Source organism: Blennius ocellaris, assembly GCF_963422515.1.
Source record: "Blennius ocellaris genome assembly, chromosome: 14".
Lineage (NCBI taxonomy): Eukaryota > Metazoa > Chordata > Actinopteri > Blenniiformes > Blenniidae > Blennius > Blennius ocellaris.
In genome coordinates this window covers 9,619,720-9,763,898 of record NC_137663.1, presented here as the reverse complement: position 1 = coordinate 9,763,898, position 144,179 = coordinate 9,619,720, and the positions used below count along the sequence as shown (strand labels likewise).

The 144,179-nt window shown below is 39.7% G+C and overlaps 2 protein-coding genes across 3 annotated transcripts; one reads left to right on the top strand and one right to left on the bottom strand.

Annotated features, from left to right (window-relative positions):
* Window positions 1-475: 475 nt before the first annotated feature.
* Window positions 476-6,683, bottom strand: yipf5 (Yip1 domain family, member 5). Of its 2 annotated transcripts, none has more exons than XM_080508286.1 (6): window positions 6,599-6,683; window positions 3,236-3,353; window positions 2,785-2,957; window positions 2,200-2,345; window positions 1,819-2,000; window positions 476-1,652 (listed from the first exon to the last, which is right to left on the bottom strand). In XM_080508286.1, the coding sequence occupies exons 2-6, from the start codon at window positions 3,343-3,345 to the stop codon at window positions 1,490-1,492; spliced, it is 774 nt and encodes a 257-aa protein (XP_080364412.1). In that variant the 5' UTR covers window positions 3,346-3,353; window positions 6,599-6,683; the 3' UTR covers window positions 476-1,489. The 2 variants fall into 2 exon arrangements, with proteins under 2 accessions (XP_080364412.1, XP_080364413.1); XM_080508287.1 differs by lacking the exon at window positions 6,599-6,683 and adding an exon at window positions 6,458-6,594.
* Window positions 6,684-23,521: 16,838 nt separating this feature from the next.
* kctd16b (potassium channel tetramerization domain containing 16b) lies at window positions 23,522-108,595 on the top strand (the record flags this gene model as incomplete). Its single annotated transcript, XM_080508815.1, has 2 exons — window positions 23,522-24,359; window positions 108,132-108,595. 2 exons carry the CDS (start codon window positions 23,522-23,524, stop codon window positions 108,593-108,595), a joined length of 1,302 nt encoding a protein of 433 aa, XP_080364941.1.
* Window positions 108,596-144,179: the final 35,584 nt, after the last annotated feature.

Below are 144,179 nucleotides of genomic sequence, written 5' to 3'. Positions count from 1 at the left end.
CAGTTACTGTAGCGTGTCGTGTATGTAAACGCATTGTGTAAGTTGTAACTGATTGGCTTAAACTTTCTTACCAGAATATTGAAAAACTTTTGACTTGGGAGACACTTTCTTTGTACCAGAGCTCCAACTTGCTGTGAGACTCGCGTTAATGACACTGGTGAATTTCGGCATTTACATTGCGGTCATCATGAATATTGTTAAATTCAGATGTGAAAAAAACAAAAAAACAAGCCAGAGGCACTGCTGTTGGAATAAAAACCATATCTTGTGAATCTAATACAATCTTGGGAGTTGAGAAGTGTAAACCTGACAAATGGTTCCTTTCAGTGTGTCCTGACATCCTCCATCACCTGACCTAAAGCCTATTCACCCACACAGCAACAGAAAATCACAGTTTCAGACTTGTTTAATCAAGCCGAACAAATCCCGACAACCATCGATGTGACTGCAGGTACCGCGTAATCACAAGGCAGGAAACCTTCAGAAACCACTTTAATGTGCGTGAGAAGACGTGACTAACAGATGACACATCAAAGCATACAAAGTGAGTCGCCTCGAAAACATGCTTCAGGAAACGTAAAGGGATACACGAAATTACAAAAACTTTATGGAGACACGTCTGTACCGAGACACACACAGCATCCCACAGTGTTCGATTTTCAATACCCAATCTTTATTTTTTTTTTTTTTGGTTGCGCAAATGAGAAGAAATGCTTTTGTGCAAACTGGAGTTGTGTCTTCCTGAAAGGCATCAGAGAACTTAGGTCTTACCTCAAAATAACATCTTAAAATACACAGGATAAAGCAGAGCAGCTGTGTTTATGTTGAAGTGGGTGACAGAAGGTGGGGGGGGGAGAGAGAAGTGGAGTGAGTGACTGTAGTCTTGTGCAGAAGCAACGTGGGCGTTTCCTGTCTTGTTGCTGTAGAATCTACGAGGGATTGCCAAGAAAGAGGGGCTGGCAAGTTTTTGTGAAAATTGTTATACATGGTGTTTTCACTGGCTCCATGACGGATTATCTCGAAGAGAAAAAAAAAAAAAGAAAAAAGTTTCATGTTGTGTCCAAATTAATTTGCCTCCCCGAGTGTCCATTGTGTAAACTGACATGTCCTTCAACCCTATTGTCCTTAAAAATAAAAAAAATAAAAAAAATCACTGGGCGTCACCCGGCGTTCAAACATGGCTGACAGGAGAGAGTCTCCTCTGGGTTTGGACGACAGTCCTCTCCTTTAAGATGCAGTAAGGCCTGCAGGTGTGAGTGAGACGATACATTCCAGCTGGTACATGACCAAGCCGAAATGTAGTGAGATGAACAGGGCTTATCGAATTAATAAAAACGAAACAAACGGTGGTGCTATTCTCAATGGGGACTCCAATTCTTTTGCAGTTACTGTATAATTAGCCCATGATGACACTAATTATACTGAAAAGCATGTGAGGAGAAAGGTATTTAAAACTGCTGCTCAAGTTTTGTTTTTTTTCTTCTCTCTCTCAGAAGATGGAAATGAGTGCGAAGACCCCATAGAGGAGAGCACAGGGGTACGCAACCAGCAGCTGCTGCCCGTCCATTGCCAACGCTGAGATGAAGATCTTGGAGGCCGAGAAGCTGCACCAGCCAATGATTGCTGCCGTTATTATGATTCCCAACATCCCCCTGAAACGGGACCAGAAGCAAACAGGGTATTAACATGTGACCTGTTCAACAGTTAATGTTTCGACACTTTAATTCAATGGATATTTATATTTGTTGAACTTCAATTCAACTTGTTATGCTCAGTTTATTGAGCTTAGTCTGTCCTTCTGCTCGTGTCTTTACTCACTGTAAGGAGAAGACGACCCCAAAACTGGACAGAAGGATCATAGGGAGGAGACAGTATCCCAGCACACTGGACACGCAGCCAAAGGAGACGCCCGTCATGCTCATCAGGTTGAGTAGGCAGTACATGCCAAGGCAGCCGATGGAACTGATGCCGTAGATGTAACCAAACTGGATCTTCCCTGACTGAATGAAGAAAAGACGCATAAGGCTTTGGGCGGCATTTAGAATCACTCCGTACGTCTGTCACAGGTCTGAAAGCTGCAAAATCTCAATACTGTGCCTCCAAATGAGTAAAATGCAGGTTTATTTATACCATTTTATAATGTTTGCACCATGATTTTGTATTTTTTTTAATTGGTATGCCAGAATAAAATGGATTTACCAGGAGAAGAGTGGCTCCAAAAGCCAAACAGAAGACCATGGGGCCAGCCAGGTCTGTCTCATTCATAATGCTGCCGTCTGCGACTTTCATGGGATGGAGCACCGTCAGAGTCTTCTGCCAGATGTGGTCAAAGTTGATTCCCAATTCTGAGCGTGGCCAGATAAAACAAAACCATTGAAGCGCCAAACAGCTTACTGTAGTTTCTGACAGTGAGCTTCTCTGTTGACATCTCAAATCCTAAAATTATAAATTAAGTAATAGGTTTAAGAGGAAAACCATATGCGAATGAAAATCATCTTGTGTCTCCAAGAGTAAGTCAGACGTACCAACAACTGGATGTGTTGATTCTTTTTTTTCTTTGCCATTGTGAGGGCAACTTTAATAGGTGACTGAAATTTCAATTTCATGCAAGAACACACAGTTTTTGGGCCGACGTCCCAGAAGTGATACAACTGACCGATCTCCGGAAGAGCATAAAAGCTGTCATTAGACTAAACGACTGGTCTATTTAAAGCAAGAAAGAAGAGAAAAACAAAAACGCTGTGAAAGTCAGGAGATATATGAAAGGTGTTATATTTCGTGTACCTTCCAAAAGTGGAGGCTCATCATCAAAGCTGCTACTGTACATAGATTGTGTCGGGGATGAAGCGTATGTCTGTGCAGGTTGGAAGATCTGCCCTGTGTACGGCTGCTGTGGCTGCATCATTCCCGGGGAGGCGTAGCCCATTTGCTGGGAGTAATCGTACTGACCATATTGCCTGGGAGACACATCATCAGAAAGATTAGAAATGTATCATAAATAAAATCTCAACAAGAGACTGCTTCTTGACAACAAGGTTGACCCCCCCCCCCCCATATTATATTTTATTTACCTCTCAACACAACATGCAATTTTGCTCCCACCCATTACTCATAAAGAACATTTATGAGAAAACATTCAACAAAGGTAAATGATCTGAAAGAGCACTTTCACATTTGGTGGTGTTAAAAGATCATTTACACTCATGCAAGACTAGTTTTTCTTTTGTCGACTTACTTGTTGTAGGTGTTTTCTGTATTGCTGTAGCCATAGCCTGCCTGGCTTTGGTCATCAACACTGTAGCTGGACTGGTAAAAGTCTGTGTTGAAGTTGTCAAACCCCGACATCTCTTACTCTGAAAGCAACGGGGACAGAGACAGAGACAGGAGCGTGGTTATTTAGCGATGCACAGCTTTCAGGTCTGAGAAGATATCATACCACAACTAAAGTGAGTGCATAGACCTGAGATGTCAACACACACTTTAGTTCAGGTACCACATACAGCCCACTGTAAAGTGGGTAAAGCAGTGCTTGTAGGACACATGTAGTTTATGGACAAAAGGTAGGAAACCTATGGAAATATGTGTTTGGTCTATTTTTTGCCAGGACAATGCATTTGAACTGGACACTTGAATCACTGGAAAGCCCAACTAGATATCTTTTGAATGGTGCCACATTTGTACCGAACATGCATTTGAGGGATGATTTGCATTGATGATTATGATACTTAGGATAAAAAAAAGTTAACTCTTCTTTGCCATTGCTAATCAGCTGCTTGTTTTTTCTTTTTTATAATTCTTACTTTCAATTTCTGATACCATGGGGTATGGGTCCAAAAGCTGTAGTCGACTCCAGTCGAGTGTACTTTATGAATCAAATGACTAATCGAGATAGGGCCCATGTGATTGGAAAATGTCCAGAAAGACTGAGTTACAGCAATCTTTGATGTGAGCCCCAGTACCACTTACAAGTTGAAAGACTAAGTGAAGTGGGTGTCCCACACAGTCTTCCACAGCTTTGCAGAATGGCTCTGTGCCTAGACAAGACTGCATGCAGCCAATCTGAAGTCTGAAGGCTGCCAGAGGCCCTGCCTTGACTGCCCTTTCACCATCGGGCCAAAATCGTGCTGTGTTGGCAACACGTGCACTGGAACTGGAATTATTGTTATTATCCAGACTGTCTATGTCAGGTGACAACTCCAGTCCACATAGTCCTTTCACACGATACTCAGGATATTTATTTGAATAAATAAAAAGCTAAATTGTCAATACAATTTTTTTCCTGACTTCGCTCTCAACACAAACAGCAGCAAAGAGAAGTTGATTTGAATTGGCAACGTTTTCACGAGTGCTACACACGCACTTAAGTTTGCCATTAATCCCACAAATACATTTCCCTTTCAAATGTGGCACTGTTTAAAAGAGTAAGTCAGTACCCTGCCCTCGCCCATAGTATTCTGGGATCAGCTCCAGCTCCCTGTGACCCTCGATAAGAGATACAGAAGATGGATGAATGGAATATCAAATCATCCATCCATCTTCGAGATGACTTTATCCTGTTCAGGGCCGTGAGGCCATGGAGCAGATTCCAGACCATCACAGGGCGAGCACAGAGACAGACAACCATACATTCACAGCAATTAATTTTGCATGCATATGTTTTGGTAGGCAGAACATCGGAAGAAAACACACCTACACCCACACAAAACTGTGCATACTGTCACAACTTGGAGTAAAACATAGAGTAGCTGAATGTCTATGATAATGATGCTGTAGAATCATAAAAAATAACATGAAATAGTGCTATGGCCATAACGCAAGAAACACAAACAGTCGACTACATAATGTTGAAATGTGCAATAAAGTATATGTTTATCAACTTTAACTGGCAATATTATAGACAACATTGTGTTGTTGAAAAAACTGATAAACTCGCGTAAAAAACAAGACATTGTGGATCATATGCTTTTCATATGGAGGCTTATTGAGGTCAATGTGAGCTTGCAGAAGTAATTTGACATACATAAACTATGATGCAGAACTAATTATGAGGCTGTGGCTTGTTTATGGTTATTTAGTTGTGAATATGTCTTTTGTACATGGTGAAAATTATCCACAGTGGCTGGGTCTGCATCTCCTCCAAAGTTCCTGGTCAAAGGGAAGATTGTTCAGTGTCAATGGAGGACAAACCTCAGTCTCAGTTCAGACAATGAAATATCAAAAACTATCGACTATTTCACAACACATCGTCATTTTTGGATCAAAAAAAAAAATCTATATAGGAGGCTACTAAACTCTGCCATTATTAGTTTTGTCATTGATTATCTCATTCATATGCATGTTAAAAACAAACTTTTGTACTCAATTCACAGTGGAGCACAGAGGCTGCATGGGTGCTGGTGAAAGGTGATCCATGTAAACACAAGGTGAATTAGATCAAATAATGTGTGCGCAATGAATCCATTATTGTTATAAGATCACAGTATTGTAGGACACGCAATTAAAATAAATTAACATTTAACACAATCTAAAATTGGACAAATCATTTCAAATAAGTTAAACAGGACTTTGTGAACCGGTCACTGATCATATTATGCCATTTATCTAAAAATGTATAAAGTTTTAGCAATTTTTGTGAACATTTTAGTCTCCCAGGTTGTGAATACACATCCATAGAGAGTTAGGAGGATTACGTTTATCTTTAGTTCATTGGCGGACAAACAAACCACCAATTATATTGGTAAAAATAGGAGGGTATAAAATAATCCATCGTATTCATATCAATCAATGTTATACCATGACTATATACATTGTTTTCTTAATTTTCTTTTAAATCTGACACCTTGCAGTTTCGCCTGTACAACGTAATAAGATAAATAAGCGAAACGTAACAGTTGTGCGGTGTTTCGGATGAATTGCTTTCCCTGTAAACTGGTGACAGACTTCCTCTAGCGCCCTAGCTGTCCCAGAAAACGATCTTTAGGCGCATTTGCAATACAGTTTCTGAGTTTCGTGTCTTTTGTGAGTCTTATTTTAACATCAGTTGTTAGTTGCAGTAGCGACAGACGCTAAAGGACGTCGGCTACCAGTCAACAGGGAAACCATCTAATCCGAAACAGGGGGTCTCTCGTTGAACCCAATTTTGTGACCCCAGCTTACCGAACACCATGAAGTAATTTGACCACGTTTATAAATATTCCCCAACACCGAGGACACGGGTGTTACTGACGGCTCAGTGGAGCACCTGTTCGGGATAACATGAGAGACCTCCGTAGTGTTTTAATGTAGCAGCGATGCTAAGTGGCTAAAGTAGTTAGCCCAACAAACAAAACTAATCCAAGTACTGCAGACCGGTATTCACCTCTTGATTCAATCGTAATGACTGTGATTTCACTAGACATTAACATAATTACGATAAACCCACTAATGTTTCGAAAATACAGTTGTTGCTAAGCCGTACCGTTAACTCCGTGCTTGTCTGTTAGCTTGATACGCATAACAGCTTCACTCATCGCCTGAGGTGTCTTTTGATTTCCTTTCTCTCTTTTCTCAGTCAGCCAATATTCTGACACTATGAAATCACCAGATCGTGAGTCCTTACCTGAGAAGTTTGACAAATCCACCCAGAGATTTGCCAACTCGGTTACGGCTGCTACGTGTCAGGGAGAGAGGTAAACCTTCCGGAGGCAGACGGAGCTGACGGCAAGCCGGTAGGGACACTAACAAATTATCATTCGCCAGAAACTGCGGCGCCCTCTACAGGTAAAAGGTAGGAATGCAGATTAATAAATCCACACTAATAATCTCGGCCACGAAAATGCAATCCAAACGGCCAAATTGTGAGATTGTGTCCATATTCATTTGAATTACTTAATCACAATCACTGGCTGTTAATCTCTAAATCCCACCGACAAAGCAAGGGAAAGCAAATGTATTCATAGCATCATTAAGTCACCATGGAATTTATATTGTAATGTAAATAACTGTAAGCAGTCCTCGCGTGTTCAGGAGTGTTTCCCCCCCCCCCTCCATTTCACTGCGTTGTTTAGGTGATAATATTCTTTATTATGCACACTTCTTTGTAGTATACATTTTTCTTGAACATGTCTAAAAGTTATATAGTCAAATATAGCACTAAATATCTCACATTACTGCAACGCCAAAAATATGAAAATATATGTATTACTATTAATATCTAAAAAGACATACCATATTAAACCCTTAAGAAAAAGAAACTCTCTGTACGTTCAATAAATGAATGCCCCAGTTCGCCGACCCCAGGATTGAGAGGCTCTGATCTACAGTGTGACAAAAACCAAGGTCTAATGGCAACTATAACAGAGACAAAGGATAGAAGAAGATTTAACAGGACATGGACTGGGCTGTTGGCAAGAACAAAGGTAGTATGTTTCTTTGGAGGAAAGAGGAGCAGATCAATCACTCTGCCTGTGCAGGGGAACTGCACTGCCACCAAATACTGCAGGCGAAGCCATCCTTTTGATGATGACAGATAATGCAAAGCGATGAGCTGATGACCTCTGCTAAGTGGAAATAAGGTCTGTAGGAAATGAGAATCAGACAGAGGGGAGTGGATCTGCATTTGTCCTGAAAATGGAGTCAAAAAAATGTTGATTCAGGATTGTTTTATATGTAGATTCTAAAAGTCAACAGATAATTGGTATACAAGATAACCAGCCTGAAGGCATGGCTAAATAGATAAAAATTCTGATGGAATTTCATATCAACCAGTGTCCCTCCATAATATCTGTAACAGCAACTATCTTGATCTTGTGTGCAGGGCTTATTAAAACCGGATTATTTCTGCCTTTGTGCTGAACTGGAAACACTCCTGGCAGTCATTACAGGAAAATATGTGAATTTTGGCCATAAATTAACTGTTGCCGTGCGAAAAGGAACTAAATCAGCCGACTTTTCTCTGTTTCTGTTCCTCACCTGAAGTCATGGAAACCTTTAGAGAGAGTGAAATGGGAAATATAATGCATGCATGGAAACTTGAAGAAGAGCTCATATTATCCATGGGCAGTATTCTCAGTGTATTCTGTCTTTGATGAGAAACTATGACAGATTTTTTTGGTCTCGGGGCAGAAATACATGCAGCAGCCTTTTTGGTCGATGCTGCTTCACCACACCAAGGTCGCATAAGTTACAAGGAAATAGACTCGCTTGGTACCATCTGTCACAGTTTACTTCCTGTTGAATGAGATCCCAGCTTTTAGTGTTGAATTACTTGCTCCAGGACAGTTTTACAGCAGAAGTCTTTGTGTATGCTGAAGGATGGGTGAAAATAAACTCTTAATACCTGTAAAATTGGATGTGTGAGAAAATACAGGAACGACTAAAAAAACACAAACGACACAGAAAAACAACACTGACAAGTCCTCACCACTAACAAAATGCATAGCTCTGCAGTCCTGACATAGATCATTTCAATATGTCACGATAAACAAAATCGATTGGTTGCACTAAACGAGAATTCTTATAGCAAACACGTATGACAAATCGGCGGCCGGAACAAGCCGCTTCCCCATTCACTGCCTCTTTCTTTAGACTTTGAATCATTTTTATACTTGAGGAACGTGTCTTTCTTCTTCATCCAGTTAATTAAAGGAAATTGAAAAGTGGCACAGAGGGTAATTGAATTTAGGCCAATGTGTTGCCATATGCTGTCATAATTGCCTTCTTTTAAGAGGTCTCTAGTGTAATCCTGCTGTCATTGCCTGGGTGGATGAGTGGATTAAAACCCCATGAATTTCTTGTACTGCCCCTCATCCTCACCCACCTCCTGTACCACCAATTACAACTGTTCTCCTCCACTCCTCAGCATTGCATATAGAGAGGAAAATATTATCTCACCATGGCCTTCTGTGGAAAAACTATGCAGATTGTAGATTACTTTGTTCCTCCTGAATGTTAAACATCGAGCACCATGTGATGGAACACACAACGTGCCAGCAACTCTATTTATAGCGGAAATGGATGGATGCATATCAGCAGAACATTTACAAGATTAACTTCCTTTAATGCACTTAATTCAATTTCCTTCCACCCCATTGATGTGACTGCAGCACTGGTCATAAATTAGTAGGCATCTGGCAGCAGCGGTGTCTTGTCTCTGGAGCAGCTTTCATCAGTCTGTGAGTGAGCAGCACGAGTACTAAAAACAACAGTTCACAGCTGAAGAGTTTGGAAAGTCTGTTTGTTCCAAAAGGAGATTTCCACCCACATGAGACTTAAGAAGTTTTGACAAAATGATAGTCGAGACAAAAATACTTCTCTTTCTGGATGGTCTCACTGGCAATACAGAAATATTTTATTAAAAAGACAACACAAGAACATTTGAGTGCACTTTCTTTGTGATAATCCTGATGATCGTGGCCAGATACCCACAGTTTGGAAAAAAAACACCATCCTAAATTTAAAAATGCCAAGGAATTAAATGACTTCAGACCGATTGCACTTACATCTCAGGTCATGAACATTTTTTGAAAGGGTGATAAAAGACAAGGTTCCTATTATAGATGACAAACTAGACCCTGCCTGTCGCAGTGGAAAGGGTGTCGACGATGCCAAACTTTTTATTCTGGACAAAGTCTATAAGCATCTTGAGAAACCAAAGTGCAAGGATTTTATTAGCTGACTTCTCTTCGACTTTTAATAAGATGGTCTCGCATTTTAATTGACCACCTTGCATCGTATTTTAATCTACCTGCTCAGTTTTTAGTGTTGCTTTTAGACTTTTTAACAAACAGAATGCAGCAAGTGTTGGTGAACGGACACCTGTCCATCAGAAGGCTTTCAAACTCAGGCTCACCTCAGGTTCGTGTTCTGTCTCCTTTGCTTTTTGTCATGTACACAGAGAGCAGCAGAGCATCACAAGAAGGCAGATATATTGTCAAACTCTCAGATGACACTGTCCTCCTTCAAGGCCAGACTCTGACCGCAGTCAGGCCTTACCTGCTTTTGTGGAATGGTGCGATAAGAGATTCTTGGATCTAAATGTGCTAAAAAACAAGGAGCTGGTCATTGACTTTAGGCAGAACAATGATGGACCACAAAAAAGCACCATTCACAACCAAAAGGTTGACGTTGCAGACTCCTATAATTATCTAGGCAGTGTATTTGACTCACAGCTTCATTTGACTCAAACACTGAGCTGATTGCCAAATGAGGTCAACAAAGAGTCTGTTTAATGAGGAAGCTAAATTATTTTAATGCCTGTGACACAATTTTACAAAATGTTCACAATTCTTTCATTGAAAGCCTTTTGCAGTGGCTAGCATTTTTGCATCATCATGGAACAAGAGCCCTTCTGTGTACAGTTTGCATGTTCTCCCTGTGCATGTATGGGGTTTTCTCCCGTTTTGTCATAGCACAACAATAATTTGAGGCTAATTGGTGACTTTAGATATTGCTGTGAGCTGAGAATGTGAGTTTGTGTGACTGACAGTGTCTCTGTGTGTTTTCCCTGTGATGGAGCGATGACCCGTTCATAGTGTCTTTGGCTTGTTATTGGCTCTGTGCAACTCTTTGATGGATGAAGGGATATTGAGGATGGATTATATAATAATAGGATATGATGTGGCTCATGCACAAACAAATAAATAATATACTGTGTTTAATCAAGTAAATTATATCCAATACAATGATTCTTTATTTTATTGCTCGTTCTGGTTTTATGAATTAACACACGACTTACAGTGTGTGCTACCAACATGCCCATATACTGAGGGCTGATGAATTTTTGATGGTCTATATTGTGCAGTGTTGCCATCTCTGGAAGAGCACCAGTCAACCCACATGTGTTCTACCTGTCAAAACTGATTTACTGGCTTCTAAAATAAGTCTCATATTGCAAACAATTGCACGGCCTTGGCTCTCCTCCTTCTCTTCCCCTCATACCACTACAGTCACTCATCCAAGTTTGACTTTGCGTTTCTATAAACTCTACAGGAGTTCACAGTGAGGCATGTCAGACTGGACGTAAATTACTTTCAGCACGGTGAGTTAATGCTGTAGTATTTTGTTACTGCAGATCAAATCAGGGTCATGTTTTGAACTTGGCAGCATCTTTGGTTTGCTGTTTATTGCCAGAGTGCAGGTTCAACATCTTACAATTAAAATCCCATATCATTCAACTTCTTAGGTCATTGAAGCAAAGATCAAAGATTGATCTGGCCAGCAGGGCTGACGCCAAAATCAATTTGTGTGGAAAGAGAATTGCTAATAAGAGAACTCCTGTGCCAATGTGGAGTTTCTTTAAGTATTCAGTTTTTTTCCCTGTCATACATTTATAGTTTCAGGCTCATGCTCCTATTAATAGGTAGATCAAAATCCTTTTTTTTCTTTTAACCTCACGTTGGAAACAAAACTGCTGACGTTCCACATTCATGTGTCTGATTGTAACAATGATCATTTATTCTTGGGTGCATATTATCATATAAGGAATTATTTGACAGAGGTGGAAATGATAAAAAATGTATGACTACAAGGCATTATAATGCATTCATAAATGTTTCATATAACAGGGTGCTCATAATTATGTATGGCAACTTAAAAGAAGCTCCATTAAGGATTATTGGTGCTCATCCATACTGTTTTATTCCACCATTAATAAAGCGACAGTGGTGTTTTGTACAGAAAATTTTACATGTAATGTTCCTGAAATATTTTTTTTAATTATATGGTAGAGCTTTGAATAAAGTTTTGCTGAATTTTCTTTGGAAGCCTTATGATTACTGTCACTCATTTTAGTTCAGGGGCCAAACAATGCCTCATCTTAGGAGAGCTGGAACAGTGAAAATGATAGCGTTAGAACATTTAAAGAGACATTTGCAGACAGATACAATGTTTAATACATTGTTTTTCTTCATTTGAGTGCAAATAACTACAAGTACATGCAAAGAAAAATAGATTTTTAGGAAACCCGAACAAGGTTAATGACAAAAAAGTGCAATAATTATAGTGGGACATGGCAGCCCTTCTCTAAATCATCAGTTCAGGATCACACAATTTTAAAACACATTTCCTTGTGTTTTCTACTCGATGCATTTTCCATTACAGAAATAATAGATAACGTTGTTAGCTGCATTTCTCTCGACAAATCAATTGAGTTAGTTGAGAAAAAAATGACAACCACAGGTCTGCTACGCTGCACTGATGCCTCCAGGCTCCATTAAACTGCTGCATTATTGAAGCTACTGTCAAATGAAATAAATAACTGTGTCTTAATGAGGGATCTCTTCACTGCCTGACTGTTCGGTGTCATAGGTAAAAGGAAGCCATTGATCTTATTCTTTCATAGTAGCACAAAAATGGAACTATGCTGCTTTTGTCTCAATGATTCTTGTCTAAACAGCACTAACAATGCTTATAAAACATCTTAGTATAATCAGGAGCTGGATGACATAAATCTGTAATTATATTTCAAAACTATTTAAGCATGCCCTATCTTTAATTGGATCAAGAACATGTGACAAAAACACAAATGAGACATTCATAGAAAAAGCTAAAATACAATTTAATTAGGAAGGAGATCAGATTATAGAGCATCTTCCGCCACTAACATCCAGATAATAGAGCATCTTTATCCAACTGGAGTTATATTTTACAAATATTTCCAGTCATTTGCTGTTCTTCGTGTGAGGCCGCTCCTCACTGAACTTTTCTGAAGTAATGAATGGTGGCAGGAGAGAACAGAGAGAGACCGGATGTTCAATTATACATCTTTGACTCACTAACTGTCACCTTCACTTTCTCATGTGCACAGAAATAATTTATCTTTACCATGCTTTTACTGAGCCTCACACAGTGCCTGATACCTTATTTTTTTAAACCTTTATGTAGCTATGTAAGGTTTACATCGCTACAGCATGTTTGCTATGTTTGTTTTGCAGTTATGGAAACATTCTTCAAAAAGAATGTATGCAAAATAGACAATATGTTGTGAACATCAACTTGTGTATGTGTCCTTTTTAACATTTAGTAAGCGACACAGACAGCTAACATGTTTTGGTGAGAAACAGAAGCTCTGTTTTAGACTTGAGAAGCTTTTCAACAATAGTCATGGGGTTGATTTCTCATCTTCAGTTTGATGGAACGGGGATCGAATCCTTATTGTTGTGGCAGAAAAAAATTTGTCAAGCCTACAGTGGATGATGCAATAATTGACTGTGGCAACCAGTGTAAAAGGGAGCAGCTGAACACACACTAATTAATGCTTGTACTTTAAAAAAAGTGAAATTCAATTTTGATGAAACAGGAAAGCATTTTCTATGAATTTGCATAGAGCTCTTTGAACTTGTGGTATTTTCACCAAACTGTCATTGTTACCTGTAGGAAGTGTAAAGGAGTAAACCACTGCAAACACAAATGATTCGCTGTAATGAGACAGCTTTCACGTTGTGTATAGGACTTGCTTCATCTTTGTTTGACCTGTCATTATGATTAAATCAAACCACTTGAATGGGAGGGAACAAGACCGCTTTTGAAAGCATTTTGGTGGAGCTCCTCAAATGGTCAGTGCTTCAAATGAAACCAAACCTGCAAAATCCGAATGCACATTGAGTTTGACACTCGTGTTGTAAGCCTTTTGAATATTCATGTCTGTTCTTCAAAGCATTTACAGCAAATTGATGGAGACTGAAGAGTGAAACTGAACGCCATACCTTTAAAGAGGTTTTTACAGTTCAAAGATCTTTTGGCAATGCGGCCCCATCAAGATATGTCACACATTGGAAGCCCCTCTCTAATCCCAAGAGGCTGTGAGCGCTTCACACATATTAAAAAAGTGCTATGAAACACTTTAAATCTCTCCTACACACTCACGGAGAAAATAAAACAGCGCCGTTGAGATGACTATGTCTGTAAAGTCGCTTGGCTATCTACCCCTCTGTAGCGTTCCCACATGGCCTCCAAGCTGGCAGAGCAAGAGTGGATGCTTAGCAACATCTCATCTACATGGTTTGCCAAATCAACAGGGTCAAGATCCCTTTAGGCTTGGAGAACTCCATTGCTGCACGCCGCCAAGGAGCTCCCTCATGCAGAGTCTGGTGTGGGCATTGCCTGGCTGTCTTCATTGAAACTGTTGCTCTGAAGTTGCTTAGTCTCGGCCTCTTCCTTTACCTTTAGGATATATTTATTTTAAAAACGAGGAAATGTAGAAAACCGAGGAAACACTTGTCCATGTGTATTGAAGAATACATCTTTTCATCTGGAGAAAGCTTTGAATTTGAAGGGAAATTGCTGCCTTTACACAGCACAGAGATATATCATGAGGCAGAAGCACACTGATAAGTTAATATTTAGAACGAGATAACATTATTTGTGTTTGTCTTTATAAATGTCCCTGAAAGTTTTATACCTGGTTAAAGCATAGACGTTGAGAAGTGAGGGCTCGTCACAATATCTAATGTGTGATTTTCAAGCTTGAGATTCATCTCTCTCTAAGGATTTGACAAGAATTAATTCATTTCATCGGCTATATTGTAGATTTTGGCACTTGGCAGCATGTAGCAACTAACAACATGCTACCAAGAAAAAAGAAACATAAAAATACATGATGAAATTAAATAAATTGCATTCAGATGCAACATAACTATGATTTTAACTATTATTTTATCTAACTATTACTTTACTGGGTGCAGTGGTGAGCATTCTCACCTTATATCTCTGATTTGGTTGGGTCGCCTTTTTTTTGGTGTTTGCATGTTTTCCTTGGACTTTCATCTCAAAGTAAAAAAGAATAAAACAAAACAAAAAAAACAAACAAACAAAAATGAATTTCAGTTTGTTCTATGATGGATTTTACTCTGCATCCATCCTTTGGTTTCAGGGCCGCGCTACCCTGAACTGAATAAAGTGGAATAGAAGATTGAACATTCGTGTGAAGATCTATTTTTAATCTTTATGCATTCAGTTAAAAGTGTGTAACATAAAAAAAAAAAAAAATCACCCACACTAATATCTCCCTTTGACATATGCTGAAAATATATATGATTTGACAAGAACCAAACTGCATGGTATAAAACACGCTGAAGCTCATCTGCATCTGATGAAATTTACAGAGAAAGATGAGTCAAGACACACTTACGCATAGTCTGACTCAATGGATTATTTATTTTTATTTTTAACAAATGAACAGAGCTTTCTTCCTTCAACATGTAGCTGTCAGATCCTCCTCCCCCTCCCACCCTTTCACGACACCCACAACTTGATCCTGGCCAACTGCTTTCTGAGTCCCACACGGTGCAAATTGAATCAAACACCACCGACTGTAAAATATACACCAATGTGCTTGGATTCAATGCTCCATTAAAGTTTCAATATTTGCACATATATCAGCAATGTTTGCTTTGTATGAAGAACACGAGTATATCATTTCATACTTACATACAATGCAGTTTGGTTTATCATAATATGGGAATAGATGTGGAAATTATGGCAAGGTATGATACTCAAGGCCTCACTCATTTTCTTTGTGGTTTCAGGTATTAACATTTTACGCTTTAATGCAGCTGACAATAATAATAATCATAATCATCAATGTTGCAGAAGATGGAGGAGAGTACATGGAAGATAACGATTTTACTGATTTCTATGACTCAAGTCTGGTTTGAAGGTCTAAAATTAAAAAGCATGTGGCAAAAGGAAGTCCAAAGGGTATTTTTCTGTGCTTTATAAATGTTGTTTGCTCAGTAATTCCTCTTCTGCAGCAAGTAGCAAACAATAAAAGAAGATAGAGCAACTGTCAGCGTCTCCAGTCAGGAGTCTTGACCACCTCTCATCTTACAATAGATAGTGATTTTTCACAGGCTCTTTTCTTCTGACAAAGTGCATCTTGGGACAACCCTTGGCAGGATAAAATGTTTAGAGAATTGATGGCTGGGTGAAATTTAAGAAACTATTTGGGGAGCTTGTAGCTATCCTGTCAAAACAACAGAAAAAAAGGCCCCACAAAGCATTCACTACATAGGTTTGGTTAGATTCAATCAAAGTATAATAATTTTGTGGAGGTGTGAATGTAACTGTTTGAACAGAGGTCCACACTAAACAAGTAGACGAGGACCTCTAGAAGTCTACCAGAATGTGATTCACTCGAAGGACGATTCAAGTATGAGAGTACCAGTGGGAGAAGAAAATGAGATTGAGAGAGAGAGAGACACCTGGGAGGACATGAAAAGGGAGCCTTCTCCTATGACGAGCTGATTTCAGCACCGCAGACAGCTCCCAGTACAAGCGGTATGATGCTGCAGGATCCAAAGGTCTTTAAGTCAAGGGTATCAAACATAAGGTCATTGGGCCAAAACTGGCTCGCAAGAGACCGAACCACCAAGGAAATGGTAAAGAAAATCATAGATTTCTTTTTTAGACACATTTCTTAAGAATAGTGGACGCAGCACGACATTGAGTCCCAACCTGAGACAATGATGCTCCTGCCATGAAAGATCGCTACCTTGTTGCTGTCAAATTCACCTCAAAGCTGTGCTGTCAGGATGATTTTGTAAAAACACTGACAATGCAAGAGTTCGAGAAGGTATTTTAAAAAAATATATATTTTTCACTGTATTATGCAGCAGAACATATTAAAATTGGCTTGAGATTGTCATAATTTCTGGATGTAACTGTTTGGTTTATAGACATTTTCATCTACACCACAACAAAGAACAACTAAAGTATAAATTCAAAGGTTACTATGGCAATATTTTACCTGTCCAACCCAAACAAGATGGTACTGGGTAATATGTTGCCCCCTTTCAGTGGTCCAAACACAGGATGCATCATTAACACCTTGTCATGGATTTGTCTGCTGTAGGTATTTGTGTTGCTGTAAAAAAATATATTTCAAACCTTTCACAACTGACCAAGGGAGGAAGGAACGTGGAGAACATGAATTTCCCCTACATGTGAACTTGAGTGGTTTTATCTTGTGATGGACTGATGAACTCTCCAGGGTGAACTTATGCCTTTACCCATTGTACACTGAGTGCTCTTTGATCCCTGGATAGATTATACAATATGGGTGGAATGAGTATATGATGTAGCAGCACTCAACATATTGTATCTTTTCTGAGTTGTTGCAGGCCAAGGATCAACATCACAAGTCTGGACACAGGTGACAGGGATGTAATTTAATGTTAAAATTCAAAGCTGATTTTGTGCAGGTAAAGCGAGTAACACTTCACACTTCTTCACTTTGCTACAATTTTGTACAAAAATCCGGTCTTTGTGAAAAATTAGGCACCAAACATGAAAAAAACTGAACTCCATAGAAAATAGGTTTAATCCACAATCAAACAAACCCATAACTCAAACAGAGGCAGTGGTGGTCCAGAAGTCAGAAAAGCAAGCTAGTGTGTAAATGTTTGCAGGTTTTAATCACACTGCTATTAAGTTAACACTATTTGACTCCAAGGAGCTCCCTGGGTGCTGCAGTCTGACAACTAATTGTGGTTGAGGTTCACGATGTACAGGGTTTAATATAGAGAAGCTATTTCCCCAAGGAGGTGTTTTCTTTCAAATGATTCAAGCTTAATTTAGTTGCGTCGTGAGGCATCGTCATTGTACACAACTACAAATCAGACGTATCATATAAAAGACAAGAGTTCTGGCTCAGCTTGTTGCTTCTAAAATAGCTTGGATCCATATTTCCCTGCTGAGTTTAGACTTGGCCGCAATGATACACCCGCTTTCTTGATTCCTCCACCAACACACACACACACACACACACACACACACACACACACACACACACACACACACACACACACACACACACACACACACACACACACACACACACACCGACACCTGCAGTCAGTGTTAGTGAGTGGGATGACAGCTTTGCTGCTGTGTTACAGGCCAAAGCACAAACTGAGACATCCAACTTCCCGGGGCCCTCTGTGGTGTCTTGCAGGCTTCTACTTATCCCGGCTTCAGGACTTACCCCTCTGTCCCTCACCAGTCCGCTCTGCTCCCACTGCCACCGACCTTAATGTTTTGTGGACTTCCTGTTTAATAGTTTTGGCTCAAGGGGGAACAGGGAGCCTAGTTTTGTATGAATACTGGCTTTTCTGGAGCAATCAGTGAATCAGGAGAGATTTGAGGGCCATGGCTGCAAAGTGGCACAACCCAACAAGGAACAATTTTCTGTCCTAAATGAAAAAGATGTGATCACATTTCGTTTCTCATTTGCCAACACAATGTCACAGTAGTAAGATTCATGGGAAATATGATCACAGCCAGTTTTTACATTTTTTGTTATATGTTATTTGCTGCTAACTATATTGATGCTATGATTTGAAATCAGATCATTGGAGTGTGAGGCTAATACTCCTAAAACCCTGGTGGTGGATCTGTTTTCTCGGATCAGCTAAAAATATCTTGTTTTGATACTAAATCTAGGGCATTGGGACTTGTTGCTGATTCCCACAAGGACCTCCTGGAGTGTATGTGTGAAGATCAATGTTATCAAGGCCGACCATTCCATAATGATTGACAACATACCTTTAGACGAACTTGCAGAGCAATCCTTATAGGCATATTTGAGACTGATATTTGTGTTGAAGTGTATGTACATGTTTAGTAAGATAAGATCTGATTGGATTTATTGCTCAAATCATCTCACAAGAGCTAAGCTGGGGATATCTTGTACAATTTTAATAAGTGATTAAGCTATTATTAGAAACAAACAGGAAATGTTTTAAATAAAACGTACTTGTCATAGCAGTTTTGAAACTCTAGCTACAATTTAAGTAATTGAGTCTGGAAAGTACACATGGTAAGAATTTGTAATGTATTTATTCATATTGTTGTTGAATGAAGCTTCAATGCTCCCTTTTTAAGACATTTTCCAACTACCCCCACACACACACATTCATGTCTGGAACTTGTCCAGTTACAACTGCTGTCTAATCTGTCGGTGCAGAAATGGAGTTAAAGGCTTTCCTCAAGGGAACCTCTGTTTCCTCCATCTGGCTTCATCCTGCTTCCAGACGAAAACCTGCTTTTCGAAAGGTGCAGTATTTTTTCCTATTATTTTCTATTTAGGTTCTGCTTATCTTATATTGTACCCACAAAATCACAACAGAACTGTATATGCAGAGTATATCAGTGTATGTATACTATGTGTATGCTGAAATAATTCAGGTGAGTAGGACCATGCATAATCACTTGGCTTTTATATCAATTTATACAAAGCTGAATGTGTTGTGATGTGTAATGAATGGGGGACTCTCCACACACGATATCTTTGCATGCCACCTCAACCATTTTGCGGTGGATATGTTTGGATTTACTTTGATTTTATGGCAAATTAGTCACTTTTGATTTTTGGAGATATCATAAACTGATTTTTAAAGAATCGCATGCATTATTACACTATAAGTTGCTTTCTTGTGAAACCTCTGCCAATTATGGGCAGCTGACTTTGCTTGAAAAAATGTGATTTGATGATAGATGCTCACTGTTTGAGGAATAGCTGAGGCTCAAAAGGAAAGTCATCCTCCTACAAGCCGATTGAATTTATGCATTGAATGTCCGCCTGCTGTACTTGCAGATTTCCCATCTAGGGTCTGGCATCATTCAGTGTGGCTGTAATGAGAGATGGAAGTGGGAGTAGTATGCTGTTTATTTCAACCATCTGTGACTGGCCTGAAAATTCCCTTTAATAGTCTTCTCAGTGCTTAAGAAGAAAATGACTGTGTTGCATGTAAATCTGTCAAGGAAGCAAAGTCCTGGAGACTTCACTTCGAGAGTAAAGATTTGATTTCTTTTTCAAGTTAGAAATTAAAAATCTTTCCGATAGTGCGTCTCTCTGGAAAAAAAGATATGAATTATAAATGTTGCTGCGATGCCTGTGTGGTAAATATTTCATCATATATTTCATATTGACTAATATAAAATACAACTTGGAAAGCTAACATAACCATAAAAAAATATAAGTCTACTTGATTGGAATGCAATGAGTGCACCATTATAGCTGTGGTATGATCACTGATTTCCCAACATGATAAAACATGTTTTCTGTTCTTTATGTGTATAGAAAGAGCCATGAACTAATGTGTGTTTCAGTGTATACTCGTGTATGTTGAAATGCTGAATAAAAACCATAGAGGAGTGTGTTATCTGCTTTGGTGACAGACCAGCTGTGTCCTGAAAGCAACCAACTGCTCTTTGGGGACATGAGAAGCTGTACTGAACCAAATGGTGTAAACCAAAACAGGTTGAACTCCTCACAGGTGGCGAATCAACTGTTCTTTAAATAGCAGCGTGGCAGAGAGCTGTGTGGTGACCACATGTATTTATGATGAAGCTACCGCCATGGCCAACTTCTGAATGAATGTTCAGGTTCCGGATGGCCACATTTCCTCACACGCTCACCCTCCATCTCTCAGTCTTTTAATCAATCAGCTTATCCCACTTAATACTTTTGTCCATCTGTAATATCAGCTATATCTGGTTAGTTTTAATGTGTTGATTTTAGATTATGATGCAAGTAAGGGTGCACATTGAGGTAGCGTTTGCTCTTTCCTCTGGTTTTTCAGTGGATTGATTGCAAGTCCATCAAACTCCAAACTCTAATCAAACCAATGTTTTGCCTAAATATCAGCGAGGATTGGCTCCAGTTCCTTCCAACCTTAATTTGAGTAAGAAAGGTAATAGACAGGGGGCTAATAAAGAAACACCCTCTTGTATCGCTGATTTTAAATGAACAGTGTTTTGTTACAGTGACTTTTTTTACATTGAAGAATAAAACAACTTTATTACTGTTTGTACAACACTGGCTGCAATGTGACGGTGACGATGGATCTCACTAAACTGAAACTTAAAAAGATCCTTTGGTTTTATACGTGCTTGTAAATTCAACATGATACAACATCATACATTAGGGCACTAATGGTGAGAAAGACCAAATCAGATTGTCTCTCAAAAACAAAATGTTGGATTTTAGCATGTGCAATTTCATTTCAAACGTGCCTCTTAGTTGGAATTATTTCTAGTGTAATCAAACTCTTTTCAATTGTACTGTCAATTCTACTGTTAGAAAATCTTCAAGGCAAGGCAATACACATTTATTTATAGAGCAGGTACCTTCGCAAACAATGGACTCGCTCTACGCATCCAACATAGAAATAATACATTTCTACCTGAGCAGAGGAACTCTACACAGCCAATATAGAAATAATACATTTTTTCACACATGGAGGAAGCGTTTCATTGCATCACTTCAAAAATGAATCCTCAGTTGATTTCAAGAAGCAATTGTCAACTCCAAATGATGTATTTTTTTTTTTATCCCATAAGCTTGAGGTTTTCATCATAAACATCATAATGGAGAGATGAACAGATACATTGCCACCACACCATTGTGCTCTTCTATTGTGCAATTTTGTACAAAGTCCTGCTGCCAACCTCTCCATGTCTCTTTAACTGAAATTATACAAAAGCTATAATTTGCTCAGTGGTAAACCAAGGAAGGAAAAGCCCCTGAAAATGTAATTTTGCTCGAGGCAATGTTGGTTAAAAGTGGATGGATGAAAGTCAAAGGAAAATAAAAGTAAGATTGAAGGCAGCAGGCTGTAATAAGACCATTGTTAACATGAGCTGAACTTTACAAAGTACAGCAGAATCTGTATACTTTTTTATTTGTTCACTTCAGCATTTGTATTTAATACAAGTCTCCGATTAAGCCCTGGAGCTGGGCCATATGTTAGTGCTGCAGTACGCTCATGAGACAACACAATGATCCGCATCACATTTACACACAGACTGAACACTGTATTTGAGCCATGACTACACTTAATGATTCAGTGTTTTGGTACCATAAAGATGGGAATCTTAGTTAGATATATATTGAAAAATAAAAATATAACCGGAAAATTATCTATTTTAACAGCTCAGAGATTTATTTTCAATTTATTTAACACAAATGAAGAAAACAAAACCCTGCAAAAAACTATGCAGTATAAACTTATGCATTTATGTAGACAAACCAACTATAAAGACACGTGTTGTGCTGCTTCTTTGCACTTGAATCTGTCCATGATACTGAACAATTGGAGCGGCCTTGACGGCAAGAAACAGAAGGAGGCACTGTTGCGCACTTCTTAAAAAACCCGAACCTGTACTGCTCATGGACTACTTCAACTTGAAGGCAGTTACAGGGCATTTATCAGGTACTTTTTCAGTGTGTCACTTCAATATTCAAAACTTACCTAAAGATCAACTAAAATTGTGTGGCAGTGGTGTGTGAAAGACTATGGGTAACCTAAATAGGCCGTTGATGCTTTCAGATTAAATATCATGCAAATGGATTCAAGCTGCAGGTCAAATTGCGGCATTGTGAGTGTTATTATAATAATGGAACAAAGAGGGATACAGCAATTCCAGCACAGCGCACTGTAAATAGCCGTGCAATTTAAAAAGTTTTTGTTTGGTTTTTTTCAAAAAAAAAATATAAACGCGGGATCATGGTGGGAAGTTGACTTACTGGTGTGCAGTTTTCAGCAAATCCATTGTATATTGGCAAACGACGTTTGTGCGTCCGTGTGCGCGCGCGTGTTGGAGAGAGAGGTTGGTGTGAAGACACCACCCAACTCTGCAGGGGAGGGGTGGCGAGAGAGAGAGAGAGAGAGAGAGAGAGAGAGAGAGAGAGAGAGAGAGAGAGAGAGAGAGAGAGAGAGAGAGAGGGGAGATGCTCGTTTCAGCACCGCGGACAGCTCTCGGTAAACGCAGCCAGCAGCGGGTCGCTTCTCTCGGCTGCTCAAGAAAGGAAAGATAAATACAATCCCAAACTGAATTTTTAACACCTTCTGAAGACAGACAGGAAGTTGTCCCTTCTTTTTCTATCTCTCCTTTTTTTTTCTCTTTTTTTTTAAGAGGAAGGTCTTTACTGTAAATCAATCTCGGACCAGGCGACGTGAGGATTACTGTGCAACCTTGCGAAGTTTTTCTTCCCCCTGCCAGTCCAGGAAAATCTTCAAGTTGATCGAAAAAGTGGCAACAACGTATTTCCGAAATAAGTTCTGTTTTTTTTTTTCTGGTTTATCGCTGTGTGGGGCAGGATTCCTGATTATTGGATGGTACTCTCAAAAGCAACAGAAAAGGTGCAAACAAGGCAAGTCTTTCAGTCTGAGACTGCTCCGTGCGTAATGCGCTTTTCTTCCCAGGGGTGATGGGACTCCTGCAGCCCGTACTGTAAGCGTCTGATGCGCCATGGTACACCTCTCTCCTCTTGCAATACCGAAATTCTCCCATTCAACTTACAAATCTCAGTCCTTTTTGATTTAACATTCACAGAGGGTCACTCCGTCTCCATTTCTGACGAAGACTGCTGGGCGATCGTGGACACGGTTTGATGAGGAAATGGTGATCTGGATCGTTGTGAGATGAAGTTGGAGGCCCTGCGTCAGACAGAGAGGAGACACATTTCGAGCAACTTTTGACACGCATCTGTTGTTTTGCGCCTTACCGCGGAAAGAGGTGCGCAGCCTGCCTGAAGCTGTTCATGACGGAAACGATGGCGCTGAGTGGAAACTGTAGGACTAACCCCAAAGAGCAGACATCAGTTCAGAACAGTTTCCCAGATGTGGTTGAATTAAACGTAGGGGGGCAGGTTTATTACACGCGTCACTCAACTTTGGTGAGCACCCCGAATTCATTGCTCGGCAAGATATTCTCATCCAAAAAAGACGCATCCAATGACTTGGCGAGAGACCCGAAAGGTCGATACTTCATCGACAGGGATGGCTTTTTATTCCGATATGTGTTGGACTACCTCCGAGACAAGCAAGTCGTCCTCCCGGACCACTTTCCGGAGAAAGGACGGCTGAGGAAAGAGGCAGAGTACTTCCAGCTGCCCGACCTGGTGAAGCTCCTGACCCCCGAGGACATCAAGCACAGTCCGGACGACTACTTCCACAGCGACTATGAAGACGGGTCCCAGGGCAGCGACCACCGACAGTGCCCGCCGCCATCCCTGGTCCCCGCGGACAGGAAGAGCGGATTCATCACGGTGGGGTACCGGGGGTCGTGCACGATGGGCAGGGAGAGTCAGACCGACGCCAAGTTCAGGAGGGTGCCTCGGATACTAATTTGCGGCAGGGTAGCCCTGGCGAAAGAAGTGTTCGGGGAAACTCTGAACGAGAGTCGGGACCCGGACAGGACCCCGGATCGGTACACCTCCCGGTTTTACCTCAAGTTCAAACACCTGGAGAGGGCTTTTGACATGCTGTCGGAGTGTGGTTTCCAAATGGTGGCCTGCAACTCGTCGGTCACTGCCTCGTTTGTCAACCAGCACACAGAGGACAAGATCTGGTCCAGCTACACAGAATACGTTTTCTACCGTAAGTGATTTTTTGATTTTGTTGCATTTTTACACTTAAAAAAGAACTTGGCTCACCGCTAGAAGGCGCACATGGCTCATCATCTGGCAGGAGAGACACATCTGGATGCACTGGGTGGGTGGGTGGGCCCATCTGATTGTGTTTCTTTTAAATGCTGTGGGTGTCTCAAAAGGTCAGCGTGGTGGTTGCAACTAACAGAAAAAGGGCATGGAAAAAGAACCAAAGTAATCTGACTGTTTACCAGTTTTGCACTGAACTGCAAGGTGCATTCTGACCTGTGGGTGTATACATTATCTTAATGAATCCAAGCACAAGAGTCTTAGGTTAAGGAATGGCAGTTGGCTTCAAGTTAAGGTAACACCATAAATTGAAACAAGTTACAATTAATCCAAGCTTTTTAAGATTTATTTTTGTACATGTAATTGCAATTCCATTCTCCCTTTGATCTGTGTGTGGTCAAACCTATTACATTATGTTGCAGCAGTCACCAGTTTAGATTTCATAACATTGATGCAGATTTCAATAATTTCACTCCCATCTCAGCAGCGGCCATCGTAAGAGCAATGGTAAGCCAATGCTTGCCATTTCTCATCACGGTGTCATTTACAATTTCCCCATCGCTTTCGTCCAGCCCATCCCTTCAACTTCTTGCATTTCCTCCTGGCTTGCTGTTGCTTTGTTCCCATTTGTTGTCGCTCACCAGCTAGTAGGAGAGTGGCAGAGTGCCAGCGAAGAAGACATCATCATGACTTCTTTACTGGCTCTCGTAAGACTTTACGACGCAACAAAATAATCCATATTATTTGATCTGACAGAATGTAATTTATCACACACTCCACTGTGATGGTGTGAATGTGCTTTGGGTCTCAGTACCTGAGTAAACTGCTTTTATGAGGAAGCCCTCCCTCCATAATCCTTGAAGTGGCGAGAAGCCAGGAGAGATTCTGAAATGTAGGCCTTGGAGTTGATTGTTGTTTGACCACATTGTGCTACAGAATGAATCAGTGCCAGGTGGTCTTTGGCTCTGCAAATCATGCTAGGCATTTTGTGGTTTATAATGTATCAGACATCAAACTGCACTAATAGACTGAATGAGATAATGCTCCCCAGGCTTAGTATAATAGTTGGAACTCTTTTTTTTTGTTATCCTTGTGTGAACTTTTCAAATGTGTTTCATAGCTTTGAAGCCATTTGTGGGTATTATGGAACTCTTTGTTGAATATAAATTAGTCATTGCTAATTCACAAAAATGATTCCAACATTGGTAGAGAATCTTTTTGGTTTTCTTTCGTTGACTGTGTCAAAATACAAAAAGAAAAAAGATTCAACTAGATTTTGGTACATAAGGGAGAAAGAACAATGCACAATATGTAGAGTAGTGCCACATATACAAGTGATGCAGTTTTATCAGCTTTATTGAGATTATAGTGTTAAGGCAGCTATCATTATTTTCACACAGTGTGCTTTGAAGCTCTTAAAAAGACTACAATTAAAAAAGCGTGACCCTGAATCATCTCTCCGTTAACACTTGCAGTACATCTGTTTTTTTTCAAGGGTGTAGCCCTGAATGGATGAGTTTAAATTGATATTTGAATAATGTTGAGCGTAGACTTGTGATATCATAAGTGGTTTGTGTATCTTCTTATCAAACCTGAAAGCCGTATCATCATATAAAAAACAGTAAGTCGTTTGCAGTTTTTTGGCAGCAGCCAGGTTATTTCTAAGTGTCTGCAACATGCACATTTCGTTTGTTTTTAAAGAGGGAGCTGACCATTGTGCCACATTTAGCACTTACAATAACAGTGTGGACACTGCTCTTTGTTGGAATGATAGAATTTCCAGCTCAAGAAGGACACCCAGTTCTTTAGCATCTCTGGCTTTGTTCTCTCAGCCCTCTGCCCAGTCCTCCAGATGTTTGGCAAGCGAAGACAGTCATAACTCAAATATTTGTAAAAGCTTAATTTTTTTTAGTTTGCCCTGTGACTAAACCAAGTCTTAAGTCTTAAGTTGCCTTTTGATGACATTTAAAAAATAATCCGGAAAATTCACACACCTTCCAAAAATACATTTCATTCATCTTGTTCCAAGATTTTCTTTTTGTGTTTGCTCAGATGGGGGCCAGGACTCCTGGGTGGAAACCAACGTGTCCCTCCTTCCTCGCTGTCTTAGGAAAACTACTGTAACCTCATAAATCGTGACTCACATGATCACCGAGCAAACATCTGAAATGAAAAACCAAAAAAAAGTGCATGAGAACAATTCAGTGGGCTGGGTCCAGGCTGAGTGAGCTCTGCATTTACAGCGTGCATCCAGCACAAAGGCTGGATGGCTCTTGGCTCTCATAACCCCCAGAAGTAGCGCTAACAAGCCAAATCAAGTGGTGGTTCGGGCTGCTGACACACATACACGCACGCACACACGCATGCATGCACAAACACACACGCTTACCTGGCTTATGTAATATCTGGTAGTGTGTCTGTGGACTGCCTCTGCCTCCACTTGCTTGCTGACAAACAACTGCTTCCTGTCTTTGTTCTCAAATGCTCAGCTTGTTTCAGGCCACAGACTCAAAGGTCTGGCCACTAAGAGGGGGCAGATGTGTGTGTGTGTGTGTGTGGTGGGGGGGGGGGGGGGGGGGGGGGGGCGTAAAATGGAAACTCCACTCACTCAGAGCTGGTTGTCTCACAAATGCAGGCAATCAGGCGTGATCAGAGAGGCAGGTCTGCACACAAGGACTCACACAAAGACTCATGCATACAGGCAGGCATGGCCAGCATCCAGTGGATCATTCATGGAGTTTGTTAATGCTGCAGTTACCCACTAGATTAAATGCAGTCACTCACAGTCTCTTGTTTATCTGGCTGTCACTTTTTTGTTGTTGTTTTTTTTCACTTGCTCGCTCTTCACATTTTCCCGGTTTCCTCACCGTCCTTGTCATTTTTTCCTTTCTCTTTTTCCTTTGATGTCTCCTCATTTTGCTCCAGTCAATCATAAACAGCGTTTTCTCTCTGGGCTCTCCACCTTCCCTCTCCCCTTCTTCATTTTGCTCCATAAGCCGCAGGGGCAAAAAAGCACCGTGGCGGCACCAGTTGCTTTTACACGCCTCACTGCGCCGTCACGCCTCCCGTCTTGCTTCTTATTCATATCTCTGTCTCTGTGTCTATCTTCATGATTGTTTATTTACCTTCACTCTCAGCTGTCTCATTTCACATTTTAGGTATTTGGTCTGCCTTTCTTTGTGTCTGTCTCTCCTTGTTGCCTACAGTTCGTCAGATAGGAAGACTTGAGGATTTGAAGAGCTTATTGCATGTGTAATATATGTTTGCATTTTGGCAACTTCATGACAAGCGAAGCAAAATATCGCATCCATTGGCATACCTTTGGTTTTAGGCTATGTTTATGCTTGGGGCATGTTTTACACAACAGTGGGCTTTTTATTTTTATTTCATTTTGCTGGCAGTTTACGAAGGGTCTGTTCCTGTTTCAACATGGTTGTGTTTTTGTGCTCCAAGCCAAGTATCTAAAAAAATAGTTGCGCCACCTGGGTGGGGAAAACATGCCTCGCCTGTAAAAGGCTGTTGTTTAATGACTTTAGGATACGTTGTTACGTCAGCAAGCAAAGCGAAGTCTTTCCTACATCAATGCCGGAATGACTCAAAACGTAATAACTTCAGATCCCTAAAGGTAGACTCAAAAATCTTCACATGAGTGTAAAGGCTGTTATGATACTTGTTTTGTAATGAGATACACAACAACAGTAAGTCTGATGCTCAACTCTTTGTACAGATTTTGCCATGTCATGCATATACTATAAATGATATTAACATTAAGACTAAAAAGTTGTGAATCATCTCTTTGGTACTCATGTTGGTTGCTTTATTCAACTATCCAACTTTAAACATTGAGTACATAATTGTTGGCTTTTTGATATTTTGATAAACCATCTTCGTAATGGAATAAAGGCAATGCGCATGAACAACTTCACAAGAAGTGTTATGATTTATTACTTGACTACCGTTAGATACAGTATTTAGAAGATACATTTAAGATATATTCAGAAAGGTGAAGCGTCTATAATTTGTTGTTCTCACAGGATAGTGTTGTTTTTTTGAGCAGAAATAACTTCTTATCCGCATTTTGCATAGTTCTACATTAGTCTCTGGCATGAGCTTGCAGACCGCTCTTCTGTGCAAAACTCCCTCGGCTGCTGTGGAATTCATAGCTGAATCAATGACTGCTAAATGTTTGTTCCCTGAGGCAGTAAAACAGCCCCAAATGCTAAGATTTCCACCACCTTGCCTCACTTATGATCATAGTTTCCTTTGGTCTGTGCCAAGATCCACAATGAAAGTAGCAATAAACTCTTATCTGCTTTGTCTGTTCCGAGGAGGATCAGTGTAGAATGCTCAGTCCTTGATTGCATGTAGTATTTATTGGGAGAGTGAATGCTTTTGCTAGTTAGATACCAACCGTTGGAAATGCTACCTGGAGGTTTAATAACATACAGCTTTGGGATATAGTTTTTTTTGTTTTGTTTTGTTTCATGAAACTGTCTGTGCTTGTGCTAATCTTGATCCAACAAAGTGATTGTTTGGAATCTGTCTCACTTGAGCATGATTTGACCTCTATGAGAATGTATGAATATACTGATTTTCGTAATTTAATTTGACATAATTATGGGAAATTTCTGAATAGTCTAACTCAACCAATCGCTTTAGGTTTATTGCAGGATATCATTACTCACTTTTTAAGGCAAAGAGAACACCAGATCCCTCCTAATCCAGGCATGTATTTAATCTTTTGTTCATTCTGCTTGTGAAAATCACCACAAATGTGTAATATTGCCTTGATTAACATGCATTATTTGAGTAAATATCTATAGATCTGTCATAAAATACCAGAAAAATGTTCACAGAATACATTTAATTTTTCACCCGTCTGTGTTTTGCTCTTTAGAACTGTAGTTCCAACTTACTTTCCATTCCAAATTTACTTCATTCATTTTTACAATCTGCACTTATAAACTGCATGTTTTTCCGGCCAGAATATATATAATCCTATATATCCTTCACAACCATTGGACCTCGTTCTCTATGACCCATGATGCTATACACGTCAAAGTGTACCTATCAGCCTCTTTTCTTTCTGTGGCTATTGAAATTCCAGGATGCTTTGAGAAGCTCTTGAAGGCAAAATGTATTCACTAATTTGTTGCATGACTGGAGTGACTGATAATTAATCATCCCTGTTGACAGCAGCTCAACTGAACACCCCTCAGGGCCATTCAGACCATTGAAAAACACAACATCCTCTGTGAAGGGAACATTTCAAATGACTGCTGTGAAGATAAGAAATTGTTAGTTTTTTGGGTCAGGATTTAGTTCCTCAGGCCCTTTTTGCACCTCAGCAGAATTGATTGTAGGTCATTTCAAACAGCCACCTTCATAAGGACGTATCACTTGTTGTTACAACCCAGTCGAGGGGCAAAGCCCTCACAGATGAAACATACAAATGCTGCTGCTCAGGAGAACACCACCAGTTCTGAGTCAAAGTGCTTACAAATCAAACACAAATGTAACACAGCTGCAGTCCGACCGATTCCCCTTTCCTCCACACCTCCGGAAGAAGGCAAAGGCTGCACTTTTTGGCTCCTGGCAGGTGAAGAGTCGACCAATAAGGGATTGACTCCACTTGCTGTCTGGAAGTGGGCGGGGCTAGCAGAGCTGCTGTGAAAAAAAACAGAGGACTCACTCACAGAGAGGTACGAACAAAAACAAAAATAGTACACAAACCGAACTGAAACATACGGCCAGGGTCGTAACACTTGTTACATAACTTAAATTGCTTATGCATATGAAACGTAGATGAGTATCACATTGTGTGAGAGCTGAGGTTTAGCAGGTGGCAGTAGATTCGGGCATTTAAAATTTTGTTACCGACTTCTTACATTCATGCCATAGGGGCTTGTTTGAAATAAGGGATCAACATTAAGACGACATAAAATAAACATGTTTGAGGTGAAAAACTACAATCAGGTTGGTTTATGGTCTGAACAGTAGGAGCTCTGGTTAAAAGTAAAGTATGGCTACGGGAAATGTACATAAGTGAAAAGTCCCCTTAAATAATAAAAAACATAATTCTTTGTGCGTGCGTGCGTGCGTGTGTTTTGTCTGTAATACATGACCCACGATCTAAGTTGCATGCCCTGAGGTATTCACTCAGTCTTTGAGCTACAGTTAAACACACCTGCCCTCCTCAATATTTTCGTATTTAGACCAAACACACACACACACACACACACACACACACACACACACACACACACACACACACACACACACACACACACACACACACACACACACACACACACACACACACACACACACACACACACACACACACACACACATGCTGTAGACTCAGTGGCAGACACACTCACACACCTTCATCAACATGTGGAACGACATCACGTTCATCCTGCGAGCTTCTCCCAAACCAGAAAGTGACGACATTAGCAGCAGCGGCCCCATGCTGCAGGCCTGTAGGAAGTGATTAGCTGAGGAGCAGACAGGCCATGACAGCTCTGAGGAGAGTCTTGATAGGGACAGCTGCTACCCTGGCCTCAGCTCCACAGGGGAGTCCAGCGCCACACACTTCAGTCCTGCATTATTATGACTAAGGCGGTGTGGACGGCCAGAGGTAGCAGGTGGGGAACAGTCTGATGAATGAATGAAGAGAGAAAAACTGCTATTCTCCCTCTTGACCCTTCTGCTTTGAGAGCCTTGCCGATGATACGGCTTTGACGGCCATCAACACCTTTACATCTGTATGACAACTGTTCCTTGAGAAGCTTTAAAATACTGTTGTTTTAGTTTGACCGAGCTTATGAATTATTTTATATTTAGTTTTTACTCTAACTGAAACCACTTGGATGCTATCAATCATCTCTATCCTTTATTGAATAATAATTAAAAAAAAAGAACAATTAGTAGTTCCAGCTAACTTTATGAGTGGGTGTTGACCCTGGAATGAACCGAGCTGATCGCTTATAAAAGATCAGAGCGTTTGGTTACAGTTAAAAAGTCCATGTAGATGTCTTGGGTTTATTTAATGAAAAAAAACGAAGCCCCATAGCATAATGTATTTATAGGAGTGTAATTCACTCGTTGTTGCTTGCTTCATTAGTGGTATCGTTGAGTTGAAAACTGCTATATAAAAACCTAGTAAGAATTCAGAGAGAATATTTTGGGAGAGAGAGAGAGCGAGAGAGAGAGCGAGAGAGAGAGAGAGAGAGAGAGAGAGAGAGAGAGAGAGAGAATATGAAAAGGAGGGTAACCCTTTTCCTTCCTTGCAGTAGTGATAGAAAATAGTTTTACAGCAGAGAAAACTCAATTTAAAGAAATAAGATTAAATATATTAGCTGCTAAATAAGGGTTGTCAATAGAGGACTATGGAGTCATTTAAAGCAGCAGCAGCAGAGATGGAAAAGAGAGTAAAGGAAACCGTTAAAATGGCAAGAAGACAGACCAATTGAAAATGCAGCCCTGAATGTAGACTAAACAGAAAATGAGTTTTAATTTCTGAAATGGAGTTTATTCACCTTTTAAAAATGAATGGCAATATATTTAGGTGTATGAGGAACAACACTGTTCTCAAACAATGCATTTGTTAGCGTTTATTTAGCAGTTTCCCTAATTGATTTTTTTTTTTTTTTGCATATGAATTCTGAGTGAGATGCGAGGTAATTTGTGAGTAAGAGGGTGACATCATCGACGTAAGACTGGTTAAAGGGCAAGTGGGTCATATGGAGTGAAGATAGACTTTCTTGTTTGTCTAGCCTCCCCTTGACCTTCTACCCGGGGAGCTTAGTATGGCTACATACTAAAGATTCCCATAATCCTCATACCCTCGAGAATATGAGGAACTACAGAGCTCTAAGAGACAGGAGGGAATAAGAAAAAAAAGAAGAAGAAAAGGCAGTGGTTACACGTACATCAACAACAAGCTTACCGAGAACCTCAGTGGGTTACCTCCTCTTCTCACCCGCTCTCAGTCCATTTTCTTTTCCTCTGTGACTTGTGACACTCCAGCCTCTCAGCGCAGTTGATATAATGCTGATGCTCTTCTCCTGTTGTGCTGGAATAAGTGTACCGTGGTGCGACGAGGTGTGGAGCATCGCCATAATGACAGAAACTGCAGCTGGAGAGCCTCTTCACTCGCTCAACCCACCAGCTGGCTGCTGCAATGCATCAATGCCTTAATAGTGCTGCCGTGCGCGAGCCCAGGTTGGCTGCAAACACAATGTGGAGGATACTCTGAATATCTCTCTCATCTGTAAATGTGTCGTCTAATCACACCGATGTTGCACTGAGGGGGTTCGTGTCGCAGTTCAAAATAATGTTTGCTGTCATTTGTCTGAGTTTTTATTTAACTGGATATGTCACATATGATGAAATAAACCCCCCTATGTGAAATATTGCAGTATTGGACATATTGTGAACTGTTTTACCATTTCTCAGTTTATTTGTAATATTCAGTTTTTTTATTGAATTATTTACCTTTGGTATTAGTCACAAATAAATAATTACAGAGAGGATGTAAACATTTGGAAAGCAGCAACGACCATCATGTTCTGGCATTGGTATATAACCCTGTTAATCTGAACCATTTATTTGGGGAAAGTTGTTTAAAGTTACACGATTTAATCGTTTTTACAATCAGTGGAGTCTGTATTTGTTATATAATGTTTGGGTGTGAAATTAAGTGGCGGAGCATTTGCACATGAAATGAGATGACGATGCATAGGTTTTGTTTTTGAAAATGCTAACTCATTTGGTTGAGTGTTGGAACTTTATTTGCAACATGTAAAAATTACTTCTTGTACCTGTGTTTTCTTTCTCTTTTAATTAGATGTGTAGATAATCAGTGCAATCAATAGTGTACAGAGCTTTCTGTAAGTCTCCCCATTGAGGATTTAATATAAGGATTAAAGAATAAAATTGCCTTTTTCCCAAGGAATCTCTACAACAGAGGAAAAGAGAGGAAGTATGAACTATTGACACAAATACACATGTATGCTTTAATGGTCAAATATAGTAGATTAAATTATAATTAAAACTGGAATTTTCTTTCTAGCAAAGGTTTTCTAAAAAAAAAAAAAAGACTTTACACTGTTCACAACTCTCCAGAAAGGAGTTACCGTTGCACAAAGATAATGGCACTCCCTGAAACCCCTCTGGGGAGCTACCTACAGGTCTTGCTGCAACAGCAGAGCCTGCATGGTTGCCATAGACAGCACTCACAACACTTCCATCCACCACTTGCATACACTGCTGTCTGCAGGAAGACACTAAACAACAATGAAATGCTGCAACCTGAAGAGTGGATTTTACCCAGCAGTAGTAGAACAACTGAACATTCACAAAAAAATTACATTGCATTGGAATTTCAATATTTAAGAACATATGACAAAAAAAGTAAACGTGCAAAAAGGGGTATTTTTAAAAGCAGTGCTCCACTATAATTGATCACATTCAAGTAGTTGGACCACACCCAGTCATGGATGTGGTCAGCAGTTTGTTCTATTGCATCTCCACTCATAACCGAATGTCATGTCACAGTGTATCAGTCACACTGTAGAAAATGGAAAACCACTGTGGTTCAACAAAGTACTAAACTGCCGTGATTGTTTGTGATCTTGTCGTGTTTACTCAGGGGACAAAACACAGATTTGAATGCAATACATTTTCACCAGCATGGTTGCTAAAATCTGTATTTTCTCAGTGTTGCATTGCCTTTGATCTCCCCATACTAACCCGCCACCCAATTCTGCCTCTCGACAGCTGAGCCAACAGAATTTGGCTCAACTGCAAATGTCAAACATGGCAAAACTTATCATGAGAGACCAACAAAACACATAAAATAGGGCTCTGAATAAGTGCTTTGGGGTGATTTTGATGGGGACTGTTTGAGCAGACCACCGGTGTGTTGGTTTGAGGTTCTGTTTTCAGTTGGATCAGCTCACATTAATCTTCTTCAGCCAGATGACGTGTGACTGACAAAGCGGTTGGCTAAAATTCAGACATGATTAGTAAAATTAGCGACAAGACATCCCAGTTTGATCATGTTTAGCATAATCTCTTACTCATCTGTGCCTCAGTGAAGTCAAACATTGAGGTTTATTATCAGTGAACTGCAACTTAATCGAGCACATGCTCAGACCTATGCCATTTCTTTCGACAGCACTTTGTATCATTGTAGGGCAGAATGTCAGTGGCATTTCATTTGTAAGTGGCAATGAAGCCTTTATGCCCATTATGAACGCTCGAGGCACTAATGTAGTAAATCCAGAGGAAATTAACTGTGGTGAAAATTATAAGGGTAATTTGTGATACAAGCCTTATGTGCCTTGATCTTTCACAAAAAAAAAATAAAAAAATGGATTCACATGCCTGGTGAAGGAGAATGAGGGCATCAAACCATCCATCATATGGTCAGCGACAACTAAGGGTTGCAAGTGCTGAAATCAAGCTCAGCTAACATCAGGCCAAAAACGGGATACACTGTGGACAGATCAGCAAGCCATCGCAAGGTAAACAGAGAGAGAAAGAACGTTACACATGCAGTCAGTCCAGTGTAAGAAAGGAGTCTTACACCAATTATCTAGAAAGTAGGAGTACACAAATAATTCCCACACAGTTATAGAGCAAGAGCATGCAAATGCCGCAAAAAAGTCCCCAAATCCAAAATCAAGTTTTGATGTGAAACAAGAATGCTAAACACGACACTAAAGTATGATTCAAACGTTTATTTAAATTTGACTCCGCTATATCAAAGGAAACGGTGCAGAAAAACAGGAATCCTATTCATGGGTTTGCCGGACGATGAGGAGAGCAGCTGAAACAGATGATGTGACAAATGTCTGATCTAAGGCTATAGTTGCTTTGCATCTTAAGTGGACAGCTGAGACTGATTATCAGTCTATTCAGGTAGGTTCACAAAACACTGTCTCGGCACTTTAAGTCAAATTCTGATAATCGCAAAGGACTGCAGACCGTGTTTAAACAGGTAAAGGGTCTTTAGCAGGCAGTACCTTCAGAGGATTATTCCAAACTCTAACACTGTGTCTCATTAGTAATCCCTCTGTGTCATTTAAGTGTACTCAGTTGCTTGCCAGAGCGTATTGCCATTGCCATTCCATTCCTAAGTATCAGTGAAGCTCCCTGTCCATTAAAACACACACATTTACTGTTGACATATACACACCATGCATGCACATAAAACCTCCCCTCCTTGCAGGCACACATTTGGAGGTTAACTTATACAAACAGCTCACAGATGAAAAATGGCCCTCATTAGATTGGTGATAATAAACCGGACTGCTCACTTAAACACACAGTGTCGACAAATATCTGCAATCTCGTCAACGTTGTGTTGCGTCTCCTCAGCCTACTTGTGTGCAGCGGGGTGTTATATGTTTAAATGCTTTGGGATTCTTGACAGGCATACACACTTAGCACACAGACTATAAGACACAGCATGGCGTTACTGAGCTCCACCCCAAGCCACGTCCTGGCCTAAAACTTCTGCTTTAATCTGCTTCCTTTACTCTCATCTGTAGCTCCCTTTTAAGACTAAAGGGGATTTACAGGGTAAACATATAAGAGTGAGATGAGACTTCTCACCTGCACCCATGAGTTGAGCTCCCTCCATTCCCTTGAAAGCACAACAGCATGGTTGATTGCACTTCCTTATGCTGGCTGTAGCGCCACAATTGTGGCGGTGCAATGGAAAATGAAATAACAGTTGAATCAGAAATGATTTGTTCATATTTCCAATGGTTAGTGCTACTAATTACTTTATATTGGAAATAGATTGTAATGACAGTCCCAGTTCACATTGCTTCTGCATTATGGAGAAGGTCCATGTCTATGGTATTACTTTTTTTTATTAATTATTATTAATTATTTTATTAATTATTTGGTGACACTGTGTTTGTAGGCATGGCTCATCAGCTCTCTTCATTTCTTTGTTGACTAACAGAGTTGAAAATTGGGTAATCAGGCATGAAGAAAATGAGTAGAAAAACAACATTTTTGGAAGGTCTGCTGCTGGAATACAAGACATGGCCCATTGACTTTAAACAGCTTAAAACGAAAACAGATTGAACATTAAATTGTTGAACTTTACGTTTGGGTGATATTTTAAATGGCCTAATCTAAAAGTGGAATATTTTAACAAAAACTCTCAACATGAATAAAAAGCATACAAGATTAATCATAATCATAATCATAATCACGTTTTTAATCCATAGGGGAAGTTCTTTTAGAATTAGAATGGCCTCAAAACAAACAAGAATATAAAAGAGAGCAACACAAATAGAATTTATTTGGTTTTGGGTTTCTGAAAGATTAAAGTCTGAATCTACATACTCTACATACATAATTGTTATAGCTTAGCTTGATCAAACATCCAATGAACTTGAAAAATCTGTAGTTAATTGTCTTCTGGCAGTGATTTATAGAAAACCAGAGCATCCACTATCATCCCATCTAGCCCACGCTCCTGTTTACTATTCACGCTGTTGTGAATTATTGAGTGCCGTTCACAGAGGACTGTGAGACCCCCAATGACATCCGTGTTCTATATTTGCAAAAGTAATGGGCTGCTACTGGGGGTCCGATGTATACATACAAGTTGTATAATGGCCTCCTAACGACACGTCTGTGCTAGCTGTGTGTATAGAATGATTTGGTGGGTGTGAACTTCTGTGATTATGGTCTGCCGACAGAAGGTCTGTTGGTAAATTGCTTTGGCAAGACAACAGCAAACGCACCAGGGTGTAAACATCCAACAGCACAAATGCGCACACGCACGCACGCACGCACGCACGCACACACACACACACACACTTGCACACATTATGGAGATAAGATCAGACAGCAGTCTAGCCTGGAGACACATGGTTTGCTACAAGATTAACCTGGCCAAATCTTTGGAGGGATTAGTAAGCAATGTTTTTAAGTCAACACAACCAGTGTACAACTTGTCTGCAGAACTGCGTTTGCATCTGCATCTGAACGCAGGCTTCAGCCACCAAAGATGGTGAGTCTATATGTGATCGCCAGAGCATGGTGAGGCTCATTTGTATATGAACATACACGTGTGTACTGGGATGAGAAACAAGCAAATGGAGCAAGACAATTATCTACATCCATCACCTCAGAATCTCATTTAGCCAATTAAAACTGTCACAGGCTGACATTTAGGTGCAATGATCCCCTCTAATCATTAAGATACAAGCGCGCGCGCACACACACACACACACACACACACACACACACACACACACACACACACACACACACACACACACACACACACACACACACACACACACACACACACACACACACACACACACACACACACACACGTATACACCCTCTCAAACTCATACACGTGCTGCATTTTAAACTGTTAACATATTGGGATCAGAGCAATAATGTAGTTGTCTCACATTATAATCGCATGTCCTTATTCAAGAGCAAATCTCATTCATCTTGATTAGGTCCCTGAGTGTTTGATGTGTTCTTGAGTGTCTGTTAGGTGGAACAGAGGACACTGGCTTTTCAGATCGCACTTCACCTGTTTTGTTTGTTTTTTTGTTTTGTTTTGTTTTTTCAACATCTGATAACACATGTCACTCAGCCTTCAGGCTCAAACACCACTCACCCTTTGGAGAAGCCTTTCTCAACACCGCTTCTTCTCTGCTTTTCGCTTTTCCTGTCATGCTTGAATACACCATTAGCTCTGCTTTGTTTTTTTTTGTTTTTTTCACGAAAACATTGTGCTCTTGAAGCAATGTGCCAGATTGTGCAGACGAACAAACCAAAAATAGGCTCAAACACTCACAAAGGCAAAGGAAAATATGCATATTGAGTTAGTCAACCAATGAGCCAAAACTGAACATTACTTATAAATACTCCGGATGGGCTTTGCGGAGACAGTTTGCTTTGGAACAGAAACATTTTTGGAAAGTTTTTTTTTGCTCATCTGTAACGGTAATATCTCCTTAAAGGCATTCCAGAGATTGTTTGGTTTCTGATTCCCTGCATCGTTTGCTGATCAGGTGGTTTGTGTTCTCGCTCTAACACTTAGAGCGTCATAATGCTGTACTGTTAGATACACCAGATGGGCCTTCTGGGAATTTGTTAATAAAGTGTCCACTGCACTACGTCCTAGGATAGATTAAACGTAAAAATATTGAGGAAAAGATGAGACCAGGGTGAAGAGAAAAGAAGGAGCAAGAGACAAAAGGGAGGAAAACAACTGCACTACTCTTCCTTATGGAGCATGCTTCAGATCAGCCATATTCTTAGAACGTCTAGAGGGAAAAACTCTCTTGAGAGGACTTCACAGCATATTAGTGTGAATCAGCTTTGGGCTCTGAATGGGGAAATCTTAATGTTTTTTTTTTGCCATTCTCTAGCAGATTTACTGCTTTGTTTAGGGCATCCAACCAGATAATATCCTGAAGGACACATTTTCTTTTTCTCATGATGATGGCAGGTAGTCATGAACAATCAGCCTCATATGAGGATGTTCATTCCACTGTCACCATTCTGGTGAGTGTTTAATTTCAGACTATGTGGTGTTCAGTACTGCTCGGTAGCATTGTGAACAACAAGGGAAGAACTGATGACGATATCCAGTCGCGCATTGGGAAGGCGAGACAAGCATTTGCGATGCTGAAACCAGCATGGTGATCTATGGCACTAACAACCAAGTTGAGAACCTTTGGGTCAAATGTGAAAGCGTTGCTCTTGTATGATTTGGAAACCTGGGGGCTGACCAAGGGAATGAAGCAGAACTTAAAGGTGTTCATCAACAAGATCCTGAGGAGCAACCTGCAGATTTGTAGCCAAGACAAATTTGTAATGAAGAGCTTTGAAAACAAACAGAGCAGCTACCCATAGAGGAGGGAATAAAACAAGCATAGCTATACTTGTTTTAAAGATTTTGTGATCACTTGGCACGTCATAAACAAAGACACACATTGAACCACGCAAGGAGATAATAATTGGTTGAGTGACACAAGACCGAAAAGACAAGTGCTCAATGTTCCACTATTTACCAATAAATAATTAGACAAGATCAAAAAATAGATGGAGAGAAACCATAATAAAAAATAATAATACCTTACAGAGATTAAAAAAAAAAGCAGTCACTAACATAAACCAGCATAAGAACATTCAATGAATCCGTCACGATGATCACTATGGCTAAAAATGGATAAATAGCATAAATACGATTAAGTGCAATGTCACTGGGTCTTATTCAGTTCAGTGATGCAACAGCAACAAAGCTGTTTATAAAACGCTTCGTCCTTCATCGTGGGACCAGGAACCTTTGTCCAGAGGGGAGGAGCTCAAATTCGCCTCATAAAGAATGGGAGTCACTATTAATGATGATGAAGCCATCCTCTGTACCCGCTTAGTGAAAAGAGAAGCTGGAAAAGACTGTGACTCACCAATGAGACGAAGGAACGTTTTACTATTTGGTTCAGTGAGTTTCTCTCTTTTGAAGAGGTCTGACCAAACCAGGCCACCAGGCAAAAAGATAAAACAGACTCGAATAAAGACCGATAGGCATCAGGATTGTTCAGTCAATGTGGGAAAAAGCAAGTTGCCTGAGGCAGTGGAGGTGCTGATGGCCCTTTTTATAGACCGATTTGCAATTTTCTTAAAAATTCAGTTTATCATCAATAATGGTCTCCAGGTATTTATATGATTGCACTTGCTCTATTATATGGACATTAATTAAAGTGACTCTGTGCCTGTCTTTTTGCTTTCTAAAATCAATGACCATATCTTTTGTTTTTGATATGTTCAAATGAAGGTGGGACTCTTCACACCACTGTAAAATCTCACTAATGACTGGGCCGTGGCTGGTTTCACCCTCTTTGAGGAGGCTGACAATAACAGACTCATCTGCGTACTTGATGATAATTCTGTTGTCATGTCTGCTCCGACAAGTTTGTGTAAAGGATAAATAAACAGGCCGACAACACAGACCCTTGTGGAGAACCCATGGAGGAGAACACTCGGTCAGACAGAACCTCATTTATTCTCACTCTTTGTGACGTTTCGGTAAAAAGGTTCAAAGTCAAGCCGACATCCCTTTATTCTCTACATGTTTAAAAATCATGTTTAGTAGAGTCAGAGTGGTTTCCTCCACTCCTCTGTTCGGCCTATATGCAAACTGCATTGGGTCCAGCTTGTGTTTCGTCTCCTTCAGTATCACATTCTTGACAAGTTATTCAAAGACCTTCATTACTACTGAGGCCTTTGAGTGGGACCCAGGGGGGGAGGGCAAGAGAGGGAGACCTCAACAAACCCGGAGATGTAAGCGAATGTCCGAGTTGGAGGAGAGAGCGCTTACATGGCGTTAGGCAAAACATACTGCACAAAACAGGGTCAGATGGCAAGTGATAGTGAAAGACCTGTTCCATCAGGGATGAAGAGGAATAGGTAAAAAAAAATAAATAAATGTGCTGCTCATAAATAGCACAAGGATTTATTCAAACAATCCACAAACATAAAAAAACCCATTTCTGGCAGTTTTGCTTCGTGCCAACAAACTTCGCTGTTTTCGCTAAGTAGCAGTTGGTCAATGGAAGGACATCATATCGCTTTGATGTTTTGTTCATGAACAGCCATTGCCATGTTTCAAGGTTCCCTCAAAGCTTTTATCTATTACTGTCTTCTACATCACTCTAAGTTGTGTTTTCAAAGTCAACTTGGCCAGATGCCAGCATTCAGGGTGAGATGGCACTGAATGAACCTCCATTTGTAATAATATTATATTAGCTCAACATTGGACAAGTCAATAAATAAAGTCTTTAAGCTTTCTGGGTTATCGCTTTCAGTAATCTCTCCTAGTCTTTTACCAGCCAATTACTCCTGATCACAGGTTTTTCTTTTTTGAGGCTGGGTACAATTTTGAGAGAAGCTCTCCATCAATAGCAAACTCCAATATTGATTTTTTTTTTCTTTTGAAAATAAATGATAGTTCTACACCTGCTTAACTCTACTCCAATTGGCTTTGTCTTGAAATCATTAGACATCACTCACTTTTCCCAGTGCTGCCTTGAAAGTTTTATGGCTTTGTTTATTAAATAGATTAAAAAAAGTATGACATTAGATTTTTTTGTACTTTCATGCACTAATGAATTTAGCCATGGTTCCACCGCACATTCCACGTCGGAGCGGGGCGGAGCGGGAGGCTACAGTATGACAACGCACACCCAGGCCCAGCTCTGTTGCGCGATTCAACCGCATGAAGTATGGTTAAAATGAAGGCGGGGCTTCACACTCTCAACTCCACGGCCATCTCAGTCGTTCTGTCTGTAAACTGCAGTGTCCAGATCCTCCTACTGTTCCGGAGAGGAGCATCTGCACCTCGTTGAAATACCGCGATGTTGTGTCGTGCGCCGACATTTCAATAAACCCAGCTAGCAAAACAACTAGTGAGCGCAAAGCGGCCTATGTAAACAACAACGGGAGGGTTTACAGCCGATGAAATGTTTCAATATTGCGGTTAACTCGAGAGTGATGATGGTCACCACCAATCAGCAGATGGCTGCGTTGTCGCTCCTCCTCACAGACCCATTCCTCAGTGCTCGGTGCCTCAACAGAGGGAGAATGGAAACTCGTAGCCAGAGGTCACAGTTTTTTCTGCACCATCCACAACTTTTTCAGTGGGACCACGCTAAAACCCACCTCGTCCCAGGACAAAAAGTGCGGTGGGACTGCGGTTTCTGATGCACATGTGCAGCTCTGCAGGCACTGTGGATTTATCAGTGTGCACCAGTCTTGAAGCTAACAAAAAGCTTAGCAAATGTACCAATAGATAGTTAGATTTGGCTCACTGACAAGATACAAATATGTTTGCGATTGAAAGTACAAGTGGGCGTCAAGCATGTATGCCACAAGCATACTTTTCTTTTTTTTTTTTTTTTTTTTTGTTGTCTTCTTGGGTCTCACCTTCCTGTTCTGTATTTGTTGCTGCTTTAAGCATTTGATTCCCTGCCAGTCTTGCAGATCAGATATATTTTTTGTTTTCTCTGGAGCATTTAGAGCATCAAGGTGTTGAGCTGGGAGCACAGCCCTCTGTCTTCCGTAAACAATCTCTGGCTGGTGTATCACTGATTTCAAACATCACACCTGGAGTGCACAGAGTGCTTGAGCTGCCAGTGTGCAGAGCTGCCGACAGACAGTTTCTCATTGCTGTTTTCTTCCCCAGCACTTACAACACTGAGCTTCTGCCTCACTCGATAGTCCTTTCTCCTATTAACCCTACTCAGTCAGCCTCGTTCCTGCCATGTATTGTCCCGCACTGACAGCTGAAGTGCGACGTTTTTTTGGCTGCTGTTTTCATTGCTCCAGGCCTTTGTTTCTCTATGACAGTACTTCTATATGTGTTTGTCTGTCCTTGTGCTTTCTTGTTCTTTAAAAGCTGGGCGTAGCTTGATTTGGCTCTCCTATTCCGCTGCTGCCATTGCTTTTGACGTTTTGTTTTTTTATCTACATTTTTCTTCCACCTCTTTTGTCTCCGAGCGCCTGAGGAGTAAAATCAGCAGCAGCCAAAACAACATCCCTGCTGGTCCTTTTCATTCTGTACTGTTGTTTTATGTTCGGCTCCTCTCTTGCCATCACGCTCTACTGGCTCAACATTTTATTCATGTTCCTCCCCTACATTGTCATATCTTCTCCAATTGTTGCTACCACCAAGAGACAGAAGAAGACTCACAGTAAGAGAGAGAAATGGAAATAGATTCACGCTCAGCACACATGACACACTTCATGGCCAAGTGCCTCTCTTACATTAAACATTTATCCATCCAAGCATCGTCTATAAGGGCCTTATTCAGACAAGGATTGTTTGCAGGCTTGGAGCCAGTTTCACTTAATGCTAGACGAAAGGCAAGATACACTTGTGACAGGTCACGGTCCATCGCTGAGCTAACACTGAGAGACAGACAAGCACACACTCACACCTGCAGAGTCACTAAATACACTAAGCATATAACAAGCATGTGTTGGGGTTTTGAGATGATGCTTGGAGGAAAACCCACAAAGGAAAAAATGTGTGAGACAACTAACCACAGTTTACATGAAACGTATTTAACATTACTGCTATTACAAATTGACCATACATTTTGATCCCCTGTGAGGATATGTATTACTTTGTGTGTCTTACAACAGCTTTACCCATTTCCCTCATGCAACTGAAGCAAACTACACATGAAGCCCATGTGTTCTTTTTCCCTTTTCCCCAGCTGGGAAATCCTGTGGTTGTTCGAGACCAGATAGGTCAGGTTCTTCCTCCTCGCTGAATTGAGTTTTACAGAAATATTGTTACATAACACGTCCTATTTAAGTAAACTTGATCTTGTGATGAATTAATACAGAACACGTTGAAATTGTTTCAGATACCTTGCTCGATATTGGGCCAGGTAGCTAAGCACCAAAACCCACATAAAAAAAAAAAAAAAAAAACTTGCACAGCAGTCAAACCACAAAATGGCCCCTGTGCTGATTTATATTTCATCATTGGAGTTCATGCATAAACAAAACTGCAGATACACTCGAAGGGGGAGAGTGAAGCTCTAGTTTATAGATTTTTTCAGTGTCACAGCGAGCGTCTATGAAACGTATTGTGTTACCAAATTGACAATGACTCTTTAAACTTGTTTAAAGGTGCCATTGTTATAGTTAAGTAGGTTCAAGCTGATGGCTCTTTTTCATTATTTTTGTTATAAATGTGTACAAAATCCCCATGTGTAGGTACAGTTTTGTGAGGTTCATGGCAGCAGTGGTGTTCAAATTGCAACCTTTGCTACATACATAACCCTCAAAACTACAATGTGGATGGCCGTGGTCACAGCTACTGTATTTACAAGTGCAAATGGGAAAACGCAAAAAATAAAAAAAACCTTTTCATCATCTAAAGAAGCTTACAGGCAAAATCAGTAGGAACTGACACCTAGAAGTTTGAAAATGAAAAATATAGGACTGCTGAGTCAGAGGAAAAAGTGAATCAACCAGACTTTTGTAGTCTGCTACTTGTCTCTGCCTGAGGCCCGTGGCCTGAGGCTGCAGTTGCTCCAAACACAATGTGGCCAAATTTCCTGTGGCCAAGTGGTACTCGAAAACCGCAGTTCTCCAAACGTGGTGCCTACGTTTGTAAGTGCTTTTGTCGAATTACATAAAAATGTACACACACCAGCTACATTATTATTAGGTTGTGTATATCTGTGGAGCTGTGGATGTTGTAAAGCAAGTGTATTAACTATGACAATGAGTGAGTGAGAGAAAGACAGAAAGACAGCCAAAAAGAGATAGACACCAAGCAAGTGTTTCAGATTTCATAATTGTCTGGAAGGCTTATGTGAGCTGTGTTGGCTGATGGACATCCCATGTCCATCAGTGTTCCTCTGAGGTTTGCCAGGACAGCCTTCAGTGGGGTATTCCAGAAAGGAGGTTCAACAGTCTCGGAGTCTATCCCTCAAGTCTGATTCAACTGACTCCGAGATGGGAAATTCAGATTTTCTAGTTCAACAGCTGATCTGAATTAGTTCAATCAACTCTCAGTACTTGAACCTTGAGTTAAGCGAGTGCACAACCACAAGAAAAAGTCATCATCAATGGAGCCTTGATGCCAGGAATCACTATGGCAACAGACCAAAAACTGAGTTATTTTGCCTTAACAGTCCCAGCGCTGCACCAGCAGAGGAGAGTGACGGCATGGGAGAAAGTTGCTGCATGAATCAACGTATAAGTTTAAATGATCTACTCCATTGACTTAACTTTTAACTTAAGATCGCAGCAGACAGTTAGAAATGATTAATAGGTAAAAATCTGAATTTCATTTAGGTGCAACCAAACAAGAGAAAGGCAACTTGGAAGCAGCTTAAAATGAAATACCGAAACATCTTTACATCTAATATGTATAGATGCACTAACTGTACCTCATTTTGAATTAAATTTTGGTATTTAAATTGATGTCGGCTATTAATTTTTAAAACATTTTTTTTATTGAGTAGCCACTTCAAGTAGTAATTTAAATTGTTACTTGAACTCGTCTTCTGTTAATATCTTACTTTGTAAATTCAACTGTGTTTAGACATTCTGTCTTTCTCTCTCACAGTTCTCCTCCACAAGGTGTATTAACTCAGTGAACTGTTGTTCACTTGATAGTTTCTTATCTTTGTTGACTTCAAGAATAACCTTGACAAATACCTAGGAAATCCAATTTAGGACCACAAACAATGGCGTATTCAAAATCACACTTTTGTGAGGTTCTGTTTGTCTTGAATCTTCAAAATGAGTAATGCTTTAATATATGAATTTACTGTTGTGTGATTGGTTGATTAGATGTCTGCTTTTCAAATATTAAACATAAATGCAATGTAAATATAAAATATAGACCTTATCTAAAAACCCGGGACACTTGGCACATTTTCACCCACACTGCTTCAATACCATGGTTTGTGTGAATTTTGTTCTCTTCTGGTTTTCCAATGCAAGTACTTTTTGATTGTTTGTCTTTGCATGAGTGTTTCCTCCATCCTGTCTTTGTGCCAGTGATTTATTTCCGTGTCCCTGCCAACACTGATAGAAACGCCTCATATTGCAGCCTTCAATTTTAAAATGAAATTGTCAGCCTGTGTCTTTGTGTGTGTCTTTCGACAACAAAAACTAAATAACCATAGAACGATTGTGTCAGTCATGTTTCAGGACTGCCTGTGTGCCTCTATATTGATAGCGTGTGTTTATGTGCTTTCATGCATTTCTGTGTGTTTTCATCTGAGTTAAGATTTGAATGACCGCAGGAGAAATACTGCAATGAAAACACCACCAACTAAATCTTCAAAACATGAGGAGGAACATACCCAAACAAAACTATAACACACACACACACACACACACACACACACACACACACACACACACACACACACACACACACACACACACACACACACACACACACACACACACACACACACACACACACACACACGTGCACATATCATAGGCCGGTCAATGACATAATGTATTCCCTGGTCTCAAAGTTGTCTCTTTGTGAAGTTATCTTTTCTTATATTTCGTATTTATCGGCATAAAGTAGTTCACTAAGCTTCCGTTTCCAACGTTTCTAGGAAAAATGCCTAATTTTTTTTTTTAGGCTTTTGTTTCAGAAAAAGTTTAGCATTCATGCAATATGGTCCCCTTGCCAGAAAAATGGTATAAACCCACATTGGGATGGGGAATGAAAACCATTTACGAATGACTGAATACATTTCATTTTTTGGAGGTACAACACAAAAAAGATGTCAGTTACATAATATCTTATGTCGACCAATCAATCAGACCAGATTTACAGAATTTTCACATCCAAATAAACACTTTGTGGCTTTTGCAGCAAGTGGATTATCAAATGTGCTCTCTAAGAAAATTCCCTGTAGATTTATAGTAAAGAGCTGGCAGCTACAGGTGCCAAGCATTGTGCTGTTATTCTTCAGTAAACCTAATGTATTTTACATCAACAGTATATTACTGTAAAAATATATTACAGTGTTATGTGATGATAGTATGAGCTTTACAGTATAATACTGTCAGCTTTATTGGATCCATTATACTGTCATTTTACAGTTGCTACTATAATCTTCATAAACAACTTAGTACTGTAAAATGGATAGCATAGAATGTAATATATAGAACATAAAGATATTGCTTAAAAGTTATGATTTAGAAATGTCACACCTCAAAAGAATGACTCCTGAAAATTGTTAGTATAAAAATGACAATGAAAAAAGATGACTTTTTAACATTAGTTAATTAAATCCAATTCAGCATCAAACACCATTACGTTTTTGTATCATACAAACCATTCTTAATCCTAAACAGGATCTCACTTTGCATGGCCTTGTCCAGGTATTCTCACTTTGGTTTATATTGTTCTTATACAATAACAAAATATGTCAAGATAACATTGAATTCATAACAGTGATTAACTGCTGCACTGCACATATTCACCACTTAACACATTTTTAATAATTGAAGTCTTGTAATATGCATTGTCTATTACAATAGAACAATTAACATTATCAACAATCTGTATAAAAATGGCACATCACACTTTAGGTACCCTGCCTAATTTAGGGTTCAGTGTCTTGCCCAAGGACACTTCGACACATAGACCAGTGTAGACTGGGATTGAACCTCTGACCTCTCACTCCGAAAGACGACCACTCTACCACCTGAGCCACGGTCGCCCCCCCTATATATAGAATAAACACCCAGTCAAAGAACAAAACCTTAAACCTTCAAAACTGACACACTTAGACCTGTTACCTTAAAATGTCAACATGAACATCTGGCTGCAGAGCCTTTACTTTGTGAAAGTGAGGTCCTGTGTGGAGATATGTTAAACCCAATTAAAGTCTATGAGTCAATTTATAAGTGCAGCCAAACGGAGATTCAAGGTAGCTGCCTTTTTCTGGACCAACTTCCCCATCTTCTTGGTCCTCACCTCCCCCTGGCCTCAGTTCTCTCAGGGTCGATGCCAATGGAGCACTTTAGGTAGTAATTGAGAAAGAATACATTAGTTGTGGTCGGTAAACATCATTTAAAGTAAATATTCATCAAAGAAACATTTTCAGATGCACAGATTCACAATAATGATCATAATCTGTCTCATCAGTGTGAGCATGACATGATTTTGACAAACTATTTCATCATTAGCAGAAATGGAACATGGCACACCAGACCAGTATTACCATTATAACAGCATCTCAGTTCTTTAGTTGGATACAATCGGTGACTTTTACATCCTTTAATGAAGACAGGACTACATTACGCTTTTATCCGCATGTATTATTTTTTTTATTTATCCTAGTGTGCAAACTTCAAAATAAGAACGTTGACTACAATGTTATCCTACAATGAGTAGGACTTGCATCATTGTTTATAAGATTAAAAAAAACAAAGTTGTGTTAATTCTGCAGCCTTAGCAGACGATGCTACGAGCTAACAGTGACTGGACACATCAGCATTTGGTCTCACAACTCACGGCTAACACAAGTTAACTTAATCTTATGTTTACTTTATTTTATATTTAAAGAATGTTAAGACATTAATGAATTACCGTGTTCGGTGAACCACCAGAGCAGGATGGATGAAGGTGAGTGGTGTTTTACTCAGTGTGCTGACAGGTCAGAGCTGAGCAGAAAATCATCCTCTCTTCTTCCACTTCTTCCAGTTAATTCTTCCATCAGTAATGAATAAAATTGCAGATGCATAATATTTTACACCTATTTCTTTTATTCCTTTGTGTTGACTCTGAGCTAAACCAGATGATGTGCAAGGATTTTGTCCCATCGACTGACCACATGTGTCAATTCAGCTGAAACCAGAAAAATACTGTAGACTACTTTGAGATCTTACAGTAGCTTGCTGTATTTTTTTTCTTGAAAACTATTCAAATTTACAGTATTAAACTGTATTTACATAAAAAGGTATTTTACTGTACAAAATATGCCGTATTTGTGCAGCAATTTGTTACAGTGTGTCTAAACCTTAACCCAACCTTTGTGTTACTTCTTCCTGCAGGCTGTGACTCAGTTGGTAAAGCAGGTAGCCTTTCAAATTGTAGGTTCGATCCCCCATCTCTTCATGCCAATATGTTGCATTTAGCGAGACATTGGACCCCAGTGGATGGGTTGAGTGCTCTGCATAACAGTCTTCACCAATGGTGTGAGAGGGTGTGAGAGAATCGATGACTGTGGCTAACAAATTAAAGTCCTTTAAGGACTGCTGAAGCAAAGGAAAAGTTAGTGAAATCCATTCTCCATTTCTCATATGAACCCTCGAATACATGTCAAAAACTGTGTGCTTGTGCTTTAGTTACACACATGAACACATGATGCTGTCTTTCATTAACATAATGTTGTATCCTCTACAGTTGCTTCTTTTCTCCACAGGTTCGATTTGTGATCAATCCTTTCCCATATGATTTTCTTTTTATAATTTGCGAACAAATTCAGATTTATCTGCTGTGACATTTCAACATGATGGATATCCTCTGCTATCAACACGTACTTCTCCATGATATCATATTTGTTTTTGTTTATTCTTCCAGGGACTCAATGCTCATCCAATCACTGAATAGTGAATATGCAAATGATTCTGTTCACAGCATATCGTTCTCATGTGAACATGGCCTAATGCAAGCATTACCCTCATTTGGATACTTATATATGCTTCTAGCATCACTCGTAATATTATTCTTACTTGTTCATATGCAAAGTGCATGTAAAATTCATGCAAACTCAAGCTGCAATCTATTTGCATGCAATTCAGAGTGCTTCTCCCGGATCTTAGTGAATCAGGCCCGAATGTTAGAGTTTGCTCAGAGATGGACTCAACTTGCCAGACCCTGCAATTGGCAGAATAGGAGCATGAAAAAACTATCAAAACTCAGGTGAGATACTGGAAAGCTCAAAGTAAGTAAGTAAGTAAACTTTATTTATATTGCGCTTGTCACAGTAACAAAGTGCTTCACAAAAGTAGATATATCTAAGAGATCATGCGATCAAAGGCGCAGAATACAGACAAAACCAGCCACAAGAATGCACAGAAAACACCAAACATATACCACAGCCGCCATCTGTGGACAATCACTGACTCTGGCACAGGTGAAACCCATCAGGACAGGGAACAGCAATCAGACACGTGGAGGGGAAGTCAAGGAGCCTGAAATGAGAGACAGCGTTAGAATTCCAAAATAACACAGGAAACACAATCTGAACCATGACACCGAAGTGTCTGTGCCTCAATTTCACAACAGAATTCTAAAAGAAAACAAACAAGCTGTTGTGAAGGCCCAGCGTTTTGTACCACTCCACATTGTAGGTCTGGCTCCACAAGTGCAGTTCACTCTCAGTTTCCAGTCCACACAAAGAGTGAAACACAAGACCACGCAAGCAGATACGCACACACAGTCTAATGCTTACGGTAAGACAGGAATCCATTATCAATCCAGAGTATCCCAGAGAGAGTGTGAGTGATGTGGTATGAGTGGGTGGGGTGCTAATGTGAATGGATGCCTCTCATATATTGCATGCAGCTACCAGTGAACTGAAGTGATGACTTTGTGCATTCACGCTGAGCAGAGGACTTCCTGTGATCAACTTGGTTATGGTGTGATGAATGCTACTCAGGGTGACTTCATTCTGTGGAGTCAAAGCACTGGAAAGCGGGATATGATGGCTCTGTTTTTAAACTCAGTCCTGAGCCAGTTTGAAAATGATAGACGTGCCGCAGGTGGAAGCTCATGGCTGTGGTTTAGTTTATAACAGTCTGCTCACTTATTCTAGAACGTCTCTGAATCTTCAGGTTCATTATAGCTTTTACGAAGTCACATCTAAAAATAGAAACAGGAATTCAGTCATATGGTGCCCCTTTAAGCTCTGTAGTACCACTTATGTGAGGCTTGTGGTAAATGCTGAAGAGAAATGTCCCTTCAAAGCCCTCTTCATACCTGTTTACACCCACACATGCAATACCTTTTCTTGCCTGATTAAACATCGATAGAAGACTGAGTGGGCATGTATTACATAGTATTTTACTGTCAGTGACAGATTTCACTAATATCTATAACGCACAAATAAAAACAAACAATGCATTGGAAGAGATGTTTTTTTCTCTGTGTGTGATGTTTTTAGTGTTTTACATATGATTTATACAAACACCTGTATTCCTTTTACTCCCATTGTTTGAATGCTGACAGGATTTGCCATGTATAGATCTCATAACCACAACTTCTATATAAGTTAAGATGAATAAAAAAACATTCAGAGAGCAGAAAAACAGAGCTTTGTACTCATATGTTGCCATAACAGTGCCATCCCATGACTTCCTTGGTACTACTGTCCAATTCAAGATTCAACAGCCTGTCAGACCTTTGCTTCATCAGAACCTTTACTGACAAATATACAAAGATGAAGTTATCTTTAGTTTTACTTATTGCATTTTTTTTTTAGATCCACAAAAGATAGATCCACATAAAGGCCCTTAACGTAGAAGTAAAAAGATTGAGAAATACCATCAAGAACATAGATAAGCTTATATTTTGCAGAGAATGAAAAATATACAATACCACTTGATCACTATAAATCAATAATATTCTTAAAGGGCAGAGGCTGCTGATCAGTTCCCAAAACTTGGAATACTTTAATGTTGTCAAGAGGCGTTTTATATAAAATAAAGAAATGTGCGTAAGAAAGCTGCAGAGGTTTTGACACACTGGGTAGTTCATTTTACATTTTAATTTGATGTTTGTTGTTGTTATTTTTGCAGCCAAGAGAAAACTTGAGTCCTTCATTTCCTCAAAAAGTGTACTTTCTCAGCTTACCTTGTTTTTATTAGCTCATGGGACCAAACAGTTCATGCTTTTTGGATTAAAGAGGCTCCAGTGTGGCAGTCACTATTATGAGTTACAAGTGTTTCTCAAAGTCACCTCAACAGTAGGGGAGACAATTACTTATTCACTTCAACACCTTTTTTTTTTGTTTTTTTCTCCCAGCTGGGACAAACATCCTTCGGACTCATCCTGTAATTTCTTCCTCACCAGGAAGCATCCCCTGTGCATCCCCAGCATTATATGCGCCATAAATTGTAAGGTCATGTGTTATGAAAGAGGGGATCTGATCTGATATTATCAAGTGATATTTGCACTCAACGGGCTGCCTTTCGGCGCTGCTTCACGCGCACATGGATCATCTGATAAGGCGGCACTCTGACAGGGAAGCTATTGGCTGGCAGCGCCTCAGGAGACTCTGCCACTCCGCCACTCACACTGGCAGCAGAAACGACATCAACTTCCCACACACACACGCTGGTGCTGAGACACACACACACTCACATGTGCAATGTAGAAACGCCATGTATTAATCACATTAAACTTCACTCATTTGTTTTTAATCACACGGGCCTAAAAGTGGGACAGCGTTGTCTCAGTCGGGAGAGCAGACCATACATTAATCAACCAGTTTATAACTTGATCCCAGACGCCTCGTTTCCGTGTGTCAAACTGTCCTTGATCATGAAACTAAACTGCATATTGGACTAATGGTTGGGACAGCACCATACCTAGCTTAATGCTGGAGCTCTTGTGTGAGCATGAATATGACTTAAAGCATTAGAGGAAAGTGGACTCAAAATGGCCCAACACTGTACTCATTAAGATCTTCTAGCTATCAAATCCCTAAAGACAATTTCACACCAACTAGGAACTCTGTGTGACATGTGCTTTAATTAACTGATTCAGAGATTTGTAAAAAAAAAAAAAAAAAAAAAAAAATACAATTAAATGTTCAACTTAGTCATTATTAAAAAAAACAACAACTTGTGAAACATATGTTATCTCTTGTTTTTAATTCCATTAATACTGGACATTTTGACATTGCATTCTATAGTGTTGATACAAGCAGAAAATATATCAAACACATGCATAACGGTTGTGTATTTATTGCGTAAAATTGATATGATTATGCATATCATCAATAAAGAACAAGGAAGAGAAAGCAGTGGATGAATGGAATCCAAGACACTGGAGATTAAGACCCATTTGAAAATAAATTAAATTGCGTTTTCAGCTTCCTAAGTGATATGAAGTGATATAAGTATGACTGCTTATAGCTAAAATAATTTGTACCGTGAGTCCAGAGCAGCACAACACTGAGTGGAATAATATTAAGGCAGAAAGCTGAATCAGAAAGTAAAAGTCATTCGCACCCTTTGTAAAGCCAAATTTAGCAACCTTAAAAGTTATTCTGCAGCAAAACAGCAGATTGCCATGTTGGCTGACCAGTAGCCACCAAACTGCTAAAGCTGGAGGAAATACTTACAGGTAAAATATTAATTCTGTCTTTCTCTCTTTCCCTGGCTCTCCTCTAAACTGTGTGTGTGTGTGTGTGTGTGTGTGTGTGTGTGTGTGTGTGTGTGTGTGTGTGTGTGTGTGTGTGTGTGTGTGTGTGTGTGTGTGTGTGTGTGTGTTTGTGTATTACAGTATATTATTGACACTCTGTTCATGTAATAAGTTTACAACTTTGTTTCTAGAAATATTCAAATTCTCAAAGTGCTGTACCTGTACTCTGACAAAACTCAGACATATGTTGGATGTTTATTAATAAATTAATTTATGTTTTTATTATTTTGTTGATCTTGGTGGGAAACAGCGTTCACACAATGCTAAAAGGACGCTATAAAAATGCTCTTTGAATTTGAAATATAGTCTTTGTGTGTTGAGTGTTGAACATTAATTCTGTGGTTTTCTCTGAATAAATATCCATTACAAACTTCAGTCTTCACTGGAAAAGCAATGCGATTAATCTCAATTAATTACAGAAAATTGTGCAATTAATTAGTTATTTTTTTAATTGATTGACATCACTAATATCTATCCATCTATCTATCTATCTATCTATCTATCTATCTATCTATCTATCTATCTATCTATCTATCTATCTATCTATCTATCTATCTATCGATCTATGATTTGTTTAAACTAATTTCTAAATATTTCTGTACTGTTATCACACTCAAGATCTTTACATGACGACATGGTATAATTCTTTAGCAGAGAGGAAAACAAACCCTAGGTATGTATTATATAATTTAGTCTCTATAATCTGTTTGATTAAGTGCTTTGCAAAAAGGCAACGGCAGTAGTTTTAACCCTAACCTTGATAAAGACATTGAATGCTGTAGATGTATGGATGGATGCATTGATAATGGAGACAAATGTTAGTAGAAGTCCTTTGTAACCCTGGGAGTTGTTTGCATCATAGGTAACCAGATAAAAATGACCTTCACCAGTGTGACATCTCATCTGAAACTCTTAAATTCAAAAAGAAAGACTGACAAAGTTTTGAAATTGCAACTTCATTCAATCTGGCCTGAAAGACAGATGTCCCCTCCCATTGTCACAGGGCACATCGAATGATCAGAGATCCGGTGGGACATTGTGAAAAGATGAAAGAGTGGATGATGAGTCTTGTTTTCACCAGTGTTCATTTTAAGGAAGCCTGAAAACTGAAAACAGCCAAGGAAAACTCTGGTATAGAACAAGAAATGACCTTGAGCTTCGCCTGAAAATGATTTTTCACAGTCGTTCTCAGGGTGGAGGCCTTTGAAGTCATGATTGTTCTGGCTGAAACATCCTGGGTGTCTTTTGTACATTATGACACCAGTGCTGATGGCTCCAGGAAATGTTTGGTCCCAAATGGTATTCTCTACTGAATTCAATTTATGTGTCTCAGCACGCTCTGGGGACCACGAGCTTCATAGCCTATCGTCAAAAAGATATAGTATGGGTGTTTCATCCTGAATTTGCAGCATACAGCTTGGGGCCCCGAATGGAAATGAATAGAAAGAAAGAGGGACTCAACAGCTCTGTCTACCTTTTTGGATATGTAAGCACACTGTTGAGCTGTTAGTGGAGTTTGTGCTTGTGTTTTACATTTCCAGTCATCTGAAATTAAAATGTGATGACCTTAACAGTGTACTAGGAAACCTCTGGAGGTACATAGAAAGAACATGCAAACTCCATTATAAAAGGCCCCACAACTCTAACCCAAATTTGAACAAAACTCTACCTAACTCTATGATTTTCTTAGTCTTTCTTAGTTTCTTCCAAAGTTCATTTGGTAGCAAGAGCCCTCAGATTAATATCTGTTGTTTTTCCATGGCGCCTATGTCATATAGCTGAGAACAAAAACAAAAAATATGTTTTAGTGAAAAACCCATAAATGCTACAGTTACAACTGTTGGAGGCCAAATATAGGATTACTATTGTAACAACACATCATCAGTAGGGTAAAACAAACCTGTCTCATGATGGTATAAACCCAGCTCACACTCTCTATTAGTAATTTAAATAATGTACCAGTATATGCATCCAAAAAACCAATAATGGTATAGTTTTATGATATGCAAAACGTAAGGAAATCTGGGGCATTCAACTCTAAATTGCTACCTGGAATGAATACAAAACATATGCAGCGTGAAAGTTAGGAGGATTCAGGTGGGCACAATGTGGTTCAAGCTCTCTGAGGAGTGCTCAACTTCCCACACTTTGAAACCCTTTGAACTGTAGGCAAGAGATTTAAGAGGTTCAGCAGATGCTATAGACGAGCACCGCAAGAGGTTTTGTCACTCCTCTAACTGTCTTTAGCAAACACCTCAGGGAGCGCCACAAGTTCCGTATATCAAATTAATATGAGCACACTTGTATCCCAGGCTGTACAGATGAGGTCTGAATGTGCAGTGAGTGTCATCAGGGTTACAAGTGTACACATTCCCTCAGTAATGTGTTTTTTTTAAATTAGCAGACCCGGTATCGTGCAACTATTCCATTCAATCCCCGCACTCGCCACCTCTGCTCTACCTGTTTTACATTAAGATATCAGGCACATATTATTCCTTAGAGGTGTTATCTCTCCTCAGTGCCGCAAGTTCAACCCCATCACATACATTTTCTTTGGCCCAAGCTTACTATAGAGTATGTTAAAAAAAAAAAAAAGAAAAAAGAATTACAGTTCACAAAATCTGATAAGGCCTTAGAAACACTATGAAACTATGAAATCTTGAGACCCAAAATAAAAAGATGCACGATAAGAAGTTAATAGTGGAGCTGAAAGCTGCAGATGAACCATAAATACTGACTTTATTACATAATGACAATTATGATCATTTGTTCACTTTTTTATGTTAGAAGCACATCGCTGTTGAAGCTGTCATTGTGTGACTTAAAGACAAATACACAAGTGATAATGATTTAATTACCATTCCAACTGCGCCAGGTCAGTAATTATTCGCGAAATTTAAAATTCAGTGAACAGCGTGGACCTGCCGTTTATAGTTTCTGTAAAGAAAATCATATGAAGGGAAAATAAACAGGTATTGGACTCTCAAATTATATGTTGGATTGCACTGTCTTGCTGAAATTGTGTGAAAAGGTTTCTCCATACAGCTGTTTTGTGGTAAATCTTAAGATTGAAATTGATTTCTATTACAGACTCCATGCATGCTCCAATATTTCCACTTTTCCACATATTTAATCACATGAATCTTGCAAACAATTAAGTGACCCGTTCGTTCCACTGCGTGTCTCATGAATTAAATAATTTGTGCTGTGGGCTTCATTGTTACTCTCACAGTGCACAGTACAAACTGGATGCCTTTTGCTTGACCTCAGTCATTTCATGTCATCGAGGAAAAATGCAAGCTGCAATCACTGTGTCCTCGTCTCTGTACTTAGCATCTGTACAAGGTCTGTTTGGTTACTTTCATGAATATATGCACTGAATTTGCATAAAAACGCACAATCACATAAGCTGCTGCCATAAGTGGAGAAAATAATTGAAATCTAAGTACATGATTGGATGAGCACTGACCATCTGCCTGACATCAGTGAGTGACTAGATTATCACACTTGATTAATCCACAGTTTCAATTTGGTGCCAAAAAAAACAAGTAGACATTTTGTGCAATTACCTAACCACCTTGCCTGGAGTGCTGACTGAAGAGTGTCGACCCTTTAGCAACACTTTGTGTAAGATAGTTACACTGAAAAAGATTGGCCGCTTAAATTGCTATCATGCCATGCTGTTATTCTGTCAGCGTGAGGAGATCCATAAAAAAGTAGCAGCTGAGTCTAAAGTTCTGAGAAATGTGGCTTTCCTTTCCTTTCCTTTCCTTTCCTTTCCTTTCCTTTCCTTTCCTTTCCTTTCCTTTCCTTTCCTTTCCTCGGAAGCATAGTCAGGTCGTCACTCAATGACAGATTGAAAAAGATCACCGATAGCAGCAAGTTGTAGCTGTCGGACTGGTAACTGAGCCCAAATCGATGACGGTATACTGATCTGGCCTTGGTCAATACTAAGCACTAAAAAAAGGACTGTGACTACCACTGCTCGCTGAACTTGTCACATGTATTTAAGAGCAATATTTGCCTCAGTAAAAGTCAATAGAGGTTTCTGTTATCAAGCGGTGCTCGAAAATATGTTACTGATAAATATAGTCATGTAAAACTGGAGAAAGATAAAATGATTATCGCACAGCAGTCCTGTGGCTCTCAAACACATGTATTTATTATGACTTGCCTATGTTTTGATTTTATCACAGGACATATATGTCAATATGTGATACAACAGCTCTTTTCTTTACTGAAGTCTCTTGTAAATGTTTGTCTTGAACAAAGCATCGGTTGCCGATTGAAATGTGTAAATTGTGAGATTTTAGTTGTTACTGTATCTCAACCCAAACATGTTGTGGTCTTTTTATTGCTCCAGAGAGCTAACAGAGGACTGGATCTACATTCATCACGTGGACGTATTACCAGTCAAAGAGATGCACAACACATACTTGCTGCATTTGTTAATATGCAACAGTTTCACACATTTGTCAGTGTGAACATTTGTTTAAACAAGCGTTTAAACAAATGTACATTTGATGTGACTGCATCTACTGCACAAACATACTGCTTCATATTTGCGTGCACATAATTCGTTGGACATGTGGTAGAATATGTAGGCTCGCGAGGAAATGACTGCAAATATTAATATACATGAAAGGAAGTAGTTAATGTGATAACGACAGAGCTAATGTCCAACCACTTTTCTGACAATACCAGAAGAATATATAATTGCTACAGAGACTGATCTTTGCACATAATAGAGAGTCTGTATAGAACCAATTTTACAGTTGCCTGGTATTAATTAATTAGAGACTGTTCTCAGTGAGAGGAGGAGCGACACGTAACAACAGTGAGTAAACGAGGTGGAATTTCTTTCAGACAAAATGTCACTGAAAGCCTTTGTGACTGGAGGGTGAATACTCTCTTTAAACTAATGATGAGTGAGTGGGGCTGTTGTCTCTTTTTGATCCACAACCCTTCAGTTATCCTAGATATTAATCTTAATTTTTCTGCTCAAGTTTTCTCTTTATAGCCTCACAATTGATGTTCACATCACCACCTTGGGTACTTTTTTGTATAACAACATCTCACTCCTGAGCTGTAAAGCAAATAGGGGCGATGCGCTGAGCTCAAAAGTAGCTTCCTCCTCACCTAAAGGTTAAAGCTTCAGGTAAAACAAGATGCGCTATACAGTAAATGCCAACTGGTGAGTGTCACGCAAATGTTAAATGAAATGAGGATTTGTTGTTGAAAATGTGTACACACGTGCAGTGGTGCAAATCAGCAATTCTATGCAAAAGTAACCTCTGTTGTGTTTCAGCTCCTGACTGACATGTTAGTCACACATGGCAGGGATTGTGCCCTGTGACAAGAGCAAAACCATTTCTTTGCACCTTCTTTTTCATCAGAAACTTGCAAATGTAAACATTGGACACATGGACATGAAAGACTGTTGTCAGCTTTGAGGTTGGTTTTCATTTTGTGTGCCTTGGGAAGCTTCTCTCTTGTTTTTAATATGCAGAGGGGCTTTAGAAGTTGAAGATTTGCTGCAGTCGAAAGTCGTTCAATAAGTTTCTTTCCTTTTTATTGCTATGTCTTGTGAGGATTTTTTCCAAGTCATTTGACTGATAATGGCAACAGCTGAACCTGAGAGCAATGTCCTGAGAATCTGTACCTATAAAACAATCCACCAGCGTGACTGATGTCCTACTTACCTACCTTTATTGATCAACACAATGTAATTCAATCAACTGTGGAAGAAGAAGTGGAACTCTTAAATGCCAAAAGCATGAACTCAGTAGTGCATGGTTTATCTGACGTGTTAATGACAGAAATCAATAAAGAAATACAAAAATGAGAGCAGTATATCGTTAAGCAAAGGTGAGAAATCAACTGTGAAATTAAGTAATTCACAGGATGAAAACAGGTTGAAACTAAAGAGCCACTGATAAAATGATTTTCAAAGGATGATAAATAAAGAAACAGAAAAATAAAACATAATAGCCATTAGCTATATTTTAGATATATTGTCTGATCTAAACCAGATACATATATGGAGATATAGGAGATTAAAAATACAAAACAATATCATCTCCCGTAGCTGTATGGTAGGTGTTATAAAGTCTCAGAAATACATAAATAAAGACACAAGTAAAATACTTTTTTCCCCCCCAACCTGGGGGTGGTAACTGTTTCTTTTCATCTCGAGTCTTAACTTTGAAATAAGGACACTCCTACATGAATAGATGATGACAAAGCCAAGTTCCCATTGGGGTTTCTTAAGACGTTTTATAAATTTTTTACAATTCAGTGTGTTGAACGTTAATAATTGACAGATTATCTAAAATACAACAAAGATTTTGCTGGGTTTCTCAACATTTTCTTTACTATAGCAAAAGAAACACAGAGAAAGTTACTTGAGGATCTTTCTCTTTCTTTCTGTTTTTCTGAAGTTGCGGTGATCTCAGTGGGTTTCAGCCTTGATTGAGCCACAGTTAGTTGTTAGATAACGTTGCCATGGTGTGCTGCCAAGGCAATTTACCAGGGTGGGTTTGTAGGACTCAGTCCCATGTTGATCGACAGGGTTGGAGATTACGCTTAGCAGTCCTCAGTGGCAGCTCGTAGCTCTCTGTGACGTTGCCTCCAAGCAGATGTCCACGAAGGCAGAGTGGACAGGATGATGCCAAATAAACTACTTCAGCTCACCTAAACAAGAGTGCACTCAGCCCCCAGAGGCACAAGCATCTTAACTTGTCCCATGTGTAGGATGCACAAATAATGTATTTAAACATACAGTACTCACTAAAAGTCATGGATATGTGGCTGATTTAGTATCATGAAAGAAAAGCATTTCCATAAAAGAATGCTATACTGATTGTTTCGTCTCAATTTATTGAAACAAAAGCCAACAACAGTAGTGGGTATACCACAGCAAAAAAATGTTAAGGTCCTAGTAACTTATCTTGTTCCCTTGTGCATCAATTACAGCTTGACAGCTCGACTTACTGTCTGCTGAGGTATGGCGTCCTTCTTTTTTTGAAGGGTGCCCCTCAGGTTATTGAGGTTCTGCGGTGCAAAGTTATAAGCCTCTACACAGTGACTCAGCTGATGTCAGAGGTTTTCTCTGGGATTTAGGTCTGGAGAAAATGCAGGTCACTCCTTTTGGGGTACCACAGTCTCCAGAAGTTGTTCCCTAATGATGCCACTTCCATGAGCTTCAGCATTGTTGTTCATGAATATGAAATTAGGCCTGTGTTGTTCATACAAAGGCACGATGACTGAATTAATTGTTATTCCGGTAGTATGGGCAAAGTGCAGGGCCGTTCTGTATTGACATGACACACCTGCCTACATTGTAAACCCACCAGCAAAGCCTTATCTGGTGACAACAGTGGCTGATGCAGATCGCTCTCCAATATTGTTGGCAGCCATCATTTCTGCACAACACGAACAGACTTTCATCAGAGAACTCTAAAACAGTGCTGTGAGCTATGCTAAATGACAAGATTTACCAGCTAAAAAAAATATCACCAATACCTTCAAAATTATTTTGATAGGTTACATAGTGGCAACAGCTTTTTCATTATCCACATCAAATACCATAAACTGCAAAGATAAAATGCTCAAATCCTGTGGTCGGTCTTCGCTGGGCATTCAGACTTAACTCAAACTTTATCGAAGTTGGCAGCACTTCTCCAGCTCTGGTGGTGTGAGGATCTGGCTTGTGCAAAACAATTAGATACTGAAAACGCATGTTTTTGGAAGTAGTATTAAATGTATCATGGATGCGGTGACTGCAGTTATATATAGTAGGTTTGCAGATTTGAAGTGTGGCTGGAGAGACTTGAAGAGTCAAAGTATTAAATAGAATCCAAGAGTTTTCTTGCATGATTAGTTGGTCACATGGATGTCCCTTTGCTCTGTTCGCTCTGAGGTGGCTTCTGGGATCCCTGAGGCTCTTGTTACTTAGCCTCAATGCCAGCTGTTTTTGATGGTTATTTGGGCATAGCTTCTTGGGATTTCTGCAATCTGGACCGGCGGTCCTCTGCCTGACTCCACTGTGACTGCACTCTGATGCTGGGCTGTGTTGATGATCCAGCTGACATGCTTGGAGGGCCACTGCAGCTCCTGATGAGACTCGTTAAAGAGATCTGTTGAGTCCATCCAGAATGTGCTGATTCATCTATTAAACCTCCTCACACTGCTGAATTTTCCCTTGTAATCTGCCTCTGTCTATTTTATTAAAATAAACATTTATGTCTGAATTTGGTCATAGAGTAAAAGAATAAATCTAAAGCAAACACTTTAGAGCAATACTGTGGCAACAGTTGTCGACGATGCATAAATACGTTGTAGAGTTGATATTAAAAGCCTTTAACTAGCACAAGACAAGACAGAGTTATACTTTCATTGCCACAGCCACCAAGAATCATCTTCCCCACACATTGAGAACTCCTGCTCAAGCACTTATAATTTAATAATAATTTCTGTCATACTCAAAAGAGTAATACAGAGGTGCATATGGAAAACTTTATGTATTATTCTTTGGTGCAATCCAATCAGAATGATCAAATTATTCAGTTTGTTAACTTGAATAATGACAGTATGAGAGCAGCATTTACTGTTTGGCTCCACTGTTCATTTTTTTGCTGTCACTGATATCAGCTTACTGAGCAGACGAGCAGACGACAAAGGTAAGCCCTACTACCTCATAACTGACATAATGATGACTGATTATTACCATTTAATTGGTCTCTTTCTTAATGTGCAACTGGACACACATTGGACACCGTAGAGATTGGATGATTATGGACAAACTGCAGATATGTCATGCAGGAGGACTAAAAGCAGAAGTACTGAAATTCCACAACTTTACAACACTGCAAGCCCAAACTTTAAGTTCAATAATAAGGAATTTTGCCAGCTTTTGTGAAACAAGATCTTATGATTTCCCTGCTTCCAGACTTCTGAAAATAGAACATACAAAAATCTGCTAAGAAGTGGGTTATGCTCATTGACATCAGTGACATCACGTCTTTATTGTGTTTCACAGTGAATTCTCTACTTACTATAAACCCCACTTTGAAATTACTTTGGAATTGGGGCGGCTCTCCTTTATCCCTTTCTCTGTCTTTGTTCGCGGCACTGAAATATTCAGCCTCTATCTGTGGTGCTGGAAAATTCAAAGCCAGTTTCATTGGCAACATTCACACTCTACGAATCTGGTCTTTGTCTTTGTGTATTAGTGGGTCAGAATGTGTGTGTTGGTGTGTGAGCACAGGCAAGCTTACATGCATGTATTATGATGCATCTGCATTTATATTTAAACAGGGTGAACCTCAATTATAGTGTTAAATGAAAATATGCCTCATGAGCAGAGTAATTATATCATGGATTTCAATGCGTTTCCGTTAGAGGATAGAAATCATTTTGCTTTCATAGCCAGGATCTGTGCTTTCCACCCACCCACACACCATTAGGCAAGTTTTCCTTCTCTCTTCAAACGTTTCTTTCCCTGTTTGGCTCCTTTGGAAGGAGCTCAGTTTTTTTCTCTCTCTCTCTCTCTCTCTCTCTCTCTCTCAGAGTCTCGTGCACATCAAAGTAGTCAGGTTACACGCAGATAGAAGAAGTTAGACAGTGAGAGAGTACAGAGAGACAGAGCGAGGGGTGGGGTGAGGTGGGGGGGTAGAAAATGCACTGTAGATCTCATCAGTTGGATGTATTTCTGTTTCCACATTCACTCACATGCTGAGGCACACCGCCTCTTCACTCTGCACCATCCACTCCTCCGCACTCACTCACACTCAAACACACACACACACACACACACACACACACACACACACACACACACACACACACACACACACACACACACACACACACACACACACACACACACACACACACACACACACACACACACACACACACACACACACACCTCTAAACAATAGCTCGACAGAATAGTGTCATTTTATCATTAGTTGTTTGTGTGGAAATAAAGAATAGCCGCTGAGAGGCAACATCTCCAACTGTCTTCAGCGGTTCAAGACTAACAAGTTGATTCTGCTCACAAGAGTGAACAAAGCCTCATACTCACTTTCTTGTAATTAGGGACCTCGCCAACGGCTGGGCCCTAGGCCCATTACCATTTGTTTTCACACTTTGGTTAACTTCTTCTTTTTTACTTCCCGATTTCTCCATCTGCTTTTCACCCTCTCCTGTGCCGCACCAATCTTCTTATGGCCATTTTTGCCTTTTTTGTCTTCATCCCCAGACCATCCTCTTTTCTATCTTCCTGTTGCCCCATCACCCTCTCTGTCTAACTTACTTTGGCTGTCTTCACCTCCTTCTCCATCACCCACAATGCTCAAGTTCAGCCCACTGCACCAATTTGCCCTGACAGCAGATTCTGTTGAAAATAATTCCCTTTGCTAAGCGGCCTGTCCCGGACTGGAGCTCAGACAGATTGGACATGATGGGAAGGGCTGTCAGCCTAGAAATTGTATGGCCATTGGACAACACAGAGGCAGGAAGAAATTATTTCACTGCCGGCTATTGTGAAAAAACTGTAATAAATGTTTTTTACAACAACATGATTGTAAATAAAACATTAAAATATATGGTAAGAAAATGCGAGCTTCAACAATTCTTTTGTGTATGTAATTTCTTTTGCAATATTCATCTGACTGAGCAATAAATAAACTGAATTCTATAATATCCTATTGCAGCTTTTCACTGCGTATTGAAGAACAATGTACTCAACAACCAGCGTCTTTATCTCTTTTTCAGCACAACCATTACCGATGTGCTAAAACTCATTTGTGTTTTCACTAATCTCCCCGGCAGCATTCTCACCTCATAACACGCACACTCACGGAAATGCAAAACATATTAATCACACACACGCACACACACGCACACACACACACACACACGCAAGCACACTACTCATTGAAGTGTCTAACTCCCACAAAGTCCGAACCCTCACCCAGTAAATGTATAATTTATTCCTCTTTTAAGCTCAATTATATCTTGTGCAGTTGTCACTCATAATGCCTTTAAAATGTCAAACAAAATTGACAACAGAAAAAGCCAATGTTTTACCAGAATAACATGACCTGTTGATTATTGTAGCTCTGTTTCAAGAATTCCCAAGCTTGAACGGTTCACACATTCAAAATAATCCTTCCGTAGGTTATACAGTTCCCCCATTTTTGTTTTCACTGAAAAAAAGCATGATGATGGAAAACAAAACAACTAATGAAGGCAGAACACCTATGTTTACTCATGTCGTGTTCAAAGGTATTGTTGGGTTATTAAACTGTAGGCTGCTAAAACGTTGCACTGAAAAAACCTTTGGTCTATCTTAACCATACTCTGTCCAAATATGAGAGATGTTTTTTTTCTGAAAATGGAATGATATTCTATTTCATATCTCTATGATCTTGTCACATGACTATCAAATCAACAGATTTGAGTCACTTCAACTCTAACTGGTTGCTGGAGTAATCTTAGCCACCGAGTCTGGATGACCAAGGTCCAACTGTACTTTGGATTTGGATGCTAAGTGTGTCTGGTAGTAGCCAAGACGACTTTGGGGCCAAAGTCTAATTCCTGCACATTCAATAGCAATCTGATTAAAGCTCCAAATTGCTTTTCTGCTCAACCTCTTAGTGCTTTAACAGTTTCTCTCTCCGCCATCACCATATCTTAGTTCCTTTCACCATCTTTCTCTCTCTGCATTGGCCTCACCCTTTCTGTATCTTTATAATTACCATTGGCTATGCCATTATGCTTCTTTCCCCCCCCTTATCTCTCCAAGTCTCTCACTATGACCATACTGTCTTTAACATGGCTCACTTGCTTTTTTTCTTCTTACAATTTCCCTTGTCATTCCCTCTCAGTCACATTCTTCAATTTCTTTCTCAAAATTTCTCCCATTTCATGCCATTTTCTTCCCGTCATCATCACCTCCGTTTATCTGGGGTTGTTCTTTATCCACAGCAGTCAAAGTGAAGACTGTTCTCCATTTTTTTCTCACTCACCCCATTAGCCCATTAGAAGCTGCAGCAAGACGTACATTATTCTGGTCTCATGGGACAGCCTATCGCTTTCACTATAGTCAGGGAGCCACAGAGAATGGCGTGTACTCAAGGCGAAGGGCCCAGTACGCCTTGTTAGGTGTGTCTCAAGCTTGAACGATTTGCAATTACACTGTCTGGCTAAACTTCTTGGGAGTTGATGGAGTCAGCACTCTTATCCAATCAGATACCAGGATGAAGCTGTTTGCGCCTGTCTGAGTGACGAAGTGGTTAATGGTGAGTGTTGCATGCTCAAAAATGACACTAAAACCAAAACTTTTGTCTTTTATAAGACAACATGCACCATTTTTTCTGCAGCGATATCAGAGATTGGCGTTTTATTGTTTTGCTAAATGTACTGGTGCATGCAGTGTGCTACGCTAAGACATTAATTACAATATATAACCCAACATTCATGGGGTATTTCTCTGTTGTTGAAATAGGCTTTCAGAGAGTTAGCCAGCATAGTATTGCAGTTTAATGAAAAAGAAATGTGCAGTTCATGTCAGCTTGTAACTTTAATTGGCTTATATGTGTTAAAATGAAAAACATTTTTTGATTGAGTATCCTATATAGGGTGCACTCAGGCTTTCACCCAACTGCAATAGACTCCAACCCTCACCACAAGCTTTTCAAAAGGATAAACCAGTATCAGTAATGGATGCATGGATGGAAGGCATTTCTACTTCATCTACCAATATGCAGAGTGTCAGGAGGGGCTAGTATTATGGCCACAGAGATATACATTGAGTCATACTGATTCTTCAATAAAGATAATGTAATACCTTGATGATCACTGCAGGGAAATGTAATGGATTCATCCAGCAAGGTCAAAGCGAGTAGATGACATGAGCTCTAAATGTGCAGTACTATGGTGTAGATGTTCTTTGTTGACCAGTCACAACAGCTAAAATGTCAATCTATATATTGGAAATTGTTTGACATCAAGTTCAAGAATATAAATACATCCATTTCACACATACTGTATTTAGAATAAATGCTCTGCTGTGGTTGGAACTGTTGTTTTTTATTCCAGCCCCCAAATCTGTCAACTGATGCAAACAGTCAGTTTTGTCAGTGTTTCATAACCCTCTAAGGTCTCTTCAGTCATGAATGACTGAAGATGCTCTCAGCTACTTTCATCTTCTGTTGACGACATGAAGCACAGATAGTCATACACATGAATAATCAATAAGAAATCATAGTCAAACTTGTATCCAACAATGGACAAAGTAGCTGAGAGCTTCTCCCGCCATGGACTGACGAGACCCTTGAGAGTTAAGGAATGTACAACAAAAGTTTACAACACAGGTGCACTGCATATATTTTCATGCTGCTAGCAGATTTGGTGGCATTGCATTTGAAACACAGCTTTGCAATCAAGTCATTTAGAAAAAATATGCAGCAGCATATATATCTTATTGGATTCTATTATAAAGACGACCTATGTATGCATTATAGTTCAACATGCCACACGTGAAAGATAAAAACTAAAAAACAACAAAAAAACACCTGTGCATTCACACTTCTCAGACCTCTGACAGACACAAATGTGTTTTTATGTGCTACAACGTAAGTGTAATGTATGAAATGTGTTTGGGGTTTTTTTGTATTTTCTTTTCCACTCCAAGCAGAAAAGACTACGCAAAGATTACGATTTTTTTAATTTTTTTTATCTAGGACCATCTGGATTAATGTTATCCAAGCACAACACAAACACACACACAACCCCTGTTCATTTTTGTCCATCTTTCCCTCTGCCACCTTTACCAGGAGGTTTTCCTGCTCGCCCACAGCCCTTCAGCTCTGTACCCCGCTACCTGGGCAGCAAAGTGATGGATTTGTTTTCATCAGACCTTGTGACCTCCCCTCTGGCCACACAGCCACACTGCCCAGGCTGAAAATGACATTTAGCCAGAGAAACCCCAGTCTCTGAAAGGACTGTCGATGGCCTGGAAACTCTCAATTATAGCTGGCATATTTATTCTGCTGATACAACATACTGTGTATAAGGGCAGAGAGGATGGAAGGTTAAAAACAAAGAGAGAATAGTGGTAACTTTGGAGGAAATGGTTGATAAGCCAGGAGTCAAACACATTGATCACAGCTAGCAAGCCACAAGCCTTGTGTTTTTTTGACTGACTTCAGTTAGATTGTTTCATATCAAATAACTTTTTAAAGAACCACCTGCATTTGAGACATTTAAGAGTGTACCAAAAAAATGTATTGTCCTTCAATAATTCATTAAAAAAACGTGGATGGAAAACAGGTTCCGCCTGAAAAGCAGATATAGCAGTCCCTGCTCGGTATCCTTCCAGTCTTCCATCTTCTATACTGGTTTATTGAATGTAGGGTTGTGGGATGCTGCATAAAGACAGAGGCACCTTGGATAGGGACATTTTTGATTCAGTTTCAGATTGAGTTTTCTGTTTACACAATCTTTACATGTCGTTTACAATGATTTCCAGTGAAAATGGAAAACTTTGAAAAAAATGGTCACTTTTTGAAAATACTTTAACTCCAACGCTGTGGAAACGAGGGAAAATGCAGCTTTTTGAAAACACTATTACACACGTGCACCACAGCCCTACTAAGCAGTTCTTCTGCACACGCGAGTAGACGGACAATAACAAGAATGGCGGCCAAGAATTCCAGTCCATATTTGCTTGGGATTCAGTAGTTTTATAGTTTAGATTAGGCACAATCAAGCCCTCAGAATCACAAATGAACCTCAAAAGCATTTTTTTTCAACTGAGTAAACCAGTAAACTCAATAAAACCACCAAGCACACAGGGAGGAACTGCAAGCTGAGCACAAAAAGGCCCCATAAGTCTGGTCTCAAAAAGAAGATATTCTCACTATGAGGTCAGAGTGTAAACACCTCAATCTGTATCGTTACTAATTACAAGCCCACACATCAATGAAAACATTGGATTGGAATTAGCTATTGTTTCTAAGGTTGTCACAAAGGAGATCTCAGGCTCGAACAAATTGTCAATCTAAAGTCTGTCTCATAGAGAATCCAAGACTAAGAACTGATTTACCTTTAATTGGCCTTTAATAGACTTGAACAGGGAGATAGAAAGCGTGGGGTTGCTGGAGTTTCCCCCACAGCAAGAAGTGTGCAATCCCAAACATCTGCATGTCATTGTTTTCTTAACCAGTCCTCTTTTATATCCCAATGTATTGTATCGTTTCTCCCATACAATTAGTATGTTAAACTATCACAAGAGAATACAAATTCGACAAACTATCCAACCATAGTTGAGAACTTGCGCTAATCCTACTCAATTAGTGGGATGTGCAAGGAGAGACATATCTTGAGATACATTATCAAGGATGTACAATTTAAAATCATTAATTAACCAAACATTTTAAGCAAGTAATTAATGAGCTATTTTTTTCATTTTGGAAAAAAAAAACCAGTGCCTAGAAAAAACCCCAAAACAAAACAACAACAACAACATAGGCATAAGAAGAGCATGCACACTCAACACAGTGAAGTTGTGAGGAGGAAGTGTTTGCCACAGATTTATAAATTGAAGGACTGTGTTACACTGTAGGGCATGTTGTCACAACACACTGTCCTAATGACTAAGCTGACTTTTCTCCAACACAATATACTGTCTACTAACATCAGTGATTCAAAAAGTTCAGCCCTCATCTTGACCCCGCGGCATCACAAGATCTGTGCCTTATCATGACAAGCCCGAAGACCCCAGAAATTGTTCAGCCATCACATGAGCTGTCTCTTTATGTTATTCTGTCTTGTACTTTCTTTTGCCCCATCGAACATGCCAGCTATTTATTTCTGAACCGTTCAAAGGTAGACACTCAACCCCCTGCTTGCTTTATTGGTGCATGCAAGTTGTTATAAAGATGCGCCAAACAGATTTTGAAGTGATATGTGTGTGGCTGCATGGAGGAGGAGGGGAGGCTTCAGCATTTCTCCTCCCTCTGGGTCTCACACTGCAAATTTCCAGAGCTAAAAATGTCAGACACTCTCGCCACTCCCTCTTTCTCCGCACGCTCGTCTGCCGCCCTCTGCAGAGCCACATCACATTTCCCATTCCGTCTTTTCCATCTCCCACTCTGTGATTTTGACGGGCACCAGACTTGTTTCGGTCGTTGATAAGACCCTTCGTCATTGATGTGTGGTCAAAGTGTTTCTCTGGGGGAGCCAAAGGTGGCTGTTTTGACAGCAGATAAGGTGGAAGGTTGATGTTGCAATGCTAATGCATGCCAGAGGACTCAGCACCTCCTTTCATCTATGGAGAGGAAGGATGATGCACAGGATGTGAGCTGAGGCATCTGCTATGACGCAGGGCAACTTCAGGTGGCCCTTTTGATTTCTTTAGATTTGCACTGTTCTTTGACCTATCTTTGTAGACTGTAAACAATCTGAGCTTTTGCAGATTTGTGAGCTACGGGAAAGCAAATAAACGTGGTTTGTTTGGTTTTGGATGCAAATACAAGACAATCTTTTATAAAAGCATTGAAGGCTTTCTTTTGCACACATTTATGTTTTTGTTGTACAAAGTCAAACTGTGGCTACGAGATCCCATAGTTGCAGAATGAATGCATTTTTTCATGAAGGACATCTGGGTGGATAGATGAGTTAGCAAAGTTTTGGCCTTTAAATTAGTAAAATACGTGTTTGTCACCTCATGGAAATGCCACTATTTCGTATTCAACTTTCTCGAATAATCACTTTCAAAATGCAACAGAATGTCACAAAAGGCTTATTTATCATATTAATATTTAATCTTCATCATATCATTCCAATTCTCCCAACATGCATTGGATTGGGGGCCTAGTTTTAAGGAAAAAAATGCACAATGTAGCTTTTTGAAAGACTCCAGCAAGATAATTCCATAACATGACTGTCATCAACTTCATGACAGGAGTGTGTGCAACGGGGTGCTGGTAGATAACAATATGTGGGCTTAGAATATTTAATCATCCCAACCAGATGGTACGCACCATCATTTCTTCCTGATATACCTTCAGGTGAATGTAATGAGTGCTGACAGCTCAATAGCAGTGGCATTCAGAGTGCAAGGTTTTCGAAATGCACAAGTTGTGTAAACAGGCAAAATATGTGGAGTATGGCTCATGTGACTTACAGTCGCACAAAATAAATTTACTGGACATGTGCAAGAAGATCAACAGCAAAAAATAATGGAGGACAATGCAGTGCTGTTTTTGTGCAAATCAGGTATTTGAATTTAACACTGATTCACCAACAAAATATAAATTTACTACGGCATTCTTCTGGATCAGTGGAGACTCGCTTCTGACAGAAACCAGACAGTGAGTGGGTATATAAAACTGAAAAAAATGACAGTTTTCATCATACTGCTCTCTGCACACAAGCATGTGTTGTACTGCTGCATGAAACACTGCATTAACCTGGCCTGTCATCCAAACTACAGTGTTTTCGTTCAGTTATTCCATGTACTGTATGTAATTTTCATTTAACATTATGATTTCAACATTAACAAAGTAAAAATGCTCGTTCCAGTTGATTGTTCTGGTGTAAACAGGGTCTTACTGCTGAAGGCTCTAAGTCCCTCTGCTCAACACACTGAAATGTAATTAATCTGCCATCATCAAACTATGCAGAAAAAACCCGATAAGGAGGCGGTGAATAGCGGAGAAATTTTGAAAACATTAATATCATTATAACCCTCCAAGCCCAAGACTTGTCAATTAGAGCAAAGGGATGTGCAATCTATACGGTTATTCTGGTTGGAGGATTTCCATAAGAAATTTGAATACAACTGTTTATGCACCAGTGTACATTACACCGAAAGATAACTGCTCTGAGCAGTTCTATTATTTTCTCTTTGTATTTTTGTCAGTTTTCTCATTTCCTTGTAATGTGCTGCAAAAAAGCAACCCAATTACAAAGGAGCAAAGTTATAATTACAGAAACACTGATATCTAGCTTGGCAGTGGCAGCTGGTTGAATGGTGTTCTTATTATGCTTAGCTGTTGTTTAATTCCTCTCTACACTAATTGCATCTCCACAAAACAGGAAATCAAAAAAGGTCAAGTGCCTCCTAAAATAATCCTTAAGATTATGTCTCTCTCACTGGTAAGTCCTTGGCAATGAGCTAATATCTGAAAAGCCTGGAGAGAAGAAAAAAAAAACCCCAGCAACATAGAAAAGGTGAAAGGACCAGTTGAAAGAGCAGGAAAAGAGGAGCAAAGCAACTCAATCAGACGATGAGATAAAACAAGTCAAGAATGACACAAAGGCAGAGGACGACACGAGTGGGCTACAGGGAGCTGCACGGCTCAGTGAGCAGCCTCAAGCCAAGCTGCAGGTGTGACATTCCAACACTCACTATTATCACTGTGACCTCGTTTTCCCCCGGGTCCGCTGATAGCTTCTCGAGGGCAGCGTATCAGGGTCAAGGAGGATGTTGTGTTGGCAGCGCCGGCTGCATGGAGGGCCATACCCCAGGTGTGCCGGGCCACAGATGAGCCCGGGGTCTGGCTCTTACGCAGGGCTGTGTAGAGGTAAGCAAGAGGCTGACTCAGGGGAGACCAGATCACCGCGGCAGGTTTACTCAGTGGCACAAAGTATGTATGTGTGTGGGTGTTTGTGTCTGAGCGAGGTCACTTGAACAAGTGCAGACTCAGACACTTTTACACAAGCTTTCATTCATTTCTTGAAAACAGATTTTATTTTTTCTACTTCTGACTCTAACCGCTGTTTTTAAAGCCTTCACATTTTGATTTAAGGTTTTACTCGGCTGTGCAGGTTCAGGGCTTTACGATACTGTACAAGTGATGCATTATCTCTCATACGCACTCACACGCGGACACACCTGCATTCGATGACAGGAGTGTAAAAAAAGACATCATTATAACAGGCAGTACCTGACCCATACGAATCAATATTTTCACATTGCAACCTGTGAAGAATAGTTCATTTCATTTCCTAAATGCTCTCATTATTGATCCACATCTTGATTCTTCCTGATGAATGACTTGGGCGTTAGGAAGCACATACCATGCACGGCAGCTCTCTTTGCCCTGCATTCAAGCTGTAAAGTACGGTGGAATAAATCTATTCCTGTTGTCAAACAACAATCATGCAAATAAAAAGTGGGATTTAACTCCGTGTAATCTTATAATATAAGTAAAATATGGCACGACATGTAAATGTAAATATGGCCCTATGTTTTGAATCAGTCTAAGAAATTAGCTGTCAAATCCAATGCAATTGTCCAAAAAACAAAAAGAATTCACAGCTGGGATTGTTGTCAACAAAACAGTTATCCAGAATTAATTCAAACAAATGTTATGCAACATATTTGGAATGTATTTGCAATGTATGTCAATGACAGACAAGGTAACTGACACTCTGAATCATTTACTTACTTTTATAGTAATAATTTTTAAAGACAGTGCAGTGTAATGAAAAAGAAAACTGCAATCAGAACTTGCTTAAGTGTTTAGACCTTTTGCAAAAATATTAAAATGATTAACCTAATACTCTGAGCCACAAACAACTTCAAAATTTCAACTATGGCTATATTTTACCGGTCCTGCCTACTCGTGATAATATTGGGCTGTTTGTGACCCCTGAACCAAAATGTGTTTGGCATCCTTGATATAAAGTATTGGTATGTTTTGAAACAATAATTAATTTTTTAAAGATCAACATTTATCTTCACGTGGAGGTTTGTAATCAGTGTCATACAGAAAAAGAAGCACAGATTGGAAGCACAGCTCTTTGATAGATGGAGCTTGTTTGCTGGGAAAATAAAAGCAATAAATAGTAATTACTTAGCAGCAGAGACAGGCCTGAAAACATCATTACTAACATTATATTATCAAACTGACAGATATATTTCTTCTCTAAGTGTGGAGGCTTATTCACAGACAGATTAAAATGTTCCACTCAGGAGCAAAGCACCAAAAGGTCAAAGTTCAGTCATCGTTCCGGAAAAACCTTCCTCGGGAGCTTTCAACCACATTTCAGAGCAACTGAGCATCCTCCATCTGTCAAGGAAGATCATGACTGTTCTTGATACGCACTGCCATCTTGCTCAAACGGACTCCCACGCATGTCGATGTGATGGTGTGCCAACATTCGAGGTTGTTAGTTCATTAAAAGCTCACATGCACTTTGGATTCTTATTTTCATTAGTTTGAGGTTGATTTCATTTGAATGCTGCTCGGTTTTTGCACATTGGCTCTTATCTATTAGAATCTGTTGGAACTTTCTCTTAGGCCACACAGAGATTTGTGTCAATATTGAGAATTTATTCTTCTGTTCCCGTACAACCCTGGGTAGGCCTAAACTAGACACTGACAAATATTTAAACAACACATCCAGAGGTATAATTCAATTCAACGCTAAGGCTCGATGAAATATTTGACAATTGCTGTATGTATTTAATCACACCAGCACACAGTTTCGGAAAAGTTGTTTTTGAAGGACACTGGAGGGAGAACATGCAAACTCTGGACGCCAGCCAGATCCGAACCATTGTGAGGGGAGAGCGCTAACCGTTACACCACAATACAGCCGAGAAACATACGGAACACATTAAATGGAAAATCTATAATAAAATTTCAGTGCTCGAGAGAGACTTTCATTATGAATAACATAATTACCTATGGAAGGAAGTATTGCTGACATTAAACTGTAATCACAACCCCTGTTATGACTATGCTCATGTGCAGTGGTGGGCGAAAGGGTGAAATGTTGTTGATGAAAAAAGACAAAAAAAACCCCCACAACAACAACAAAGAAACAGCATGACCACAAACACCGCCTGATGTTCCTGCAGGTGAATGAAACAATTGTAAAAGTCAGCAACTGAGGACTAAATTGCCATTTTCAGCAACACTAATATGCAATAATAGTCATATAAGAGTTTGGGTGCACAAGCGCACCAGAGAGAGCACTTTATCGGCTTCCTGCACTGCAGAGTGAAGTGAACTAAATCTCAAAACTGACAAGTGGGCAAAGTGCATGAATACGCGGTACATCTAAATGGAAAATACCTTGAGCAATTATAATGGGACCACTGTATCTCCACAAACATAATATCTCTGCTCTGCCTCCAAGCTTTTTTCCCTTTCAAATGAACAAATTGAATGGTGTATTAAAGTCTGTGCAGGGAGGTCTTTTTTCTTCCCACCTTTTCCAGTTTTCTTTTTTTCCGTTTTATTTCTCGTTTGCAGGATTCCCTTTTCCAGCTCAGTTTCTCCATTTTCTCTCTCTCTCTCTCTCTCTCTCTCGCTCTCTCTCTTTCTCTCTCACCCGCTTCCTGCAAAGCATTTTGGTTTTAATGAAAAGAGAGAAAAAAAGAAGGAAAGCCTCTCCTCTTTTCTCTGGCTCCCACCCACTTTCAGGCCTCTATGTAGCTGCTAAAGTCAACCGAACATCATTTGCATTCTTAATAAGTGTTCTTTGAAAGGCACTCTGCTGTAGAAGCACAGGCTGGGGTAATAAAAGATACGCTATAAACAAAAACATACACAGTCTGCTCCTTCTAGAAAAGTCATCTGTAATTAGCTGCCAAGATGCTGGGGGAGGGGCAGATCCAATACGGCCTTTTCAAAGCAATAATTTAAATAATTTTCTTAAATTAGTGCAGAGAGTCTAATTTCGGTCCGCGTCGCCTGAATTACAGCCTCCAAACTCCTCTTAAACATGAAAATAGTCTGTGGCGCACACAGCTGCAGAATGGATATTAAGAGCTTACAACACGCACGATATGAAATGCTCACATGGTCCTGGGGGAAACTCCCAGCAAAGAAAACAGTGTGAGTCATGCACAGCAGTCGACAACTTACACCATGCTGAGTGGTAAACAATATACTCAGATTTCAGCTTAGTTCCCTGCTATGATTAGCTCTAAGATTCTTTTTTTTTTTTTTTTGTTTTTTCATAGAGGTGGGCCTGTTCCCCATGAATGAAATGTCTGGCAAAGTCAATTTTAGTCTGTGATTAATAATCCTTTAGATTGTAAAATTTCAAGAAATTGAAATGATCTGATTAAAATGCATCAACTGTATAATAAAATGAATGATTTTTGAAGATCTGTTTTATGTAAATACTGGTCATAAAAATGTAGGTTTAATTAATTTCTTAATTTAATGTTTATATGCGTGTGCAGTAAAACTTGAGTATAAATGGCAGATACGCCTCAGAAAATGTTGACTGTAGCTGTGGTAAATGTAAGTAGCCTTGCACTCGGTAGAGCACAGACCTTCACCAATTCCACATTTGTTTGCTTGTTTGTTTGTTTGTCAAACTCTATAGCTTAGGCAGCAACGTCACTGTGTGAAACACTGAGCAGGGAGAATCGCCATGGCAACGGACGCTGATCTCCTTTCATATCCTCCATGAGGAGCCCCTCTCATCTGCTTCGTATGGGACTTTTTTTTTTTTTTTACAGTTTTTTTTTTTTTGATTCATTCGGAAACGGTTAGCCGTTAACATCAACACCAAAATACATTGGCAAAGGTACTAATAGCTGTTAAAATGTGGTCTTCCACATTTTTTCCCACACCGTTTTTCAGTTAAAACTTCAAGATATTTTGAATACTCCTTGAAATGATTTTGAACATCATCAGTTCATTCAATTAAGTATATTATGCCTTTAGTTTTCATTAGTTATTCCATCCATGAAAAAAATCTCTCCTCTTTTAGAATTTTTTGTCACATTGCGTCAATAAAGTTTTTATTGTCCCAAAAAATATGAGAGTCATAAGTTTTGCTAAAAGTTTTTTTGTTTTTCCATTCTGGTGTGAAAATGTCAAAATCAGAATTAGAAACATTTTCGTCGCCAGGTACTATAAAAAAGGCAACATTTTCACAGTACAAGGAAGGTTTTTTTTGTTTTTTTATGAGAGGTGCAGCACAAACAACAGAGGAAGAGGGTGCACCAAAACACAGAGACGGCCCTCCGTGGCGCCATCTGATGACGTATGAACGCATCAATTGAGCCATGGCTGACTCACTTCTATATCTTGAGCTCATTTCTTTTATTCGACATGTTTACTGCTCACAACAACTCAGAAGGCAACAATTACAGAGCCAAATTGCAGCTGCTGAATGAGAACTCACCCTCGGAGCACACAGAAAACAGAAAATTGATCCATAAACTACTAGTTTCAAAGGTAAAATTGTCAAAGCCGCGGTCAGTTGTTTCTGCTGTCTCCAAGTGGCCCCCACATCTGGAGATGTTGAAGTGCATGAGGTCAATATTGGTTTTCTGAATGCACATACCCATGCAACTACATAATTCACATATAATTAAAAGGATCTGAGCTTAAACAATTCATTTTGTTTATTTTAGATTCTGTTTTTGCAAATTGACTGAAATAGCAGCGAAAACGCCAATTGTGTGCAAGTTCTGTATGGGAGACTTTTTTTTATTTTTAAGAGGGACCCACGACCATTAAAAATTTTGTTTTGCACAAATACATTTTTCACTTCATTTCTCATTTCTTAAGTCCAACCGGCAGAGAAGAAATGAGGTCTTGACCTCCTCTACCTGTAATCAATCAAGTGTGTGCACACTGACCAGTGAGTTTACCCACTGAAACACTTCTTATCGCCTGAAGCAAGTTGCATAATTTTCCAAAATACAAGGATTTGTTCTGTCCAGCTGGTGTGATAAAACTCTTTGTTCCTGAGAAAAATAAAAAGATAGATCCTCTTTATTATTTTCCAACTTTGTAAAGCAGCAGCCAGATAGAGAGAATCATCCTGCTGCAGTTTGTCTATTTCTATCAGCATGCATAATTTAAAACACAAGGCTATTTTAGGGGCATTGTGCAGGCTGGCAAGAGTGTGGGCAGAGTATGAGCCAAGTGAGTCTGAGTACAAGACTAATGATGTTAATGGTGACAATTATATATATGGCAATGTTCTCATTTGGCTCTGAGAGTCACTCCCTTTCCATTCCTCTTCCTGCCTGTGTCCTTTCAACATTTACTCACTTCGGTGGGAATAAAAGCCATATTTTTGGGTCACAATTTTCCAAATTTTTCATTTGTCTTCATGTCACTTTCGCTCCCACCACCTCTCTGCTCTGACAGGTATGGCAGGAGCGAGAGGATCTATGTTTATCTCACTCCTGCTAATGCATCTGTCGTGATGCTGCTGTTACAAAAATTTCGTAGTGCGTGACACCAATCAGAAGGAACTGTGCCGTCATGAGCCATCACCTGCGTCACTCATTGACATCTTAAGCAGTCTTGTTTGTTCCAAAGTTTAAAATAGCAGTTTTCTAGGTGAGATCATCAATTTTTAAGTTGTTCGAAATAAAAACTTGTGATGCCGTTTAAGCAATTAACATTAAAGATAGAGCAATCTTTGAAACAATTTTTTTTTTTTTTTTTTTTTAATGGCGTTATGAGCAAGCGGTTCAGGCATTATTACCACATGCAGATCAATAAAGTCGTCTGGTATTATTGTTTAGACAATTTATTCATTTGTACAAGTGGGCCTGTGTGAATTATTGTGCTCACACGCAAAACACATTGCAAGAAGGATTAACCTTTTGGACAACAATAAAATAATTTGATCATCATTACATTTCACTATCTGATAAAAGCGATACGAGACCTTTATAGTCAAGGAAAAATGGCCCAAAAATCATCCGTGCATCTTTCAGTAGTGAAAATACTTAGCTCCTGCAGCACATCCGCCAACAAAACTCCAAAAGACACAATCTATTCACATGCTCATATTACAGCAGTTTATTCTCTAATGAAAGAAATCGGGTTCCTGAGAAACCTAATTCTGCCATCATATCTGGCAGAAAGCAATGTGGACAACACAGCCAGTCTACACGGGCCAGCTCTTTGCATTTCAATTCAGCATGGATGCATCCGTGTTGGCTGCTCCTTCAGCCTCTTTCACACCGCATTTGTTGATTCCTCATGTTGGCGGTAAATGTTGGCCCGGCTTGTTTGATCGCTGCTGTAGCCAAAGTGACTCGAAACCCCATTACCATTACTCTACTGTTCTATACTAATATTTTAGCCGTGTTTAATCAGGAGGCAGGGTTGCTAAAAGGTATCTATTATGTAGCCTAGTTGAAAGGTCTGCTAACTACTTGATTTGCGTTAAGCAGAGTTTTGCACCAATTACAGAGTTGCATAAATAAATAGGAGCATGTGTGATGTTGCTGTGAGGTTTCTCCCTGTAACCTCTTCCATCATCTATCCATTAATCATTTTTCCTCACTTCATCCAAGGTGGAGTCACAGAGAGCTGGAAGGTACTTCAAATGCCAGGTGATCCTACGAACTGGCAGGGGCCTGCCTGGGCAGGTTGCCGCTTCATTACAGGGCACACACACACACACACACACACACACACACACACACACACACACACACACACACACACACACACACACACACACACACACACACACACACACACACACACACACACACACACACTTGAATGCACCGATCCAATCAATGATATTTTAGTTTAAAGTTATTCAGTACATTTCAGCTTTAACTCAGTACTCATTACTTTATTATGTATGCAGTGGCAGCCATGAAACTTTCATGTTTGGCCTTCCGGTGCTTCGCAGCATTCAGCGTTTTCTCCCGAGGTTGGCATTAGCTCAGCACTGATGCTAACAGACTGGGTGTCACAGTGGCGGAAAGTGAACAAATTTCCTCATATATGTGTTCATATTTTCTCTCTCCCTCTCTCTCTCTCTCTCTCCTTCAGCAGGCATCACATGCTGGCCCGGTTGACATGATTTATAGAGTTCCCTCTGAATAAATAATCCATTGCGGTGCTGGAGAATCAGGAATAGGTGATGCATAGGCTTACTAGAGTGATGGAGAGGGGCTGAAATTGGCCTGTATAGAAGATGGAATGAAGAGATAGAGCAGGGGGAGCAATGAAGGGTAAAATAAGGAGAAAAGAGGGAGGCTCGGGAGAGGGTTGTTTGTTCACTTTTTAAAAGCAGTTTGTCTTTCAGGGTGTTACTTATGCATTAAATTTTACTGTAATTGCATTGCTTTCAGGGGCTTGTGGATTGGATTTCCTTCGGAGCCAATAACACATCAGGCTTAAACTCACAATTGTTGCTGAAACAGCGTCAGTGTTACTCCACAGGGCCACACGTTGCTGGTATTTGTTTAAGCGTCTATGATTTCAGTCATAATCTTCAGATAATAGATAATATACACCATGCTTCTTATAAAATGGTGAACACGCACACACAGTATTACTAATATAATTATTGCTAGAGTTTTCATGTACCCATAAACACCGACAAATTTATTGTTTGTGCTTTGCGCATCAATTAGACGTGTTACAAAATTGACTGCAATGCATTTATGTAAATTCCCATATGAACATCTGGCAAGTTTCCAGGTTGCTGAAACGAAGGCAATGTGGAAGTGTTGAACGTAGGACGATATGAGGGAGGGAGGTGGAAAACACTTACTAGGATTCTAATGAAAAGGTATAGCGATCATAAAAGAAAGAAGCAGAAAGCAGCCACATGCACCTTCATCTTTCTGTGAAGTGAACACTCTGGCCATGTCTTTGATGTCAAATTGAGCCCTTGAACTCTGTTGTAGTCTGCATTGCAAATAAATAGAACATAATGCAGGATGGACAGCATGAAATATAACAATGACTCAAGACCAGGCAAAGCCCAGAAAAGTATTAGGCTGTACGTGTTCATGCAAATCACTTATGCTCAGTGAGAAATTATTGATTCAGCGTTCAGTCAACAGTGTTTAAACACGTTGCATGAGAAATTGCAGGAATGGAAAATGAACATTTATCAGGAACATACATTATTTTGATGCCAGGCATCCCAGCCCATAAACTACAGTTTCTTTTAATGCATTACTTACTGTTCGCAAAGAGAAAGCAAAAAGACCAACTGGGTAAATCATTTTACACCATCTATTGGCACCTATTGATCAGTTTAAATGTAATTTGCTGTCGGATTCTGGAGAACTGGGAAATATTAACAGCTATCTAACACTCATAGTTGCATTTTAAAATGTTTTCTTACAATGAGGCAGGAAGATGATAAAAAAAAGTAGGCTTATTCATGCATTCTTCCAAGTAAATACATAGCAGCGTCTCTGAAATGGCAGTTTCTCTTTCCATTTTTCATCTTTCATGCCTCCTTATCCAGTTCAGTGTCTCAGGGCACTGCAATCTATTCTAGGTAACAACAGGCGATCCCATCACAGGGCATACACAGAGAAAAAGACAGTTACCAATGCTCATTCTCATCTATGGCCAATTTAGATCTTCGATTAGCCTCATATGCATGTTTCTGTACTGTGGATTATCTAAGAAAACCAATGCACGCTTGGCCTGGTCCTGAAAATACAACCTAACCACTGTGCAGCCCTGTGAGTTCCCCCATTCTATTAAATCTGATATACACGGCTGATTCAGTTGCTCTCCATGTGCACGAGTCTTCCCATCAGTTGCACACTATTCCGCAGCATAAAATACAAGCATTACTTTGCATTGGAAAAATAGCCACTGTACTTGTAACTTAGTTTTATGGTTGGCTGATATCTTCAAAACAAAAGTTTTCATTTTACTTTCTCTTTACTGTGTTATCTTTTGCAAGACACTCCAAATATATTCGCTCCTCTATTTTCTCACTAATTGGCACATCTGTATGTTTACCCATGGTCACCTCCTATAGGCCCTGCAGATCCATCTGTTTGATGTGGAAACCTTGTCCCTTGCCTCATCAGCAACCGTGTGAAGCCTCATAATAAGATGAGCCGGAAAACAGAGGGGGTCTCTGTTTTATTGTGATGACTTCTCCTCCTGTGACACTCAACAGAAGAAATTGTCAAATGCTTGCTGCTGGTTCTTCAGGGAACCCAATCAGAGAGTTTGGGGGTGTCTTATAGTCTCTCATTACAGTGATGGAAGACGGGATCAATCTCTCTGTCTCTGAGATCATTATCCAGTCATTTTGAATGTGGTGCTGCTCTCAGATGGACTATTTCTCACAGCCGTATAACATATCTCGCTGCTAAAACTCGGGTTGCATCATTACACTTTGCAAAGTCATTTGGTCAAATCAGTGCATTTCAAATGAGTCGGTTAATATATTTTTATCCAGCCGCATGGATACCGAAGGACGGCCTTTGAAGAAAGTGTTGTGTAATATTCAAATTAACATGCCAGCCCTGTTAACCGGACTTTGGCAGCAGTTGTTTTGGAGATGTGAGAGGTGGATGCAACTTGTGAGATTTCAATTCAGTAAGTGAACATTAGTCATTCATTTATTCATGCTGATACACACACACACACACACACACACACACACACACACACACACACACACACACACACACACACACACACACACACACACACACACACACACACACACACACACACACACACACACACACACACACACACACACACACACACACAATAACTGACAAGTGTTTCTCACCAATCCTGAATGAGATTTCGTCTCTCCGAATGGTTTACCTGACCTGTATTCCACATTTGAGCTGTTATTGTAGTGGGGCAGGAAGGCAGCACTGGGAACCAATGATATGTCAACCGAAAGCACTGGAGCATGTTAACGTCAAAGCAAAACCACCCACACTGACCTGTTTTTGACAACGCACAACAGAAAGTCAGAGGAACAAAGTGTGGTCCAGTAGGGATGCAATGTGTACTTGCTGTTCTTTTATCTCCCCTTCAGGAGGATCCAAGGCTCCATTTGATATTCATCCCACACATTCCTCAGATGAGTACAAGAGTGAAGTAGAGTGTGCTTGAGGGTCCTCAGCGATTGTCTGTTCGGCTTTGTCTGACCCGCGGTCCTCCACTTCCACACACACACACACACACACACACACACACACACACACACACACACACACACACACACACACACACACACACACACACACACACACACACACACACACACACACACACACACACACACACACACACACACCCTCTCATCTTACTCACTCTTTATCGCGCTCTCTCTCTCTCTCTCTCTCTCTCTTTCGATTGATTCCTGTAATCAAACAGTGGGATGAAGTGTGGTCACATGAGAGAGCAATGCTATTTTCCAGATTTCCAGCATATGCAGGGCTGCATATTCCTTTTTTTGTTGTTTTTTGGGCCAGAACAAAATCATACAGTGAAGGAGAAAACAAAAGACAAAAGCAGCACCGTGGCTAAAACACAATTCCCTTTAGACAACCAGCAAAACAGATGTGTTTTGATGGAGTTTATGTAGTTCACAAAAGGAAGAAAGAAACGGAAACTGAAAGGAAACTAGAAATGATTGGCCTTGGGGGTTGTATTTATTCTTTTTTTTTTTTTTTTGCATTCAGCAATTTTGCACATTATTTTAAAGAGAGAAAATAACACTTTGCCAATAAGTGCACACTGGTTAACCAGCAAGCGGAGAAACGAACAGGCAGACCGGTAACATGTAAGACTTCGGACTAGAAAATGTGCTTCTCAAAAGAGACCAACACAACTTTCAGCCAGGCTGTGAAATCCTCAGCCCCTGTTCAAACTGATTTTCATAGCTAATGCTGTTAGAAGGCAAACAGCAACTGCACAAGCCATGAGTCAAAATAACGAAACATCACGCATCAGTTATTTTGCTCTTCACACTTAATGGAATGTGTTGAATCTCAAATCCACTTGTTTTTTTTGTCATTTGAACAACGAGATAACCACAAGTATAATTTATGAAAGGACTTTGGATAAAGGTTTTTGAATTTGTCTTCTTTTAGAGAGGCAAATTGAAAGAAAAAAAAAAGTGCATGTTTACAGCGGAAGTAATCTTCTCCAGCTGACGATAGCCTCATATGATGATTTTTGTGGCAGCTATTCATTTTTATCATGAGCCAGAGTCAAAAGCAAAGTTTTGGACTAAAGAAGACTGGTTATTGACATTTTTCTGCGATTAAGTTGGTTTCATTAAAACTATGTCATGTAGATATACCAAAGTCATGTCGAGCTATGCCTTCTTTCATTCTTCTCAAGAAGAATATTCCATGTTTAACTGCTTCTAGGTGTGAGTTTCTCATCCACGAGTTGTAATTTTTGCACTTTTTCAGACATGATGGAACAACTTGTCTTATAGAAGAAATACTTAAAATGTAAATGGAGATAAATTAATTATGCCACTTTTATATGATTGTGTTTTTGTAAGGATTTTGGAAAGAAAGTTATGTATCCTCAGTGTCCTTCATGCAATGTAAAGGCTGTTTGAACTTGCAAAATCATGACAGGGATCTGTGCAAGGACAGGGGCAGTCTGAGCAAAGTAAAGGGAGAGACAGGAGAGAGTTTGATCGAGGTACAGAGCAGTCAGAAACCAGAGAAATAAGACGACATGAGAGCCCATCAGGATACAATGAGACGAGATGAGCAAGTGGGAGATAATAAAGGAAGAGAGGAGATAGGAGAGCGAGAGAGTGCAGACAAAAATGAGTCAGCCTAGAAGTAGAAAGAAATGAGTGAGACAGAGTGAGAGGGACATCGAAAAGTGTGTGTGAGAGAGTGAGAGAGAGAGAGAGAGAGAGAGAGAGAGAGAGACTGAAGGCAGGCTAGATTAGGAAGCCAATATCAGACTGTCCATCAATGTCACAGAGCTTGTGTCCTCCATAAGCTATTTCATCCATCAGGCAGAAGGCCCGATTGTTGGAAGACGGCCACATGTTTACCTTTTCTGCATTGTGACACTCAATGCAAATTCTGTAATACCTTTGTGTAATGCCTTTTCTATGTCAGGGTTTTATGGAATATGATAATGATGAAATGAGGTTACAAAAAGGTAAAAAAAAAAAAATAGCTAAAACTGTGTGTAAAGCAGACAAGCTGCTGGGAGTTTAAAAGGTATTCGACAAGCAACCCTTTCTACCATCCACCTCTCTATTTTTGTGCCCAATTGTCCTGCATGTTGCAACCCCCTTGTGATAACAGTACTTCAGAAAAGCTGTTTACAGTGGCTAGTCCCAGCTGTTGTTCAAGAAAAAAGAAAAACAAATAACTCCAGTGGGTTTCAGAGGTGTTGCTCAGCATGCTTTCAAACTTTAAACACTGCCTGTTTCTTCCTGTTAAATTGGGTACAAAGCTGGTATGAACGGGGCCTTAGTCACTGGGATCCAGGAAGGAACACATGAAACTGCAGGCTCATGCAAATAGATTTTAGTTTTACAGACGTTTTGTGCATGGTCAACAAAGAATAATGTAACATGTTCAGTTTTGTATTAAATGTAACACCATGGAGTGTTGGTGGAATACGTTATCAAACATATTGGACTCTCACAGCTAATGCAAATAAATATTGAATAATAATAATAATTTTAAAAAACAATCTTGGAGATGGTCGGTCAAAAAGTCAAAGTAATGTGTAAAAAAAGAGCAACAGACGAGATTCAGAAAAGATTGCAAAACCTACGGAGAAAATGAAGATGAAAAAAAAATCTCATAATAAAATCCATTGCACAGGGCCAACTGAGGAAATGCCTCTCACCATAACAACGTCTCTGCTGAAGGCTGATATGAACCTCCTTTTCAAACATGTTGATAACAGAAGCAGTCATAAACAATACAAGCATTTTCTGACGCTGTAACTCACATTCAGTGTTGTGAATCTATCAGAATACCTCTTACAGCATCTGCATGCTCTGTTACAAACAGCTGATATGCGGTGAAGCCGGTTCGTTTGTTTGGTTTTTCACGTCTGACCAACAAAATTAGATCAGTTGATCAGCTTCCAGCTTGAAACTGCAGACGTTTGTTTCGTTTCGTGGAGTTTGCAAGTTCTCCCCATGCATGTGTGGTTTTCCTCCAGGTACTCCAACTTCCTCTCACCATCCAAAACCAAGCATGTGAAGTTAACTGGTGACCCTCGGTGTGAATGTGAGTGTGTGCCTGTCTTTTCTGTGACGGACTGGTGATCTGCTCTCGCCTTAAGTTAAGTTAGGTGAGATCGGCTCCAGAGCTCCTCAACCCTGAACAGGATATAGCGGTATATAGAAGTGTGGCAGGAAGGAAGATGGATGGATATTCACAGGTTTTATCTGGAAGTTGATTCTCCTTTGGCAGGTAAATTTGTAAACCCATGATAAATGTTTCCTAATCACTGTTGCACAGTCAACTGTGTGCACATAATTTATCGCATGCGTTGCGTAAATAAGTGTTGCATAATTATGGATAGGATATTGTGGACAATTATGGACTTCTGCTTTTTGCCATTTGCTGTTCGATTCTTTAAAAGTCCACATCAACAGCACAGCTGTGATGGACAGTCCATTGATTTTATTGAAATATACTTCCTTGTTTATAGGGATGCATACTTTGAATTTGACCAAAATGATGACCTTGCCATTTGAAATAAACTCCAGATCATCCAAAATCAAACAAACTTCAACTTCTGTTTGTATACTGATATCGTAGAAAGTCGAGGCACAAAATCACAACTCACTATTCAGCTCCATACTTATCCAAGATTTCTAAGTTTTGACAAGGCGATTAGAGCTCAATTAACACACGCTTTAGTGGCTAAACATCATTTCCTGCCAGTGTTTTCTCAGCACTGAAGTGCTTCTGCTGCTCAAACCCCCTGTGTGTGTACCGCTGTTCAAAAGTGACATTGCTTTGAAACTGAAGTAAGGGCTTTTGTAGGTTACAAGTCTGGACTGATCCGGCTTCAGTGATTAACACGTCATCCTTCCCTCTTACTACAGACGGCTGAACATCAGTATAACGCCATGTCACTGGCCTCAATATGTAAATACTTTTTTGTGTGTGAAGTTTGACGACCGGCCTGTCGAGCACGAGGCAAGACTACCTCAAGGATCCCTTGAGGCTGTTTTGTACTCAGTGTTTTAATTATTTTGGAGAACAAAGAGACATTTTTAGGAATATCCACAGATTACCAGGCTGAAATGAAAAAAAAAAAAGGCCTAATTAAAGACAACATGCAAGCAAGGGGTTTAAGCATTCTGTCCTGAATAAAGAGCTGCTATTCATAGCTTACAGAGACATTAGAAATGGTTCAAATGTTTGCAGTTGCAAAATGGAAACTGGAGAAAACTGCTCAATAGTTTGCAAAGAGAATATTTATAGATTTGTTGCTTATTAATTACAAAACCTAATTCCTCATGTTGGCCAAGACATTGGGGCATGTGTGTGTGTCTGTGCGTGCGTGCGTGCGTGTGCATGTGTGTGAAATGTAACTTTTTTCCAAAATCTGATTTTTTTCCTTAATAATTTTAACAGCACAAATCACATTTGTATTTTCATTTTCTTAATTATTTCCCCCAAATATCTCAAAAGGCTTTAATATGTATAAACCTGTGAACGATTTTTACTTTAAAGTGAGTTGGAGGCAGAAAACTGTGCCAGAAGACATAAAGATAAAAAGTAAACTATAGAACAGGAGTTTCAAACATAAAGCCCACGGGCCAAAACTGACCCACAAAGAGGCTCCAATCTGGTCAAACTCCTCAGCAAGTTGTAAACATTTCAAAAGAAACATTGCTTGTTTATAACTTTTTATAACACTGAGACTTGAGCAAATATATCACTGATTCTGCCATGAAAGCTGGGAAACGAGCATCACTCTAAAAGCCATATTGTCGGGGTGAATTTGTAAAAGTATGTGCCCCCTGAACTGGAGTGAGTTTGACACCTCTGCCATAAACACTTCAGCATTAGATGCCGAGTTGACTGCCACTGACTATTGGAGCTGATGTAGCAGTGTGGCCACTGTGTTGTCGTGACGATCCACTTCGCTTCCAGTACAGTCACAGTCAAATGTGCTTGGGAGATCGCGACACAATTGAGATGACCATAACTCACTGGATTTTCAACACATCTTCTCGGAACAGGCATGTGGTTGCTTTTGCTTTTGTTAAAATGTGAAGATGTTGAAAACAACCCAGTCTACCAACTTGTCTTGTATTGTGTCAAATGTACTGCAATTTGTTTTCCAGACTTAAGAACCTGAAACATCACTCAGTCTATTTAAGAATATGTTTTTAAGGTGATAGACTTCCACTCCACAAATTGCTTTGTCAGACAGTCAACAATGGCACATGACAAAACAAAAGTATTTTATAAATCACATTTCACATCCACCTTCTCTCTGCTAGAACTTATGTGGGTTTTTCATTTTCCGCCACAAAGGAGAACATCCATCATCAATTTTTTTTTTGTGTGTGTGTTTACTGGTATTTGGTCGACCATGACAGTGCTCTATGAAGTTCTGTCCCATGCTAGAAATCCCCGATTGCTACCATTTTCTGGCTCTGCTCAAGAGTATATTCTAGTGGGACCGCTCACTGCAAGCTTCAAATAAGATTTTCAATCCTACATAATTCTCCCCCGGGGAATTTATTCATTTTCTGCTCTGTATGCATGAACCTTTTCGAGAAGCTTGGATGTGACAATGGTCCAAGAAGTGCGTTCTATTCACGTAGCTCAGATTGAAGGTGCCTTTATTCAAATGGTGTGCGTAAAGTACTGCACTGCAAAAAAAAGACAGCTAGATGTTTACCCACAGTGAGGCACTTCTTTGAGTGTTTTTATTTGCTCTTGAATGGATGTCTCTAAACTGTCCGATTATGACAATGATGCCGCTGCTGCTGGTGCCGATGATACTCATTTCTAACTAAAACAAGAGAGGTAGGAATTAAAAATAATAACCAAGTCTGTCAAGAAGACAGACTTTCATTTGTCCATTCTCCTCTCCTCTTCCTCAAGCATGATGTTCCCTTCATTCACGCTGGTCATTAAAAAACATTAAATGACTGTTCATCAGACAGGCTGCACTATGTTATTCAGTGAATAATGTATAATTTGGGCACTGGTGGGTGTAAATTAGTGTCATTGATTGAAAACCAGGTTTCCATTGATTGCCTCAAAGCTGATGGAGCATGGAAAGACACTTCACAAGGCCCGCTCGCCATTTCATACAGGCTGTGTGCATAGTCTATGAAAAATATATATTTTTAAAAACATGCAGAAAGGAAAAAAAAGTCCACTTATAAAGAGAAATTAAAGAAGTGTTTATTTCACTGCTATGTTGCGATTCTGCGGCTGTTACAGAGAGTGACAAAGGGAGAAAAACTGGCTGAACGTGGCAGAGAGAAAAGAAAGAAAGGAAAACAGCAAGATACCCCGTTAAGCTTACTGCCTCTTATCGATTCCCCCCATCATCACTCAGGTAATGGAGGAGACTACCTACCAATTAGATTAGGGTTGTGGGGTATGGCACGAAGACAACTGGGTGGATGGAGAGGGACGGGACAGAGCGAGAGCTCAGTCAGAGCTCTTAAATCCCGTCATAAGTGAAAAGCAACAAATGGCAATAGATAATACATTAATAAAAAAGGAGGAACAGTGATTCAGAAAAAAAAGACGAGTTCTTTGCACGTCGAGCCGAGTCTCATAAGATAAATCCACCAACACCTGCTTCCTACAATAAACATTTACACTGTCAATTTTTGATGAGCCTTGGACTTCAGTTTTCTACTCGAGAGAGTAACTGAAGACAGAAATTGCTGTGTGACGTTGCTAGTTAGGGGTTCCACTTGTGATCTATGCATCTATCCTTCTTTGGGGTAGCATGGGGGCTCGAGCCGATCCCATCTGACTGTGGCTGAGAGTGAAGTACACCCTAAACAACGGCATCAGGCACATGGCTTGTGAGCCATATGCCGGAAGCCCATCAGGGTTATGACTGATATAGCATAAAATTGATTTGTCATTCGGTAAACCGTCTAAATTTCCGATCAAAGTCACAGATGTCACAGATAAAATCTCAAAGAAACAAAATGTGAGTCATGCTAGTAAATAATTATTTTTTTTCCAAATAGGCTTTTATATACCAATGGTCCTTTTAACAATATTTTATGGGTTCAAATGCAAACAAATGTGTATCTTTTGATGCATTATTACTCTATTTAACAACCTTAAAATTAAAATTAAAATTCACAATACAATTCATACCAGTTTGTGAATGTTATTTTTCTTCATTGATAAATCATTTTTCCATGTACTCTGCTCCCTTCCGGGAGCATGTGAGCCATCATTTAGAACTGAAACTGCTGACAGAAATAGCAGTATTCATTAAGGTAGGGCATAAATACAGTATTTTTTTTTTTTAAGTCTTATGTCAGAAATGAAGTGTTGTGGCACATTTGCTGCTCTGCAATTTACTGATTAGAGCCATGTGAGGCTGTGACTCATCGACACAAACATCTAAACTTTAGAGCAAGACCCAGGAAACTATCAAAACGCTCTCGACTTAGCTCAAGACCATGAACAGGTAAAGCCGTGGGTCGGGATCAAGAAGTCAGGAGGCCGTACGTAGTGGCAGTGAGAAGGGCACGTGGAGAGGTGAAGTGAATAAGGTGACTTGGTAATTCCAGAGCGAGAGGGAGGGGTCGGATAAGTTACTGAGCTGCAGTGCAAAGAAGAAGATGAAACAAGAACAAAGGAGGAGGACTAAAATAATCATACCTTGCTGACATTGCCAAGAAAAGTAATGAACTTTCAATCGAAATATTGTTAATCGTAACATCCCGCCCCCACCCCACCGAAGAAAAACATAGACGCAATACAATTTGTCATACCGCTGCTATTAGATGTTGACTGTATGGTGGAGAAACAGTAGGAGGCTGAAATGCCTCTGTCTGGTCCCATTAAATCAATGCGGAAGAGCAGAGCGCAACAAGATGACGTAATTACCAGGGTGCTGGTTAAAAATGTCAGTCACTGTCATGTGTCATTAAGTGAGTCCCTTTTTATAGCAACTCAGAAGAGCTGTTTTGCTTGTCTGCCCCCCGAAAAGTGTGCTGCTGCTGCCAACATACCAGAGCCATTATGATATAGTGGTGAAGCTTTTATTCTTGGTGGGGAAGAAAAAAATACAGAGCCCCCTATTGTGCCATCTGGGCTCATTACAGGAACATTTTCTGCATGCGATTGAACAGTAAGAGTTTACCTGAGGGATACTGACACACAAACCTAACCGTGTTGATGTCTTTGTGCCAGAAATAAATTGTAGCATACAGTAGATATGAATGAGCAACCATTTGCATACGCACTGTGTGTGTTTGTGAGCGTGTCACATGATTGGGAGGTGGATAGGTAACTTCAAGGCATAAAATGCCTCTGTGCTGCTTTTGTTGCAGATACTGAGGTAAAAGATTCCCAACAGTCAGTCTTAGATGGAACAATTGTCAACCTGCAGTTAAACTAATGTTTTTGCCATTTCAATGCAAACCAGCAATAATTTGGCATTATGCTGTTATATGTATTAAACAGACATAAGAGTCCCGTACAATAATTTCTATTGGTTGGATCTTGGTGGAAGCGATTCAATTACGGAATTTCAAGTCTCTTCAATAAAATGCAATAACTGGGAGTACAAGCAGCAGGATAAACATTTCAACCTTGGTTATAGCTTGGTATTGTACAGCCCTATTTCATTTTGCAGTGTTTATTTCTTGCATGGCAGTAGTTTGAATACTCAGTAAGCCTATTAAGCAAGACATTAAGAGCAGGTGATGCACTCTGGATTTAATTTTCATATATTGTATTTGATAAAGTCATCTGGTGAGAAAAGTGGTTAGCCCTCACGGCCTCATACTGACAAGACACAGGTCCACTTTCTTTATGCCTTTATAACATGTAACTTTATTCCTTTAAGTTACATGTTCTCCCTCTCCCTGCACTCTTTCTCCAACAAAGTTAAGCATGTTAGGATAAGTCGTGACCAAATCACACATGTGGGTATCTATATAGGTTATTTAGTGTTTGACTGGGATAAGGCTCACATCCCTACTGCCCTAATCCAGTGTATTTTATTAGCTGACTTCCTCAGCACTGATGTGAGTATTATGTATTTTATGAATCACCTGTCTAAGCAAATGGTTTTGGTATACGTTTCTTTAAGGCATTACAGCGGTGTGTGTGTGTGTGTGTGTGTGTGTGTGTGTGTGTGTGTGTGTGTGTGTGTGTGTGTGTGTGTGTGTGTGTGTGTGTGTGTGTGTGTGCATGTGTGCGTGCATGTAAATGTGCCTATTAAAAAAGCATAAATCATACATTGTGATGGGTGTATGAGGTAGAAACTGAGAGACACCATATGGAGCTCTGTCATTGAGCTGTAGAGGAGCTAAATGTAGGGTGTCGAAACACAGCCTGCTGCTAGTACACACAGACACACACACACACGCAAAGTGTGGGAGATAGACCCACGCACAATTACCAGCTGCGTGAAAAGACGAGTGGTTAATGACACTTGGTGTGAGATCAACTCTGGAGATGCTCTAAAAATCACAATGAGCCAAAGCTGTTCTAGCTAATGACCCAACACACCCATCGTGGCACAGAGTAGTAAACACACCACACCAACTCATGGACACCCAAAAGACACGTATAAAATTAATTTGCGAAAGTGTCAAAATAACAACCGAACGCTCTAAAGACTGTGATTTCAATTAGCTCATTTAGCTTTTGCACCAAAGACACACAAACTTACTTTTTTCTTTTCATCTGCCTCATCTCGTGTCTCCCATGTGCATGGCACTCAGTGAACACAGTAGTCCTGACACATCACTTTCCTGCCAATTACTTTTGCACTATGGCAGGCTCTCTCTTGCCCCGGCTATGTGTCTGCATACATGAACGTGAGAGACGTGCATGTGTGATGCTCTGCTGTGTCTGTGTGTTCAGTAGCTGTGCCCTACTTTCTCCATCCAGCCATCATACAAAGTTCCTAATGAGGCCCCTGGGAAGCTGTCCAGTGCTTGTGGTTCTCCAAAACCAGTTCCAACTCAATTTCAAAGCTGTTGCCTTCAATGCTGCAGAGACTTTGAACTGCCATGGTTGGTAACCAGCAGTCCAGTTTTGTCATTGTACTTGCTGATATTATTAGTCTGGTCAGTGCATTCAGATCATATTTAAAATAAAATTGCGCAACCATGTGTTCCCACACACGCTGATTACAGCTACTTGCATGATGTGAATGTTGTCTGTCCGAGCCGCAACACCTTCCTTTTCTCTTCTCTTTGATTCGTCTTACATCTCACCATAAGTGGCACTAGAGAAGAAACAGTCTTTACTTAAAACAGAGTGGTCGCATGCACAAACACTTTCTCCAGTTTTAGCAACGTGCCTGGAAATGAGCAACACAATCAGATGTCCAACAGAGCGATACAGAGCGGGAGGTGGGAAAGAAATGAGAAAATGAAAGACGGCGCGGTGGTAAAATGAGGCGGCAGCTGAGAGAGAACATCAACGTGAGGAGATTTACAGTAGGTTATGTTAAAGAATGTCACTTCCCCTGAGGGAAACTCTCATTTCTTTTGGTTCACCAACCAGGCCTTTTTATGCTCATCCTGTCCTGCGCTGTTTTCTTTAAACCCGCCCTGCTGGGAATACTCCAGGTGAAATGGGACAACAGCATTGGGCCATTTAAAGACGATGCTCCAAACTGAGGCTCTTAATATGGAATAGCAGCTTTAAGTGAGTATGAAGAGGACATTTACAAATAATAAAAAAAAAAAGTCAGGTTTATGTTGTGTCTGCTTTCGTAGAGCTCATGGGGAGACACTGTTAAACTGTATAAATCAGAAATGGGATATATCCACAATACTAAAACATGATGTAGTTAAAGCAAATTAAAAAGAAAAATAACAGCAAAAAAGCCTGAATTGAAAATTGTTTGTACTGGCCTCGGACCAAATCTCTCCAGACCTCATCGCATCTGTTTCTCTCTCAGCGTTTCTTCCAAATAAATGAAAACCATTGTGGACCATGTGGCTACCTACTTGGAAAAGAGTAAAACAGCACAAGTTAAGAGCTTGATGGGAATCAGAGATAAAGAGTCCAAATACAGAGAGTCCTGCCAAGACATTAAAGGATTTAACACCACGGCTGTATTGATCTGACGCCTTTCAGTCTGTAGTCCCTTCAGAGCCAATGACAGCCTTTCCTAATCTTCTGATTTCTCTACTTTTCAATCATCGCTCTAACCACCCAACCTAGACATCCTCTGTGATTCTGTCCAAATCTACAATGGCTCTTTGTTTGTTTTAATCTCCCGTTTTGTCCTTGAATTATCGGCGATTCAGAGACGGCAGTACAAGTCAGTGTGCAATTCATTCCATGTGATATCTCAGATGTCAGCCTTGACTCTTCCTGACAGCCCCCTCGACACACACACACACACACACACACACACACACACACTCACACCCTCACACACTGCTCACAGTCGCCTCTCTCGTCCACATGCAGCCAAGTCGCAAAATGGACAACACATTCGCTGTCCAAACACTTGAGATGTCTAGCTACAGACTTCTCATGGGAAATCAGCGGTCTTCTCATGAATTGTTAAATTCAAACCATGTTGACTGTTCATAAACAATAAAGGCATGGCATAGTCTTAATACATAACATTACTTTTCCAGAGAGAGTCGCCAAAGAGGAAAAGACAACTTAACCCTTTAAAGGACACATCATTGAAATATCTGGAAAAAGAAAATGTCAGCCCTGTTGAGTTTTTGAGTGGCAGTATTTTTCAACTTTTGAAACAATTTAAAAGCATCATCAAACCCTTATATTACACATTACAACATTACACTATTTATATATATATATTTATATATATATGTTTTTTTTCTGTAACATTACAAGGCAATGAGATATATGTCTTAATTTAGTGAGCATCATACCACCACATATTTCTCAACACATCTCTCGGGATGCTACTGCACCTCAGTGCCTTCAGCCTCCTGAGAATGACAGTGAATAAAAACAGCAGCAGTTGGCAGCAGATGAAGATATCTAAATGATAAAAAATGTCGAAAGTGGGAGCCTCATGCTGATTGAACATGTCCCACATACTGTTGAGTCCAAGCCTTCAAAAATCCAGGAGGTCTGCAGGCAAAAATAGAACTCAATCTGTGACTAAGTAGGTGTAAGTGATACATGGGCCACTGAGCATGGGAAACGACATGAATGTTTTATAAGGTGGGGTGAGTTAGTATGTAGCTAAAGTCTTGGATCACATGTACATACTACATTGGGTGCTTTCTCATGGCTCCTGAGGGGACGACTGAGGTTGATGCACATTATTATGGACAATGAGTTGCTGTCACACTGCTGCATCCAACATAACGACAAAAATGCTGCTGAAGCACCATCATTACTCCCTGGTGGACAGTTAGACACACCCAGGCTGATTAAAAAAAACAGAGAGAGAGGGAACAAGGGAACAACTTTGAGAAAAAGAAAACAGGCTGGACTGAAAGATGTAATGAGAGATGGAGTAAAAAGTCTGTAAAGGCACTCCATTATGTTGGCAGAAAGGCGTGAGAAGGGTCAGATGACAGATTTGGGAGACAGAGTGGAGATTGATTGAAAAGGGATGAAAATGAGCAAGACTTTGTCACTGGATGGTCAAGAAGAAGAAGGGAAACTGAAGGACAAGCGAGACTCGATTTGTCTAATGATGAAAGAATTGTAGAGTCATCTTTTTAGTGGATGAATGATGAGTGTTCACTTTTGCAAATGACAATAATGATAGTGTAATTAAAATAAATTGAGGCACCATTTAACCCGAAAGTTTGCAAGCACAATCATCCAGATTTGAACTGAGGCCATGACAGAGTCAGCACAGTGTCAGGATCACTGCAGTCACAAGGAAACATTAAGTTCTCTACCAGCAATTACTTTATGAAAGTAACCTTTCCGACCTGTCAGTGTGTGTGATAATAACTGAACGTGTGTGACAGAGGAGCAGAGAGTGTAGCGGTGAGTGCTCTGCTGGGCAGCGATAGTGCACATGCAATTGTTTACTGATTGCAGCCAGTCTGTTTGTCCTGACATCATCTGCAGTCAATTCAAATCACTCCATCGCAGTTCGTCCACTGCAATATGCACTGTTGTTGTTCCAAAGATGTTGAAATGTGCATAAATATTGTGGGCCTTCAGAAATCTCCACAAATGTGGACATTTTCATCACCTACAAAAAATATCAAGTTTAAATTGAAACGTTATGATGGCAATATTTTACTCATCCTGCCCACTCATAGGCGAAATGGGCTGAGTGTTGCTCCTGAACAGTATCAATACAAAGCTATGACAAAGGAAACAAAAGTAATGTACAAGTTAAATTTTCGCTTTAATCAATTGCTAATTTCCAGTATTCAATTAAACAACTCTACTGCATCAGTGTCTTGCAATTTATTCAAAAAGATCAAAACAACTGAAAAAAAAAATACTTTAATAAGTATTGATCCGGTCTTTCTCATCTTTTTTCTGATGTGTTTGAGGGGGAAATGTAGCTTTCTCAAACTTTTACAACTTGACAACAATGTATTTGTTGTTTTATTTATCACCTCTGCAACGTCTGACTTCACGGTTGGTCTGTGTTTCCTTTGTTGCACGACACCGAACATATTCTGCCGCTTCAGGCTGCTCGTTCAGTTTCTCTCAGATCAAAATGCACTCTATTTTTCTCACTGCAGAGATTAATTTGGTCAAAGGTTCCTATTATTCACCTGTGCAAGCCTGCAGGGGACTTTTGTAAATGTATTCATGTGTGAATATTTACAAGCAAGGAAAACAGGGCAGTTTCTTTACAGAGTCTTTTTTTAACTCTTATTTCCATTTTTAAACATCATGCCATTGTCACAATATAAGTTATGCATTTGCCATTATTGGAGACACAGTATAGTATGGACTATACATAAAACAAGATGAACAAATATAAGACAGATGATAAATAAACCAATAAATGGGTCAAAGGTGGGGTCGTAATGACGAAACATTCAATATAGGATTGGCTGATCAGTCCATGCATTGATGGACAGCTGTAAATTAAGCTGAATATATATTTAAATGGCCCTCACATGGCCAGTAAAGTAATTAAATGGGAGTAATAGTATACATATTTTATATTTTTTGAGCGATAACGTCACTCTGTGATGGAAAAGCAACATGTTTCTCGACATGCACTATGTTAAGTAACACTGGAAAAATAACTGAAGAAGAATAAGAGGACAAAATTATTTATATATATATGTGTGTGTGTGTGTGTGTGTGTGTGTGTGTGTGTGTGTGTGTGTGTGTGTGTGTGTGTGTGTGTGTGTGTGTGTGTGTGTGTGTGTGTGGCGAGATAAAGTTAAAGTGGTTTATACAAACAGTAATTTGAGTGTTGATAATGGCAATCACTGTGAGACACATCAGAGGCAGGACGTTCTTAGAAAAGACTAATAATTGTCATGATGATGACTTACAGAGCGATCGGTATAATCGTGCTCGGAAATGCAAAGAGTGATCAATGAATGCTCACAGATGCCAGTGTCAGCGCGAAGAAAACTCTTAAAATGTTGTAGTTGAAAATTTAAAGAAACCTTTTAATACTCAGTGGACCGAGAGAAAATTTTCTACGTTCCAACTATATTTATCTTGGGGAGCAATTATTTCTAATGCATGTGAGAACAGTGTGCCGGGGTTGTACAGTCACAGTATGTTTGTGAAATGTGGAAAAAAAGGCCTGCAGGAGAGGTAGCACATGTTGTATTGCATGCACCCCCCTCAGCCCACCCCCCAAATACACACACACACACACACACACACACACACACACACACACACACACACACACACGCACGCGCCACTGTACTGCTTTAAAGAAACATATACCTAAACCATTCACAATTTTCAAAATAAAGATCTCCTTGCTTCCTTTGAAATGAAAATTCTACCTATACAAACTGCATGGAAATGCAAAAATATAAAAGCTTCTAAACTAGCAGCATCAATACAGTTGCCCTTCAGTTTTATGACTCTAGATCATCATTGGAGGCTTTTTTTTTTTACATTCTTCAGGATCAGTCACTTTATTTTCATAGTTGTTCCACCAACATCCCATCTCACTAAGTCTGGTCCAAGCTCAGCATCTCATGCAGTCAGCAGAGGGTCTGCATCACAAGAGTCTGGCTGAGTAATGCCTCCAGCTCATTCTGTTGTCTGTGATCTGTGCTGTAGAGGATTGTCAACCACATATCATTATGTAAAAACACATTAGGCTAAACCCTATTCATTATATTAAACCAAATATTTTCTCCAAGGTGCACCATGTGAACAAAGTAAAGAACAATAAATGAAGTAAAAAAAAAGAAAAAAAGAAAAAAGGTACAAAATGATTGTGTCAGTATTATGAGCTTTAAAAAAAAAAAAAAAAACATCAATCTGGAATGAGGTTTTAAAGAGATGTCTTCAAAAGAAAGAGACACATTATTCAAAATGGATGGAAGGAAGAAAGAAAGAAAGAAAGAAAGAAAGAAAGAAAGAAAGAAGTTAACAGCAACAACATGAACTGAAGAGGAAAGTGAGAAAGGGAGAAAAACACTGCTTCTGGAAATGGAAACTGCTGTCACCATGTAGTGTCACTCTGTGAAGTGAAATGTAACACCTGCACGGAGGGAAGACAGGCATTTACGCTCAGCAGACACACAAAACAAAACAGGCGACTGTGCAGAAACACACAAAGACACGGGCCTTTAAATACTGGGCTGGAAAACGCTGGCACAAACAAAGTGGCTGCTTTAAGATGCTGAACAGTCAAATGCGTCATTTCACGCCACCTTGCGAGGGACTAATAATGCAGCATCACGAGAAAGACAGGCAGAGAATGAGAAAGAGGGGGTGTGAAGACAAAATGCTTCATTTCTGCTATCTATTATGCCAGCTTTGCAGATGTAGCTGGAACCAACAATCTGCTTTGGAGGTAACGGCTCTTGCATCCTGAAATATGCTGAATTTTCATTTGACAGCTGATGTCTTTGCCCAGAGCTCATTCCCAGGGCCGGGGACAGTTTAATCAATACCTGACCAAGCGAGCTTCACCCCACGGCCGAAGAGAAGACAGCCGAGATATAGAGCAGGCCCGCTGCTGGTTCAGGCTCCCGACTTGACCAGCATCTGTCACGCTGAAGTGTCCTTGAGCAAGATACTGAATCACTGCCAAATTGAATGGTTGTTTCACCGACCTCACCGGCTCAGGAGGACATGCAAAGAGAGATCGTCCTTCTTTGGATAAACACTATAGTCACATCCTTATTACATCTCTGGCGTGAAATGTTAAGAATGTCGCACACAGTGAAGCTCACCTAATCCATTTCTTCACATATTATCTGAAAAAGTTTATGTCTGTGCACAGAATGTTCTGGAAATTTGATGTAACTTTTCCCAAATTGCTTTTGCGTTGCATTGCTGAATGATACACTTTAGAGACACAAATTTCTCCCACTGACGCCAACCAAAAAAGAAATGAAGGTGCATTTTACCGCTGTTGCAGCTCCGTCTGATTACTCATGATTGATAATCATTTCAAACTTTCCTCATAAAATGAGATTAGGATCTAGGATTACTATGATAAAGAGTTTAGTAATTATGAAAATCCCAATTATAAGATAAGGTCTGGATTTTGGTAAATACGATGAGATTCTGAATATCTCCCAGAAGTTATGATTATCCATATCAATCCATCTTTTAGACAACTTTATCCAATCCCCGCTGACTATAAGTGTAGGTACGGTAGACTTTGCTCGTCCACCACAGTGGCTGAAACAACCAAGTGCATGCAGGGATGTTTGTAGCTGTGAGGTGAGAGTAACAGTACACTGTGGATCTGGTTATGATTATAGATGATTAATATTAAAGGGATATTACAATTTGAAGGCTGCACAGTGGCATCCGTTCAATCCTGGATTTTATGTGTACTGTTTGCATGTTCTCCCTGTGCATGTGTGGGTTTTATTCTGGCTGCTTCATCTTTCTCTCACAAGCCAAACACATGTCAGTATATGTGATTGCATGTATCTTTATGTTGGTTTTATCAGCATGCCATGCTCTTCTCTCCACCTCCCCACAACTGTAATTGATAAACCCTGTATAAAACAATGAATCAATGGACAGAAAACTACTTGATGGATGATAACGTACAGCTGACTGACCAGCTTTAAAAAGATGTGCTGGAAAAACATCAATACCCGACAAAGAAGAAACAGTTGCTGGCGAAGACATCAGGCAGTTCAATGGCACTTTGAGCTACGCTATAAACTGAAGACTGATTCTGTGAAACTCAAAGCACATTTGTCTGAGCTTTTGAACTCGAGTAAAATCCATTTTATGACAGTGATACCAGCCCTGGACCAGAAAATAGACTCATATTCATAGAGAATCGCACAGGGTGCAGCCAGAATCTCATTTTCCCTCTTTTTTTTTTTTTTTTTGATTGATTCTCTACGGCAACTCAGATCGGTCCGATGCTCAAAGGATGAACAAACTCCTTCCCCTCATTTTGTTTTTGCTTTACAAGTCTGAAAACTCAGTCATATAATTTTTAACTTCCCAGGGAATTGTTGGCACAGTGTATGAGGGTAGAGGAGCATTAGCGAGTCACTTTCATACTGTATTGAAATTGAATATCAGTTTAAGTCCCCTGGTTTACAGTCCGTTCAGTATTGTTGAAACCAAATGCACAAATTGACGGGTATGCCGAGTTTACACTGAAGCTTCACACGAAAAAAAAACCCTTGTCGCTTATATTTTATCCTTGTGGTACTGAGTTGCTTTGCACCTTTTGCAAAGACGACATGTCCTAGTTTCAGACTGATTCAATCCATCGCTTCAAAAGAGAAAGTACGTCACTGAATAGTTAATATGCAGCATCGAAGACCTGCAGCCAGAAATGCAGTTTCGAAACTTACATATTAAAGGTTTATTGAAAGAATATCTTTAGAGAATCCTTCATATGTTGACAAGTGTGCTAAAACTGTCGGTTGAAAAATAAATCACTAATAAGTACTGCTTCATTATGATTGGTGCTTTTCAATAAAGCAGATGTCGTGACAAAGGGAAAACATTATATAACAGCTTGAAAACCTTTAATTTTGTGAATGGGTGATCATACTGTAGTAAAACTACAAAAGGTTATTGCTGTGATCGTTTCTGCCTGAGGGAGGAGGTGCAAGTGGAGCTTCCTCTGCCTACGCAGGTTGATCTGAGATGTGATGATCCGAACAGCCCCCATGTTGCAGAGCCTGCAAATAGTGAATGACTGAAAAATAGGCTGATTTCACAAAGAAGAGAGAAAAAAAATCCACAGCACAGTTAAGAAGGGGGTTACACCGCATATTCATCTGGTTTATTGTTTGGTTACGAACTGCTTTGTGCAGGAGATAAAGGGATTACACTGATATTATGCAGCAGTGAGTATCACAATCGAAAATGGTCTCAACCACAATCGGGCTGCAGTAAAGCTCCCCGAGACTCAGAAGAAGTCGCTCGCAGTGTTTGATGTTGCTTCCATTTTGTGTGTGTGTGTTCAACTTTCATTCTCCCAGACTTCTATGCAAAACAGCAGTGAGTGCAGCCAAGAGGCACGCTGAGTTTGACCCAATTTTCTCAACCAAATCAACTTTTTACAACACAAAATCAAGAATTTTTAAGGGTTATTGGGACAAAAGTAGATGAGATGAGGCAAGATGAAAAATATTTTGTCTTTTTATATGAAAATGTCTAAATGCACATATGGAAGAATCTGTAAAGAACAAATAGCTAAACATTTTTTCAATCAGGGACTTAAGACTTGAGCAGCACTTATCTCTATGAATAATTAATGAGCTGATCTGTTGTCTGAGCAGCAAATGTGGCAGGCACACTTAATTAAAGTACTGGATTATAAACCTAGAGACACAATTCAGATATCACAGAAAACCTTCTGTAAAGGCAACAGATTAGCCAAGATTAGGAGTATAAAACAAGTCGAGTTAAGAATATGCAGCTCAACGTTAGACAGAAAATGTGGCAAATTGGAAGTAGTGAAAACACAATAGAAGCTATAGTAGTTGAGAAATGTGAATGACTGAACTGTGGTGGGAGGCAGGAAAAGAAATCTGACGGAGAGGGAGTGACAGAAGAGGTTTATTTGCTTTTGTTGTGCCAACATCATTTATCTCCAGTGAACAGCCTCCCATGTGTTGAGGGGCTGTATGACAGAAATCAATCAGAGGGCAATCGTCCATACGCCTCCACTGATGTGCCGACCCATCGATACAGGCATTAGGAAAGCAACGCTGCAGGAGAGAGGCACAAGAAGAGGAAAGAAAGATAGGTGAAGAGTGCAGGCAGATAAGTACAGATGATACTGGAATGTAAATGGAAGAAGAATGGATTGATTTTACTAATTTTAACCAATGAAAATTCAGTTTGTGTTTGTTTGGCCACCAGATGCTTTTCACTTGTTGTGCTTGCAGTTTTATTCAAAGGACCAACTGGGAGGCAGAAGAGTTTAAGAAATTCTGTCAGTTTGTTGGTTTTTATAAGTGAGTTTAGTTCCAACTTGAACTATATGTGTGACGTTTCAACAAAAATGATTAAAAGCAGATACTCAGTGTTTGTTAATCAGTGCTTATCGAGAACAATTACTCTTGTTATGATGACAATTTATGTAGACACTGTGTATAATATGATTTTTTTAATATAATAAACTATAAGCTGTGTATGTATGGGTGAGTGAGTGGATTTTAATGTATTGGAAGTGTGAATGAGTGAGGTCTTTTTTACTGGCCGGGGCTAAAACAAGCTGTGGCAGTCCCTCCTGAGATCAATACATCAGAGCCCGGAGCACCTGTCAGGAAGCCATGCGTGTTTCTGCCTGCCTGTGTGTGTGTGTTTGTGTATGTGTGTAATAGCATGTGGCAGTCATTAGACTTCAGTCAGACCTCCTGCCCCCCCAACCCCCCCCACCACCACCCCCCATGCCTGAAAAAACAAAACAAAATGAGATCACATGAATCAAGTGTTTCACGTATAATACATTTTACACACGGACACACACATACACACACACGCACACACGAAGGGCAGTAACGTGTGTGCTGAGCGATGCTGCCCACAGGCATGGCCGACAGTCTGACACCTCTGATGACATGAAGGGGAACCTCACCTGACACCAGAATCTGTTTCTCTGCCCAACAGCACACAGAATGTCACTTACACACTGAGGGATGACCAAAGGCACACACATGTACACGTACACACACACAGCTGGTGGTGCACTTATGTGTACGGAATATCAGTGAGACACACAACAACCTGACCTACATCTGGCTCCTGTATGTTATTTAAATATATATTACAAATACAAATATATACGCACACACGCACGCACGTGTACACACACACACACACACACACACACACACACACACACACACACACACACACACACACACACACACTTTAATGCACTCAGCCCCGAAGGAAGTTCTGACCTTACTCTCACATCACAGCAAAGAATGTCATTCAGATGCGAGACCAGTACATGCAGTGGGCAACATGTACTCCCGCACGCCCTTAAAATAAAGAAATAAAGAAATACATACAGATATGACTTATAATGACAATCTAAAATCTTAATTCTCCAAAATGCACATACCTTGCTTTAGACCAGTTGTGACTGCGTGTTAGTGCATCTTCTATCTCTTGTGATTTATTCTCGATATTTTCAAAATTCTGACATATGCGTGGGAGTAACTGACAGGAAGCGGAACACCCTCTCTCGAAGAAATTTTGTTGACCAGTGTGAACAATGAATCGGAGGTTATTTTCAGAGGAACATTCAACAGAGTTGCATACATCACTGAAACAAAACAAAATGTTAACTGTCTCCTTTCTTTAAATAGTCGCTTATGCGCTGTATTCTGGAAAATTCATCCAAACTTATAGATTTATTTCCAGCAATGGAGTGCATGATCCACAGTATTCCATCATAAAGGCAAATTCAACAACTTCTGCACACATCACCCTGTCACGTAGCACAATGAAGGTATTATTCATCACAGTTTGTCACGTTTAAATGACCTCAGCTGAAGAAGAACAAAACCAAACTTTAAATCACGGTGGAATTTGAATGATGGATGGAAGAGTCCCGTACGACACTTTGGAACAAGACGCATCAGTCCTTACTGGAATAATTAAAGTCAGTTTGTGTTGCGCTGATAGCCTTTCAAAGTCTGAAACCTTGACCTTTAATGATGACACCTCCATCAGTGTAAATTCTGCTGCTCCAGAACGCACTGCCAAAACGCCTCATCCATCTCTGTTTGGGCAAAATTGGACTAAAGGTGCCCGAGAGATAAAGTTGAGGCAAATATGAGGGCTTGTAATTGTTGATCTGACCTTTTTAAAATGTTTATTGCAAAAGTTAATTGCCGGTGCTGCATTAACTGATTTGTATGCAGAGGTGAGCTGATTATAAGACACGCCATAGGTTTACATTCGTTTGGTTTTGAAGCAGGAAGAAGCACGACCAGTAACTTGGCGGACATAATAATAAAAGAAATAAATCCAAGCAGACACAAAATGGCAGACAAAATATTAAGAGATACTAATAAACATTACATAAACATCAGCTTAATTCTTACCTCAGTTACCATGACCGTATAATCAAAGTGTGTAAACACTAATGAGAAAATGCAGTCGCCAGATTTACACATTTTTCTTCACTTGAATTAGCAGAGAATTTTTTATATTTTTTTTTACTACAAACACTTTTTGGTGTGCAACAACTAATCAGCACTGCATACTGAAAAATCGTTTTGGGAACATAATTATAGTATCACATTATGATGTTTTTTTTTTGTTTTTTCATAAATTACTAATGTTTATATTTTAAAGTCCCTATAAGTAGTGTTTTCAATTACTTTCTGTCAGCAACGTCATGTCAGGTTTCAGAGGAAATTGTATCCGGTCAGAATCATAAATCAAATCCTTCTGTGGCAATCTTTTGAATGTAAGCAAGGCTAATATTGGCTTACAATACCTGTGGATTAAAGCAGCATGTCCCTGTCAGGACTTACATGATGAAGAGCTAAGTAGAGGAGGATATAATTACAAAATGCCAAAGTTTAATCGGGATGTCATATATCAAGAGTGCAGAGCCAAGGCTGCACAAGCGCAACAAGGCTCCGCAGGACATTTGTTACAGTGACGTTACCCATCAGGTTCATTTTATTTGGACAGGCAGATTGGAATACCAGCTGATTTGACAATTCTCCAGAGTTTGGGGCGATTTTTCAACCAACCAATTACAGGTCCACATCCCATCGATCAGAGTCCCCCTATTCACTCAAGGTGACACAAATGAACTCACTTGTCTCCAAACTGTGGCTGAAAAAGGACACCACTGCTCCTATCATAAGGTTAAAGTCGATGTAGCAACTCTTACTGCACATTGCACTTTTATCATATGATGTTTTTTGTTTTCCGTGGTGTGTGTGTGTGTGTGTGTGTGTGTGTGTGTGTGTGTGCATGAAACCTATTAATACCAGCAGTAATGAAAGTGATCCGGAGCTGGTATGGGTGAGAAAGGGCATTGTGTTCCCTTTCTGTCAACTAGTTTTAATGGGTGAGGTTTATTTCATACACATTATGTGTCTGTGAGTGTGTACATAAACGCGGTGTGTGTGTGTGTGTGTAAACTTAGGATGGTGTCAAAATTGTCTAGGAAGTATATATTCTATTTATACCCCAGTAAACGCAGTAGTGAAGGGCGCAGGCTGTTTATGAGCACCAAAATTCAGAGCAAATATTGACTGCCTGAACTGATTCCTATCTCGCTGTCTCTCTAGAAACGAGCCAAATATGGCATGGAGGATGAAGGGAATTAAAAACAGGAGGGCATTTATTTAAAGCAGCGTTATTTATAGCCTTGTGCAATGTCGTTTGAAATGAAACGCTCGGTAGCACATGAAAAGAAACAACGGAATCATTGAAGTTGATGAAGTGAAGACGAGTGGAAAGTGAAGTCCTGTCGCTGCTTGGATGTGCAAATGGAGACAGTAAGGGGGTGGAGCTCAAAATCTCATGCGAGTATGTTGGGGGGGCATGTGTGTTTGTATGTGTGTGTGTGTGTGTGTGTGTGTGTGTGTGTGTGTGTGTGTGTGTGTGTGTGTGTGTGTGTGTGTGTGTGTGTGTGTGTGTGTGTGTGTGTGTGTGTGTGTGTGTGTGTGTGTGTGTGTGTGTGTGTGTGTTTGCCTGGACGTTTTTGATCTCTCCCCTTGCTAAACAGAGAGGAGTCCATCAGCAACAGATACCTCTTCAATTATTCAGGAGGTTAGCATGAAAAATAAATGGCCACTTCCTGCAGCAAGGGGTGTGGCGCTCGCTCCAGTTTCCCGAGCCTTTCAGCTGACTGTTGACTCACACATGGGTGAGGCTAGGCAAGTGTTTCCTTGCAGCATTTAGCGTGGATCGTTGCCTTTGCCTTTGTTATTAACCAGAAGCGCAAAGATAAGACAGCTGCTTCAGGTCCATCAACGCACACATGCTGTCCAACTTTATTGATACAAATTGCAGGTCAGTGTAAAATCCAAGTGAACTGGTTTTTATGAAGAAAACAGCCTAAATAAACTATTATTGACCCCTACCACTTCATTTTAAAGCAATTTCAAATCACCGTGAATACAAACCAGAGAACACTAACATGTTACTTAACAGACACAGGGAAATGTCCCTAAAGGGCGAAACAAAAACCTGAGAAAGAGCCAACATTTTAAAGTAGTCTCTAAACAGCCAGGATTAATTTATTGTGAATTAAAAGAATGTGACCTTAAAATTATGTATTTATCATAATGACAAGTCTATTCTTTTTATTGTCCAATTGATGGCTTCTACAGAGTGTTTGATGTTGTTTTTTTTACACAATGCCAACTTAAATTGAATCAAGGGTGACATCCATTGACATATTTTGAGACTGACTCGATCATGAGTCGATGCTGCAATCGTTATGAGAGCTGCAGCCATTGTAGTTTTTCCTGACACTCAGAAAAGGCTGTGGGTGGTAAGCTTAACATCCACAAACCTATCTAATGGTTTTATAACACCACAGACCACAGGGTGGCATTTTAGAAAACAGGGTCCCAGAGTGGGGAGAGTCTAAAACCCCGGCTGGTGATCACACCCCGAAGTGTGGATGGCAAAGGCGATCATCTATGGAAAAAAAGAGGATGTAACCGCAGTCCGCAATGTCATCAAATAACCACAACAACCACGGACTACAAGCACCGGTCAAGCTGCAGAAGCTACTGTCAGTAGCAGCAGGAAGAGCAGGGGCCAGAGACCTATAGAACTCATAGTTATATTTGGGTTTAAGAGCAACAATAAACAAAAGACAGAAGTGAAAAAATATATAATCCACTTGTCTTAGAAGAAGCCGTTCAGTGGCATTCAAATCTCGGCCGGTCCTTCCTTTGTGGAGTTTGCATGTTTGTCTGGGTACTTTGATTCATTCCCAAGGTCCAAACCTCTTGCATGTGAGGTTAACTGGTGGACAGAGGATCCCCACAGGTGTCAATGTGAGTATGTGTGGTTGTCTCTCCCACTTTATTTGTCCTGTGATAAACAAGTGGTGAGTAACATGTCTCCACTATTAGTGAGCTGAAATCAGCTCCCACGGTATAGAAGATGGATGGACATGTAGAACTCATAGAAATACATGGTGAAAATTGAATCTGCAGATCAGTAACATGTTAAGGATAATTATGCTCACTGACAAACTGCTCAAAAAGATTCAGAAAATTGTTAAAACTTAAACTGCAGGAACATATTTGAAAATATAGGCACCTTAAAACAAACAAACAAGAGATTTGCTGATAAAAGGCAAACCAAGAGCAGGATGGTGGCTAACTCAATGAGGATTTGGTTTGGGATTCAAATGAGTTGCCTGGAAATGTTCAACTCAATATTCAACTCAATCTCACCTCGGTCGTTTTTATACTGTTTCCACAAAATGACAACCACTATCATCTGGTTTAAATCCTTGGCTTTAAAAGTGGATTTCAGTGTTTGATTTAATCATAACGGTGTACCGTTTCCTGCTTTTAAATGGCTTGCTGAGATGTTACAGGATGTTGACTTGAGAATATGACAGCAGACGAGCAAGAAAATCAAACTGCACATATTTGCTCAGTTGGAGATTTCTTCGCATTAGAAATGACAGACAGATTGACACTTTTCGACTGTTTTTTTTGTTCACTCACAGAAAATCCTGTTTCATTTTGTACTGCAGTGGCGGCTGCTCTATCATTCAGTGCAAGGACTATTGTATCCAATGACTTACTGTCATATTATATAGATCATGTAAATCTGCACTCACAATCGCAGTCTTTTTTTCAAAAGGTTTTAATCCTTTTGGTTTGTTTCCTGTGGCAGTGTAGATCTATGAGGGATGTTTTCTGAAGAATGAGGGTTTGTCACACAGTCAGCCAGCTTACTTTAGGATCAGACTGGGGGAGAGCCATTTGTCCCTGATGTCACGTCACTTTGTTCTGGGTTATTGCCATTTGGCATGAGTTGACTTTTCCTTTTTGTTCATCTTCAGTGTTTCCTACTCTGGCTTTCTTCTCCCGACTGAGTCATTCGTTCCTCTCTTTGTGCTGCTGTCTCATTCCTCCCTTCTCCATGATTGGTCTAGACAGAAGGAAAAGGTGGGAAAAGAAAGTAGCTTTGTATTAAATTTCTCCCTGCTCCTCTCTCTTTTACAGGTGGCCCATCCCGTTGGTCCTCCCCTCCGTGTGACTGCTGCTGCAAGAACCACAAAGGCGATGGCGAGGGCGAGAGTGGCACCTCCTTCAACGAGCTTTCCACCTCCAGCTCTGAGAGTCAGTCGGAGGCCAGCTCTCCGCAGGGAACCGTCATCTGCGGCCCGGTCAGCCGCCAGTCCCACCCACACGCCAACGTCCAAACCCTGGACAGACCACTGAAAAAGGGCCCAGTCGCCATGCTCCAGCAGTCCGAACAGCGGCGGAAAAGTGATCTGTTACGCACGCTCACGGCCAGCTCACGCGACACCAGCACCTGCAAGAAAAGGCCCACGAAAGAGAAGCTGACGGCAGAGGAGGAGCTGGAGAAGTGCATTCAAGACTTCCGCAAGATCAAGATCCCGGAGCGGTTTCCCGAGAGGAAGTACATGTGGCAGGCCGACTTGTTGAGAAAGTACCGCCTCTGAGCCAGGAAGCTGGACTGAGGAGTGAACACATGAGGCCAAGGATCAGTTTACGTGTTTTTTGATCATGACTTTTAAAACAAAAATGGAGAAAACACTGTTTGAATTAGCTTCATGCCCATAGGTTGAACATCTACACTGGAGCTAAAAAAGTATCCTGAACACGGTTCTCCTCTTGACGTATGTGTATGTGTGTGTGTGTGTGTGTGTGTGTGTGTGTGTGTGTGTGTGTGTGTGTGTGTGTGTGTGTGTGTGTGTGTGTGTGTGTGTGTGTGTGTGTGTGTGTGTGTGTGTGTGTGTGTGTGTGTGTGTGTGTGTGTGTGTGTAGTTTAGGCCTACTGTATCTACTGTAGGCATGTGCTGTAACTTGCTGAATGCTTCAGAGCTTTGAATAATTTATCCTAGAAGGCCAGTACAAGTGGACTAAAGATGTCCACTCGACAAACTGAAGGCTTGTTAATGGTCACATCTGGGGTTACTGATGGCTACTGGACTACACGTACAATGCCATCCGTCATCATTTCAACGGAAAAAAACGAACAAAAAAAAAACATCACAGCAGCCAGAGTTTCAGTCCAAAAAACACAAACAGTGATTTAGTTTGTGAATGTGTCTGTTTCTGTATGTGTGTGTGTGTGTGTATATGCGTGTGTGTTTGCACCCAGGTGGCCTAGAGGTCATGGATAAATCTGCATCGGGACCCATTAATAATTCATGCTGTTCCGACAGTGCTCTCACTATAAATACATGCAGAGATCTCTGCTGCCACGGTGGCGTAAACAGCTGGGTTTCTCACGTTACTTTTAAGCAACATTTTTGGACTTCTGAGGCAGGAGGAGGTTGAATTTTCATCAGCATCCCAATTAAATTCCCTTCTTCAAATATGACCTCTCTTGCAAACATACCCCAATTGATTTATTCTATTTATTTGTTAATATTTTTTGCTGGTTGGCTATATGTCGAGGGACACCCAGGATACTGTGTGAAGGATGAGGAAAGAGCAAAAGGATCAAATGTAATTATGAAATCACAAGGGAATACAAAAGTTTATAGAAGTACAGCAAAGTTGTTGAGCACATAGAGCTGCACACACTTTTCTATCGTCAACATTTCAACTCGATCTGCACAATCACATTCATTCTCACACACGGAGCAGTCTCATATGTTTCAATCCTTGTTCAATATGACACCTGCAGTAAATTCAGTTAGCACGTGAAGGGACTGCTGTAAAACTGTCAATGCAGACCGATGCTTTCCACGCTGACTGTTGATAAGATAATCAATAGTTATTGATGATTGGGTCCAGTGATGGAGCTGATCAATGCAGCTCATGTTTACTGTTGCTAATGAAGCTCCCGAGTCACTGACAGAGACAAACGACTTACATATTCAATAAAAAGTTTGCCATCATTCATTTAGTCATTTATGTACTCCTGGCTTTGTCAGAGCCGAGGGGGTGTGTCGCACTGGAGACAAAAGACAGTGCGCAGCTACATTATGAATGCACAACTCAAGAAACAATTTAAATAAAGAACAACAAACGCAGACGGAAAATTAAAGTGCTGAAGGGATAATGTGCTTCACCAAAACATTTAGCGTGTTATTGCAGTTTGAAAAATCATTGTGTGACTCGGCAAAAGAACACAAACATTCAGTACTGTTGCAATCGCAGGATATTCATTTGTATTTATATATTTATTTATGAGAATAGACTTATAAAAAGTCATATTGAAAAGTGAAGACATTGTCGAAGGTCTGCGCCCATTGTATGACCGTTAACAGGAGAACAAATGTGAATGCAAAGAGAAACAATTATAACTTCAAATGTTAAAACTACATCCTGATGTGTAGGGAAATCTTGCTTAACAGACAACTCTCATTAAAGAAGTAAAAAAAGGAATTGCAGAATTAATTCCCAATGATGAAAGTCAGAGAGACCAGAATGAAAGGCAAAAATGGAGATTTTGACAAAGAAAAGTTAACAAAGAGCAGAGGAATGCGATTAAAAAACAATCACTCCTTTACGAAAAGCACACACAAAAATGAGATTAAATATATGCATATTATAAAGTTATACAAAGATCAGTTTATTCAAAATATCCCTGAAATTGAAATGTTTTATTATACCTATTTTTCTAGTAATATACTTTTATTTACCATAGTATCAAGATCCCTTATATTTCCCATTAAATGTATTTCCTGTAAGGTAGTAGGAGATTGACAGATATATTCAGCTTGAGTTCAGTGAAAATGGTTGCGGTAGGTGTTTGATACAAACCAACCATTCTCCTCGTCTCAATACAGTGACCACGGCCTATTTTTCTACATTGCCGGAATATTACATTTTCATTTTCAAGTCATTTATCTGATCAATTGAAGTTGAAATACGTTTATCCGGACTACATATCATGTGTAAATAAACACCATAAATCATACCTACAACCAGAATAATGTATTATACTCTCTGTAGATAACATGCAAATCCATGAAGCGATCCTCCTACTCTGCTCTTCTTAGTGATGCAGTGGGCTGACGCTAATGTAATACAGCCATTCTTGTTTTCATTTAGCGCCGGGCCATCAGGGATGAAAGTAAATATAATACACACCTATAACACATTACTACAACAAATGATACGCCAGTCACTTTTCGAGACGACATTGTCACAAAATGGAATGTCAGCAGATTTGTGTCACGGTCCCGCGGAGGCTGGAGGATGACTGCCTGCATGACATCGCAGCAACCAGCTTTAAAATGTAAATTTGGAAAGTATAAATATTAACAGAAATAAAAAGGCTAAACGTATATATTAAAAACACTAAAATGTTTAACTGTAGTTGTGGACCTGTTTTTTCTTTTTCAGCGTACAGTGCAGTGTTAGGATAGTCATGTGTTTTTGGTGTTTTGGCTCTGTACTTCAGATCTGTAATAAACGACTCAGGTTACTGGATTTCAGCTTTTTACTTTGTTTTGAGAGTGTTCCGATCCATTCCTGGCTGAATAGTCCGTGCATCCACCCATCCCTCCGGTTAAAATGCAGTAGAGCAGGACATCAGTGGAGATTCGTGGGGATGAAGACGGCCAATCGAACAATGATTTGCAGGGCGTGTCTCAGTCGCTGACCATAATGTGGTGCAGTGGTTTAAACTCCCGCCTCGTAGATGAAAGATCTTTGTTTGATTCTCGGCTCGATGACTTTCCTGAGTGCAGTTTGCATGTTCTCCCTGTCCATGTGTGGGTTTTCTCAGGGTACTCCGGCTTCCCCCCACATTCTGATTCCTAACATCACATCAGCGGGAGGTGTGAATGTGTGTGCGTGGCTGTGTGTTGACCCTGTGATGGTGTACCATGCATTTCAGGTGGGATCAGCTCCAGACCCCCTTCGCAACCCCATATTTAGTGGTTTTAGAAGATCGATGGATGTTTTACACTTTTCACTGCAGCTGCGAAGTTAAAGCTGACAACATCACAGCTTATTGGAGTGCTTTGTCTTATTTCAGATCAAACTCTTATCCTCAGTGCAAAGCCAAGTTACAGAAACAATGACTGTACCATATATGAGTTTTTGTACAGGTGGGCTGTGTTCCCAGATGGTTTGCTTGGTCTGAACCAAAGGTAAAATACACAGAGGCCAAACACATGTGTGCCTCTGGTGGATCTTATGTATTTATTTATTTATTTTATGAGCGATAAATGACTGAATCAACATTTTTCATCTTCAAACCAATAAATACAGTTAATATCTAACTAAAACACAGTTAGGAAGTGAACGTCTTTGATTGTTTCACAGCATTTTCTTTAGTGAAAGTTGTTTTTATTTTCCATTTACAGTGGTCTTGTGCTGTTGATATTCAGATTTAAAGTGAGAAAGTCAGTTGATTTAAGAGACAGTGTTTGCCTAACTCCTGTAATGTATCAGTACTGTTTACATTTAGATCATTCAATAACAAGGTTGGTCAGTCATTGAAATCTCTCTGCGAGCATTAAAAAAAAAAATTTTTGTTGGGGTTTCCTAAACTTGGATACTGTTGAACAGAAACAGAGTGAAGATAAATACCGAGACACATGGTGGCCTTCTAGAGTAGACTGCAGCTGTTTTTGCACATTATATAAAGTTAATACAGAAACACAAAGTAGAAAGTATTTGAAGAAGAGATAAACCTGTCAATCACTTTACCTGCACAACACAGCCACAAATAATGAGTCTGTCATGACTGAAGCATTTGTTGTATTGTAGAATAAGCTGACCACCTTCAGGGTACAAAATATTCAGTCCCTGATGTGAACAACAGATGATGTAACTTTAATTGTGAGGGAACGATTGCAATTTTGTTCCAAGTCAAGCGTGATGTATGAAAAACTATGAGAGCGTGCATCGATGTTAGGTTTGTCAATTTGTGTTATTTTTAACGTGGCCCCGACTGAAATCTGTGATTTATTTATTTATTTATTTTTTTTAAGTTAAAGTCACGCCCTGTCAATGGAGCCTGTGGACACGGCCACAGTCCCCGTTATGTTCCTCCTGCCTTTAATGAGCCTGCGAAACTCAAAGGAAACCGTGTTGTTCCAAGGCCACCGCGGCAGACCTGGCACATGCTGTTTGAAACAGAAGGGCGTCTGTTTTGATGTATGTTGTTCTGACACAGTGAAAAAATGAAAAATAGAAAAAAAAAAACATAAAAAAAATGTTCAGAAACATTGTGAGCATGTTGGTATACAAAACTTAACAGATTTAACTTAGTCTGTTCTTGTGAAAAAAAAAATTATGTTAAAAACTGATATTTGACTGGAAAAAAAAGAGAAAACTCAACAAAAAGAAAAAAGATAAGCACAAATGTGTCGATGGTGTCTGCTGTTTCTCCACAGGTGTATAACATTATGAGATTAAAAAGTCAACTCTGCAGTGTGACTGAGCTCCTGCGAAACAGAGCAACTCTCATCGAGGGCATAGAACACCTGGAAAAGTTTTCACACCAAAAACTATAGCAAAAATATTAAATAACATCACAAAAATGGCACAGAAAGTGAGAAGTCTGCGCTGAGACCACATCCTATACATTGAGCTCATTCCACAAATGCATGTTTCTAACCATTTAAATGAACTAAAAGAACTTTCCCACAATTACTGCCAGAAACTATAAATAATCCACTTAATGATAATAACAATATTATCGTACATTTTTTATCTTTAGTTTTTGGATTAATGAAAGCCTGATTAAAGACACATAGGTAGATCTCAATTGTCAAACAGTGGTGGTGAGAGCTGCTCTGAGTTCTAGGAGTGATGTCCTGTGACTATGTCTGCATTTAGAGACAGTGCAATTCATTTGAGAGTCTTTAGATACCAAGCATATAGTAATTTTGACAATGTATGCATACAACTAATAAAAAGAGACATTCTGTACAGCGACCTGTGAGTTGCCTTTCTGCTGAAGAAAGCTTTTTTTTATTTTCTTTTGTCTGTTTTGTGCGGTCGCGTTTACTGTCCGTCAGGCATCAGAACAGGCCAGCGGTGCTCCCAAATATATATATTCTTCATTTGGGATCATATGTGGAACTCAGTGTGAGCTGCCCCACATGTGAATAATTAAAGTTTTGCACTACCTGGATTTGCTTGTCAGACTTTAAAGCAGATTTTTGTGGTTCGTTTCAAAATCCTATGACTTTACATCTATCGTTGCTGCATGTGTTGACCAGCTCCGACCACAGGGATTAAAGTGTTGCCGATACGTGTTTCTCCAAACAGTGAATAAAATGAATGTCAAAGTTTAGGGGCCGTTACTTCATTGATTCACCAGTGAGTGGGTCAGAGGGCAAACTTTAGTAGCAGTATTAATTACAAGGGGACCGTAAAGAAAAGTAGGTGTGGGACTATAAAGAATGAGAATGTCTGCATTGGGGGAGGTTTGATTGATCTTCGCACAGGATTTCAACCTGGGGGCGAATATTCATATTGCCAAGTGAAAGTGCGTGTCTAAAAACTGAAGTAGTGACTGGAATTGAATAATAACATAAAAGGCATTAATAATAATGATTATTCTAAAACTTTCAATGGTAAGAAATGCAGATTCAAAGACTTTCTAACAGAGAACTTAAATGTTGCATGCACAAAGTACTTCACAATGAATATAAAGACATGTTAAAAGTTAAAGCCACACCTGGCCACAGAGGCACAGCATGGTCTTATCTCCAAAGTGATTCCTTGGTTTTTCTACAAGCAAGAAACCTTTTCTCAGATTTTGATTCGATCCATGAAGGGAAGCTCTGTCTCAATATTAGCGTGTCATTTTTTATTATGGTAAGGAAGAAGGTTTGGCACACTGCTCATTGATACAGTATAAATGTGAAACCAATACTAAATACTAAAATACTAAAAACAAAAGTAAATTTAAAGCTATTTGGCTCCATTGATTTAAAGAAAAAAGAAAAACCTACTTCCTCCTTAGTCAGCAGAAGTCAAAATAAAGCTCATAGAATAGATTTTCCACAAGAAGTATTCAATAATATGTACGTATTTAATGACTTTCTTAAGCGATAAACATTTATTTGACACATTTTGAATTATTGAAACCTGGTTTTTATAAACACATTTTTCAGGAATACTCAATGCCAGCATTCTTCTAGAAACTGACTTAAAGGATACTCTCTTTAATGGTTAGGTCTTGATTATGGCATGAACTGCCTTTAGAAATCACAATTAGTGTCCTTATGCTACCTGATGACAAATGAAATGCAAAAGGTATTGTTGGAGAAGTCTATACCACTTTAAAATATAATAATTAAAAATGTCTGAAATGTCTTTTTTAATGCTTTAACGTATTCATGGCAGAGTCAATCTCGCTTCTGTTAATCTGTACAGCTAAATGCTTTGAAGTTTACTTGAGATGACAATGCATGTCATCACATTCTGCTTTTGTCACAGGCTTCAGCAAACTCTGGCTCAGGGGCAAGCTGTCGAGATAACACCGGTACAGTTAGGGGCATCACTGAAAGGTCAGGTGGAAACAGGCTGACAGTGGAAAAAGAGCAAACAAACAAAAGGCTGACAGGAAGAAAAAAAAAATTTCTGAGTCTGGGAGAAAGGCAAGAGCAGGTAATCAGGGAGGAGTCATCAGCTAAAGCGCTAAGGCAGCCTTGACAAACAATAGACGTAAACAGCCTGGCATATATGTGCTGAGAAGCTAATGAGGAAGTTTGATGCAGCTGCAGACACACACAAGTGATCCGCTGAAGAAAAGAAAAGCCCGACGATGCTGTCTGCAGGGAAGGTTAGGTAAGCAGGATTTGAAATGACAGGCAAGTGAAGCAAACATCCACACCAAGCAGAAAACACACAATACACTCGCAAACCGCAGGAGCTCACATTTTGTTTATGATCAGGGTGTGATGTTTTAAATTAGTATACAAGCGCATTTGCCTACTTCAACCAAAGAATGTTAATTAAACAGTGATAGGAAACAAGGTTCTGTTAGTGTGAGCAAGACGCTCATCAAGAAAACGTTCACTTTTTAACCACTGCAGTGTCCACAAACATCAGGTTCAATTATTTCAAGCAAATGCACGTCTGGTATCTCTGATAATTGTAATCCCTCCATTCCCCAAGTGTGAACTCTTCCCATACTCAGAACCATGTGGAAATTATTAAAATGAGTTAGCAGTATATGTCACAAGGGATAAGGACCCAGAGGCCCAGTCCCAATGTTGCTGAGTCCAATTAGGCTCAGGATTGTTCCACTCTGAAATAAACAATTCTTGGTGGGTTTATTTTTTTTATTTATTTTTTTAGCACAGCTTTTTTTGTACATGTTGTGTAAGACTGCAGTGCTCCAGAAATTCACAGCATTCAGATGTCAACAAGGGAAGTCAGAAATCCCAAGAGAAATTTAAAAATGGGAGGACACTGTGCAAAGAAGGCCACTGTAAACCCAAAAAAGAAATGCTGAATGAAGAAACAGACCAGTGTTTGAAATATGTTCATCCTTTCAAAATGCCCCTTCATAGAACTTAGTCAATTTTGCAAGCTTTCTCTGATCTTTGAGATAATGTCTGTTAGGAAAGATGTAGATCTTTGGGCAGCCACTGAGACTTGACCAGAACGTAATCAGCTATAAAAAAAAAAAAAAGAAAAAAAATGCGAATAGGGAAGCAATCATGATGACATTTTTCTTTCCACTGAGTGATGCAGATACTCATAAAAAACAAACAACCTCAAGATAGCCACAACATCTAAAAACAGCTCATCTTTTACTTGTGCAAATGCCCTCTGACAATATTCAAGACAATTAAATCATCTATTTAGCAGTGACATATGGGGAGAAATTAACTTTTTCTGCCAGACGAGCTCATCCCTGGACAATACAGTTAATTATACCAATTTCAAAGTCACAGCCAGGAAGAGAGTGTGGTTTTGAGAGAAGAATGCATGTTTTATGTCCGTCTTTGTAGCTGCCAGCTTTCTGTGGATGAGGAGAGAAAAGTGGGAGAGAGTTTGCATGACGGGCTTAAAATAGCATCAGTGGGATCAGTTATCTTCTAGAGATCAAGGAACGAGGGGTTGCATGTGGCGTGAGCCTGTGATGAAGGGACTGATAAAGTAGGATGAAGGGTGTGGACAGAGGTGCAAGGGAGAGGTGATAAAGAGCACTGAAAGACAGAAAGGTATTGAATTAGAATAAGACGTGAGAAAAGGGGCACGGTGAGGTCGAGGTGACAAGTGGAAGGGTGAACGTTAGATGAGATGAGCTGGGAAATAATCTGAAGGCAGAGAATGCTCAAGGAATGAAAACGACACATGAAACATAGTTTACAGAAATAATGAATAAGAGGAGAAACTTTACAGCAAGGCGGGGGGAAATAACCAGAACTCAGGTGTGGAGACAGGTGAGGGAGGAAAGGGAGAACAGCAAAGAGCAAAAGAATATCGGTAGCAGGAGGGGAGGTGAATAAGGGGAAATAAAAGATTAAGAGGTAGGGGAAAAAAAACAAAACAGGTGGGAGCGCACAGTCTGTGTTTGCTGTCAGCATCCATCTCCCAGATAAGAACACCGGCTACATGATCTGTTTCCCAGCATTACAGATGAAAGCGAGCGCTCCTTGCACTGCAATCAGATCAGCCGGGTGTATCGCCATTGTTGCCACCAGCCGGGATGATTTTCTCGGCAACCCAGCTGAATGATGCATACTGCCAGGCATTGTGGAGCAAACAATGGTACAAGCCTTTGTGCACAAAAGGCTGATCCAGCTTCAGCTGTGTCCTGGAGCCACAATCACATTGACAAGATTAGTGAGACGGACATTTAATGCGTTCGTCTCTTTTTCTCTTCTGAACTGAGCCAAGCTAAACATTACTCCAGGTCTCACTGTGGAATGGAAGCCACACAAAAGGTAAGGCAAGCTTGTTAATATACACAGCGGCATGTTTGTTGGTAAAGAGCAAACAGCAGCAATTACAACGCAGAAAGGTCTGCAAGATTTAATGGGCTTTCATCCATCAAGTTCGGAACTGTTTATCAATTCACAGAGCCATTTACCTTTCTTTTCAGGATTTAAATTAGTCAACTTCAATATCTTTCAGACATGGAATCTTTTAGGTTCACACTTAGATGATGTACATAACTTAAAAAATTCTTTAAAAAAAATATACAGACACATTTGCAATAACCAACCAGAAACTTTTTATTCTCATAGAGTTTGTTTTAATAAAATCCAAGTGATTTAGACTCTGTTTACACAACATTTCAAATGAAAAGGCGTAGTTTTTGCGTCTTTGTTTCAGAAAAGGTTTTCGTTTACATGGCAACATTTTGAAAATGATATGAAAACATTAAAAATGATGCATGTCAGAAAAATGATGCATGTCAGGGAACAAGTGGCCATTGTTTGTTTTTGTAATGAAATCAAACACACATGCGGACAGGCTCTAAACATTAACAATGGCAGAGGACATGGACATTTGTGGAGACAGATGGAACTTATTACGTGTGACTCAACTATAAAACTATAAAAGTCATGCCCTGTTGGAAGCTGCCATTGTTGTCCATCTACTTGCATCCAGTCAGAGTCTCTCCACCATTTCCATCAGATCCTCCACCACTCTGGTTCGTTGCTCTGTCGAACAACTTTGACAAAGTTTTTGTACCATTTTGTACCAGGATGCCAGGATTCCAGGCACTGCTGACACTAACTAGCAACTATCAGTTGATATCGGAATTCTTTAGAAGTTTAAAATTAAGAGATGTTGTTAAACATGTTTAACAGCTGTCACACTTCATAAATGATACAGATCTAAGATGATCATGTGGGTAAGGTTGTTCTATATGATCATGTCATACCTTTGACATTATATATTCAGGTCTAAATAATTGTTCTGAACTGCACTTGTTCCTTTTTTGAAATTTTTCATTTCTTGCCATGAGAGATGAAACTATGTTGGTTTATTTTTTGCATTTTGAAATGCTGGGGGTGCACTTACTCCTCCTTGTAAATGTTAACAAAATGCTGTCCTCCTATGATTTGTAAGCTTTATTTGCTAATTTTGTGTCCTGCTGCCCCCCGCTGGGCCGCAGCCTGCTGGCTAAGCTGTCAGTCAGAAACGCCAGCATGTCTCCCTGGACTACGGCAGGACAAATGATGCCGTCTGGTATTTTCCACAAAGGCCACAACTGTTGATAATTCATAAACAGATGAGTTATTGGCATTCTCTTGGACTTTATTTATTAATTTCCGCATAGTACAGTGCTAACGTGAAAAGCACATATGGGTTTGAGAGTATTTGTAGTTCGAGGTAACACGATACCGCGACACACCACACATATGTAACATGAATGTAAACAAAGTCACTTGCCAAGTATTACATTAAGTAGTTTTGCAAATGTTTTTTTTTTTTGAGACAGAAAACACATTCTCTCTCTCATCTTAATACCTCTAACAATAGACGTGTGATATAAGCGCTGCCGTGAATAACACTAGTGTGTGTTTACAGCACAAGTCCACTGGGAACTTCAATATACTCATTCTGTCCACTGCAGGCCTGAGGGTTATTATGTCATGCATCTTCTCGTTGCTCATACGTTTGGGGCCGAGTTATTGATTTAAGGCATACGATACATCAAAACAAGGACAATTTCTTTGTTAAATATACATGAGTGGTATTTTTAGCTAAACTGCAGGGAGAAAAATTGATATTTTAAACTGACGACAAGGATGTATCCACGGAGGACATTCAATCTGCATATGTTGTTTTATCTGTCAGTTTCCTCTCCTCCTAAACTGGCTCTTGCATACAATTGGGGTATATCGGAGAGGAACACATGGAAACACAGAGGAAATAGAGGAGAGGAGAAGAGACAGATAACAGCCACACGTGACAGTTTGCCAAGAAAAGCGTCTGTTGCTGTTCTGTAGGTTGGAGATTTTATTATTAGTGGAGACCCTGTTTAGGCATTTTGGGATGAAGACAGCATTTTTCAGCATTTTGCTCCTTTTTTATAAAGCGATCATTGTGGAAGCTGTAAACATTTAAGGAGTCAAAGTTCATTCTCAGTGCCATGGAGTCAACAAGGTGTTGAAAATGTTCCTGATATTTTGGACCATATTGATGTGCCAGCTGCACATATTTGCTGCAGGTTTGTTAGATGAATATGCATGATGTGAATTTCCAAAGGAGATTATTGAAATGTTGGGTCTATGCAAGTCTTTTCAGTTTAGTAAACTTTTGTTATGTAAAAAAAAAAAAAAAAAAAAATGACAGTACCCAGATGATATAGTCTGTTATTTTACTGTAAATAACCATAAGACGATGGTCTGCAGTACTGCTCACATAGGCTGAATGACCAACCAATGCTCAACTGATACTAAGAGGCCCGAAGTGTGCCAGTAAAACGTCTCCATGCACTATTTCACCAGCAGCAGCCTGAACCATTGATACACGAATAATGGAAGGATGGATGTTTTGAGCCTTCCATCTGAATATGGCATCAGAAATGGAGACTTATCAAACCAAGCAGAGTTTTTACAAGCTCTCATTGTCCAATACTGGTGCAAAGTGCGGCCTCAGTTTCTGTCTCCAAACTGAAATGAGTGGCACCCACTGTGGTCTTCCGTTGCTGTAGCCCGTCAGCTTCATGGTGAAGACGTGAAGACGGTGATTATGTTCTACATACTTTGGTTGTAGCGTGTAGTTGAGTTACTGTAGCTTTTCTATTATTAGCTCTGTGGGGTCCTTCAGCACATCCACAACATGAGCCTGAATCTCCTCCCGTGTTGTGGAAGATTGTTCCTGTGGCGAATGCATCTCTACAAAAATATACTTTATTCTGATGATTGAAACTGTCATGCACATTGAAAGAATAGTCCTCTATTTTTTTTTTTTACATATCAGGATTTTAATTCATTGGTTAAATTAATTGGCTCATTAAAGTTGTTTATTTAATTTCGATGCATTGTTTTAACATCAACATGTTATCCAACACTGAAAAATAAAAAAAATGTTCAACCCCTTACTACTCCAGCCTGCATAATATATCAGTAATGAGTACGGGTCACATTTAAATCACATGAAAGCCTTCCCTTACAGAGCTACTTTAGCTTTGAGAAAATGGCTGACACACTACTTTCAGATGTAACTAATTATTTGCATTGATTTGGGTCACAACCCCAGTCCATTAAGCCAATTGAAATAATGTGCACATTTTAAGGTTGGGGGTGTAAATGTTAAAAGCATCTGCTGCGTAGGGTTGTGGAATGAGAAGATTGTGGTTTTTCTGTAGTTGGTAGTTTGAATGTGGGGAAAGAAAGACAGACAGGCGATTCAGCACGTCGATGTGACAGCCCCAGAAAGAGTAATAGAAAATTATGCTCAATTAAAAGCACCGCCATATTGGAAACAGGCTTGACTGAAAAGTTAAATGACTTGTGTAAACATTTATGTCAATAAAAGTCAAAAGGAAGGTCAGACAAAATGCCCTGCAGAGTAAACATTACAGGGGGGCGGATGGCACGGTCATCAGTTTGAAGTGAATTGCACTCAGCTCTTTATGATGCAGTACATCAAACATTCACTGTCACTTTTTATTGTATTAACACATTATCGCACAATAAAGCATCTCGGGCAGACAACAGAGAGACACATAAATAAGACTGCACAGCAGCTGCAGCCCACACACAGAAATTTTTTTTTCTATTCTCTCTCTCTCTCTCTCTCTCTCTCTCTCTCTCTCTCTCTCTCTCTCTCTCTCTCTCTCTCTCTCTCTCTCTCTCTCTCTCTCTCTCTCTCTCTCTCTCTCTCTCTCTCTCTCTCTCTCTCTCTCTCTCTCTCTCTCTCTCTCTCTCTCTCTCTCTCTCTCTCTCTCTCTCTCTCTCTGACAGACAAACACAGCCGAGCGCGGTCGCTAGGCGGTCGTTAACGGCCTCTCCATGGGAGCGACAGGGAGCTATAACAATCAGTGAGTTTGTTGTTGTGCTCATGTGTCTGAATGTCACACTGGAAGACTTGTGCTCCACAAAGAGATGAAGTGTTCCACATCCAGCTTATGTCGCCTGTTCATTTCCAGTGCAAAACAGGAGAAGTCCACTTGGCCCCCATGTCACATTGTCTGGACTTTTTCAGAGCTGAGTAAGGCCCTTTGTGGTCGCAGCACAAACCTTCACAAACAGCGAAATGCTGTGCACACCTTACAGAGGGTAGAAGTTCACCACGGGCCTTTCAGCATTCAGTCAGACCCAGCGAACACGTCTTTTCAACAGCTTTACAGGTGAGCCCCCACTTAGCAGTCTCCCCGGGTGGTGCTTTCTGTGAATGAATGAAGGTGGGTGCAACTATACGTTCATACAATCTCATCTGTTACCAGCCACATTGTGCAAAATGGATTTTTCAGACTTGGATAGGAGAGTGATATTGACTACAAAATGTCCCCCTCCACTGAGTTTTACAGCCACCACAATGTACGTCAAGCAAAACAATATCTTGTGCACAACTTTATCTACTGTACAAAAAACATGGACATATTGAAAGAGATAAATAAAGCTACAAGGAGCCATTACTTTGTCTATATAGAAGGAAAAACAAATGGAAGTAGAACATATAGTAGATTTACTTACAGAATGTGGAGCAAAATCTCATCTAAAAACCTCCCCTACTGGTTTACTACTATATTTAATTATGGCAACTGTTGAATTAATACAGTAAACCCTGAATCTGATCTGAATTTGCATCCATCAGTATTGATTAGCATTTTTATTTTCAACATCTTACATTTTTATGTAATTAATGGCTCAAAGTCTGTTTATCTTGAGAAACAAACCACAACACTTTTAACCAAAGAAACCTGCTTTTCCTTTGAATTACTTCCCTCAAGTCATTTGGAAATGATTTCCCGCTATTGTACGACATCTAAAACTTTACACTGAGTTTCTTTTACTTTTTGGTTCACAACCTCTTTAATGTGGTCTTTTGCAAATGGTGCTACATTTAGCTTAGCAGACCTGAGTGAAGTGATTTAATCTATGCTTGTATTTCTTTATGTTTCTCAAGCTTGAAAATCTTATCAATATATGTACACTGATAATGCAGTCATTTATTTTTTCATGACATATGGTATAATAATAATGTTTGAGTAGCTACTTCAGCCAATACTGCTGGTTGAGGTGGAGCTCATTTAAAATATGTTCTATGTATTAGACGTGGCTTTACTTTTTATTTTCTTGGCAAATTAGGTCCTGATTAACATTTTAATGTATCTTTTCTAATGTGGATGTTCATGATAGCATCACTGATATCTCAGCTCAGGTCTCAGTGTTGTTTTATGTTCGCTTTTCTTAAGAAATTTGCCTTAAAAAAGTCAATGTTTTCTTTGAAATTATTACAATTTGCTGGCCAGACTGGAGCCTCTTGTGAGTCGATTTTGGCCCACAGGCCTTACGTTTGACACTCTGGTCTAACAACCAGTTCAGTCGCTAGTGGTCCTTGATTAAAACTGACTTATGAATTGATAAAAACCAACAGATGACAATAACAAATATTTATACAAAGAGCCTGAATGCAGACAGTTCAAGCTCAGAGATGTTGCTAATTCTAACTGGAGTAATAATTCAGAATTGTAATAAGTCAGTAGGGTGGTAGTGTCAAAAGCATGTGAACTCTCACACTATGAAGCAAAAATATTAAATCCACATGTACAAGCAAAACCCTAGGGGCACACACAAACAGTGTCTACACAGTAGTCATTTAATATCAGACGCCCCGCAGGCTTGTAGCAGAAATCAATGAAAGCAGATGATTTACTAAAATACTCTGAGTCCATTGCTGTAATAAAGAAAGCCTCATGAAGTTTTAGTAACTGTGTCATACATTAATTGATTGCTTAACTTTTTTTTTATTACAGTCGAGTAAATGTAGGCCAAGAAAGAAGTTTATCAATGTACCATGGATGAGAGGAAGTTGAGCCCACTGGGAGTAGACTCAGTCACTTCATTCAATCCCACTTAAACCAGCGTCTATTTTTATCACAGTATTGACCTCATATATTTTTAGACACGATGAATCATCATATTTGGCAGTTTTCCCTATCAACAGCTTGTGCATTTTTTGTGGCTGATAGCAGAGAAATGAAGCCCATCAGCTTATGAAAGCAAAGGAGGAAAACAAAGCATCATTATCACCGATTGAAGGTCGTGGATCTTGAACTTTTTTGTTTTTCCAGAAGCAGTTATTATTAAATCGTATGACATAATGCCCAATTTAAAAAAGCCACAACAGAATTAAAAATGACCCCTACTGTGCTTTGTGCATGCTTCTATGGCACATTCCCAGTTGAAACTATGAGATACTTTATTTTCTCTATTCTCTCATGATTCTGCATGTTCTTAACTGTGGCTGGATAAGGAAACAGATCTGAAATTGTTATGAATTAAGTAAATTATTCATTAAAGAAAGACATTCTCACCACATGGTAGCTTGCACAGGATGTGCGTGCTCTTCCCAACACTTACGTTGAAAGAAAGGGAAAGAATCAACACAAAGCGCTTCCATTCTTCCTGGGAACCGCCTCCAGTGACCCTTGACCACTCCGGCCAATCACAGTGGACTCCTGTCCTCGACTCATCCTTTCCCAGGCAGACTCCAGTTTCCCAGGCTGTAGTCACTTCCATGTTTAAATATCAAAAGGCTATTGTCTCTGAGTATCAGAGAGGCCACATGGTAGAAAATGGAGGGAAAAGCATTCACCAGTATAGGAGAGAAACTCGGCACTATGTGTGAGGTATTAATATTACGCCGTGTCGTAATATTTAATGTGTTAATTAAAGTGCCCTGTGGGAATACAATCTAACATGCTTCATCTGCCTGGTGCAAAAATCACCATCTCTTAGCCTGCACACACTCGCATGTATGAGTGTGTAACCGTCGCCTTATATGCACATGAGCACATGATAAATTTAGTGATGGTTATACACATTGATATCACACCCTGTTAGCAACACCACAAGGCTGAGACTGTTTATGTAACCCACCGTCAAATTAATAGAGGATGCTCATTAATAAAAGCTCTGTAATTAGATGTGCTACGCATGGCGTGGCTGGAGAGCAAATACAGTATCACACAGGAAGGCACAGACTTGGCTCAGCTAAGAAATCATGTTGGATTGGTCCTGTCAAACCCTCAAATGTTTAGTGTGTGCAGATCATTTCAAAATGTGTTGTAGTTATTGATACCTATTGTCCATCAATATTCTAAATGGCTTCAAAATCCTGGTCCAAGGCACTGGAATCATCCCATCTGACCATGACAGAAAACAGGCTGCAGTGTGAACAGGTTTCCAGTCCATAAAACGTATCTATTACGAGTGATGCACTACATATAATTTTTTCAGCCAATATGAAAACCAGTATTTACAAATTGAATTGAATACAAAGTGGTGATTTCAACCCATTGAAAACTCACCGAAAGCCTTTATAATGTCACTCGGAGTCAGAATAAATTCTGCACATCAATTAATATATAAATATATGTGCACAGTTACTATAAATTGTGAAGACAGGTCGCGGCTAAAACCAGTTACATCCTGTGTTTAATTTGCTCAAAGCTCTTGTGTTTGTCTGTCTTGGAAGTTCAATCAAACTTTAATTGAATTGCACAAGTGAGGTGAATATTTATAAATATACTGAGCATGCATGTTTTGATACCCTTCAGGATGCTGTGGTGGATTTCTTCTTGTAACTGCTCTTGGGATAATGTCATGTAACAGAGTTCTTCTGTCAGGAATATTTATTGCAGCTTCAACAGAGACATACACAATGCAGACATCACAGGTCAATCTGCTCTGGGCATGTGCCCCAGCCATTCAACCTTCAAGTTAACATTTTAAGGGAGGCGGGGGTGAGGATACTGGTTACACCAGGGCGGGGAGTTCAAAAACACAGGGGTGAGAACCCACATGTGGTTCCCGTGCCTGTGGGTGAGAAACCCTTCTCACTCTCACCACCCTGGTGCAGCTGCACTGAAGCAAAGGGAAAACATGTCCGCTGAGTCTGTAAATAAATAAGGCCGGAGTCAAACAGACAGAAATAAAAACATTTTAGCAGGATACAGAGAAGAACAGAATTCTTCACATAATCTTTTCATAACAACGCGGAAGACAACGTTCACACTTTTTCAACTAGACAGCACGTGTTTGGGAAAAACATTGCGTTTACACTATTAATCAGTTGCCAATCAATCACCTAAATTCTGCTGCCCCTCACACAAATGCACATTGTTTGCACATGTAAGTCAGTGGAAAATTAAAGAAATGATCTACTCTCTTCTCAATACATTACAGTGGAGTCCTTTTATGTGTATACATTATATACTACACATTTAAAATAAGGCTATGCTTTGTAGTTCATAAATGTTCCCTTATCATGTATGTAAAAGAAAAAAGGAAAATGAATACCAATTTTCCCATCATCAATAGATTTCAATATTTTTGACCACCAGAGAGGATTTACAGTTGCATTGTACAGCTCCAGTGTGTGCACTGAATATAAAAAAAAACCTCCCCTACCACTACAGAGACAGATAAAGATGTCAGTAAGCTGTATTTAATGAATGTGTATACTTGTAAACTGCTGTCAAAGAGGGAACCAACGGTTTAAATGGGTGAGAACACTGGAGTGAGCCACGAACGTGCCCCGACAATTATTATTGTGTATGAAATGTGAAAGCTCAGCATGGCTCCACGGAGATTGTAAAAGGTCTGTGTTATGTTGGCAAGGTGAGTGCTTTTGAGATTAAGAGACGTTCAACTCCCCAAGCATCAAACCAGGGTCAGCAGCTTAGGGCAGATTGGTACGCGCAGGCAAATGAGTTACCTTTTCACATGAAGAGCTCATTAGTCAAGTTCATTCCCTAAACTGTAATATAGTGGTATGAAATCCAAAATTAATGTCAGCTGAAATCCTTACAAATTATATTCACAGCATGAATGCATGTTTCTCTGACACTGAAAAATAAATCAAAGACTTTGAAAAAAAAAAAAACCCAGAGGGAACCAAGGTATTGATGTTGAAATTGTTTTAGTCAGGAATGAAACATCGCTCCTTTAATGGTGCAGTAACTTTATATATATATATATATATATATATATATATAGCTCAAACTTCTGACTGGCACAGCTGATATGGATGTTGAAAACAATCATCTCTGCTCTGAATACTGCTGCCACTGTCACTGAATGCTCTTATGCTCTTTAGTTCACGAAAAAAGGGACGTGAAAGTTAGTTTATATTTCTTTTTCAATATTATATATTAATTATATTCTACTCTATTAATCAATTGAGAAAAATTTCATAATTCTGACTACAAAAATACAAAAATTCTATGAATTAAATGTATTTATCACAGTTCAAAAACCAGAGTGCTAGTGTATCTGCTTACGGAGCCAATAATAAATGTACATTCCCTGGATTACAGTTTTGCAGAGTGTAAAGCCATACTCCTTTATTTATGCATTATGCATGGTGTCTTAATTTCCCTTGGCTATGTCAGATAAATTGAATCTATCAATTCAGTGTATTTTTTAAATGAATGTGACAAAGTGCTGGATTATTCATATTGCAAAGGTGATTCTTATGCCAAGGACTGTTATCATACAATATTATAAATATTCTTCAAACTTACTATACCCATACATAATCAATCAATCAACTTTATTTATATAGCACTTTTATACAACAACGTAATACAAAGTGCTTAACAAGATTTAAAAACAGTGCAAAGATAAAATAGATAATTAAAAAGCAAATGAACACACACACGTGCACATGCAGACACACACACACATAAATGAAGACATGCCTGTTGATATGAAGTGATATGAAGACATGGCAGGGCACCGAGGACTAAGGTGAGGAAAAGGCCGCATTTCACTGGGGGCGGCACAACTTCTAACCACAGAGGGCGCCGCCCCTCAGATCCCCCCCTCAGCTGGGCAGACCAGCCAATCCCACCACATACGTACTACATAATGGTCCCTTTAACATGTATGTATAATAAGTAAAACGCACAAAAGACAAAATATGAACATAAATATGATGAAAGAAACAAAACAGTTGATAATACTATATGATGTCATATCGGCATAAAAATGAGGAGAACACAATGTGGTCAGACTCACAGACGTCACAGTCTAGTTAAATTGTGTTCATTTTGTCGTTCTAAATACAGATGTTATGGACTCTTTTTTATGACAGGTAAATGCAGGAAAAGTTTCCTATCTTGCTGACATGTTTTGACTGCATCTGCAGCCTTCCTCAGAGCGTCATCTGACGGGTGATGACGTTCCGGTCTTTAGCAGGTGACCGCCACGCCCCCCTCTGCTGTCCGCTGGTCTCTGGAGGATGGAATAGTGACAGTCTAGTTGGGAAGCGCAGTTTAACCTGGTGACAGGCCTTTTTCAATTTAACAATGGAAATATCTCAAAGTAAACATGGAAAAAGTTTAATTTAGGTAGAGGGAAAAGAGCCCTGAGAGTTGTTTGAATTTCCTCAATTGTTTGACGAGTTCATGTTTTCATAAGTTCAACAGAAAATCTCCTTTCGGTGGTTTTTGACTCTTGGATACCAACTTTGGACATGAAAAAACAAACATGCTTTTTCCAATTGGGTTTTAATGGTCTGGCACTTTCACACGCAGCCATTAATTCTTTGGAGTTCAGTGTTACTCTCAGAAAAAAGTGTTGGTGGGCAAAAAAAACAAGCTTTTTAATTTTCATTTTACAAACCAACCCCAGGCACCTCCAACATACGATGCTTTCTTCCTGCCACTGGGTGACAAATCGGACATAATAGTGCTAACAACTCGAGCACTGTGGCAGAACTCCAGCTTTCATCCACCCAATTAAATTGGCTCAGTCATCGCAGGAATGAGAAGTACGGGAGGTAAGGTACATCTGCACAAGACCCCCCCCCCATTCACATAGAATGTATTCACTGATTAAATCCAGACTCTAAATAGACAGGATCGAATGGGACAGCCATTTCTGTTGACAAGGCTTCATTTGAAAGGGAGAAACACTCTAACGAGGCTCAACCCAATCATCCTCATCCGAATGCCCGGGTCAGTGCTGTGACATCACTGTCATGGCTCCATTTCCATTTCAAGCCATCGTGGAGGAAGTTTCAATCTTTCCGCTTCAGCAAATCCTCTCCTTTCAACTATTGTTAAAGGCCAATGCACCGTAGCATTCAGAGAAAAGCCCCATCTCATAGAGCTCTCTATAAATAACTCCACAATTCATCTACCCAAGATTTCATAGATTTACTTCAGATAGATTTGCGTTTAACCAGATGCCTTTCAGCAAAGGCTATGAGAGGAACACGAGCACTAAAGGGGAATTAATGCTGATGGCAAGCACATGAAACCTGACCTGTGTACACATCAAGTCTGGAAGAAGAATTGGTCAAATTTCAATTTGCTAAATATTTTTTATTATTGATGTTGGGTTGTTGAGTGTAAATATTTATTTTAAATTCAGAGTTCAACAACATCTTCAAGTGAAAACAGAACTTTAGTTGCATTTTGGGTGCCTGTTTACACAGCAATGGTGCTTCGAGCCACTGAAAACGCAACTTCTTAAAAGTAACTTCCAAGGTGGGACTTTTTGAAATTGCTCTGACTCCATCTCCGTGGAAACGGGAGAAAACGTAACTTTTTCAAAAAATTTCATTACCGTGTTAATGGTGGAAAACACAACCGTAGCAGGGGGACCCTGCTACCCCATGGTCCGGACACAGTGATGCAGAGCCAGTTTTCACAATCACCAGTTTATCAACTAACAACAGACAAACACTTGATCAGCAGCAGGTGTTCTGCACTCACCTTCAGCAGCTTTTTGAAAATGGTCCGAATTCGTCTCCATTGAAACGACAAAGAAATGCAACTTTTGGCAAAAGCTCTGTTGTTTCTATGTAATGGGGGAAAACACAATTGTGCACATGCATTCTTTCTCTGCCTATGCCCAAAAAGCTTTTCATTGCAGAGGCACACTCAGCCCGGTTGCTCATCCAACAAATGCAAACTCCAAAAAATTTAAATGGGAAATTAACTGTTAGAATAATTTCCAACAAACATTGTTTCAACAAAGAGACCAACTACCAAACACAAATGTCCTCACTCTTGTACATCCTATATTGTTTTAACCCCCCCCTCCCCCCAAAAAATGATATGAATACAAATGTTTTATAACCATGTAATTTGAGAGCAGTCGTCTGCTATATTCCAAATGCCCCTCATGAAATATATCAACTGCATTGTTTTGTCGCCATGCAGTACTTCAAAGATTCCTTTATAGTTATGTTGGCGTTTGTTTCAACAACTTTCACAGTTTCCATATTTGATGTTTTTTTGTTCTTGTGTAATGCTTTCAAGGCTCTAAGTTCATATCAGGTAGCAAACTCTGATGCTAAAATGCAGATTGGCAATGATTACAGAAGCAATATTTGAGGAATTAAAGATGAATGTAACTTGTGATGTGAACCTCCTGAAGCAATTTAGGGCATTCTTGTTATTCAACAAATCATCTAAGAACCCAAGAAAAAAGGGAGTTGTGACTTTTAGTTTCAAGCAACATATTAAAAAGAGTTACACTGATATAAATGTATATTTTCAATGTTGATATTTTTCTTAAGAAGACAAACTCGAAAGAATAAAAGACACTATTCTAAAATATTTACATGTTTTTTCTTTTGATAAACAGGAATTTTGTGTATGTGTGTATGTCTATCTCATGCCTCTTTAGTGATAATGAAACTTTACTATGCTTTTATCCTGCACATCCCATAACTGATGCCTGTAAGCCAACTGTTTCTCTAATAAAAGTAGTCTTACCAAATACTTCAGGTTTGATATTCTCATATATTGCCCCATACCTGGAAAGTAGGACATATTTTTGCTTTGTTGTACAGAAAAGGGAACACAAAAAGATGAACGGTGGAGGATATGGCGTTTGGCAGTGGGTGACAAATACATTATTGCTTTGCGCACAGCAGCAAACAATCCAAGTGCTGCTTTGGAGAGTGAGCTGTCACAGTCCCCGCACCCAGACAGCATCACCACATAAATATCAATAAAGGAGCAAAAGAGAGATGTCCTCGGGGAGACTGCGGCAAGGTACATGAATTAGAAATGTCACCAATAAGTTTAGGAAAAAGGAAAGCAGGACTGCACAACGCTTCTCATTTCATTCCTGGGCAAAACAAATTTTGCCTTGAGGGAGTTAACATGGTTGACTGTGGACGGCTGTCAGCTAAAATTGGAACAATCGGATAACCATCTATCAGGAACTCGTATAAACACCAAAAATAATGAATAAAACAATGTCGAAATATTAGATGACTCTTGAATGGCCCCTGCAGGAAATGTGTCATAGTCTATGAATTATTTCTTCATGTTGGACGATTCATTCAACACTGTTTGCTGTGGCGAGAAAATCTAAGAATTAAATACTGACCAGAAAATGTTCTGACCTTTTGTGGTGAAATAAAATAAAAAGAGATTAAGACAGGGTGAATATGACTCAACATTTTATGAATTTAAAATATTATTTGTGGAATGCATTCGTATCAGCTTTCTTTTACAACAAGTCATTGCGAATGGCACTAGAAACAAACAACGTTTGAAGTTAAAATGCTTTGTTTTTGTATTTTTTTCCAGAAAAGTTTAGCACTTACACAGCAACTTTTTGAAATCAATGTTTGTTTACACGAAAACAACAGAGATGCTGTGTGTGGAAAGGAAAAATACTCTCGCATTCGAACTCCAACCCGGATCCTTCTCACTTATCAATACTTAACGCAATGCACCACCTGGAATAACTTCAATCCACCCCCCCAGTAGACTTCATGACACCATATCTATCGCAACTCGCTGCATACAAAACTCCAAATTGGAGGCTGTACAGAATTATGATGATCAGTTAGCTTTTAAGGAATAATCAACACGTATCTCCACAGCCAGTGGTCAGACACATGCAGTGATATATCATCCTTACATTCACTGACTAAGGATTTAATTAAGAGTGCGCTTGCAGTGCTTTGCTGATTATCTAATGGGTAAAATGCTTCTGTATGCTACAGCAGCACAATGAGAAGTGAGGAGTGCTTGACCTCGAAGGCCTTATCAATTAGCTGCGTTATTTCCTTCGAGGCTCCAAATAAAGAGGCATTAAGAGTCACACCTGGAAAGACAGATGTGCGGGTGAGGGCAGCCCGGCAGCCCTTCGTCTCCTTCTGGCGGCTTTGCACGAGACACACTCATAACGGAGACTGAGCTGAGGCTCCACGGGTGATTTGTCAGCCGCTGTGTCACAGAGAGGTGATGAAGCTAAACCTTAACCTGTAAAGCTGTGCTGAAGAAGATGGGCACTTTATCTTTTAGGTTCCAGGCAGAGCTCCCCTTGACCTATTGCTGAAATAAACAGGAAATTCAAATAGAAAATATCAATATTGCCAAACTGTGAGCTATCTTGTATCTTCTGCAAGTTGGTGGGAAAACTTATTTACTTTTGCATTGATTGGTTTGGGCTCTCTCCTTTGAGAAACAACACCGTTAGCACTCAATTATTGGCCTGTTTAGCAGTAAAGCTGCTGATACACTGAATTCATATTCACAATAAAGATATTCATCAAAGACCTGCTCATCTTTGAAGCACTACAATATGATGATTCCTGAGTTTGGTTAACGAGCCATTTATTTAGTTCTGTGAAGCGTGCAAAACACCTCCTGACCCGCAACTCATTTTTGCTCAGTGGTCTTCCTTCACTTAAAAGGAACCTCAAATCCACAGAGTCATAACAGAGAGGGCATACATACCTCAGGGCCATTTGTTAGGCTCTCTATCGTCTCATGCAGAGACAGTAGGGAGAGTTGCAGAAACACCTCTCTGACCTGCAGCCTGATTTACTGTAGCAGAGCTGACAGTATACATACAGGCCACCATTGTGGAGCTCAAGTAAACACGCTTGAAAATGAGAAAATAGTTCAAGTCCCTTGATGTAGGAATACACTTTTTTTTTCATATTTGGAGCAGGAATGTGGAGGCAGAATGTGCTGTCTGACAGCCCGGTTCCCTTTTCCTCATCTTAAGGCAATTGTAAATGTTTCCTCTATGACTTTATTGAAGGTCTTATGTCATTTTTTTATTATTATTACAGCTCTGAGATTTGAAAAATGTGTTTTGATGAGTGTCTGTGTTTTGATGAGAAGATATTGTGTGTTTTAGCCTATAATGATGATTGTTGTCAATCAGCACATCTTAAAAAAAGAAAAAAATTCTATGTGTTCTGAGGCCAGAAGGTTGAAACTTTAAAACACATTAACAGATCTAAAGCACATGTTCAGTCAGGATTTTCTGACGGGACATACAGACAGATGAGATGTTTACCCATAAGCATGTTTGCTTAAGTGCAGCTACACATTTCATTTAGCTACCGGTGTGTAACCGTAACTCTCCCCCATGTGAACTGATGTGTAGCAGCCAGTTTCTGGCACCGAGGTGTGTAATTATCTATTTTAGCTGCCCCAGATAGGAGAATGAAGACTCGCACCAGCCATCTGCCTGTGTGGGAACTCCAGTCCCTGTTGGCAGAAACACAAATGTGTTTTCACCAACCCTGTTCAAACACCCACCGTAAAAACCTCCGCTCTTCTTGTTTTACAGATTGTGTATTTGTCACGGTCACTTGGACGCCGTCTCACTTATTTTGCATTCTCCTTTATTCCAGCTGTCAGTCAAATAGCCTGCCTGGCTTGTTTCATTTGTCGTGTCCTGACAAGCGTTTACAGAAAACTACAGTCATTTTGAGATGAAAGATGTGTTATTTGAAAGCTTTGCTTGAAGCAGGGGTTCTCGACTAAGCATGAAAAGCAGGTTAGGAAGTTTAAACGTTGTAGTCAATTCAGGTATGTACCTTTTTGAATGAAGGCTGCATTGCATCTTCACATGCCAATCATAAATTACCAAAGTGAGGCAACATCCAGCAATCATAAACACTTTCAATCCCTGGGTCATATGTACGGGTCATCGTTATCTTTAGTTGAGAAGGACGGCCTATTGCAATTGTTATCTGTGTGAAAAAGGCCAGATGAGGTCTAACCTTGGCTCAGTCCCCAGTGGGCATCCATCTTGGCTCTAATTAGCTGATTTAAGAAGCAGGCTAGGCTAGTTCCATCGCTCTGAATGCAGACATCTCTGCCGCTCACAGCAGAGATTGGACTGTGATCAGAATTAGAAATCTTAACAGTGTTGGAACCGATGACATTCACTGATGAGAGAGAAAGATTGTGACTGGCATTCATCACACTGTTCAAATGAAATGACTTATCACTGCAGTCACAATTCATTATTACCATTCCATACATAGTTTGGAAAGTGTTTTTTATAAGGCAAAGCATGGACATTATCAGCTTTGGTTCTTGCAGACTTCAATACATTGCAATTCAAATAAATACCCAGTGGTCATCTCGATCATTGTCAGTTTTATTTAAACTCAAAACTCTCACTTCCCAGTCTACAGTTCAGTAAAACAGTTTAAATAATGAATCATATAGTATTAGATCAGGTATGAAACATTGATAATGGCAATGAAAGTGTGACTGGATGTTGATCACAAAATGTGGGGGAATCCAGGATGTTTGAATACTCTGTGGTCATTTGCTGAACCACTATTTATTGCAAATACCTATTTGGTGAATCAGCCATTTCCTTCATTGTAAAATACACCTTCATGCAAGTGTGATTCAAAAAGAACAGCAACATAAGTAAATTACATTTTAGATGGAGCTCATTTGGTGACGGATGCTATTTTTAGAACAGGCCTGCTGCCGATCTGGTGCTGGTGTTGGTGACCCCTGAGTTAAGTTCTGATAAGTTTACAATCGAAAAGTGAGATTTTCCTGCGTTCAAGGGTTAAGAGAGAATTTGCCCTGTAAAAAAAACAGAGAGAAAAACTCAGTGAGCAGCAGCTCTCTGAGTGAAGATGCCTTGATGATGAATGGCCAGGGTAGTTCAAGATGACAGAAAGGCAACAGTAACTCAAATAAAAACTCGTTACCATCGGAGTGTGCAGAGGACCATATCTGGCTGCACAGCAAATCAAAATTTGAAGCCAAAGAAGAAAAAACCGAGGATACAGTGAACAGAGTCAAAAACCATTCACTGGGCTGATTAATCTTGTTTTCTGTTGTGACATTCAAGTAGAAGGATCCTGATTTGGTGTAAATTAAATGAAATTACGGATCCAGCCAGCAATTTCAGGGCTGATAGAAGTCTTAGTATGAACAGTGTCGCTGGAATCCAAGTGACTACCTGCGTATTGTTTCTGTTCATGTTCTTCACTTTTGTGTGCAGTCTGCAAACTTCTGATGACCACTTCCTGTCCTGAAGCTCAACATGTAAACCTTTTATCAATAGAAGTTATAAAACAAAACAAAAAAAGAAAGCATGTCTGAAAAGAGAAGGGGATTCAAGCCGGTATTTACAAGATGTACATGATTTTGTGGCTTCAGTATATTCCTGTGCAGTACTGAAGCTCAGCAGCTCCACAATAAATCCAATAACCATTTTATTGTTTTGTTTTTGCTGACACAGTGTCAGTGAAGTGTTGATTATTACTTTCCAACCGATCGAGTTGATACAACTCATTCTAAGAAAAGCAACTTTGCATTTTCTCATTATTGTGAAATCATTTTTAGATGCCGACATTCAACCATGGTGCAAAGAAAATCTGTTCAAAACAATTCATTTGTCTCTAAAACATGCATACTGCTCCATCTGCAGGATTATTGACAGAAATATCTGCTACTGTTGATATACGACAGATTCGATCGCTTGTGGCCCTTGGATAGGCTATACATGACAAGGTATCATGTTAACATGGAGAAATCCAGAACATTGCACTGGACACCACACTCTTCCAACAATCCATCACAACTCCTTTCTTTTCATCACTTGTTTTGTTTCTTCGCACAACTTCTCTTTCCTCCTGTTTGTTTTTCTTATTCCTTTTCATGCCTTCCATTTACACAATCCTGCCTGCTTTCATATTCTTTCCGGAGCCTCGTCCTCTCTCCGTTCCACCATTTTGCACAACACTAGCACCACCTCTGAGATTTCAAATCTGGTGTGAAGTTAATGGATTCGACCCCTGGCACACTGCCTTTATGAGGGAGTTGTGGGTACGATGGTATTCACAATCACACACCTGCAATCGTCACCTGTCCTTTTCTACACGATTGTGTGATTACAGGAGGAGAGGAAATGACCATGAAGAGGTGTACTCTACTTCAAATGTGGACAATGAGTGCTTTTGCGGCACTATAATTACAGTTTTCTTGACATGGGAAAGGACATAAATAGGTGAAAATGGTTGGTGGCTGAAATATGCAGACCATGTGTGCGACGAATGTATGTGTGCGTGTGCGTGTGCATGTGTGTGTGTGTGGGCGCGCGTGTGTGTGTCTGGCTGACAGTTCAACTCCAACGACTGAATGGGAGCAACACGATGCGTTGTGCCAGGCTGTTCATGCAGCATATATGCTGCAAGAACAGGAAACCAGTTATCTGTAAATGTTTAACAAGACCACATTTTCCATAAATCCACAACTTCTCATAAAGGTATATGACAAAGAGTATTATTCTTATCTATCTCATTTATAACCATAGTGGTATGATAGTTAGTGTGATCATTTATTTGTTTAATTTAATGACATTCAAATGTTACGTTGAACACATATCTGATTAAAAAAGCCCACATGATCTTGACGGTCTTACACCTACGACTGTGCAAATTCCAATATATAAGACAAATTAAACCTTTATATTGTGTGACATTTAGACAGGGTCCTTAATTCGGGCAGCCTTTCACTATTATTGCATTTGAGGTAAAGGAGAGCAAGTCTCAAACTAGTGTCTCACTTTTTTTTTCCCCAATCAGGCTGTGAACAGTCAAAAACTGAAACTAATGGTGTAATTAGCCACCAAATTAACCTTTTATTTGATAATTAATATGGAATATTATTTGATAATAATTTTATTTGGGAAGATTGTTTGAGATAAAAGATGGAGTTTGGTTTGGATGTCAACATGCATCTTATCCTTATTGAATTCAGTCCTTTGATGGTGTTTGTCATAAGAATAGCAGGTTGCTTCTATAACATGACTGTATATCAAGGGAAGTGAGAAAAAGAGTGTATGAAAATGCCAGTTCTCTTAAGCAACGGACCTATATTCAAACCTTGGAATCACATGGACTGTGGTTTCATCTGTGAGTCAGCCAGATCAGACCTGACAAGGTCACTGACAACATTTTCACAGCCTTTTTACTGTAAATGTCACTGCAGAAGTCCTCACAATTTTTTTTTGTTCCAACTGAATATAAGAGATGCTGCTGAGGGAGAAGGGCAAAGAGATCGAGATAATATCATATACAGATCAGTAAGACTCATACATCCTGTTTTTATTGCTGAAATGACATATTCAAAATCCTGAGAGGTTGTTTTCAATATATCCTCTTGGTGAAATCCATCAGGGGTCAGTGCTCTTCTGGGAGCCAAGAAGCCGGAGCGGAATATACCCCTCTTTACGTTCAAATGTTTCATAAAATTCAGACCTTTTCTTTCCTATCACCAGTAACCCAGGTGGTAAATGTCTTAAAAGCATATGTGAAAAAGCAGCCAGTTATCTTTCAGGGCAAGATAGAGGTCAGCTTAAAATAGAAACATGAATCACAAACATTTTGAGTGTGTAAGTGTTGTAAGACGTTTGAGTCATTAAGTTTTAACCAGATATGTTACTCATGGAAAATCAAAGACACATGGTAATGGATTAAGAACGCCACATTAAAATGCTAGCATTGAACTTGGATCTATTCATGGTAAATACTGCAGTTTGACAGGGCTGTCTCACGTCTCCTTTGCTTTTCCTGTTAGTTGTGGACTGGATGATGGGGACCACTGTAGAGTGCGCAAGAACTGGCATCCAGATGACTTTTGCATCCCAACTTCATGACCTGGACTCTCTCCAGGGACTGCATCAAACTGGGTCAGAATAGCAGAAAATTGCAATATTAGCTCAAGATCATTCAGACTGACGTACTTTTGTGGATGACCTATGCTCCTCTCTGTAGCGATGGGGTTGACAAAGTTATAAAATGCAATAACAACATGGTTTGTCTGTTATGTCATTGGCCACATTCAGTTTAGACAAAAATGGACCCAGGAAGACACTACAGTCATAAGGAAATGCAATGCACCTCCAGTGATTTGAACTTTCATCAGTTGTTAATGTGAAATTTATGAAATGTCGATGATTCACAGACTCAACTTTGCATTTCAGTGTGAAAACGGGGGGAAAGTGTGTTTTATACTTGCAAATATTTCCTGACGGCTCAGTCGACAAGTCAGAAACATTTTGCAACTCATGTAAATTGGACTTTAAATGTCACAAAAATGATGTCGAGTTGGAATTACCAACCTCCAAGGGATGCATTTGACGGCAGTTAACAGACAATGATTGCATATTGCTACCAGAATATACAGTGCGCGCACACACACACACACACACACACACACACACACACACACACACACACACACACACACACACACACACACACACACACACACACACACACACACACACACACACACACACACACACACACACACACACACACACACCTCATAGTGGACATTTGCTCTCCACTAGTTTTTTTTCTTTTTTAGCAGACTGAGTTATTAAAATCTAGTTGGTTATAGTCTTCACCTATTATGATTGGACGTTGCCTGTGTGTCAGCAAAAGTTTACTCCCGCACATTTCTTTTCCAATGAAGTTGACAAAATAAACACTCACCACCACATTTAGGTTGCAGCTGCTGTTGGAAGCTGTGTGGGGAAAAGGAAGCCGACCTGCTCACTGATTACAAGGAATAAGTGGATTGCCAAGGCTTTTGATAGTAACAATGGTGAAAAGTTAGTGCAAATTGATGACTGTAAGTAAAAAAATACTATGACAAGGAATGTGATTAAACCTTGTCCACCTACTATTGATGACTGGATAGACATCACATATGAAATATAGTGATGGAAAAACTGCTGTTTTCACTCAAAGTCCATAGGAAACGATGGTCTGAATATGTCAAACTGATAAAGCCAGATTTTTCATATTTTGAATGTAAAGAGATGTTTAAAAATCTACTGACTGCAAAATCAATTTGCTTTAATTAAAGCATTATATAAATATTTTTCTATATTTTTAAATTACAAACATCTTTTTTTGCTTCTTCATTTTCCAGTGAGCTGTTGACACAGTCCGGATTTGTGTAAATAAAGAGAAATACAAATTAATGGAAATAACTGAAGACCACACCTACTGCAATCACTTAGATTAAATTAAATTAGATTAGATTCAACTTTATTGCCATTACAAATGCAACGAAATGCAATATCACAAGTATCAGATGAAAGTAAAATGGCTTCCCTGTAACGCTCCCTCACAGAGGAAAATTTCAGCAAAACAGTTTGTCACAAACATTTTATTTCGCTCTTCATATGCGACTGTAATATGATTAAGTGTCCAGTACTCAGCCACTATCTTCAAATCATCAGTGGGTTTTAGATTAGTTAGTAGTTAGTTAGTAGTTAATAAATGTTTTAATTTATTGAATTAAGTTGCTATTGTTATATAGTGTATGGTAAATATACTTTACCCATGTTTTGTATGTTTTCTGTATGGAAACCCCAATGGTTCTTATTTATGTGGATCTGATGCAAACACGATTTTAAGTTTATGGCCATAAAAGTTTCTTTGCTGGCACATTAGCACTAGTGATTTGACAAGGCATTGCATTTGTGGGGAGTTGTTAAGTATATAAGAGAGGTCAGTGCCAGTCCATAACTTCTTTTTGATATAAGCAGCTATTTTTCAGCCAAAATTATCAGTCTAATCTTCCTTTATAAAGCTATTCAATGTTTATGGCCAGGTACAGGCACTAGAGAGTTGTATGATTCCTGTAATAATGCCTCATCAGTGTTGGAGATGTGCTTTAGCACTTTGCCAAAGTGAAAAACTGAGAGAACAGAAAAACGGTTTTGCTGTTTGCGTGCACAGCAAGCACCCTGTAGTAGTTCAGTTTCTCTCTGCACTTTCTGATTAGCAAAGATCCCAGTATGGTTTATGAACGAGGAGTAGCCTTCGAGCAGAAGTCTTTCAGATTCACACAGCAGCACCTCTCCACTACACACAGAGATATACTCTCTTGCTGAGACACATCAGTAGTTGCTTGAGGTGAGGATAGCAAGTTGAAATCATTTTTCAAATAATTTGTAGGTATTTCCCACGTAACAATGTTCTTGAAGTTGATTTTCTGAACATTTTGTATGTATATTAACTTGGATAATTGAACTGCTTGTATTAATTTGATCTTTCTTACATCATAGACTTCAGAAGTGTTTCTTAATGTTCTTGAGGCTACAGACACATGAAAAACAACCCGTTGTCAAAGTTACAAATGCAGGATTCATTTATAATATACTGAGAACTGGTGCTGTCACGTTGTTTAAGAAATTAAATGATTCACTAATTTAAACAACCTTGGTTTCTTTGCCCTATAGCGTGGGTTATAGTAGAAAAAGGGACTGTAGCATTTTCACAGCAAGTCACATACTCAGGTACCAGTATGCATATTCAAAAATGTGGCATTGACAGTACCTTGAACCGCATCAGTGCCCCATGAGCCCTCTCTCAAACCTCCCGACCAACCTGAACTCCCAATCCACAACCACGATGATTTACATAATTACAGGAACTCCTCTGACCTGGTGAAAATGGTGTGTCATCAAACTGTCAGGAAATGATTTCCATCTGAAAGCCCAATAACAAGGGGAAGGCGAGAGGAATAATAGCAAATTATAAAAACCCCTTGTAACTAATTGAATAGAAGTCACACTCAAACAAGCGTCCGTGCTGATTTGCGTTGGATGGAAGGGAACAGAAATGATTGCTGAAAAATGAAGCACAGAAATAAAACATCATGAGGGCCACTCATCATGAAGGATGTTGTGGACTTTTCAAGAAACATTTGATTAACTGGAAAACAATCTAATAAATACTCAACAAAGTAACAATCCTCTGTATATAATTTCCCTATAGGCACAGGTACTCTTGGTGGAAACTATCATCATGCTCCCCGTGCTTTAACACCACTTTATGTGCATCACCCTTCATGAAATATTGACAAACTAAACCTCAGACTCTCTCAATGAAATAAACAAACTGATATATATATATGAACAAAATGTATTATTTCAACCATTTATGGCCATGAAAAGTGACACCTGCATTGCAAGCAAATTTGAAAACAAAAATCACTTCTTCCAGTTGCTAAAACTTCCTATTAGAGGGATCACTAGAAAGCCCAAGAGGTCCTGCAGATACTTTTCATATATAAGTATCAGGAGCCTCGTTGATAAAGGTTACTTACACACAAAACGGGTCCTGAAAGATGCATACGCCACTTCCCACGCAAAGTTTGTGATTGCATTTTCATGCCCTCTGATTGGCTGGTCAGAGTTCACTCTCCAGCGCTAGCTGGCTGCATCTGTAGCGAGCTGCACGAACGAAAATATAGTTGTGTTTATTTAATAGCGGTTTTGTCAACCTACAATGACTAAAGGGGAAGAAAAAGACATTTGGTTGTAAATTTATTGTCAAAACTATTTTCAAGAAGGACCTTTCGAGAAGGTGATTGAACGCACCACAGCACTCCGAGCACACGGCGGTCCGGTGCAATTTAATAGCGCTCACTACAAACTCCATGGCAAGATTCAGATTTATATTATTTGCCATCATATTATTCTCAAGACCATGAAAAGCTGACGTTTGTTACCCTCCTCAACCCCCAGAAGCTTCGGGAATAGCAGCTGCTTTTTTAACGGGGCTGCAGCTGAAGCACAGTTGTGAACTCCAGATATTTTTTCATCAGTGAAGGTACTTATTCTGGCTGTTTACAAGAGTATCTATCTGTGATGCAATGGCTCTTTATACTGCATTTCTGCATAACATGTTTTTTGTAGCCATAAAAAAGTTATTGAGGGGTGGATTGACAGAACAAGTGAAGGCCTACGTCAGAAATGCACGGCCCGCCACTGGCATCAGCATACTGTGAGGGTGAATATGTACAAAAACAAAACATGCACGTGAAAGGATGCTGATCAGGTCTCTGGAGAAGTGTCAACGCTTTTGTGGGCGAGGAGATGCACTGCATCAAAGAGGTTTTACAACAAAATTGGAAGAAGAAAAAAAAAAAAGGATGGTAACAAACGGCATCATTGTTTTTGTTTGAGATTTAAAGTGGAATATAGAATCTGTTTGTTGTTATTTAAATGCACAGGTTAATGCACTAAAGGCAATGACAAAAAACAGCAACAAAACAGCTTATGAACGAGCTCAGAAACTAGCAGTTTAATTAAAAGTTCAGATTATCTTTTTTTAGGATTGGAAATACATCAGCAGATACATGGATAATGATTACATTAACAATAGCTCATTCTCATATTGCTGTCAGTTCTGAAGTAGTTCAACTTTAAAATCGCTCCGACTCCAGTAAGTGAAATGGTGACCACAAGACAAGACCACGTCATGCTGCTGCCCTTTACATGACCCATGTAAGAGCGAGAAGTCTCTTGGATAAAGGAAGATACCCTCACTTTTGTCTCTGTGAAAACCACATTAGGAGTGGGAATTCCAATCAAATCAGCAACCCTTTAATAATAGAGATATTCCTCCTGCTGGGAGACACCATGAAGCCACACAGTGCTGATAACCAAAGACTGTAAAGCTTCACACAGCTGTCAGGATGCGTTGATTTGGGCTGACTCTAGTCTTTATCCTTGTGATTAGGCAGGGCACTGTTAGCAATGACGCCGACTCCCCAAGGTTGCTGCTGCTAATGACTCTGGTTCAAAAGGAGCATCACTTTCATGTCTCCTTTGATTAGGCAGGTTAGCTGTGACTCAGAGCCGGAAAACACTTTGGAAACCCAGTGAAAGTGCATTGGTGTCGTGACCTGGATTACAATGTCCCTCCGGTTTGGCCTGAAAAACTGTCTGCAAAGATTGTTCAAAGTCACAGCGGATCTCCTAGGAGATACACAGCCATCCCGGCATGATTAAGCATTTTGTCTTTGTGAAGCTAATGATTACATCTATTTTCCCATCCTTTCCTCCAGCTTTATTTTTGAATCTTCACTTCTCAAGGATCGCATTTTTATCAGCCATAATCTTAATAAGTCTCAAATAAAAGCTATAAGACTTTTAAGTTATGTTGCAAACACCCTCACTTTGTCTGCAACATTTTTTGGAAATATCAAATTACAAGAATGTACTTTGTTGAGTCTCAAATTAGCCACCGTTTAAATACATCTCTTCAAATAAATGCATAATTTCCCATTGAGAGAACATGATCTGCCACCGTCCCCAACACCCCTGTGAAAGAGGAACAGACGATGAGGAGAATACTAAAAGTGTTCAGGTCTAAGTTGAGTTCATTAGAGGTAAATGGAATGAGCACTCACACCATAAATGTAGTGGAAAAAAGTGTTGTTTTGAGTAGTTTTATCCAGATGCATTAATCTTTAAAATGTTGTCGTGAAGGTAGACGATTTTGACTCAGCAGGGGCTTTATTGATCCAAAATACAGAGAGTGAGATTTAAAACTGAGTGCTCGCTATGTTCACAACATAAGACATCGCTGGAAAGCATTTTAAACCATACTAAGTTCCCTCATTAGTGTCGTGCTGGTGGGCATCTTGACTGAAGCATTTGAAGAATAAAGATCATTACGCATTCTGTCTTTAGTTGAGACGATGGCCACGGGTGGAGGTCTGTATCTGCTCATTGTTCTGTCTGGAATAACGTGAGATCCAGAATTCCGTTTTCAAAATGATAAACAACAGCATCTTGCTTTATGTAAGTTTCAATCTACATTCTGAGCCGAGAGAGAATTGCTGCACATTCATCTGCAAGAGAAATGTCAAATGTGTTCAGCATCGGCAAACAT

Bases quoted from the DNA above. Each gene is read 5' to 3' on its own strand.
- yipf5 (XM_080508286.1), bottom strand. From the start codon at position 3,345: ATGTCGGGGTTTGACAACTTCAACACAGACTTTTACCAGTCCAGCTAC. The intron at 2,001-2,199 runs GTAAATCCATTT...TTCTTCATTCAG, and splicing joins TTGGAGCCACTCTTCTCCTG to TCAGGGAAGATCCAGTTTGG. The intron at 1,653-1,818 runs GTGAGTAAAGAC...GTCCCGTTTCAG, and splicing joins GGGGTCGTCTTCTCCTTACA to GGGGATGTTGGGAATCATAA.